The following is a 144,179-nucleotide window of genomic DNA, read 5'->3' as shown; positions in this document are numbered from 1 at the left end:
AAATGAAATACCAGTCCCAGAATCTACTCCTGTCTCTCCTTCCTAGCAGTTACCTGGAAAATATACTCTCCTTTACCTGTTTCTCTAATGCTGCAGAGATTGTTTTGGGGCTTTTCATATCACTCTGAAAAGAACCTCCTGACCTGTATATTGAAGCACATATTTTGAACTGTTTTTGTGTTTAGGGATTTGTTTATTGTTAAGGTTCAAAGCAGCAAAGAGTTCTGTGGTTCAAATCCAGTGTGGGGTGGGGTGGGAGAGAAGAATAGGCAGAGGTGGAGGAGGAAGGAAAGGCAACATTTCCTGTAAACCTCTAACAATATCTTATCTAACCCTGACTTTTAAACCTGCACATACTGCAGATATCTTGCCAACACTGTGTTGTGAGATGCATGAAACTATACTGGCAAGGCTTAACTGAAATATGAGGAGGAATTGCCACTATGAACTATATGACTAAATTCAAGACATGTCTTACCATTATACAGAAAGAGGTGTCTGATGCTAGGAAAGTGTTGGGCAGTGGTGATGTGATGTGCTATGTGACCTGTTCATATAGCCAGGGCTCACAGGGATGCAGGGACAGCCACTTTTTGATTAGTAGGACTCTCATATCCTCTGCCACCCTCCCTATAATCCTTCCCTTATCCCTCTGAGCTTAGCTTCAATCCACCCAGGAGCTGGGGACAATAGATTTTCCCAGCAACAATATACTATTTCATGCAAATTATTTTGGTTTCTCTTGGCCTTAACTGGTTAATCATCCTTTGCCCCAGGAAGGAAAATCTCTTTGACCAGCTGTGGGTAGGTTTTTGCAATATTTCAAGACTGCTCTTTACCATTGGTCTGGTTCACTATACTAGTTCCTAAGTACACAGTACACTTCACAGAACACTTCACTTAACTGGGTAATCATCCTTCCAGGGACATTTTTCACTGATCAAAAGGCCACCTCATATTGCCATATGTTCAGTCGGAAGATGGCTCAAGGAATAGGGATTCAGCATGTGCTGGACAGGGTCACATACTCCCTGAAGGCACAAGCATGCACTTGGCTATACTTCTGGATTCAGCCCTAAGCCTGGATGCCCAGGCTTCAACAGTGGCCAGAGCTGCATTTGGACAGTCAAAACTGGTGCACTAGCTGCACCCACTCCTGGAGCGTCTCTGAATTGACCACAGTGACACATGGCTTAGTTACATCCTGTCTGGATTCTTGTAATACAGTCTGTGTGGGGATCCTTCTTAAGAGTGTTTGGAAACTCAACCCGATTCAGAGAGCTGTTGCCAAACAGTTAAATGAGGCTGGCTATAGGGAGCATGCAATTCCTTTGTGGAAACAGTTTAATTGTCTCCTAGTACATCTCTGGGCATTCTTTGAAGAGCTGGTTATGACCTACAAAGCAATAAACAATTCAAATCCAGACCAATTGAAAGAACATATTCTTCCTTTGAATCTGTCTGTACCCTAACATTTTCTGGGAAGATCCTTCTCTGGGCCCCACCTCCTTCCCAGCCATACTTGGTAAGAACATAGAAAAGGGCCTTCTGGCTGACTGCCCCATGATCCTCTAACTCCTTTCCCAGGGAGGATATATTGCTTTCCTCCATGTATGTTTTCAAAGGCAGACAAAAGCTTATCTGTTCTGGCAAGACTTTGGAAATAGTCTAGACTTTTGAGACTTCATTGTTTTTATTGCTTTTTAAATTTTGGCACATATACAATTTTAATATTATGGTTGACTCAATATTGTGGTTGACTCAGTTATTTTTTAATTGTTGCATATTTCTATTAATGTTTTAATTTCAGTGTAAGCTTCTTTGAGTCTCAGTATTGAGAATATGTATAATAATACCATGGTTAAGCCCAGACTTATCCAGATACTTAATATGTTTATTTTTGTTTGCAACTGATAGCACTCCTTTTTAAATATATCCAAAGTGTTTTACAATAGGTTCTATTTTTTAAAAGGGGGGAGGAACAGTTTAGAACAGCAGAACCAGGATAGCAAGTAAACTAAAATTAAAATTAAAAAACAGCAGTCACCAATCATCCATACAAAGACTTATGCAATTAAAAGTTAAGTATGAATGATAAAAGTAAAGAGGATATTCCACAAATTAAGAATTCCCTGAAAAATGTCCTTTTCCAGTTGCCACCCACTTAATTTTTAAATACATGGAAATAATTATCATGGCTAATTATTGGCATGTGTCTAGCAAGACTCACATTTGACTTTGAAAACAGCAAGCTACATCAAAGAAGACCACATCTGTTACCAGACAGTGCAACTACCCTATTATTTTTTTTAAAGAATTCTTCATACACACCTTAATTCTATAATCTTCATTTTATCCTGGAACTCTGGTTACTTAGGGCAAGATAGCTGTCATTTATTCTTGCTAGTCTCTGACTTAACTACATTGCTAGGATCAATACTTCTTGATATACAGAACATAGGAACAATGAAACTTAATGAATGTTTCTCCTATTGCTGAGCCATTCAAAGTAAATCCAGAGCATTGGCCATGGGAAGGGCAGGAGGTCTATTCATGAAGTGCCACTTCTACCAATAACCATATTAGCAGTTACATCCATGGAGGATAGAAACATTTATTTAATATTTATCACTTATTATAACTTAGCATCCTGCAAGTGTTGGGAACCTATTAAGATGGTCTGATCCTCAAAGCTAATAAATCTGAATAGTTTCCAGAGGTTTTTGGGGGGATTTTCTGGCTAACATGGCTGGCATTCCTGTTGAAGTTCTGGTTGCACTGTGGAATGCAGAAATGACCTGGACAGTTGCCATGATTGCTCCTCTCTGTGTTGTACACCTCATTTAACTCTGTGGTACATCCCAGAACGGAAAATGATGAACCAACTTGGGGATTGGCTTGAGTGCAAATGGAGGAAAACTCCCAGTGAATGCAACAGAAACCTGGTACTGTATTTCCCTACAATGAGGTATATTTTTAAACAGTGAAGGCGGCAAAGAGACAATGTCTCATTGCCTCAATTCAATTTTCCCTCTGCCTCTCAGCAACACTTTTCAAGGTTGTTTGGGACTTCTTAGATTCTTGTCCCAGGAAAAGTCTGTCTAGTTGATTGGGCAACCACATGTCCATTGGAAACTCACAGCAGGATACAAGTACAACAGCATCCTCCCATTCATAATCTGAGAGGCATACCAAAACTGGAGGTAATATATAGTGATATATACCCTTCTGTTTTAAAGTTGTCCAACTTAACTGTCTGTTTGATATAATGGCAACATCCAGTCACAATTTATGGGTTAATTAGTTCATGGATTAAACAACACACATTCGCTCATGGTTTGTTCTTGGGGTTGTTTAACATACAAACACCTCCAAGCACTCCTGTTCAGATATCATGCAAACAGCCTTTGACTGGTGCAATTGTGTGTTGTTCCGGGAAACTGGAACCCAGTCATGCACTACATGCATTCCCACAATGAACACTCGTAGCTTAACTGCACCATGCTTTCGCATGCAGTGTTCACCTTTATGCAGTCTATCTTTTCCCATACAATTATCTTTTTCTTATGCTGAAAACTACAAATAGTGTAACCTTTCATTATGGAGGGGTTATTCCATCTACTGGATCATTTTGGTTGGCCTTATCTGTACCTTTTCCAGCTCTTCAATATCCTTTTTAAGGTGCAATGACCAGAACTGAACACAGTATCTCAAGGAAAGTTGTACAATAGAATTCTATACAGGCTGTATGATATTGGCAGTTTTATTTTCACACCACAGATGCCTCTGGGAAATCTGCAAGCAGTGCATGAAGGCTATAGCTTCTCCTCTTACTGTTCCTCAGCAACTTGAAAACAATAGTATCCAGCCCACAAACACAACATTTATTATCTAAGTCAGTGACTGATAGTCACTGGAAGACCCAAGCAGAATAGAAAAGCGTTACTCTAAATTTCCAGTGTTCAAATACTGCATCTTGATATCTCTAATGATCTATTAATTTGATTGTAGAAAGCTGCTGTTGAAGCCAACATATACCTGAATTACAGGTTTCTTTAGAGGAATTATCTTACTATTTGCTACATGTTTAGCAAGTAGCAGAGTCAGCATAAAGAGGAAACATGAACCTTTAAAACAAGACAATCTAGTCTTGCAACGTGGCTTTCACCACACTTAATGGCCATATATTGCTATACCACAGGAAGTTATGCAGTAGCTTTTAACAGGGTGGGGAGGGTGTCCCATAGTACACTGCAGAGAGAAAGTAATTTTAGATGCGTTATCTCCATACGCCCACACATGACAAGAGAGTTCTATTTCTGTTAATTGCCCTTCATCACCTTAAATAAGGTGCCTAACCAGCGGGCCAGAAGTGGAAAATGAATGCTTTAATAGCCATTTTCAAAGCAGAGATCACCTTATGAAACATTAGAATGTACTAGCAAACAATGTCAATTTTCCTGAAATTAAATACACCTGTCAGGCATTTTCTTTTTGGCTGTGAATTAAGCAATGTCCAAGAGCTACAAAATGATTAAGCTGAATGTAAACTAATGTTGACATTTTATATAAGTAAGAGTACAAATAGATAGAAAATGAATACGAACCATATTACAGGGAAGAACAATAGCTTAGTGGTAGGGAACATGTTTTATGTACAGAAGGCCCTAGGCTGAATCGATAATATGTTTAGTTAAGAGGCAACTAATAGGTGTTAGGAAAAGCATCTCCCTGTGACTTTGCAGAGCTTTTATCTGCCAGAGTAAACTATATCTGGATAAATGAACAAAAACTCCGGCCGGGTATAAGGCAGCTGTCTGTGTTCTTGAAAGAAATTGTGGGAGATAATTGTGGCATTGGCCAAAGTTGATTTAAGTGAAATACTCAATGCAAGATGTTGATCCACATGGTTGACCACATTCATGCCTTCAAAACAAATCTTAAATGTGACAGAACTGTCCATCAAGGCAAGACCCAAAAATTTAGTGTCCCTTTCCCTTCAGACAGATTTATCATGATATTTAGTAGCATCACTGGATATATCATAACAGTTACGTATTTTATGATAAAAGTGTCAAATCTGGCACAAAGGAAGATGAGTACATGTTATGAGCAAATTCAAATATTGGGCCATCACAGATTTTCCTCCCAATAGCCACGGTAGCCAACTTACAAAACAGTTGGCAGTGGATACTATTTTTCCAACAAATGTTCAACTTCAGTAGACTCAATGATACCGACTTGGTTTGCACATAATGACAACCTAGCATATCAGCTGGCATTGGATCATGGACTGTCATTAACATGTGAACATGCAGTAACATGCACTATGGTATAACAATGAATTGCTAGCCATGAACAACTCAGGAAAAGAACCAATGGTTTGTTGTTGGGCTGCAAACTCTCAGTTAACAACCCATAGTTAAATCATAGTGCAGTGTTCACACAACAACAACTGACAGTTCAATGAGAATGCATACTCAGCTCATATTCTGAGTTGTCATTAAATGTGGACCAGGCCACTGAGGATAATTAAATGGGAAAAACAGCTTTCCATGGAATCATAAGAGCTTAACTTGTCAGCTGACAAGAGAATTGTCAAGTGGGATAGGTCTTGGCATAAAATCACAGCACATAAAGATGGCCCCAGCTGCCAGCCAGAGAAGAAAGAGCTTACAGGAAACTAGGTTTCTTGATCCCTGCCATCCTCTGTTCCCACTGCTGCTAGCCAAGTAATGCTAACTCAAACATATATTTTAATTGTTTGCTCTCTCTCATTTAATGTGTTTGGTCTCTCTCATCTATATTTTTAATTAGATGCGAGAGAGCAAACACATTGGATGAGGAAGAGTAATCTAGATAATACATAGGCATTACTGGTCAGTAGAATGTCATTCTAGGGACTGAGATTCAACCAGTTCTGGATGGATTCACACTACCTGTGACAGACCAGGTTCATAATTTGAGAGTGTTCCTAGATCCTATGCTGTTCTTCAATGTTTAGTTGGTGGTGGTAAAGAGTGCATTTGCACAACTACATTTAGTGCACCAGGTGTAACCATACCTTAGTGAGTCTGATTTGGCAACAGTTATCCATGTTTGGTTACATCCCTAGAAGCTATCCTAGTGGTTCAAAGTGTGGTAGCAGAGCAGAGCTGCTAATTGGAGCAAGGTATAGTGAACATAGCACCACAATACTGAAAGATTTGCACTGGTTGCCAATTGTTTTCTGGGTTTAATTCAAAGTGTTGACATTCATCTGAGTAGCTGAGATACCATCAATCTTGGCATGAACCTACTTGGTTATTATCAATAGGACATCCCCTTTTAAAAAACACCTTTACCTGCAGATGCTGATTTGTGAGGCATGCATGGAGGGTTTGCTCCCAAATTCTGAAACACATTTCCTAGGGAATTGCAACTGGTTCTCACTTTTTCTGCAGGAAGAGGATCACAAAGACACATCTTTTTATATTATTGCTATTATACTGATTTTATAAGCAAGTGAAGATTATTTAATACCATTGCTGTACCAACTGCCACCTATGCCAGTGAGACCTGGAAGTTTACAACAGAAATTATCCAGAAAATCAATGTCTTTCAGCAACATTGCCTTAGAAAGATATTACATATTACATTTGGGACTATATTACAAATGAGGAAATATTACAAAGATGTGGTACCCAAAGACTTTCTGAGTTGATAACAGAAAGAAGAAAGTATTTTGGTGGACATGTGCACTGCATAAATAAGCATCGCCTTGATGAGACTGAAATTAACTGGAGGTGGTCAGAGGAGGAGAGGAAGACCAAAAAAGACCTGGTGTCAAACATTCCAGTATGACCTAAGAAGTATCAACCTTGAATGGAAGGATAAAGAAACCATTGCTGTGGATCAAACACAGTGGAAGACACTTGTAGTCCAATGTACCCCACACAGGACATAAATAAATTATTATTTTTAATAATTGCTTTTCAATGTTTTACTATGAGGGGATTATATTTTGAATCTTTTGTAAATCAGCTTGGTGGAACCGCCAAAGTCACTATAGAAATAACAACATATAAATAGGGTTTTAAAAAATAGTTTAGGCACAAGTTGCAGCAAATATTCACTTCTTAAGCTGATGTCATTTGTGGTTTTTCTAAGTAGTTGGATTATTTTTAATTAAATCTGCTGGATTTAAATCTGGATTTAATTTAATTAAATCCAATTGCCAGCACTAAGTGTTTTTATTCAATCAAATATTTTCAGTCAATTAATCTGCTGATTTTTCAGTGGAATAGTGAATAGCACTTACAGCTGAAGTGGACCACCCATCTTGAGAAAAAATATTATTTTTGAAACATTTTTAACATCTTTTATAGTCATATTTGGCAACTGAGTAAACAATTAATTATAGGGCTCAAATATATTTATGTTAATTTGCACAGCAGAAACACAGAATTCAGGCATGTGTATTTATCATCTGTTCAAGAAGTGAAAAACAGGAACTATAAATACCATTATATAAAACTTCAGGTACAGCCACATTTAGAATAGAATATCATACCCAGTTTTTCCCCCATGTCAGTAAGAACACATTAAATCACAGAAAAACTAATTCTATTAATTTGGATCTGAATAGTAAGAATGATTTCCTATTCCTCTACTACTTCCTATTACTTTATTCAGCAATGTTAAGATTATTGTCCTATCACCAATCATTGTTATAGTGAAGGGTCACTTGTACTTATTTTGCATAAATTCAACTGCTAACTGAATTGTGCCAGACTATAGTTTTGGCATTTTACTGTTATTTAACTGCACCTCCCCACCCCCCAGCACCCATGTGAAATACCTATTAAGGATGGATCACCATTCATGCATCTAATGGAATGAACTCTAGCTCATGAATGCTGATACCATTATAAATTTAGTATTCCATGTGCCAAAAGACTCTGCTCCTTTTGCCTCAATTTGGGGTGATCCCATTCCCACTGATAGCTCTCTATTGCACAATAGCAGTACCAGAGAAAATTATTAGGTACAGCTATTCTACCGGTTTACTGGTTGTAAAGTTAATAATCTGTGTTTATTACCACAATGATGCTGCCAAATCCTGGATATAAGAGTCTCATGGCATGTCTTTTCACATCCCTGGTATCTCTTAAGTATGGAATACACACAAGTAGCTTCAATTGTGAGATTACATATTTAGATCATTGAGCAGTGTCCAAACTGCTCCACACACAAGCAAGACACACCACCAGTCCAACAAGAAATTAATGCTTCCTAAAGCAATCAGAAATTAGGTAAGCATCTCTTTTCCATAATGCAATGGGGCAGCAGTTAATTCTGGATTATTTCTGAGATTGTTCTAGGAAGCAATAGTTTCTTGCTGATGCCACGTAGTCCATGGATTTATTGCTACTATCACTTACCTGATAGAAAGCCTGTGAGCAACTAGGCAGGGCCATCTCCTGTGTTCCCATCCTTGTCTGGACCAAAGAGGAATGCATGTGAAGAAGCAGGTTGCAATGGTGTAGAGGAAGGGCAAGTCACTTGGGCTGTCAACAGGGGTCCAGCTATGCCTGCCCTCGAAGCCAGCCTTGTAAATAGCAGCTACAGGCAACATCTGCTTTCTGTTAGACAAAGAAAGATGGATAGAAAGAGCTTTTTCCTGCCATGCTTCCAATAAAAATCAGTTCTACAAAGCTGATATTTGCATAGGGAGAACACCAGTGATTGACACCATAGCCCTATCTGATGCACATGTACATTTTATTTTATATTGTTATTTTTTGTATTTTAACTTTATGTTGTGAGCCGCCCCGAGGCTTCGGCGAATGGGGCGGCATAGAAATGTTTTAATAAATAATAAATTAAATAAATGTATGAGACCTTGTTGCTAAAATGATCAAAGAATTATTGCAGGAGCCATGCCTCTTTTTTAATGCTTTCAATATAGCAAAAAGATAGATGGAGGGATACACGCACGGACAGATGGATGGACAGGGTACTGTAAAATTGTTGTTTCATGTGCACAGTCGAAGCACTGAAACTAGAAAACTCCTTTGTTTGAGTGACAAATTATACCTTCTTTTCATTCATACAATGAATTGTAAATGTACCCCACAAATGTGAGCCAGATTTTTTTTCTTCAGGGAAAACTAAGACACATTGAATTTAATTGACTTGCCCAAAATCAAACAACAAATCAGTCAAAGACCAAGGCATAGAAGCAGACTTTCTGTTTTGTTTTGTTTTTTGTTTTGCCTTATGCTTTATTGTCTGAATGACATTATATACAAACCTTTTCTAACTCCTTGCTATCTGTGGGTTGAATACCATATGAAAAATAAAGAAGTCACCAACTTCTTTCTACTTACACTTCAGATTCATACTGGAAAGGTAAATATTTGGGACAAATTTTTCAAGTTATGAAGCTTATTATGTTTTAAAGCAGTTTCTGTGGGTTTGTTTGAGAGTGCATGAGGAGAAAAGAGTAAAAGTTCAACGCTGGTCTTTATTTCTTATAGGTTTGTTGGCTTCCTGTTAATTTGAAGCCTCAAGTATCAGGAACATTCAAACTTTTAAAATGCAGTGAATGGGTTGCTCTGCCCTGGTAACCACAGCAACCGGCTGAGAAACCTCACTGCTGTTATCTGTGGACAAACCAGGCAGAGGAATATTTACATTTTAAACTATTCTACCAATATCTCTGACAGGAAATACAATTAAGTTTCATATGAAAGATCACTGAATACAGATTATTTTCCTCTTCACACATTTCAACTATCTTATTATTTGTGCAATGATAGTGGTGAAAGAGAAAGGGGGCTAGATTCCCCCCTCCCATTATACATTTAAGAGTGAAAAAGTTATAAACAAACATACGATTCTTCTGTTATAGTGCAACTAATTAGACAACTTTGGATAGCTATTCTGTCTTTGGTGTCTTAAAGGATTTGGTGATGGTGGTGGTGGCTTGTAGCTGAAAAAAGACAGAAGAATCAGTGTGAAAGCACATGAAGGCTACAAGTTGAAGACAGTTGAGGCAACACTATAACCCACACCCAAGAGGGTTGAGTGTGAGACAATTGCCATTGAACCATGAGTTATTCTGTGTTTTTTCTGATGTCTGAATCCAGTTGAGGTTACAAGCCATGACTTGTTGAAGACAAACAAATCACAAAGAGAACCCATGAGGTATTGTTGAATTATTGCTTATGGATTGTTCATCATGATTTCTTATCTTGGGCTCAGCAGTTGGGGGCTCCTGTTCCTTTTTGTGAGGCTGCAGGTCTCATTACAATTTTTTCTATCACTCCTATGAGAAGCACAGGCAATTTGTAAAGGGAGTGGTGTGGGGGAGGTTGAGCAAGTAGGGGTTCTCAGAATGGGCATAAACCTAAGTAGTTTTTCTTCCACAGCTTCCCTACCACACTTGAAACTGTTGTTATTATATCACAGTGTTGAGTTGCTCTCATGTTTTTCATTTACTGCTATACTGGGGGCTATAAGTAGTGTTGCCTAAAACTATTTTGTGAGTAGGCATTTTGATCTGGTGTAAGTATGTTTGAAAAATAAAGGTGCATCTTTTGGGTATTTAGATTTGAAGATGTTCCCTCACGTCTTCCTATGAATGACAGGATGCATTTCCATGGCCTTTTGGTGTCATTTTAGCATATCTCCTGCCAAGTATGTAAACTATTTCAGACCCAAACATTTCAACACCAGCTTTCCCACTTTTGATTAAAAAATATGTATTTCTCAAAATGTACAATGATATAAACACCAAAGGTAAACCCAACTAAATTAATATAAGCAGCATGTATTTTATAAACTTTTCACTCTAGACCATCCCTCTTCCCCCACAAAAAGCAGTGTGACTGCATGCATCACTGAAGAGTTACTTTAAAAGGTGGGTTTCTACCCACAAATGAGGCTGCATGAATGATTCACTTCTTAGCTGAGTATTAGGGCTATTCTTCCCAAATTCTTCCTTAGACTTAGGAATTACATTTCAGCTCACTCTGAGAGCCAGTTTGGCATTTTCACTATTAACGCAAGTGAACCCTATCAGTGTGCTAGCCTTAGGCAAGCATTTCTGCTGTTTTAAACTTTTCTTGCAATCCACTGTTGTCTATTCACCCCCTTTTCCTGCTGTGTTGTGTGGCACATTCTTCCTTCAATGTTTACAGCATCACATTTCCCTGAATCTTCTCCTCCACTACCCACCCTTCTTCTTCTATCTCTGCACCACAAGCAGCGTTATTCTCATTCCTCTGTAATCTACTAAGTACATGCTCTCTTCCATCATTTTCTGTACCACCACATGTCTACATCCCCATCTCTCCACCCCTTTTCTGTTTCCCCAGATGGAGGCCTTTCCATAGGCCCAGATCTATTACTGTTAGCTCTTCTGAGGCAGCAAAAGCATACTATGCCTTCACTCTCCTGCCAATTAAAACAACATGGGGATCTCAAACAAGGGTGGGCCATGCAGCATGGAAAATTGGTCCCAGTTCCTTAACATGTGTCTAAATGTAGGCACAGCAGTGTATAAACTTAGTGAACAAGCATTCTTCCACCTCTGCTGTTGATTAATTTTATGTATGGGAGCTACTTGCACTTCCTGTACTACTGAGATAATGTAAAAAGTCCAGCACACTCTAGAAGGAGCCCACTGAGGAGCTACCCTAACCACACCAGGGCCACCCTTCCTGGCAAATGGAAAACTGGGGTTTCTCATGTTACTATGTTAATGTAGGAAGATGCTGTGCTGCAGCAAGGCACCAAATGTTGATTGTACATTTGAAAACTTTGGTCTGTACAGCCATTAAAAAATCCATACAGAAGGCAATAGAAGTTGTTAAAAAGCTAGATTTTGATTATATGTCTACTTTCCTTTGCCAAGTAAAGGAAGACATTTTAATGGACCATTGAAATGCTATATTTACCAGCTGAGAATCTATTGTATTCCAAAATGTAGTTAATAAATCATTTGTATGTCGACTCTTTCTGGGCACAAGCTAGTATGACTTGTTTATATGTCTCCTCACAATAACTTTTCTTTCAGTCAGCTATTTAAAGAAATAATGTTTAGAATCTAGAGTGACTATGAGTACATGAACCTCCTTTATTGTCTACCAACAGAATTTGGCAAAGATTGTATTTTCTGGAAGGATGATGACTGGAGAATGTATTGTGTCATATCATCAGTCGTGCCATGCCATGCCGTGCCACTGGTCTGGCTACACCTTCCTGATGGCTTTTTAGCAGTTAAGGTAATATATGAATTTTAATAATAAATAAAGTCACCTTTTCTTTTTTAATAGTTTTAAGCCCGTTCTTAAAAGCAGACCACCCTAACTTGATACCCTCCAACTGTGCTGGACCACAGCTCCCATCCTCGCTAGCCAGCTACCCTTGCTGCAATTGTTACTAATATGATGTGCTTTATCTATAATTAGCTCCATTTTTAATTTATGGTAACCACAGGTATCATTAGGACAGTTCTTTGCTGAAAATGTAAAAGCTGGAATGTGTCCTTTTTAACGGGAGCACTTTTTCATTCCTTCTGAAGTAGAACGACCATAAACGGCAGTTACAGACTACAAAGCAACTGTTGTACATTTCCAGTTGCCTGATTATCAAGCATGAACTTGGTTTCACGGAAATCAGTGAAGTTTGCATACTTACTCCAACATCAGTATCTATATGCAGTTAATACAAGGGCAATATCCAGGGGAAGTAGCTAGATGTTTTGCCCTCCTTTTTAAAGTTCATGTTAAGTTCATTTCTGGAACATTTTTGTGTTTTTGAGCAGAAATATAAGATCAGTAAATCTGCCTAGATCACCAGTTATATATGACTTAGTAATATGTCCAGTCTAAGAATCTTCCAACGCTACTCAACATGTTTGTTCAAATTACTATTTCCGTGCAATGATTATTCAAGCAGAGAACTTAGAGAAAAAGGTATAAAATAAGCACATTTTAAAATTATATGTGATTACTGCATTTGTTTGTAAATACTTGGATTGTGGGGACATTTATGAGTTCTAAAAGGGCAATCTAATGTTTGTAAGCTTTGCCAAACAGTTCCTGTTCTTGTTTGCCAGATTCTTTTTCTAGAACCACATAGAAAACAAATTCTGCTCTTATTTACAAGCCAATTCCAATTAGTGTGATTTCCATGGGGAAACTATACAATACCTGCGAGTATTTAAAGCTCCATTTTGTTTTTATAACACACTGGTATATTAGATATTTTATAATAATCACAGCCTAATGTATTATTACCATGTAACTTAATATTGTTACATCACTGCATGTTTATTGTCTGATCTTAGTGCAGCTGGGATAGTGCTACTGAAATGATTTTCTTACAACCCCATTTTCCATAATGGTAAGGTCATGTGAACAACAAAGTAAGTTGTCATGAAAAGTAAAAATAACACATTGTCTGGGACACAGAATCCAGAACACTCATCCATACAGTTCCATGTTTACAACTGCCCTTAGTGGTCCCTGCCTAAAAGGTTCTAATTTCTCCTTGCCTGTGTCAAAAGTGTCTCATCCACTTACCTCGTTCCACTGGGTGCAACTTGCAACCTTTGGCACCTCCCATTTGTTGCTGTTCTACATTTCTGGAGGAGAGGCGACTGGGCAAAGGTGGCAAGTAGCAGCAGGAAGAGGTCTGCAAGGGCTGACCGTGGACTCACTGAGCACCTTTGCTGGTGCTCAGCAGTGCCAGTCTCTGATGCTGGCTCAGTACTGATGCTTGAACATTTAAACTGGAAGGTCCATCGATGTTTGAAAGTGAAAATGCAGGTAAATTTCTGAGGTCAAACTGCTTCCTATCCATAGGTATCATGTGCTAGAGGACTGGAACAATTAGTGTCTCCAAATAATTGCTTTATGCATATAGCTCATCTTGGCCCTAAAACCCACAAGTGGTGGGTCTCACAGATTCAATTGCACAACTGGGATTCAGTACTTAGGCAACAGAGATTTAGTACTTCTTAGAGAAAGCCCTGAAATGAGCATAAACTCATATCTGGAAGGAGGAAGACTGGCAAAGTTCCTTTTTATGAGTTCCGCAGACCTGTCTCCTTTCCAAAGTGCAATTCTCTGCTTATTTTGGGTTGTCCCAAATGTTCTAACTCAGTGTTGCAAAAGCAGAGGAGAGGTGCCTATGCACAGAACTGATAGAAGTCCAATAGAGGTATACATGCTCCATTCTCCTTGACTTGTACCTTCTGGACAGGAATAGTATTCCTCCTACACCTCTTCCCTGACAGTGAAGCATAGTGGCATACCAGAAGAAAAATACATTTGAGCATAACTATGCCTTGGTACACCACTCCTGACTTAATGCTGTGCAAGTGCACTTTTAGTGCAAGGGATGAAAAGAACAAATAGAAAGACTCCTAACTCTATGTGGCGCCCCTGTAGTGGTGTAACAACAAGCCTCCAAATACTTGGACAACATGCCACCTGTCTCTGCTACCTCAGAAGATGACACCATCTCCTAGAAGATGCTTTAACAATGAACACACCAGTGGCTTGCACCGTACTTTGGTCCTTTGACTCTTCCCTAGCCTGCTAAGAAATACACATTGCTGCTGGTTTCAGAACCTCTTGTGGCAGTCTAATCTCTTTTGTTATAAAATTCTCTTCATATTAAGATACTTATCATGCTGTTGTTTATAATGAACCTGAGTGTAATTCTGCAAACGGATCTCTGTTTTTAAATGATGCTTGTAATAAAATAACAAAAGATAATTTCAGAACCATATTTTGCAATTGTGAAATAATGCAGTGATGCTCCTGGGAATCCATTTAGAAATCCAAATGGCTTAAATCATTTTGAAAGACAGGGATAACATAGCAGATGACATAATATGTGTAAGAGGCAAACTCTTCTTCTCTAGAAGGGAAAAGGAATGGGGGAGAGATAGGCTTGTGAGAGAGGCAGCAGTTGCAGGCTTGGGGGTATCAGAGGGAGTGGTGACGGCGACCCACTGACAGCACTTCACCAAGGGCCTACTTGAGTCATGCCCAGTCCTGAATAGCTTCTGCCATTCACTGAACAGGTGATCCACCAGGGCTTCAGGCTACCAGAGACAGGCAAAGCTGCAGTTTAAGTCTTGGAGACTGGTGTCTATAAATGAGCCATGGGTTTCTGACCTACTCAGGATATTCCAGGCCCCCTTCTGTTATATGTGTGTGTGTGTGTGGTCCCTACTCTTATGAAGCTGAAAAGAAACACATGCGGGTGGCATATTATCTCACTGCTTAGTAAAGAGTAACCATGCTCTTGCTTTTCTGTGTTACAGATGATTTTTTTAATGGGATCCCCATTTAACTCCATAGCCCATAATGATCTGCAACCATTTTACATGCAACCTTTTACACTAATGCAGAAAACTGTAAAAGTGACAAGCTGTTTTTCATAGAAGAAATGCATCTGTGTCTGATGTCACTGGGAGACAGAAATGCTCCCTGACATCTGAGATAGGAGCCTTTCACTCAAAAACAGTTGCAATTTAAGCTCTTTTGTATCAGCAAGCAACAAATATAATTGATGCCAACCATTTGATCAATATAATCTCTGAATGTGGGGTTCTTCTTACAAATCATTTTTATACAATATATTCATATTTTGTTACTTGTTTATAGCAGACTATTATAGCAGGCTATTTCAGATGTATCCACTTTCTATTGCAATAATACAAGCATGCAACATTTTGTAGCTACAGGGAAATTCAATACTCCTGCACTCTCACAAGTGGAGCACCCAGTATTGTAGAGCATGGGTCTTGCAGCATTTGGACATGAGCATCAAATTATTTACTCCATAAGACAGTCTTCCCCAAAATGGTAACTTCTTATTTTGCCCTCCCAGCATTCCTAATCACTGACCATGCTGGCTGGGATGATAGAAACTGCAGTCCAAAACATCTGAAGGGCAGCATCAGGTGGGAGAGGTTACACTGGGGCAGTGAGCCCACACTTTGATCATGTTGTGGGAAACAGCAGGAGATTTGGTTGATCTACGAGCAACTGAACTAACATCTCCAAACACTTGCAAGCTGTTTCTGGCCACTAGGCGGATCTAGTTAGAGCATCCTAGGTGGATCTTTCTCTTTATTTACATTTCACTCCAGGTCTTCTAGAAGGTAGCCATGATTTCAGTGATTCACCTTATCTTTTTCCAAAACAAAATTCCAAGGTGGCCCTGCACCATAAACTGCTTACCCATCACTGGCAGAAAGCAGAGAAGCTGCATATATTTTACAACTCTCTGATTGTAAATAATTTATTTACTGTTATGCACAATGAATTCAAGAACTTGCATGAAGCCTGATGTTTTACATTGGCCAAGTATGGTAAAATGGTGCCACTTTCTTCTTCCTTACTCCTAATTCTTTCCCAAACAGATTTCAGTTTAATGGAGGCAATATCAGCACATTTACTAAGCAGTCAAGAGGAGCAGGTGGATAATAGCAAAGCCCTCCTACTGTTTTAGTTAGGTGTTAAATTCAGCCCCAAGTGTAGCTTTTGTTTTGTTTTTCTTCTTCCATCCCATGGCTTGAATGTCTATAATTAACTTCTCAGATGGGAGACATAGCCAACATGGCATAAATAATGGCAGGTGCTTGCAGCCACTTTGAATATTAAAACTACAGTAGTCAGTCACCATGGCTTATCATGTTTTCCAAACCCAACAATGGTAGGATGTTACTATGCTTAACAAACCATCCACACTCCACAGGCTGTTTTAAGGTTGATAATCCTGTCAGCAACCCAGCCTGGTTGTTGCCAGGTTCAAATGACAACATGAACCATGGTGACCACCGATCATGGCTTGAATATTCAACCTGTCCACCAGCAGTCACCATTTTTTAATCCTTGGTGCACTGTGGCAATCTAGGGAAGTCACATAAACCAAGCAGCACAGTTTCAATTTTCAAAAGTGTTATTGACAAATACTGCAACCCACCATGGTTTAAATAACCTACATTAAGCTGTAGCATTTATGTGCAGTGGGTCATAGGAAATAGGATAGGCTACTCATTCCTGGCTGACACATTAGAATACTAATGATCTAGATCTGGCAAAGGGAAATTACTGCTCTGATCAAATCATTTTGTCAGGTTGTGCCTAGACAATCAGAACTCTAGGCCTTGGGAGTGGGGGATTATCCTGAATGTCTAAAACATAAATGATACATTTATTCTCTTTCTCTCACCACTGCTGCCCAAATGCCTTTCCCACCACTCCTAAACTTGAGTATACTAGAGTTAAGTCACTAGAAGCAAGGGCACACATTTCTGGAGGTGAAAAGTATCCTTTCAACCCTGAGCTCCCCCACTCTTACCGTTAGCTGTCAGAGAGTTGAGCAGGTCAGTTGGACTTCTTCTGCCATCCATTTCTTTCTTTTCTCTTTAGAATGTGTATTTAGCTAACACACAACTTGTTCACTAGACCTATACACTTTGCCCCCTGACAGAGATTGGTGAGGAGGCTATGGAAGTGTTGGGGAAGCAGACTGCTTGCCACCTTAACCCAAGGAGTTCTTGATCCTTCTTTGTCAATTGAGATTCAGGTGGCTTCAGTGGTATGGAGTGAATATGCCCTTATCTGGGCAGGAATAACTTGGTTTCAGTAATTTGGGCTCTGGTGATCTCTAAAGGAGATTACTGCAATGCACTCAACATGCAGCTGCCTTTGAAGACTGTTCAGAAACTGCTGTTCATGCAGAACATAAGCAGCCACAATAGTAACTGGAACCCACAGAAATGAGCATAAAAGAGAACTTCTGGTCCACTTGCACTGGCTTCCTGTATGCTTCTGAGACCAATCCGTACTGAGGGCTTTAACCTATAAAGCATTACATGGCTTGAGATGACAATATTTGATGGAGTGCCTCTCCTAACAGCAATCTTCCCAAACACCACGTTAAACATACAGGACCTTCCTCTAAGAGTCAATGGCAACAAGAAGGAGAGTTTCCTCTGTGTTGCTCCCCCCCTCATCTGGAATGACCTCTCAGCTTAGGCCCATCTGGCATCAACCTTTTCATCTTTTGAGTGCTAGATTAAGACAGTCCTTTATGCCAACCCTGAAAAAAATATACCTGATTAAGATGAAGACTGTCTTCTAGATTAAGACTGTCTTCTATCAATATGAAAATTATTTGTCCCATTCTATCTCTATTAAAATACTAGTTCAAATTAGTTTGATAAGAAGAGGCATTGTTCCAACTTTCATTGCAAGGGGCCTTGACTTCCGATCTTCTCCAGGTCCAATAGACAGAGCTATTGGTCTTCTTATAGTATGTCATGTTTCTTCTTTGTTCTTTAGGATTATTATTTTTTTATTTTTAAGGCAGGAAGGACCAACAAAAAATCCTAAAGTCCCATCAGGGAGATATAATTGTTCCTTAGAACAAATCATGTATAGTTTAGATCAAAAACAACAAAAAATTGCCCAGCCCAAACAACCAGTAACTCCCTTAAAAATGGCGAAGGAGGAGAGAACTATCTCTTCTGCTGCAGTGAGCTTCAGCCAAGGTCAATTATAATGCCCAGGATTCTTGAATAAAAAATATCAGACAATTTACAGCTGCAACATTAAGTAGAAGAGTACCCTTTTCAAAGTCCTTTCCAAGCGAAGAAACAGAAATGCCTTAAAATCTGGATCACAACCAGAATCATAAATTCAAGTCTCAGCTGTCCGAAAAGCACCTTTGTCCTCATCCTCAATTCAAAAAGCACAATTAAGCACCAAAATTCACCCAGCTAGTATTTTCCTACCAAGGTCAGTTTATAGTATTTGTAATGCTTAGTTCTGGAGTAGAGATGTTAAACTGCTTTGCAAATAAGGCACCGTCTTTCAGCAAAAGATTATTGTTCAGTGTCCCTTCAAAATATGCAAACAAAAATGCCTTAAGAGTTCAAGCTGCATCAAATTGATGTGCTATTCCCTTGGCAAAGAAAATGGCGTAATATAAAAAATAATAAAAACTAAAAGATAAAATAAGAAAGGAGTAACTATGTGTGTGTGTGAGGGTGGGGGAGTTTGTTTACTGTTTCCAGTTTTACCTTATCAGGCTATCTCGATGAAATCAGAGCTGCAGACCAAGAGGCTGTCATTTAGAGAGGTAAACACCCCTCAGGACGATTTACGATCACCCAAACATGATAAGGCACAAAGCAACAACATGCACTGCTGCTTCAAGTTGCCATTTCCCTGGAAGCCTCAACAAAGGACTTTTCTAGCATACAGCTGATCAAGCATGTCCCTTTAGCAATGGCTTTATTTTTACCTGGAAATTTTGTGGCCAAGTTCCTGCCCTCTGCATGTACCTGCCAAAGGCACTTCCTTGTCCCTTCAGTAACCAAGGTCTGAGGTGGGAGAGATGGAGATGCTTTGTGCACCAAGTAGGAGGTCTGATTGATGCAGAAGGTAGATAACTCACAGCATCCCCAGCAACTAGTGCAGCTGAGTGTATCCCCTTTGGCTGGAATCCTCACTGCATGGTGTCCTGGCATCCTTCCTATGCCCCTTCCTTATCCCAGAGCCACACAAAAAACAGACATCTCCCTAGAAAACATCTGTTTTGGGGTCATGACGAGGCCTCTTCTTGCAACAAAAAGCAGCATAACAATTCAGGCTTTTAAAGTGAGTATATGTTGAAACTATGACCTCACCTGGCAGAAGCAGAGGACTGGAAAGGTTAGGGTTAGGCAGTACAGGAGCACTGGTAGGCAGATGTTTCAGTGTCCCAGGAACTCTGTTCTCTGACCTCAGAGTCACTATACCTATGGAAACAGAGTGCTGTACTGAAGTTAATTCACACTGTCAACCCTTCCTGGGTTTGAATAAACATTAAGTATGATTGATTTGTTACAAACACTTATTATCCCACATTATTGTTATATTTATATTTCATATTGCAATGTGAGCCCCAGTCTATAAGTCAGCTACTATAGATGCCTACTATATCAGTGGGTTTATTTATTTCAAGTGACTGAACCATGAATACTGGGCCTCTGCTATCAGAATATGAATGTTTACCATTAAGCTTACTTTATAAAATATATTCAGGATCCATGTAGAAACTAATTAAATAAATAAATAAATAATCGGGATCCATGTATGCCTCTTCAGAGTCAAAACACTGTCTGTTTTATGCATCTGCTGAACAAACTTCTTGTTTTCTAAATACTTAACATAGCAATAAATTACTTTATATTTAGGTGGCACAGGAAGCCTTGCCTTTATTGACACCAGATGGCGCTGTACAGTAGCTTTCCTTTGGATTCGCATGCCTTTTGTAACTCATCCAAAATGGCTCTATTTACCTCTGGTTAAAAAGAAAAAAAACTCCCCCTCCCCAACCCCAACTGCTCCAATTTAATAGTATCGCTTAAGGTAACCACAACATGATACTAACTGCTGCTGCTATGAGGGATTCTTTGAACTGACATTGAAATGACACTCTAGGGCTGCACACACAGAGATTCTGCTGCCAGTGAAAGAGCAGCCAAGTCTTTCTTTAACTGCAGTGGGACTACTAGGCATATTACAGCTCATCTTATGTCAGCAATCTGTCTACATCATAGCCTCTATGTGAATTGGTGTACAGCACCATTGAAGCCTCTTTTTAATAAAGAAACAGATTCTATGGAAATTCTGAAGAAGATAACAGTATTCATTAAAGGTTTCTGTAGTACCTGGATAAATAGGTCATAATGCACTTTACATCAATAATGCAGTGATAAGGATTACAGTTTGACAACTTTTAAACCTGCATGGCAGATTACTGGACGATTTCTTTATTCTTTATTGTCATTATCATCATCAATGTCTATTCTTCCTGAAGACAGAAAAACTGTTTATCTAATAAATAATCTATCATCCTTTTCCCCCAGGAAATGTTATAAACTTTCAGGCATGGACATGTATGCAGTGACAGTACAATCCTATACAGCTTTACCCAGAAGTAAGACCTACTGGGGGCTACCTAGTCTCCAATAAGTTTGTATACTATTGCCCCTAAATCTGTTTTGTTTACTTCATAATTGTTTCTGTCTATCTGTGCTTCTAGTAATTAAACTGAAAGGCAGATGGATCAGATTTTTAAAAACCACAACTGAATTAATTCATGCTGCCAATTGTTTGATGTTGATTATAAATTAAGTATATGGGCACAAAGGCTTTCCTTCGAATAACTTCCTGGCTCATTGCCAACTTAAAAAGTCCAAGAAAGTCACACTTAACATAAACCAAAATTACTTGTATTGCACATAGATGGAGATGCAGTAGTGTTCTTCCTACAGTATTTGGAACAGAGGGGAGTGAAATGTAGCAGTATCTATGTATATTCATATTTTCATATAACAAAAGATGCAAATATTTGAATTAAATCAGTTTACAGTTGTATTACTGAATATATGTGAAAACATTTGAAAGCCAGTACAGTCAATCCTTTGCATATTTACTAATATCCACTAGTCTTTCTAATAGATCAACACATGTTTTTAGAGCAACAAATTTAGCCATTCGGGGTGGAACCTTAAAATCGGAGGAAGCTGAACTTCTACCACCTGATGGGACTTAACCTTTGCTGGTTGTAGTAATGGGTGACACTGGTTACTATCACATAGACTGAATAAATGGTAGTTAACATTTCTAGATACTCTAAATGACTGTGCCCTGGGATATTTGATCAGGGAACTGACCAGAGGAGATACAACCATGGACATAATCCAAAGTGGCTTCCAGGATTATGTGGCTTAGTGTGAGATATAAGTGGTGTTGAATAGATTAGAAAGAGTGACCAACATGATCAGATTTATTAACTGATATGCAAGTGGAACATTGACAAAGAAGTCCAACAGGGTCACATAGGAAAACTTCAGAAAAATGACAGCAGTCCTACACATCACAGCAAGTTAATGACCAGGCATAGCATAACCATGAATTCAACTTCTCTCTTAGCATAAAAGTACTGGCACTTCAAATATATGCCTTTATACCATCCTAGTGAGAATGATAAATCCAGAATCTTCAAAGACTAAACATTGGTTCACCGCTGAAGTCAATGAGATGTTACAGTTGCAATTTTCACAAAGCTATATATGCTGTAATACTGCTTTTGTGGCAGTGGCTGTATAAATATTTATGCTAGCATTTGTTCAGTGTCTAGATCTGAATGATGTCTTATGATTTGTACGGGAAGATTTTAATAAGCTAGTTAGAAATTCCCTGAGTTTCCATTACGTAAGTGACATTTCATTTTATTTTGCTGCTTAACAATATTACCTATAAAAAGATTGTAAATATGATGAAGGATTGACAGAATTGCATGTTTTGAAGAAGATATATTTTAATGACTATTAAATATTAGCCTTAGTCATTTACATATTGGTTTGAAATATGTAAATATTAGCTAGATTTTTTTTACTGGGAGGTCTGTGGTATATTGAGTCAGAGCAATGCAGTTTAGTACCTAGAACAAGTGAACATTTCAGTGTTTTGAGCATCTTAGAAAAGTCTCTTGACTTTATACCAGTTTTTGTTACATATGTTATTTTCTAACCCCCTCCCTTAAAAGCGTATAGGTTCAATACAGATGGAGGTACAGCATTAAACACTTCTACAGACCCCCAAACTCTAATGCTCCTACATCAGGTCTTCTACGAAAAAAGCCAACCATCCTTCTAAGATGCTTCAGGACAACCCAAAACTTTATTCTGTTCTTTCTCAGTCTCTTTCACAACTTTTGGCTATCCTTTCACATGGACATTTAGTTTTTCATGGGAATAACGGGAGGCATCTCATTCAGATATTTGCTGGCCATTGATAAAGCCAGCTGTTAAGAGCCTACCATACTGCAGTTATCCAATTTCCTGTGGAATGGATGTGCCAGGGCCAGGCCTATCTTTAGCTTTGTATCAAGACCTACTGACTTGGATGACATTTAGTCCAGCTCCAATCCATAGCAGTATTCTGTCTTTTGAAGAGGTCTGCCCCTCCCCAGAAGCTACCTAAAAGCAGAGTAACAAGCTTTTCTGTATTATTCAAGATAGGAGAAACCGGAGTGATTCAAAGCACATTGCCACAGCACAAAGTTACATTTCCTCTCCATCAGCACACATTTCTCCAAGTCAATGATCCACCTTAGTGGTTTCTATTCAAGCAGATCAAAACTGAAGTATCAGGATTTCTTCAGAATACCATCCTCCTCCTTGTTACTCACCGACGCTAAAATGGCTCAATATAAAGAGCATGGCTGGTCTCCACAATTGGAAAAATATCTAAAGTTATTTGTTTCACAGTCATACATAACCAAAAGATAGGCGTTCTACTTAATAACATCAGAGCTGCATTAAACAAAGAGTTTTTCACCTAAGACATTGTAGGTTTTGCTTTCTGTAAATTTCTTGCACCATGGCAACACAAATAAACATTTTTCCTTGCAAAGTCACAATTTTATTGAATATTTACATATTTTTCTACTGAGTGTTTATATACCCTTTGTAATACTTTAGACCAGGGGTCTCAAACTCGCGGCCTGTGGGCCAATTGCCGGGACGGGCGGGGCACGGGGGAGGGGCCCTGCGGCCTTGAAAGCACCGGCGGCACCCGGTCCAGCCGCTGAATGAACGGCCCACCACCACTGCGGTGGTGGAATACTTGATGCGGCCCAGCCTCACCCAGACTCTACTTCCAGCGGCCCCCAGGTAAATTGAGTTTGAGACCGCTGCTTTAGACAGAATGATCCAAAGAATGTTAACAGGGCATTTTAGCAGGAAGAAGTCAGGTAGTGGGGGACAAAGATAGACAAAGAATAGAGTTCCTTGATTGTCTGGTCACTCTAAGGGGATTCATCAATCAATTCTTGGACCAGAAAACCATTTGTGGATTTGCTAGACTCTACTGCACAAAAAGTGGCTACAACCTCTGTACATTGCTGACCAGGTCTGCATAGCAACTGCTGACTTGCAGCCAGGTACATTCTGACTGGCCACTCTGTGCTCCCCCCCACCCTTTTTCCTCACCTTGCCTTTGGATTTCCACTTACAGCATCATGCCACACTGCCTCTAGCAGCAGTGATCATGGGGATGGCCGTGCCTGGTACTCCTGTCTGGTTGCTGCCAGTTGCATGGGTGGCACCTGGAAACTGTATTTTATTAATTGCAGCCAGAGTGGGTCGTCAATTTGTTTATGCTGTTAGCCATCCAGGGACGTTAGTAATTGGATGGCATACAAATTTTATAAATAAATAAATAAACTACCTAGCACGTGGTTTACTCATGGAGCCAGTGCTCTTATCTTGCAAAATCTGCCTACACAGCTGTGCATAACATGGTTTAGCATTGTCTGTGAACACAGCTTTGTCTCTGTCACATGGTAGACACTGGTTACATGTTTCCATCCTTCCCCCCCCCCCCTTCTGCACTGCTCATATGTTAGCTGCATTCACACATACCAGTAAACCATGCTGTGTGGTTACCATGCAATGTAGTTTCTTACTTTGGGTCATGGTTTCCACACTTCTTCATCTTTGCTCCTATAACAGCAGCTGGCATCCCATCAGCCCTTGTAGCTGAAAAACCAGGCCCAGGGTGCACTACTCTTCCCTGCATCACCTGCCTCTCCCTCAGTGGCCACACACTCCTCTGGACATGGCCTCACCAGCTGTCCCTGGGTCTTCTCTTGCTGCTCAGAAGAAGTAACCACCTCCTCACTAGAGTTGCACTATTGCTCTAGAGTAGCACTAGCATAGCACTCCCCTGAGCTCTGTCAACATGAAAGCATACCCCTCTACACCTCCTCCCTGCTCCTTCCTTGCTGCACATGAATCCACTCCCCCGTGCATGAAATTCACACACGTTTGAAAGGGCCACCTTCCCCTTGCAGCCAGGCACATGGAGGTTATCACTGCAGGCACTTGTTCCAGGGCTGGAGGTGGCACAGTTCTGCAGCAAGACTGGTTGCAGCTACAGCAGATTCTCCAGCCTGCATTCTCTACTATCCCAAGAAGAAATGCATTGGACACATTATCAGATTACCAAAGAAGCTGCTGCTTGTTAAACCACGTCCCTGGAAGGATGCCCTGAGAGGAAGGAAGATGACAGGACACAAAAATCACATGGAGATAATATCAAATCATGCAATTAAATATTTGCATACTTTGGCATATTTTTTCCTCTGAAAAGAGCAACATCTAATTAAATTTATTTCTAAACATTCTTAAAAATATATTGCATTAAAAAGACAATGTACACACTCAAATAAATTTCAATGCATAGTAATTTACTCAACATTTCATCTCAAACTTTTTTCCCTGGAAGAGCAGCCCATGCTCTTGCCCAAGGTCAGTTCTTAGACCTGAGATAATTTCAAGGCAAATTACAAACCGCTGAGTCATGAGTGTGAACTAAAATATCCCATTCCCAAGACATTGATTTGAAATATTCCCTCTATTCCTTCACTGAAATGCTTTAGTCCCAGTCCTCTACTTAATTATACCATTTGAATGCATGCCTTTCATAAATCATAAATTGAGAGCAAGGCTGGGTTCACACATAACACTAAGCCACCATGGTATGGTTTGTCGTGTTGTATGAACACAGCCAACATAGTAAGGTTGGTCTCCATGAAACCATGGAGAAACAATGGTCTGTTCCATTGTTTCCATGCTCCACCCTGGGTTTTTTTAATTGTGTGAACTCAAAAATGATGTTTTAGCATGATTTCTATGCTGCTGCCATAGAATCTTGCCAAAAAAGTGACTGCTGCTAGAAGAGACACTCCTGCCTGCCTTCTCTGTTATTCATATCTGCCCAGCAATAGTAATGTCAGCTCCATACACCAAATGGCCACTTCATGCTCCTTGTCATCTCCATTTTATTTATATTCCACATTTTCTTATGAATTCAAAGCGGTTTACATCATTCTCCTCCTGCTGGTCTCAATCTGATCTCCACAGCAATGACTCTGTGAAGTAGGCTGGACTAAGAACTTGTGATGGGCTCAAAGTCACCCAGTTGGCTCCACAGCTGAGTGGGGACTAGAACCCAGATCGCCTGAGTCCCAGTCCTGCACTCTTAACCACTACACTTCACTTGCTCTTTCTGCCTTTGTACTCCCTTCCAAATTCCCACCTGCAGCTTTGGAATGTTGCTGGCAGTGGAAAAGCATGCCACACCACCTCCACCAGCAACAGCCTTGGAGGCAGCTACGTCTGTGCTCCTGTTTGGATAGTGCAGTTTATAGCCTGAGTGTGGTGTAGCTGTTAGAGTATCATACTAGGACTGGAATAATACAGGTCCAAATCTAGACAGAACGATGAACCTCCTTGAATAGCCTTCAGCCTAGAATAACCCGGATTGGGGCTGCGCTGGATTGGGGGTGGGGAGCGGGGACGGACGCCGGCATTACTCACCAGACGTGGCTGGGCTGGAACCGGGACTGCCCCCCCCCCCGCACCGACAACCATCTGCCGCTGCCACCGCCGACCACCAAGGCTGGCCTGTGCTCCGGGGACTGCTGACGCTGTGCTGAGCGGCCATCGCAGGACCCGGGGACCAAGGATGCCGTGGCTGGACTGGTCGGTGGGCCTGACATCGCCCACCGGCGTCATCTTCTCCAGCGAGCGCTGTGCGGCCACCCTGGCTCCCCTCCCCTGCTGGCATGGGTGAGAGCTGCGCTGGATTGGGGGTGGGGCGTGGGGGCAGGTGCCAGCATAACTCACCGGATGCAGCCGGGGCCAGCAGCCGAAGGGCAACAGCCAAAGGGTGCTCGCTGCCATTTGAGGCCGTTCGGGGCAGTGCGGGGGCTGGTCTGGCCAGGAATTCTGCTGGCTGGTGGGTCATTATTATTATTATGAAATTGTAATCTTGTGAATTGTTGGTTGATTGGTGGGGAGTTTTTAGAGTTTTAAAGGTTTTAATTTGTTTTTAACTTATTTTAATGGATTCATCCTTGGCTACGATGATGAGGTTGCCTGGGGAGCGCGTGGGCGCCGCCATTGGTGTGATTATGGACAAGGGACGTTATGGCGATGGGGGTTTAACGTGTCTGCGTAGAAGAAGGAGGGACAGATGGTTGACACCTGTTCCCCCTTCTGGTTATTCCCCCAGCCGGAGAGTTCCAAGTAGTCTTATCAACCGCCCCCCGAACAGTCGGTGCTGTTGCTTAATGCCAGGTCGGTCCATAATAAACCATCCCTCATCCACGATCTGATTGTGGATGAGGAGGCCGACCTGGCTTGCATCACAGAGACCTGGGTGGGTGAGGGGGGATGTTTCCCTCTTTCAACTGTGCCCACCTGGGTATCTGGTCCAGCACCAACCACGCCTGGAGGGGAGGGGGAGGGGAAGGGGAGTCGCTTCCATCTCCCTCACGGGGCTTCCTGTTCTCTCAAGGCCGGGTCAAGAGTGCCTCTACTTGGTGCTGGGCGACCGAGACAGATTGGGGATTCTGTTGGTGTACAGTGCACCCTTCTGCCCAACAGACTTCCTGCCTGAGCTGACAGAGATCGTCTTGGACATGGTGCTGAAGACCCCCAGGATGTTGGTCCTGGGGGACTTCAATCTCCATGCCGGGACTGTTCTGACAAGGGCAGCTTAGGACTTCATGGTCTCCATGATGGCCATGGGGCTGTCTCAACATGTTATTGGCCCGACCCATGAACGTGGACACATTCTGGACCTGGTTTTCTCGACGGGGCAGGAAGAGGGTGATCTGAGGGTATGGAATTTATGTCTGACTCCCCTGTCATGGTCAGATCACTTCCTCGTGAGGTTTTAGCTCGAGAGGGGCCTTTCCCTCTGCAAGGGAGCGGACCCTATTGTGTTGGTCTGCCCCCGAAGTCGGATGGATCTGGATGGATTCCTGAAGGCTCTGGGGGAATTTCTGGTTGATAAGGCTGGTGCTCCTGTCGAGGCTCTGGTCAAACTGTGGAATGGAGAAATGACCAGGGCTATTGACACGATTGCTCCTAAGCATCCTCTCCCGCCTGGCAGAGCCCGTTCATCCCCTTGGTATACACCTGAATTACAGGCGATGAAGTGGGTTGGGAGACGTCTAGAGCATAGGTGGAGGAAATCACGGGATGAATCTGACTGAACACACTTAAGAGCTCATTATCGAGCCTATGCTGTGGCGGTGAGGACGGCAAAAAAGAAATTCTTCTCCGCTTCCATTGCCTCCTCACAATGCTGTCCGGCGGAGCTTTTTCGGGTTGTACATGGGCTGGTTCATCCAGGCCCTAAGAAAGATCCTGTACCACCCTTGACGGCCCGCTGTGACGACTTTGCCCAGCATTTTAAGGAGAAAATCACTTAGATTCGTCATAATCTGGACTCCACTAGTAACTCAGAGCCTTCAGGAAAGGAACCAATGTTGCCGTCTGGTCCTAAACTGTTGGATGAGTTTCAGTTATTGTGGCCTGATGATGTGGACAAGGTGTTTGGACAAGTATGTCCCACCACCTGCTTATTGGACCCTTGCCCATCTTGGCTACTTAACAAAGCCAAGCACGGGATAAGGACCTGGATCCTGGAGGTTGTCAACGCCTCTCTGAGGGATGGCCAGGTACCTGACCCTTTAAAGGAGGCGGTAGTCTGGCCAGTCCTGAAGAAGGCATCCCTGGATCCAGAGATGGCCACCAATTATAGACCGGTGGCCAATATCCTGTTCCTGGGCAAGGTGTTAGAGTGGGTGGTGGTGGGACAACTCCAAGCACTCTTGGATGAAACTGATTATCTGGACCCATTTCAGTCCGGCTTCAGACCCGGGTATGGTACTGAATCTTCCTTGGTCGCCCTGTACGATGACCTGTGCAGGGAGAGAGACAGGGAGAGTGCGTCCCTGTTGGTTCTCCTGGACCTCTCAGCGGCTTTCGATACCATCGACCATGGTATCCTTCTGGATAGGCTAGTGGGATTGGGAGTAGGGGGCACTGCTTTGCAGTGGTTCTGCTCCTATCTCAATGGCCGATTCCAGAAGGTGGTGCTGGGGGACTATGGCTCTGCGCCATGGCAGTTATGCCATGGAGTTCCACAGAGGTCCATTTTGTCCTCCTTGCTATTTAACATCTAGATGAAACCGCTGGGAGAGGTCATTAGGAGGTGTGGGCTACGGAATCATCAGTATGCTGATGATACCCAGCTCTACCTCTCTTTCTCAACCAATCCAGGTGAGGCAGTGGCTGTACTGAATCAATGCCTGGCTGAGGTAACGGGCTGGATGAGGGCAATAAACTGAAGCTCAATCCAGACAAGATGGAGGTCCTGTTGGTGCGTGGTTTGGGCTCTGAGGTGGGGGACCTGGACCTTGTCCTGAATGGGGTAGCACTCCCTCTAAAGGACAGGGTCCGCAGCTTGGGAGTGCTCCTCGACCCGGAGCTGACTTTGGGAGCCCAAGTGTCGGCGGTGGCGAGGAACGCTTTCCATCAGCTTCAGCTAATCCATCAGCTGCGTCCCTACCTGGAGGACGACTGCTTGGCAACAGTGATACATGCATTGGTTACTTCCCGATTAGACTTCTGTAATGCGCTCTACGTGGGGCTGCCCCTGAAGACAGTCCGGATACTTCAGATGGTGCAAAACAGAGCTGCCAGTTTGCTGATGGGGACTGGGCGTTGTTCTCATATAACCCCAGTCCTCTGTCAGCTTCACTGGCTCCCCATTGAAGTCTGGGTCCAATTCAAGGTGCTGGTGATTACCTATAAAGCCCTAAACGGCTTGGGACCTGGGTATCTGAACGAGCGCCTGCGTCCATACTTGCCATCCCCCTCTCTAAGATCGGCAGCAGAGGCCCTTCTCCGGGAACCCTCCGTGAGTATCCGGAGGAGAGCCTTCTCTGCGGTGGCGCCCCACTTATGGAATGCGTTCCCCAGAGAGGTCCGCCTGGTGCTGTCGTTATTTGTTTTTCGGCGCCAGGCCAAGACCTTTTTATTTAAACGTTATTGTAATTAATTGTTAAATTATTTATTGGTCTTATTTATTGCCTGGATGTGTCCAATTTTTATATTTTTGTATTGTTATTTGTTTGCTGGAAGCCGCCCTGAGGCTTATGCGAATGGGGCGGAATACAAGTATCCCAAATAAATAAATAAAATAACCCGCCTTACAAAGTCACTATGATGATGGCAAGTGTCTGTGTGGGATGGGGAGAAGAACACCATGTACACTCTTTTGAGCTCCTTGGACAAAAGTTAGAAAATACATTTCATGCATAAGTCTTATTCTTGCTATCAGGTCTCTTCTATAAGAATAAAATACTGTTTTCTGAAGCTATGGAAAGAGTTTCTTCAGGAGGAAGAAAACAAACAAAAGTACTACGTCTCTTCTGGAGTTTTAAGAAATTTAAGAGCGGGGCTTTGTGCCTTTTTCACACAGTACTTTGTGTTTGTCTCAGAATGAAAAATAGGAATGGAACATGCTTGTTTATTCAAATATACTTTGCTATAACTCCTGTTTGTGGCTACAAGAATCCCGCCCACATACACATTCTCAAGATTACATCAGAATGCTCTGGCAGGAACTCTAAATTCCTGGTGGATGTCAATTATACTTCAGGAAGCCAAGAAAATAGGAAGCTACTCACATGATAAGATCATGCTGATCACAAACGGGATTATCACATAAGAGCATTCCTATTTTTATCATCAGTATAAATATACAGAGAAATCATCATATACTGTACTTACAGTACAAAATATCATGAAAAGTATGCTCCAAAGATTTTATCCTCTTACAAGTCTTGCCTCCACCATAAATTCCTCAAACTAGCATATTTGCTCTTTACAAAGCTTGGTCACTTTGAATTATTGAAATAAAACCACTGTAAGTGTAGATGTAATGTGTCTTTACTGATTTACTGACTGCAGTTTTTGCAGTTTAATGATTGTCCTTATTTACTTGTAAGTAAATGTTGATTTCAGCAAAGCTTAGTTTCTGATATGGAAGAGAACCTAGTCATAAATCTACATAATACACACATCAGAACCAATATGGTTCCATGTTTCAAGGCCAAGATACCTATGTGGCCATGGCCATTCTTAGTGTCCCTCCACATATTTTCTTATATGTCATTAACAGGGCAATCCTATGCATGTTTAGACTGGAAAAAGTATCTGCTGGCTAGAAAGTGCTAGGAGCTTTTTATCTGAACATGCATAGGATTGCACTTTTAAAAAAATAACAGGAGCTTCCCCCTTTAAAAAATCAAGGAATAAAACATCTATCTTTTCTGGATAGTTTCTAGGTCAGTGATGGTGAAACTTTTAGAGACCGAGTGCCCAAACAGCACCCCAAAACCCACTTATTTATCGCAAAGTGCCAACACTGCAATAAAACCTGAAAACTGAGGTTTTAGTTTAGAAAAAACAACTCACAGCCAGTCCGAGCAAATATATATATATCCTTGGCAGCGCACTGACTGGCCATGCGAAAGCTTGGATGAGCCGTGGCTAATGAGTCGTGACTCGTGACGTCATCGCCTGGCGCCGCTGCTCCTTTCCCAGCATGCACGTGGCCCCTATATGCACTGTTATCCAATGCTCAGCAGCTGGGGTGACTTGGCTCACATGCTGACAGAGAGGGCTGTGCATGCCCGCTGTGGCACACGTGCCATAGGTTCACCACCACTGGCCTAGATGTTCATTTTCAGCTATGCAACTGTGTCAGGATGTGGGTACTTCCACACAGAGTGCTCCTAGTGCTAGAAAGCAAACAGCATTCAGCTATAAATCAATAAATACATAAAAGCTTTGAGGAAAACACAGGTAGGAGATGGGTTTAGCTCCCCACTCCTATCCATGCTGAACTTTAAACCTAACCCCAACCTTTCTCTACTTTCACTTAATAGGGATTCAGCACTGCCTGGGTTGGATTATGTGCTTTACAGTGCAAAATAAGCAAAACAGACTGGTCCGTGCCACAAGGAAGTTTACGATATCCATTTGGTTAGTAGGATAAACCACAGAAAAGGGACTCGAAAGGAAGAGTTAAGAGTACCAGGGCATGATGAATATGTATAATAAATATTGTTACATACTTGGGATTCCTTTGGCTACCTCCTTAACTACGCTACCGCTCTAGCGTACATTTAGCTTTGCAAAGGGAAAGGAATGTCTCCTAGCAATGTTTAGATCTGACCGATTAACAGGTTTTTAAAAAAAACTTGCTTTATTATTTCTAAGCACACGCAAGCAGCGTAGGACTGAGCCCGTCCCGAACAACAAATTGCTTCCTGCAGATTATCTCAATGATTCTCAGCCACGTCGCTGTCGTCACAATAACTATAAAGAGGATGGCAATTATGCCAGATCAGTTCATCTGGGGGAGGCGCGGGCAGGGAGAACACCCGTGTGTATGCCACTTTACGCATACGCTTAAAAAAAGTGTGTGAAGGGTAAAACATGACGCGGGAATTTTAACACAGAAAGGACGTCCACGCCTTCAAAGCATAGTCATGGTTCCTGCCGCACCTCTCTCAGGAGGCTGTGGCGGAAAGCGTACGAAAAGACTCAGCCTAGCTGCTTTCCCCCTTTTCTCCCCGACGCCTGTCGCAGCCGGATTAAAACAACTATCATTTCCATCAGCCTCTACCCCCCCCCCCCCGCGTCCCTTTACTACCTGAGGTTGCCCCTGATTGGCTGAGTCAGCGCCGCCTTCGGGAATGACGCAATCAGCCTCAGCTTGACAGGCAGGTACGGCTCGGGCGCCGCCATGTTGAGAGCGGAAGCGGAGTGAGTGGTAGTAGCCCAGCCGCAGAACGAGTTCGGCGCTGAGATCGGGGGCGCGCGCGCGCGCTTCCGCGCGTGTGTCTGTCTGTCTGTGGGTCGTTTGTTTTGTTTTATTCGTTTTGACTGAGCGGCCTGTTGTTTGAATGCCTCCGCCGGCCGCGTGAGCGGCACCGTTGCTTCGTCCGGTGGGGTGGGGGGAGCGTCCCGGCAGTCTCCTCCCCTCGTCGGGGAGGAGGAAGGATCCCGACCCTGAGCCTTACTGGTACTCTGAGGAGGAGGAGGAGGAGACGGCGGCGGCGGCGGAGGAGGAAAGGGGCTCGAAGTTAAAGAGGGAAGATGCCGTTGGCGCAGCTGGCGGACCCCTGGCAGAAAATGGCTGTGGAGAGCGCGGCGGAGAGCACGAACAGCGCCGAGGTAGGCAGGCACCCGGGGCGCTCGCGTGTGAGCGGGCGAGGGCGGCTGTGCCTCGGCGGGGGAAGCCGCCTGGAGGAGCGGCTGTAGCACCCCCTACCGCCTGCCACGGCGAAGCCCGGGGGAGGAAGAGGGGACGACACCGAATTTAAATTCGGCTTCCCCGAACTGTTGCCCTCCACATGAGGGGGACTGCAGCTGCCATCATCCCCGGCGTTGCCCCCAGGATGGAAGTTGTCAGACATATTTGGCGGGCTCAGGGCTGTAAGTCTTGCTTCTTGCTTTGCCCTTGAAAAGGGGAACATCACTACTGTTTTCACTTCATTCTCACCACAACATGGAGAGCACCTGGGACAAGAGTTCCTCTTTCTCTGCTTTCTCTCTTTTCATTGCTCGAAGAGACCTTCTCTTTGAGAAGAGCAAACTTTGAAAGGTAGCCTCTTACCTTGCCTTTTAAGGTGACTATCTTTATGGCCCATTTTTTAACTAGGTCTTCCACTAGTTCCATGGCTCTCCACTCTTCTGTCAGCTCTCCAAGTTTAGTTAAGCTGGGCTAGTTGTTATCCCTCTGACCCCACTGTTTACTTATGTACTTTTCTCACCAACATTTCTGTATATACACCTGACAACACTTGAAGTGAGTTACATGTTTTTCTGCTGCATGAAATGTATTTTTCATTTAAAGTGCTGACAAAGTCATCTTTGATTTTGCTGCAGCAGAGCAACATAGCTACCCTGTTGGAAACTGTTCTCCTATGCACACTTCTACTTTAATCCTCTTTGCTTTTACTCACAGCTGTAAATCAGTATACAATTACTGACTTTGTCAGTATACAAACATAATATTCTTATTTATGTTAGTCATTGGATGCAGGCAGAAAAAGGCAAGTGTTCTGGCTTAATTTATTCAGAGTACACGTCTTGATCATCACTGTATGGCCTTCATGTCTGCCACCAACCCACCCTAAGGATCATCTCATTATCTGAGAACCTGTTTCTATTGGCAGGACATTCCTCTGTTTCCAGTGGCAGTGAGATTGAAAGGAATTGGCACAATCCTTAAACTTTTGCTAACCTTCCAGGGAGCCTTGGCTACTTGGTGGTATAAAAATGAAATAAATCTCAAATTTCCTTGAGATGGATATTCAGGTCTTCCAAATCTGGCTAGATGGTATGGATGCATCTCTTCCATTTCTACCCATGCCTTTTATGAGGCAGTTGCATTTTTAAGGAGGATAGTCCCAACCTTTAATGCCAGTCCCAACCTTTAATGCCACTGATATTTTCCAAGCTTATTTCACACAGTGGCCTTCTTGTATGTGTGTGCTAGTGACAGTGGTCAAGAGGAATGGAAAGGGAAGAACCTTGGGTTTGCAGGGTGGCTCCCTGTTATGTAAAGGCCAGTTAATGAAGAAAATCAAAGCGGAAGGGAGCAAAGGGCTTTCCGATATACATCTGCTAGTGGATGATATCTGACCCTCTGATCTGAATTTTATTGCAAGAGTTCTCAATGTAAATCTCTGGAATCTTTCGCTAAACATTCCCATCACCCCCTCATTTCCCAGAATGGACCAAACGCAGTATGTTCCTGGTGCTAAGAGTGTGAGTGTGCAAGGGGTCACTGTCAGACAATTAGCAGGGACTGTGATTTTGAATTACTGTTGTTTTTGTTCTCTTTGCTACTTTCTGGTTACTTTCACATGTATTTTTCCTCCCTCTGTTCCCTCTTGTTTTGTCCGGATGCTTAACTTCCTCTACACAGAGGTCCTAAGCAGGGAGGAGGAAGTTTGCACATGTGAGCCAGTTTTTTTCTTCTTTTTTTTAAAGGGAAGTCCTTGCATCCTGCTTCAGCTGTAAGGAAGGCATCAGTGTTGGAACTGGTGGTCATTTTCCTCCACACTTTTCCTCTCAGTTCTCATGCTCTAAGAAGCAGTTTGCTCTTTATCTACTCAAGCAATGTTATTCTAGTTTGATTAGGTTTACATAGTCTGTTTTGTTAGATTACTTTTATGATGTACCCCAGATAAGACCTGATAGATCAAATGGTTCATAAATAGGGTTACTTTTCCTGGTATTGTGAATTTACTTATACTGACCCAGTTGCTAGACTTACTTGAATCACTTAAATCAGAATGGTTAAATTCCATTCAATTTCTCATTCATAACATAACATAAAATTTGTTCCTAACTTTTCAGTTTTAAGTCAGAGTTACAATAGTGAGAGACATGTTAATCTCTTGCCTACAAATCTGTACGCAATGTGAGTTACTTCAGGTAAAATTGCTACCCAAAATGAGTTCTTCATTATTTTTTTTCAAGGTTGAGCGTAGTGTTTTAAAAGGGTAAGATGGTGCATGTTGATTTAATAGGGGCTTTAGTAGATCCTTAAATGAAGCATGAATCAGCAGTGTGATATGACAGCTAGAAATGCCAATGTAATTCTAGGTTGTAACAACACAGGTGCAGTATCCAAATCATCTGCTGCCATTAAAGGATGATAAAGATGATGAAGACCTTTGGAATAATGTTTTTGGGGAAAAAATCCTCATCACAAATATATCTGCCATTGTCAAATTCTAATTTATATATTCATTTGTCTATAAGAAGAGCTGTCATCCTCATCCTTCTAACTACTAGCATTTTAAATAAATTGTAGGCAAGTAGGACTGAAGAGGTTTCTCCTTGTTTTCTTTCCAGGAGGTTGTGTGTTTTTTCCTGTAAACACCATGCAAGGTAGTAGTTATAGTTACCTTTTATATTCATTGTTTCAGACAAACATGTTTAAACTTGGTAGACAAAAGATTGAGACAAATGTATCTACTTCAGTTGCCATATTAACTTCCTTTTTTAAACAAAACGTGTTTTTTTGCAGAATGGCCAACAAATTATGGATGAACCTATGGGAGAAGAAGAAATAAATCTTCAAACAGTAAGTAAAACATGAGTGTTCATACATTGTTTCAACAATTTCAGGGCAGGAGATTGGCAAACTGATAGCACCTCGTGTAGTTTTGAAAGTAAAGTTTTTCGTTGTTTCTGTAAAGGTTTCCATACAGACTGTCAAGGTGACTAATAATAATTGCACAGAATTCTAGTAAAATTAGCTTTGTAATAATCTTAGCAGTGAGTTTTTATATGATCTATTAAAAGTATCCTCTAGGGAAATGCTAGATAGCATTGTTCCACAGGGTGGATTTTATTTAAATCACTATTCAATAATGATTTAAATAAAATAGATTTAAATAATAAATAGATTTAAATAATGATTTTATACATAATGTGCACACTTGCCTGCCTTACCTGTAGGTAGAGGAAATTAATTAAAATATTTCCACACAGGATCTCTTTTATAGCCTGCTGCCATTATAGGTTTTCTTCTCCAGGAATAATATGATAAACATCAGGCTGTACAAAAAAGATCCAAAGACTTGTGCTTCCTCACATTTGGCTTTCTGTGAAGATTTATTCCACTCCCAGCAATTTTCATCTATTCATTGAATTTTTTGAAACTTAGCACTTAGGAGGTAAGGGGTTGATTCTGTGTACATAGATTTGTGAAGGTACAGTGGAATTAAGGGATTTTTCTCAACTCTGTATGTTTATTTTAGAACATTTTTGCTGTGAAGAAAAGGCATGCGACCTCTGCAGACACAAAATCACAGTTTAAAGAATCTGTGATTATATCTTCTAGACAGAAAAATTGCCCAATAAACTTATAGAAACCTTTGGAAGAGCATGATATTGTGAATGGATTAATGGAATTATTTACCAAAAAATTTAAACATTGCATGAATATACAGCCTCATGCTACATAATTAAAAACTAATATTCATGATGAATAACCTTTGGACTATAATGTGTCTTAAATAGGAAAGTATCTTTAAATAGATTTTTCCCAGAACAGCATTTTATTTACAAAAATCCAATTTAAAATCTGATTTAATTTTTAAAAATCTGTGTTTTTTATTTTTTTTTTATTTTTTTAAGATCATTGATTTTTTTCAACCCTGGTTGTGAGCATAGGACATTGGCATAGGTGCCACCAGCTTACCATTTTGCAAAAGGAGTTTTATGCACCAAATGTTCTGAGGATGGAAAAATGTGGTTGAAGCACATAAGTGTCTTAGGCTGTGACCCTATCCATGCTTACTTGAGAATAATTCTTATTAAATCCAGAGGCACTTTCTTCTGAATAGACATGTACAATTAGATTTAGATACAATTAGATCTATTAGATTTAGAATACATGGATTGAAATAAGTTCTAATTACATAGCCATGACCATGTCCTATTGATGTCAGTGGATCTACTGAAGTATGACTAAACATGGATCCAGCTTACTAAGTAGGAGTGAATTCTGATTGGACTCAGTTGAAATTACTTTTTGATTGAAATTCAGTTGAATTGAAATTGAGAGCCAATGTGGTGTAGTGGCAGAGAGTGAGGGACTGGGGATCTGAATCTCTAACTTCTAGTCCTACTCAATCGTGCAGCTAATTTGGTTACTTTGGGCCTGTCACGGACTCTCAACCCAACCTTTCTCACAAGGTGGTTGTTGTGAGGATAAGATTGAAAGGAAGAAGAGAATTATGTAAGCAACTTTGAGTTCTTTGAAAGGAAAAAGGTGGGATATAAATATAATAATACTTTTAACTCAGTATATTCAACATTGCACTGATTATCTTGTTTTGGATACTGATTGAAGACTGGGTTCAGCCTAACTAAATATTAAATTCTTTAAGTCCCTTGAAGAATGTTCTCATTTTCCAGTTTTTTTTAACTTCAGAGTGCTTAATTCTGGACTATGCTTACTATGGCTGAGATGCTTCCTTTCTTTATCAGTTTTGTATTGGCAATGCTGAAGAAGAGTAAATTATGTATTTAGACATATTTTGCTGTAGTATTTTAAATTTAGGCCATTATCTCCGATAGTTCTCATGAAGTGCTTTCAGATGAAGTGCTTTATCAGCAAAAGCATAAAATTGAGTATTCATGCATAAAGACAGTGCCTAGAAATGGTGCAGCAAGGCATCTAAATACAGTACCATGTGTCCTACCTACAATTCAAACTGCTTTTTAGGAAAACCTGTCAGTCTTTGCATTCTACTTTTGTAATAATGGATCATAAAATATTGAATTTAATAATTCCCACACTGTAAAGTCCATAAAGATATTTCATGCTCAATTTGTTGAGACTGGTATTTCTAATCATCTCAGCTTGCACCACTAAAGACCACTGCAATGACTGGTGCCTGGTGCGTCAACATAAAAATATAGAAGAAATAAAAGAACCCTGCTGGATCAGACCAAATGATCATCCAATCCAGCATTCTGTTTCTTACAATAGTCTACTAGAAGCAAGCTCAGTGGTGCACAAAGGCAGTATGCCATTTAGTTGACATAGCTGGCAGTCTTTTACAGGTCTAAAAAGAGCCATTACTACTTTTCTAAGCTAGTAACCATCACCACAGCCTAAAGGTGTACCTTCTTTTATCTTCCATGAATGTGCTGTTCTGGTAATTGAATTAGGAGCTCCTGCACTTAAAGTCTGAATCATGTCCCCAGGTCTTCCTTCCTGACCCAAACTAATGGTTGCATGTTCTTTTGCCTCAGTACCTCATCTCTGACACAAGCCACCAATCTTAAGTCAGCAAAGGAAATTTATGTCATTAGGAGAGATGCAATCTCACAACTTGGTTCATTATGGTTAATACACTGGGATCGTTGCACATGTTTTATACATTCATTCTCAATTCAATGAAGTTTTGTAGTTAATTTTAGTCTACTAGGCACTCTATCTTGAGGAAATATATTGTATACACTATTTGGGCTGGCTCGATAAAGTTGGCAGTTCTCTGTATTTGATGGATGTAAAGAAATGCCTATATTATGAACATTTGCTAGTTTAATTTCATGCCCAGATTTTCATCCGAAATGTCTATTTTCCTTGTGATTATTAGTAATACTTCTACAATACTTCTACAATACTTCTACAATACAATAGATACTATTGAGCTGGTATTGCATAGTAGCTAAGGAATGAGCTACAAATTAAGAAAATCTCTTTTGAAGTCTGCCATTAGTTCTGTGGCGGCTTTAAGCAAATTGTGTCTCAATTTCATCCCCATCTGCAATATGGGGAAATAATATGAACCTGTCTTCCAGAATTCAATAACAGTGGTGGTGATGTATAGGACAACATCAATGGGTACAGATTGGATAATCCTGCCTTCTAGTATTGAGGTGATAATAGGTTTTAGAAAAACCATTTAATGATAAACTATAACTTTAAATACTAAGCCTTCTAACAGGAAATTTTCTAAGTGCTAGAACATCTGGTAGCAACAAGAGCTTTAGGGCTTGGTCTTTCCTGATTGCTTAGAACTGTATAAAAGTTTAAAGATTGTAGTTCCTTATCCATGTTTAAACTTCTGATTCTGCTTATGTGCCATCTTTTAAACAAGGTCTTTCAAAGGAGCTTAAAATGCATAATACATTTTTTCTTTGCACCTTTTCATTACTTCCTATGTGTGAAAGAATCGTAAGTTTTGACTATTTTGAGAGTTATAATGAAGTCATGCACACTTAATTTGGATCTAATTTGGAAATGTTTTTTGTGGTCCATGGACCTTATTAAGACTGCAGATATTCCCCATCTGGTTCAATAGCTTTTTCTCTGATCCTGCTCTCTCTACCACAGAAATGATTGAAGACTGGTACTTTCTCCTAGTTTAAATAGAAATAAAAATGCTATTTGAAAGCTTTGAGTGATTCAGTCGTCATTCTCAGGCTTTCCATGCTTAATTCTAGGTAGGCAAGCAGAAGCTTTGTGTTTGAAGTCCTATTTGAAAGTGATATGTAGAGGCTTGTCTTGCTTGTTTGTTCATAGATATCTTTCCCATGTTTCTGACTATAAATTGGTATCCATGGGAGAGGGTTGGACTTTTCAGCTCCAATTACTTTTGCCTATGGTCTGCTCCCTTTTGCTAAGTTTCATTGCTTAGAGATTACATGTTTTTATCACTGAAAGAGAAATATTAATTTTCAAAGCAAACCATTTCTGTCTCCAAAATAGCATAATAGGACTAGGTGGTCTTAATTAAAGCAACATGAGGTACCCTAAACTGATGCTCTAATCTTTCACAGTAGAGCAGAGTAAGCTGGTGGTTTCAGTCAGCAGATCCTGGCTCTGGGAAGCAGTAATGAAGTGTAGAATACAGTGCTGTGGGTGCCACATGGCCTGCCCTACGCCCCCAATTCCAGGTTGCTTTGCCTAGGTATATCTGTGTACTTGTCCTCAGGAAGTGGTACATTTGAACCTACCTTCTTCTGTAGCCTCCATATCCACAAAACTCTCAAGGTAAACTCAAGCAGCCTATATTTGTAAATCTTTGCTTCTAGTTACTACACTGAGGACAGCCAGTCTGTAGGTTCTTGTTCAGGGTAAAGACGTATGCCTCCCAGCCTCTCTTCCGAGCTTTGCATCACTTGGTTTGAAGTACTTGTCCTTCTGGTGGCATGCCTCCTTGGAGCAAGGTTTGTTTGTTCCAGTGGAAGAGGCTTCCTCAGTCTCTCTATGCTTGAGGCTTCTTCTCTGCTTCCATGCCAGATATTAGGTCCAGGTTTGAATATGCTATCAGTTCTTTCATCTCTCCTTTCTGGGTCCTTCCAGACTCCTTGCCAAAGGAAGCCAGGGCAGGGAACTGCAGAAGGGATCCTCTACCTTCTTCTGGTGAGGCATGCAGCCATTCCTCCTTCCAACCTTGTTCTGCTACCTCCCACAACTTAATAGTCTGCTCTGAATGAACCCCAGTTGTTGATGCAATTCCATTCTCCCCCAGCTGTGTTAGCTGAAGCTCACCTGAAGAACCTCTCAGGCAGCCTTCTATTTCACCTTTATTCTCATGCCTGGGTGCTTGGGAATCTACAGACAGAGCATGAAGATGACATGACGCAGTGAATCCTGGCAATCTCTTACAATAGCCCATGTGTATTCTAAGATACTGATGGATCGCTTACACCTTTTAAAAACAGGAAACTTGTTTTAAAATTATACTATTTCACTGAAATGGGTAGGTGTTTGGTTGTTGCCAAAATTACAACAAAACTCTGCTTTGAGTATACCAGTATTTGGCAAAAGTTTTTGATTTTACATTTTATCTGTTCATTAATTGGATAATATTACTCTGATAATCTTTCTTTTATTGTTTAGGTTTTTTCATAGTTATAGCACAGTCATATAGCAATGGATGTGAAGCCCAAAATACAGAGGCTTATGGTTATTCAGTGTAGAGTGAGAGGAGTGGTGTATGTGTTGTGAGCCATCCCAAGGTGCCGAGGCATGTGGTGACGGCATATAAAAGTTTCAAATAATAAATAAATAAGTGATTCCTTTCACCTCCCATCATTCTACTAGACTAGCTTTTTTGCTGGTGTAGCTGCAGTGTTTCAGAGAGGGAAAGAAAGTCTGAATAGGTATCAGGACAGCCCATATCCTGCCCAGTGCTGTCTCTTCTACACATCCCCCAAAATATGATCCCTTTGACGTTCCAACTCTCAGCTCCCAACCTGAATTTGGGAATCTGAAATATCTTACAGGTCCTCAGATGCTGTCTAGGGACCATGGGATTGCTTTTTTCATTTTTAACAAAAACTTGCCATTTCAGAATACCTAATTCAATGGGATAGTGTGGGCAGTTTTATGAAATACATCCCATAAGATTAACTGAATGTGATGCAGCACATCATAACTGTTTTTTGCTTAGTGCTTTGCTTCAGCTTCCAAAGCACTTGACTGGTATATTTAAGTACAGTTTTTCTTAAAAGACAATTTTGCTCTGTGGAAAAAAATCTTTTAGATCATCTTCTGAGTTAAGGGAGTAGAGGAAAAGGAAATTCTGTGTAAGAGGGATTTAAGCCAGAACAGAGTTATCTTTTTTTATTGCTGTATCATCCAGTAACTATCTTAATGTGGCCCAACAGACAATTTATATAAATTAATTTCTGACAACATGCTTTCAATTAAGTTTGGGTATTCTTCTAAACATAGAAATTAGGAATACAGATCCTGATTTTTAAAATAATTATAATTATCAGTATTTTCTGGAGGGTTGATACTAGAAGATGGTGATGAGAAGCTGCTATTCTGCCCTATAGTTGTACTGCAAAGTACCTCAAGGTCCTTATTTTGTTTCCTGTGCTCTACATAAAAACACTGTGGGAGGCCAAATAGGGGTTTGAAGTGTCATCAATATTCCTATGTCATGATAATGTGTAGTTCCTTGTATCCATTTCACCATCAGATCCCAGGAAAACAGTAGAAGTGAGTAAACTGAAATTTACTCAAGATTGATGTACTGTTGGTTAGTTACTCTGGCTATCTGGGCAAGAATATGTGGCCTTTTAACTAGGCAAGAAAGAGAGCAGCATAACAGCATCCCATAACAGCAAGGGTAAAGTTGAGCTGTGCTGCATAAGCCCATGGGTTATGTGCTGGGAGTGGGTGCAAGGGTGAGTGGATGCAAGGATGAAGGGGGTAATAACTCATGGCAAGCTAGCAAGCAGCTGAAGAAGAAGCACTGACTATGCTGCCCACCATGGCATGTTTTGAGTGTTGCTTATCATGTGTGAAGAAGCCCAGTGTTTTCATTGAGCTATGATGACTCACAAGCATATTTGTACATCATGCTCATGCATCCTGGCAGTAGGCCATGGTCAATTGGTTGTTGTCCAGACAACTGACATCTTGCCTGACAGACAATCAGGCTCCTCATGACTTGTCCTACACTTCCTCCTTGGCCTTCTCATGGGTATCCACAGCAGGCCTGACATGTCTTCTCTCCCCTTGCTGAATCACAAATTCTTTTTCACTACTTGAGGCTTCCCCCTATTTAACCTTTTAATTTTGAAGATTCTAATCTCCAGTCTGACAGTCAGTTTTCATAATCTCCATTTTGACAGCCAAAAATGAGGATGGGGAGTTGGTCAGGACATACACAGTTTTCATAAATATTCCTGCCAAAGGCAACATTTTTTCAGCTTTGTCCAAAATTATGTTTTAAAAGAAACATTTGAAAGTAACTGTTCCTGTAAATGGCATGGGCTATACTGTTCCATTTTCCTGAGCACTTAAATGCTTGGGAAAAAGTAAGAGATGTTGAGAACTGACAACTCCATATATAAAACCAAGAGGATCTCACTGACCCATTCATCAGCCCCTATAAGACCTTCAACTATTAAACAGTGAACTGTCAAATGAAAGCATAGAAAATTCTCTGAGGCCTTGATTTATCAATGATCTTGCACATTGCCTGCTTTAAATACTAGTCACTTATCAGGATATTGAGCAGGCAAGGCTTCAGATTTTGGTTGGAGTTGTACCTTTGCACAACAATTTGGTTAAAGTTGTATATTTAAACTACCAAACAAAAGTAATTATCAAAAGTTTGAGCACACATTTCTGTAAAACATTAAAAACTAGATGATGAACTTGTGACAGTTCCTCCAATATGACACTAGAGCACTTGGAATGGTTGACACTGGCTTTCACTTTGGAGATTACAAAAACAGATCCCTGAAAAATGGAGAAAAGGGTTTTGGCAGCAGTAAAAGAGGTCACAATCACTGTGGGGAGAAGAAACAAGATTGGTTCTGTTATGTGGGTCCCTGGGATGTTTGAAGGAGGACTGCTGTTTATAATAATTTCTTACCTGTGAAATTATACATTTTATTTCCCTTCTATCACCATATAAACTCATGTTGTCAAGGGCTTTAAAACCAGTTGCTTGACAGGACAGCAATTTTTCAGTTTCATTTTCGTGAAAGAAAGAAATGGCAATGATGTTTCTTTTCCACATACATAGCTGCCTGGTTTTCTTCTGCTTTATTTCAATTCCCTTGTTTTAGTTCCTTTCCTGCATTTTTCCAGGTGTTGTTCCATATATCATTTTCTATCATTGCTGAGTTGGAAGCCAAAAAAAAGGGGGGTAGCAGGGGGGACAACAATAGCCATTACTAAGATCATCATAATACCATTTGGAAACTCTAGGACCTTTTATATTTGTAAAAGCTTACATATTTTACACCAAGAAACTGAGTAGTAATTGGAGTTCGCAGGCACTCAAGTTCAATTATTTACTCTGCTAGGAAGCTTAATAGATGACTTTAACAAGTAACAGTGGCTCAACCTAACTTGCTTCACAGAGAGATTATGAGGCTAAAATAACTGCTTATGTCAGCCTTTGCCATCCTAGTGCCCTCCAGATGTGTTGGACTGCAACTCCTGAACAGCATTACCTTTGCTCACCTTGGGGAAGGCTGATATTTTTTGTCCAGTGAACTCCTTGGATACAAGTGTGGCAATTACTGAGAAATACTATTTGTATACAGTGGTACCTTGGCACATGAACTTAATCCATTCCATTACTTTGGTCTCAACCCAAATTGGTCGTGAGCCAAGTCATATTTCCCCATAAGGTTCAATGTAAATAAGGTTAATCCATTCTGTAACTATTTTTTTAATCACAAAAATTTGAAGCAAAGTGACAAAAGAACAACAAAGATCATGGCCATCTCCCCTTCTCCCAGCATGACCGTGATCATGCCTGTGTTCCCTGCACGAGTGCGACCGTGACTGGGGCCATAGACAGATGTGATCGTGGCTGCGCTCGGGCAGGGAACACGGACACAATCTCGGCCATCTTCCCCCCAGCGCGACTGCGATTGTGCCTGTGTTCCCTGCACGAGCATGACCGCGACCATAGATGGTCACACTCGGGCAGGGAACACAGGCACGAGCATGGCCATTTCCCCCCCCCCCCCATGCAATCACAGTCACGCTCATGCAGGGAAGACGGGCGTGATCGCAATCGTCACCCAATGTGGAGTTTGCGATCTGAGTCAAACATTTTCTGAAATTTCTGTTTGTGACCCAATTTGGTTGTGAACTGAGGCATTCGTGAGCCAAGGTACCACTGTGTAAGGAAATATGAATGCATTCATTTACCTAGTATATTTGTATTAATTAAATATTTTGTATTCTTGTAAATTTAGCATTGATTTGGGAAGCTAAGAGTGATGCTGTGAGTAGTGAGCAGAGTTAGAAAAGCTCTTATTCATTCCAGAAACTCCAGTCAGTTTATGCATAGCACTGAAACATGAAAGGAACACATCCAGGAGACATATACTTCTGCTTTTCCTGTCATATTCTTAGTAGGACTTGCAGATATTTCCAACACCCACAAATCCCCCTTCATATACAATGCAGAGTAGAAGTGAGTCACTTGTGCTTCTGCTTTCCCCACTTCTCTGTAAAAGTGTAAACGAACACTTAGACACAGTCGCCAAGGCAGCTGGTTTGAAGAGTCATTTGTGCTGATAGTAAGCAATTACTTATTTAGAAAAACATTATTAAAGAACATCTAAATATATTGCAGTAATGATTCAGGCAAAATCCATTTAACTTTCTCTGCTGACAGAATTGTTTCTGTCAGTGGTACCAAGAAGGGTGATTCCCCCTTTTCCCTGCACACCTTCAGAATCTGCTGTGGAGCTTTGTGAGACCATCTGGTGCAGATTTTCAGGGGATGCAGAAGGAAGAGAGGGAGAGGGAGAGCCATTGCACAACTGGATTTCCGCTCATGTGACATTTGCTTCCATCCTTAATCTTCTGCTATGTGGCTAAAAATATCAGGTAGCTTTCCCCACATTTTAACTATTCTAATTTGGGGAAAACAGTGATCATCAGTGACTCTTGCCTTCATTTTTGTATTTTTACTTTGTAAATATCTGGCAATACAATATAAATGACTGGGTTTCTGAAATCGCACTTTTAATGGAATCTTTACATTCTTGTTTTCCTAATTGAAATAACATTTTGTTTAAACAGAAACTTCCTTGCATGGCCAAAAGTGCTGGTTTGGATCAGATTTGCTTCACCTGGCCATTCATTTATTATCAAACAACTCACAGAAACAAGAATAAATGGTGGGGAGGTACCTGCTACATGATTCTATGCAATCCTTTGTCTATATTTAATCTATAAAGAATATACCCAAAAAAGGATAAAAGGAATAGAAATGGACTGCATGAATCAAGATTTTGGTTGGTTCTATTTTCACTGTAAAAACATACATTTCCTAGATGCTTAATATGCCTTTATATAATTTAGTTGTGTTCTATAATTAATCCCCAGCTAGCCATTCAGTGTTTTACTTAGAACAGACTGCAATTACTGAGTTGTCTGGTTGACAACACTTCTTAGAAATAAAGTTGGTTACAGATAGATTCTCACTATCATAAAGGTGAAATATATGGATACTCCCAGATAGCATGATCCATATATTAATTTTGGATAATTAAGATGTGTCAAACTGTTTGTTTCAGAAAACGGAACACAGGTGCATCAAAGTGAAACTTAGAGGTGAACAACATGTATGCCACCATTTTTATAGAAGGTAATATATACATTACACAGTACCTACTGAAGGATTAAATATTCTGAGGTGGCCTTAAGCATACTGATTGTAGAAGGCATCAAGATGCATCATTCAGATCACAGTCCTGACTATAAAATACATTTATGTACCAATAGCTCTGCCTTTTATATTTCTTCTGTTGGACTTTACCATTTTAATGGCCTACATCAATGAATGTGATTCATTCATTCACAGTTGTTAACTGTCCATTAAAATAATCCTTGCCAAGTATTGAATTTTTTATTTTGCAGGATGAAGGCAATATTAAAGAGATTGCAATAACATATCATGTCAAGGAAGGACATGAAAAAGCAGATCCTTCACAATTTGAACTCTTGAAAGTACTAGGACAAGGATCTTTTGGAAAGGTGAGAAAGGAGCTTTTGGATTTGCACAAGCTATCACAGTGCTCAAATGGGCTTGCCTATATTGGTAGTGACCAGAATTCTCAAAATAGATGCACTGGTTTTATAATACCACCTCCTGAATCTTTTGTTCTAATCTACTTAATGGTTGTTTAGTTTGCTGCCTTAGCTCAGATTCAATATTCAGGAATAACTATTCTTAAATGTTTTGCAATGAATGGTACAAATTAAATATATTTCTTGAAAATTCAATAAAATTTTCAAACATGTCTTTATTGTTTCAAGGCTCAGTTAACATAACACTCTTAATAACGGGTAGTCAATATGCCCAGTAACCTAGGTGTGACAGCTAAAACATTTGGAGGATCAGGTATTTGAATAATATTGTTTCGGATTATGTTGCAGGTTCAACTGTGTTTGTATCGATGGGATTTGAGTCCTGTCAACTTGCACCTTTAATTTGTCAAACAGTGTAACTTCAGACTGAATCTTTCCAGCGTCTACAATAAATCAGCATAACAGTGTTTTCCCTTATTACTTTATAATCAGAATAACAATGCATTGCCCTGGCAGTTTATAATAACAACGCTTTCCTCCTCAGTAAATTTCAGTTTTGGTTGAAGGAGGAGTTTATATTTCTATTTGGCATAAAAAACAAATTAAGTTGCCCTGCAGATAATTACATTTTTGGGATCCAGTAGGTTTACATAATGTGGGTTAACATATTTTCCCCAATGGCCTGATGTTATGCAGATTTTAGTGATATTTCATGCCCCAAGCATATTTTATAGAAAAAAAATTGTGGCTGAAATTTGGGACAGTGTTTACTTCTATGCATTTGACAAGGAGTAGCTTGTATGTATACTTACCTATGAATAAATAAAATGTGACCTGGGGTATGAAAGTCACCTCAGGATGCTGGATAAAAGTAGGGTCTACATTAGAAGTGAGATAGTGCCTGTCTCATCCTTGGGTGTATATTAAATACATGGCTCAAAAGGTATCCTTTAACTGAAGTCTATCCATGTGGTGTCCATGCACCTAAAATCTTGGATAAAGATCATAAAGATACATGTGCATTTTACATGACCCATGTAAACCTCAGTTAAATTTTATAGGTATGGTGGGTCTGTGATGGCGAGTATCCATTGGGGTAGAATATGAATGCAAACATAAGTCTACTTCTCCATTGTGCACAGTTGAAATGAATGTGATTTGTATGTTAGTGAAGATACCGCCTTACTCTTGTAAAGTTATGATATTACTCTATTTATCTTACATATTCCAACTTGATTATTTGAATCAGTGTAATAAAACAGTTGCATGTACTCAATACAGGTATTCCTTGTCAAAAAAATCTCAGGATCGGATGCCAGGCAACTATATGCAATGAAAGTGCTAAAAAAAGCAACACTGAAAGGTAAATTATAGAATCTGTCATGAAATGGTATCTGTATAGAAACAGCTTTGCTACAAGTGCTCATAATCTGCACTCACAGCATTGTTTTGCTTGAAAAGCATGAGTTTCACAGCTGAGCTAGAAGTTTGATGGAGAACCTGATAATGAAAGTACAGTGGGAAGATAACTCAAAAGGGAAAGACAGGATGTTAAAATATGAGCAACCATTGCTCTGGGTCAGTGATGACAGCCACACGGAGAAAGAGCAGCAACCTGTTTTTCCTCCTCCAGCTTCTCTTTGGGTTTTCTCATTTCAGTCTGGTAGGGTCATGATAGAATCTTCTTGGCTCTTAGGAGGCCCTGCATGTTTTCTGCTCTGTTCTCAGAATCTTTGATAATATGACTCTGTCACCATGGTGGCTAGATGACCACTTCCTCTCTCATCAGTGCTTCTGTCAGCTTAAAAAGCATATCTAGGCAATAATTCATTGGCATTGCTTTTCCACCCTCACTTTCTGTTTGCTGGTCAGGCAAACTCAACTACCATGTGTCCCTGCACCATCAAAATAGCTGATAGTACCCTCAAGCAGTACAAAGACAATACTAATGGCTCACACCTTCTAATCCATCTCCCATGTGAAGTTTTAGTCAAAAAAAAAGTTCTTCCAAGTAAAGCAGCTTAAACCATGCAAGCAGATTTCTAAAGGTATCGAGTCACTTTCTGAATGAATATTTAATGAGCTACTCGATAATTGGCTACAACTTGAAGCTCATTATAAAGTTATAATTTAGCCTTAAGTCATTAATTCAAATTATTCTTGCTTGCAAATCTCTTGGATACTTTGCATATCATTTTTTTTAACTTGGTGAGCTTAGATTTGAAATGTGGGAAGTTTTACAGGAAAATAAGCTAGAAAACTGTCTCATCATATAGGAGTAATCTGTAATGATTACATTTTGAGGTAAATATTTCTGTAAACTTGGGTTCTTTGCATTGTATATTTATTTGTTTTATTTGTACCCTGCCTTTCTACCAAAATTGCAGCCAAATATAGCAATTAGAGAAAAAACAGAAACCCCAAAGTGCAAATGCACAGCTAACAATATTAATTTGAACTAAATGTTAATCAACATCTTTTATAGTTCGTGATCGTGTTCGGACAAAAATGGAGCGTGACATCTTAGTAGAAGTTAATCATCCATTTATTGTCAAGTTACATTATGGTAAGCTCAGTATACTTCCAATATTATAAAAGTAAATGTTGCAAAGGTAAACCATGTTGGTTATTTATATGTATGTACCATCTATGTATAAAATCATGATACTGCCAAACAAACAGCAAGTTCTCTTAAGGAATAATCTACTATCTTGTACTTGCATACAATTGCATTTGCACAGCTGCCATTTGTTGAAGTAGCAATTGCGTAGGAGAGAGTTATGACTTCACCCATCTTTCTCAAAAATGACTGAATTTGAAGCTTCCTGGATAGGCAATAAACCTCCATTTCCGAACAATATTTTCAGGTGCCAGTTTTTATATTTGGTTGTTCTTTTAATAATAATCTTCTATAGTTGCTGTGTGACTTGGTCACCCACAAAGATTGTGTGTTCAACTTTTGTGGAATTCCTGTTGACTTCTGTACTGTTTTAGCCATTTTCTAACTGTGAAGCTATTTAGACTTTTTAGACTATGTATATAGTTTGTTCCAGAGTTTTTCGATTCACAGAAGGGAATGACATCCAGCAGAGGCTCCTACTGGAGGAAATCAAGAAGCAGTCTTCCTTGTATAGTACCAAGCACTACTTCCTATGTTTTTCTGGAAGATCTTCTAATCCTGGAGCAGCTATAGTCACTTAAGTGACTATAGATAGAATTGGCAAAGATTGCTTCCCCTTTCCTCCATAACTTTACCAACTGGTAATCTGGATCCCAGCCACAGACCTTTACTTTAAAAGGGGGAAAAATAAAGCATCAAGTATGGCATGTTTTAGTTATAGTTCTTTGAATAATAACCCAAAACTGTTCCATACTGTAGAGAGAATTATTCTGTCCTCCTTTAAACAGGCTTGCATTTTACACAACTCTTTTTCTGAGACAGATAGAATTATTTTCCCTACTCCCACCCTTAGACATTCTATTTCTTTTTTCCCTTTTCCCCCTCTAAGACTTTAGTATACTTTACTATTGGTTTTGGGAGGTGGCTGGACTAAGATGCTGTCATGCTTCTCTACAGACAGTGAAGTATAAATGTTTTGTTGACCAGCCCAGATCTTTGTAAGTAGTCAGATGTACAGTACACTTGGCACCATCTAGAATAAGGACTTAAGCATTCTGACAAATATGTTCTTGGGCAGTGTGAGGTCATTAATTAGGGTGGAGTGCACAGAAGAAATAGTTTCTAAAAAAATGCCTTAAAAGTAACTTGGCAGTGGTCCTTTCACTTCCCAAATGAATATGACATGGCAATACTTCACACATTTACACAGAGTTTCACTTCTTCAAATACTGGTCACTTGAAACACTGAATAGAATACCCAAACAGAGGTGTCACATTAAAACATGGGACATCTTTAGAAAATCTAAAAATGATTTTCTGTGATTGCATAAAATATCTGCAAAACAGTTTGGAATCCGGGTTTGGATATAACAGTACTCCCCCTGCATCTGCCAGTGAGTTCCTGCTCACCACGGGCAGCATGCAAATGTTCTTTAGGATTCTGGCTGAATGTTTTGTCAGAGTGCAGTAAAAAAAGTTGAAAATCATAGCACATTATAAATGTTAGGGCATTGCAATTACTTGTTAATACTTTAGGATGAATTTTTAATCTAGTATGGCAAAATAGTATTTATAATAATGGTAACAGTTACATATGAATGAATAACAGTATCTTATGCTTACTGATATATGTTCATTGTTTTATTCCCACCAGCTTTTCAAACAGAAGGGAAGCTATATCTCATTTTAGACTTTCTCAGGGGAGGAGATTTGTTTACACGCTTATCCAAAGAGGTATGCATTGTTTACATTATAATTATGGCTGGAAACTGCCCTGGCAGAGAATGCCCTCAAATATTCTAAAGGATGCACTCAAATATTTAGCAAAGTATTAAACTGGATTTCTTCGCATGCAACGAGGGGTAACCATGAATCAATGCTTTTATATGTCTGTTCTGTTGTGCCTTCACATCCCCGGATCATTATTAATCTGAAGTGCAGATTTCTTACATTCATAAACACTGACTGGGCAACATCAGTGCCTTTAAAATTTATTTAAATAATTATAAACACATGCAACTTTTGCATTTTATATTAGGTTTTTAGCTAGATAAGGTTTTAATTAAGAACACTTTTATTCATTCTAATGGTTAGGAAAAATGCTGTATTTTCCTTTTTAGGTGATGTTCACAGAAGAGGATGTCAAATTCTACTTGGCAGAATTAGCACTTGCTTTAGATCATCTGCATAGTCTTGGAATAATATACAGAGACCTAAAACCAGAAAAGTAAGAGTGCATGATTTTGAACCTTACCATGTTGTTATCATTCTCAAAATATAAAGATCCATAGTATTAAACTGTTAAGGACTATTCACAGATAGTATGCAGTGGTGGCTAGTTCTAGTTCTAATGACACTGCTCGAATGCAAACTAGTGTTGGTGCAAGGTCATTAGTACTTGCCAATGCAAAAGGCAAAAGTGGCAATTCACCAGCACTACAACCTCTGCAGAGAAAACAAGCATTTATAGTTACAGCCCTGGTTTAGTGTACTAGGTAAAAGAGAAGAGTCCAGAGAATCCAAGACATCTTCTTGCCTCACATGAAGAACAAGATGTTGTTCTCTATCTACCTTCTGTCATTCCATGAACTGAAGCTAACAGAATTGAAACTAGTTGTGTGGCAGCAAGGTAGCTTAAGAAACACAGGACGCAGCTTTCTTCTCCAGTATTTGATCACTGCTTGTTATCTATTGTGCTGGGTACCTACTCACTGCCCAAGATATGTTGCATGAACAGAATAATAGATGTACATGCACAATGCCTGCTTGAGTGTATGGCCAATATTGGGTGCCTTTGATCTTTGGTCATGGGCCTTTCGCATTGGTGTCTCTGTGGTGATTTGAAGGTGAGTATAAGAGCCACCTGATGCCAGCAACAAACTGTTGCCTGAGCACTGTTTCAGGAGGATGGGGCTGGCAGGGAGCTCATGGGTAAGGATAGGAAGCTTTTACTGAACCAATATGGTGTAGTGGTTAAGAGCGTGGGACTGAAATACAGGCCAACTGGTTTCTAGGCCATGTTCAGCCATGGAGCCAACCGGGTAACTCTGGGCCAGTCACAGATCCTCAGTTCAACCTACCTCATAGGGCTATTGCTATGGCAATAAGATTGAAGGAATTCAGGAAGAGGAGAATGATATAAGCTGCCTTGTAAGAAAAAAGGCAGGATATAAATCCAATAAATAAACAAATACCTCTCTTCAACAAATGCTATCTGATTTGACCACTTCACTCTGCCTCTCTGGCTCTGAGAGCTATCGTTAATTTCTTGTTGTGTAGATTGTGTTAAAGGGTTCTTTTTTATACGAAATAGTCTTTCTGGCTACATTATCTTCTCATCATTACATATAATGCTCTATCATTAAGTTTTGTGAAGACAATTTATATACCCAAGTTTCAGACAATATTTCTCTTATAGCATACTACTTGATGAAGAAGGACATATTAAATTAACAGGTATGTAAAAGCAAACTTGCTCTCCGTAAATAATTTTTAGATACTTTGCTTTGTCTGATAAAAAGAATTAGAAAGGGAGAGGGATATTGTGGTGGCGGAATATATACTAAGTACCAGTAATCTATTTTCAAAACTATGAATCTGGTGCTAAGAGGTTTTGGTAATGTTAATGCTTTCTTTTCTTCCAGATTTTGGCTTAAGCAAAGAGTCTATTGATCACGAAAAAAAAGCATACTCTTTCTGTGGAACAGTTGAATATATGGCCCCAGAAGTAGTTAATCGACGAGGTCATACACAGAGTGCAGACTGGTGGTCATTTGGTGTCTTGATGGTATGTTTCTTTTGAACTGAAAGTGATGCTAGTATATCTGGATCCCTGATCCTCAGCACAATTCTTGGAAAGAAATTCCATTTATTTTTGTGAAATCTAATTGGAAGTGTCCTCAGTACAAAAAAAAAGTTAGGAAAGTGAAGAAGCTTCATGTTTCAGTGTGATGCATGAAGTCATGCAAATTTCAGGTCAACATGGAGCTCATGTACCTCTCCCTGAAGGAGATGCATGCTCTCTTCCCCCAGCCCCTTCTCATACTAAGAATACATAGCAAGCATAAATCATGGCAGGAAGAACAACTCAAGCTGTTACATTTCTTTTTAATTTATAGGCAATTTACAACAGTAATTTCTGCAATATTGCAATTATTTCATGAGTTTAAAAAACTGTCGAAGATTATGATAAGCTCAATTCTGTCCATATGTGTAGTTAGATATTGAAGGGATATGATCCCTAAAAACTGATACATGATATAAAATGAGAAACAATACATTACAGAGCAATGTATTTTTGCTATTATATATGCATTATAAAATATTTATGAACAAATATGAGATGTTTAAAATATAGTTTGGCAACCTAAAACTAGTAGTTAAAACAATAGGCTCTGATGTTAAGCACATACTTTTTTTTGCAGACATGTATAGGTTGCATGGAATAGAATCCAAATGTACACTAACCTAGTTCACATGTCAAAGAGGCAAATTATGGTTTAATTAACTCACAATTACAGGGACACATGGGCAGTCCAGTTTGCATCAACAACCTGTGAATACCCAACTGAGGTTATTAATATGATATCTGAACCCAGACGCTCTGGCCCACTTAGCATGAAACAAGAATCTACCATGGAAAGATTTCCCTATGGGGCTTTTATTTGTGATAGTACTTTTATTTTGAATATCCAAGCCTAGGGTCGGGGGATGAAGGTTTTTCTTACATATGAATCCAGCTAGAATGGGTAGTTGTGGTGGTTGACAAGCCACCTGTAAACCTAAAAAAACCAGTATGTTCTGGGTAGCCTGTCAACCACTTCAACTTTCTAGACTCACCAGGTTTCCATATAGTGAGAACCTACAGTGCCCCAGATATTCAAAATGGACTTCATGTGAATGTCACAAGAGGGTGACACTTGGAAAAGGGCCTCTGAAGCTCACTGTAAGGCATTAGTAGGTATGTATGGGGAAAGGCATTGGTTGAAGTAAGATTCATCCTTTTTTTGTGCAGTACAATCTGATGCAGTATGATCTCTCATGATTCCTATTTCTGCTTCTCCCCACATAATGATCAAAGTTGTCTTCTTCCATGTAAACCTTTTAGGAATTGTAAAGAAAATGTATTACTTTAATGTTGAGTCTCAGATGAGTGTCTTCTATGATTTTCCAAATTAATACTTTTATAGTGCTTATAATTTAAAAATGATTAGGTGAAATGCCTCACTCAGTTTTATAAACATTATTCTTATAAAGAATGCAATTAATAAATGTTTTAGGAAATTGAGTAGAAATGTCTTGAATCTCATAACATGAGCGAATGATGCATACACCTAGAATTCTAAGTAAATTTATAGTGCTTTAGAAATTAGGTTTTATCTCATTGTATGTCAATATCATTTAACATAAATATGAATGTTTTCTGAATTCTAAAACTTAGTGATTGTTTACATATTCAAAATTGTTTTTCTATGATTGGATTATAGATGTGTTGAGTATTGCAAGAAAGAGAATTATATAGTCTTATTTGGAAGATAATACATTCCAACATGGTGTGTTTTAGATCTGACTGGAACTTGGTACAAGGAGGCACTTCTCTCATAAGAAGGCTAAAAAAAGCCCCTTTTGATATGATTTTGCCTATGAAGCAAATGGGAAATATTAATAACCTTTACCAAATTCTCCGCTGATGGAAAATGCACTTTTATTTAGAATATAGCAGATCTTAGTTTTTTTCAGTGTACAAAAAAGTTTCAAATCCAGCCACCTTGCATTTTAGTCTATATTTGCTAATTTTATTTCTAATTCCATCTTGATTTTTAAAGTAAGTTGAGATACCCCAATATGGTCAGGAGAAATATAGTTATAAATAAGTATTTCAGAGAAACTTCCTTGTATAAAAGAAGAACAACTCAGACTAATGTACAGTAAACGTGTGTAGGTGTTTGCATGCCTGCTGTATTGGTTAAGAAATTACAATCATTTTAACTTTCCTTTTAATTTTAATACTGCTAGGTTCTTCATAAACTATCACATAACAACTTTGCTTCTGCTTAGATGTAAGAAAAAATCACTATCTTAATTAAAATTAGCAACATTTAATGTTTGCCTTATTAAAAGCATCTTTTTCTTTTTTCTTTTGGAGCTTCAATAGCACAATAGAATTAGAAATTTGCAACCAAAAGTAATCTTTCCCCAAATTTTAAATTGGAAGAATATTAATACATTGGCTGTATTAAATATAGATGTGTTAAACCTATGAATTTAAAAGCTGTACTTCAGAACATTGCTATGCAGAGCTCCTGGTTGACGTGTGCAAATTGTTTTTTTAAGAATTCTGCTAAGTAGTTATGTCAAAAATAGGTTTTGTCCAGGTCCTTTAATATAATTGATGAAAGTTTTACTCTATACAGTTTGAAATGCTCACTGGTACTCTACCTTTCCAAGGGAAAGACAGAAAAGAAACCATGACTATGATTCTCAAGTGAGTACACTCTTATTTATAATATATCTCATCAGATATTCTACTGGGGATGCTCCCCGGGCTACAGTATCTAATTACTCTTCCCTCATTTTTTCAAGGTTCTGATACTTCCTGACTCCTTAAACTATATTACTAATATCCTTTTCCCCACTCTATTATCTTCCATTCAGAAGTTGGAAGGACATTTAGTCCAGTACTACTTCAATTTGTAATAATGTCTTATCAGTCCCATTATCTCCCCATGACTAGCATATAGTCTCCTTTCTCTTTTAGTCTTTTTGATATCTTGAATATAACAAGTGGTATAATCCAACCTTGGAAAACTTTCTTATCTCTCTTCATTACTACTGCTGTAAATAACTGCTCCTTCTAGTGCTTGTCCAGTTTCTGCAACCTCCTCTACAAACTGATTTAATTTTAATATTCATGTCAAGTTGCTTGCAGATGTTTTCACTGTAGTTCATGATCCAATTATAGCATGAAATAAACTTGCCTTCTGTGTTGGCAATCACTTTTGCATTCATGTTAGGGTTTTCTTTGGTTGTTTGTTGTTCAATTGCTTTTAGATCAATACAACATTTGATACTATGGAATATCACTATATCTTAGACTATTGGTTATCATACCAAGATATACTTGCCCTGTTAGTTTGATCTGTACCTGAGTGCCGTTTCTTTGCTTGACTCACATGTTTCTTGGTCTTTCTTTGTGGGGTTCTTCACACTTTTCTTGTAGGCACAGTTAAGCATGCTGGTTGGGTTTTCTCAGTGATCTTCTCTAATGATCTTGACTTGTCATCCAAACCCAGGTGGCATGGTGGGTGGTTTAAGGTAGGGAAGCAGCCCTCAAATAGCTCAGCAATAGCCCATGAGTTCTTTGACAATTGCTGCCACTTCATACAAGCCATTTCACTGGGTTAGGAGGACCGCTGTGGCAGTAATTAGGGCAGGGGGAGGAGGCAGGGGGAGTTCATAACTCACCATGGCTTGTTAACCATGCCAGGGTAATGCAAACCATGCCACAGTACATATCAGGAGTAAGCAAAAAATTGGTGTCTGTGGGCACTTTTTACATGTCAAAACGTGTGTGTGGGTACTACCAAAACTTGCTGTCAGGGTGGGCTGGCATACTCTTCTTCCTTATTTTTCCCCCTTGCTGTTTCTTTCTTTTCCCTTCCCCCACCCCCTGCACCCCATGAACTAATTCTACTTCATCCCAACTGTTACTGCACTTTATCTTCAAATATTTGGGAGCGGAGGGGAGGCAGCAACACAGTGGAAGGAGAAAGGATTAATGGAGAAGTCTTGGTGAAGTGCTCACAGTGGCTGGGAAAGAAAAGACTGGTGGCAGGGAGAAGGTTGCAACAACGGTGGGACAGGAAAAGGTGTGAGAGGAAGGAACGTTCTGGAGTGGTATTAGGAGGAAGGGAAGCCATGGTAGCAGCTGCAGTGAGGCGTGACAGTGGGGAGAAGGCAAGATGGAAAGGCTACAGAGGTAGGTACAATGGTGGGATAAGAAAAAACAGGTGAAATTTGTAGGGAAGGAAGATACGGAGCAGCTGGAGACTGGGAGAGGAAGGTCAACCGGGGAGGAAGGGTTTAGCAGGTGCACATGGTGCTTTTGGAAGGGAGTAGTGTACCCATGGACACTAAGTTATTGTCCTTGCATCACTGACAGTCACATGCATTCTTTATTAAGGTAACATCTTAGCTACCACTTGTTGTCAAGATGGGACTTCTAAACTGAATTTTAAAATACACATTTCTTTATTGGCTGTCTATTTGTAACTTATAAACTTGTGTTTTTTCATGCTTTACAACATTTAGCCTGTCATTTAAGAGATTCTTTATCAAGATTTTCAGTTTTGCCAGTTTGCAACTTTCTGCTCCTTAGCACTCAGCTTATCACTCCGCGTGCAAGTATGCACACACAACTTATACCTGCATCTTTGATTACTTTCCCAACTTCGTCTAAAATTTTCACTTGGCAAAGACAGTCAGAGGCTTCCCTCACTCCATATTGCCCTGCCAGCTGTTTCAGGCCAGTGGTGATGTGGGTGAGTTACTGTCAGCTAGTTGAATACAGACAGCAAGCAAGTGCCCAAGTGCAGCTTTCCATGCTGGTCATCATTGTGGTGATTGCAACTGCTGACAAACAAGTCAGTGGTGATGAGCCTGGGTCTACTGCCATGTGCCAGCTCCACAAGCCAAAAGGGCTCTTGTTGGCAGTGTGGGGTAGACATTGCTGTAGCTGGCTTGACAGCCAGTTGAAAAAATGCCTGCTCCCGTTATGCCCCATTGTGCTTCATGGAGTGAGCTCTTTTTGTACAACAGGGATTAATAAGATCTTTTTAAAAATCTTATCTGTCTCTGTCACAAGGAGGGCTTCACTGAAGTTTAACTGAGTCAACTTCCATCCTCAGTTGGGGCAGCATGCAAGGGGGCTGGCCACTTCATAAGCTAGGTTGCCTCACACTGTTGCAGCCAAGACTGGAAGTTGACCCCGTTGTATTCCAGAGAATGAGCCATATTTTGCCCAGGAACAAATAAGAATAGAAAAAAAAACATTTGCAAAGAAAAAATAATAAAACTATCCACTGGACACCTTACAAGGTAACTTGTGACTGCCTCACAAGTGATCCAAAAGGCAGTTCTCTGGTTAGTTTTCACAACCACAGGAGACTTGGTGAGCCAAAACTGGCTGCTAATCATTGCTGTCAAGGAGAGGCAACTCATTGTTCCCATGGTGTTTCATGGGATATCACTGGGAAAAACAAGGGAGAAGTGGGAGAGGGAGCAAAGTAACCATGATAGACCCAGTTGTCTTTTGGGCTCATTGTGAATGTTTCATGGGTTCAGTCAATTCATTATGGTAAATCACTGCATGAGTTTTATATGAACACAACTAGTATCTACATTGTGACTAGAACTGTGGATACACACAAGATTCTTTATTAATCTGGCATTCAGTATATAGGAAAGTCCAGTCCTTAGTTTCACCAAAATACTAGCTCTGCATTTCCACAAAATTATCACAGTTACTTGTGATAATAACAAGCAGAGTAAAAATCATTTGGAGGTTGTTTTATTTTTTGAAGATGTTGAACACCCGACATTGTAAGATTTTATGAGATATATATAGAACTCTATGAGAGAAAAGACTCTGAGAAAGTTGTTTCTTCCCCTTCCTTCAACGGGAATGTCACTTGAGTGGAGTTCTACTCATGCAAAACTCTGGATCAATATTTTCACACAATTTGATGTGTAAGACTTTCTGCCATGGATGTAAAGTCATCATGTAATATACTGCATGAAAAACAATTAGAGGTAGGAATGCTGGCAATTAATTGAAAAGACATGGTGTGTTATTCTGTTATTTCTTAAGCCTTTAAAATTCTAAAATAAATAGAAGCTGCAGTTGAACAATACAGAATAGACATTTCTTTATCACCATTCATTTGTATACTAGTTTGTGAAAGCTGGCTAGTATCCAGTCTGTGAACTATTCTAAAATGATAAAACACTGCCCTCCCTAGCTGCTTACTTGATAAAGCTTATTGTATTTTCCTGATTAGGAGACTACATTTTTGGACATATTACTTCTACAAGTTTAGTGTCATCATTAGAAGGGGGGAAAAGTTGGCAGCAATAAAGAACGGAAATGCAGAAATGATTGAATAGTTCCAAAACTATCCGAGTTACACTTTATAGCAAATTGATATACTTTATTATATGGCGATATGACATTTTAAAATCACACAAGTGTGTTTATATTTAATGTAATTCATAAAAAGTGTGTGGTGCTAATGTTAAACATTTGTCAACCTACCATACAAATTTGTTCATTCCACTGTTTACTAAAAAAAATGCAATAGCTTTTATAGGCTATTTTTTAGGCTGCTTACTTTTTTTGAACTACTGGAAAATGAGAAGGGGCTTTAAAACTGAGAAGCTTTAATTAATCAGCCTGAAGTAATAATTAATTTCTGGGCATATCTTGTCCTAGCTAACATATCAAAGCATCTTTTCATATGTATCTGTCAGAAGCAAGGAACAAAATAGGTTTAATTCTTGTTGTGTAACCTGTAACGTAGACAGCTTTCTGTTGGAGCATAGATGCATGCCTTGCATGACAGTGATCCATTGTGGGTAATTAGTCATGGAGGGTTGCTATGTTTTGCAAACCCAGACTGTTTTTTGCAAGTTGACTTCTTTTGGGGCAATAAGCCATCCTGACAACCCATGGCTGCTTCTTGCATTTGTTCAACCCCTACAGTGTTGTCTTGTCTGAACCTAGGAGACTGATCCCATCATATGTATAGAAAGCAATGAGTGAACTTCTCAGTTGGAGCAACAAAAACCTTGATGAGGTTGCCCATGCTACCACTAATGAAAGCTGCTTCACTGATGCTCAAGTTGCACTTTGGAGTGATTATCACTGGCTCACTCCCCACTGCTCTAATCACAATCCACTTTTAGTTGCTGTCACCACTTTTTACCTTGTTTTTCTTTTTGTAATGTCTTCTAGTGACAGCCCTTCCAAAAGTCTCAACAGCATATTGAAGTGGCTGTCACTGGTTTGCCACATTTTCCAAATTATTGTTGGGCACCAGAAATTTGCATCAATAATATCATTTGTAATATTTATTTATTATTCTCAGTAGTTTGGACATGTGCATATGTGGCAGTGAAATCTGATAGCAACCCTATCTAGCCCTGCTTAAACAAAACCCCTTCTTTTGACAAGGAAAAAATGTGTATGTGTAGATTTTATATTTTCAGAATACCTAGAGGCATGGGTAAGTGTAGAAAAGATGGAGGGTACTGAGGATTGTCAAGCAGTACTTGAAAACTAAAGGATCACAATGCTAAGGATGAGATGTCATTACTCCCCACTTTAGTGAGCAAAGATTCCCTGGCAGTTTTGCTTCTTTCCTGAAAGCTTGCTGTGACACCATATTAACTGGTTGGCAGCCTTGCTTTATGAATGTGGATGGATGTTGCCTCTGCACTTCAACAGAAGACACTTACTAGGACATTGACAAGACAAAAAGACTTTGTATTTTGGTTAACTAGAGGTATGCACTTACACACATCCAAACTACCAGCTGAAAAAAATCCCAAATTATAAAAGTATGTGTGCACATTCCTGTTGCCAAAAAATGATTATTAAAGTGATAAAACTGTGATAGCCAATGTGCTGCTTTGGCACTTTGAAGGAATTGTCAGTAGAAGAAACCATGAAAAAGGGGCAAAAGGCTAAGAAGCAGCAGCATCCAGAAAGCAGTCATGTTTGAAATGGGAATATGAAACAAGACAGGTTCAGCCACCAAGTTCCCTGGATTATTACTGAGAGGACTGAAGGGGAAGTAGAGGGGGCAACCCAGTGTGAGCCTGATAGTCTGCTGGGTGCACTGTGGGTTGTTCATGAAAAACGCTTGCTGCGTCACTTATTTGCAGGGTGGGTTGCCATGCTGTGGAAACTTGGCTTTTGCTTTGTTCCACAGTGACAAATCAAGCATTTTCAAGAAAACTGCTGCTGCAATGCATTTCAGTTAATCATAGTGTTTGAAGGACATTGTTTCAAAGCAGTTCATGGAGTCAGACATTATGAGTTCTTTCCTTGAAGCAAAACAGTGGAATGCCTACAATAGCATTCCCATGATGATTTTGATACAGATTCCATGTCTCAGAATATCCAGCCTTGGCAGTTGTTCAAGGGATTAAACATGAATATTTTTCATCATGCTATCAGAACATCTGGTGTGGCTTGGAAAAGCACTGGTCTGGCTTGTTTAGATTTATGACCTTTCTGTATACTATGTATTCTGATTATGAAAGTTATCCTTTGTTATTAAGCTTGGAAATAGCATGTTAGAAGCTTGATTTGACTTCTGGGGTCAAAGCATGGCCCTTGTCGCTGATCCGTTCAAGAGGTACTCAGAAAATTCTTTAGCTTTTAAGGCTTTACCAGGCCTTACTGTCAGGACTTTCTGAAAACTGAGATTCTTAGGATGCTGGATATACACAGGCCAAGCTAATACAGTCCTATGTAAACAGCATGGAAAGGAAGGAGTCAGTGGCAGCCAGTATGGTAGTCTAGCATAGTGGTTAGAGGTCTAGTTCAGTGTTAGGAAGACATGGGTTGAGTCTCCATTTGGCTTCATTTGATCCATTTGATCTATCTGATTAAGTTACTGGAGAACATGGGTGGAAAGATACCCTCATATCCTGCATGTGGGTTTCCTGTGGGCACCTGCTTATGTGAACAGAATGTTGGACTGACTCAGCATCGCTCTTATGTTCTATTTGTACATGTGAAAACAGAATTGAGACAGATCATAGATTTTAATAAAGTACAGCAGGACCCACATATTCACTGTCTCAGTTACTGCAGTATCATCCAAGATTGACTTTTGGCCCTCCACATTCACAGGAGCTAGGGGCACAGGACCCAACAAAAGTGGAAAAACCACAAATATCTCTAGAGGGCTACATACTCTGTTTGAGGACATAATGCTCTTTGTCCCAGTACTATCTATCTGTCTATTTATTTAAAATATTTATATGCTGTCCTATTCGCAAAAAAGCCTCAGGATGGCTTACAATGTCAAATATAACATGAATGACATAAATAACATAACATTCCCGACCCACACTGGCTGCAATTAAACATAAAAAGACAATATTAAAACTTATTAAAATACTACTGGAATAAAAAGGTCTTAACCTGGTGCTGAAAAACAAATGACGGCGCCAGGCGGACCTCTCTGGGGAGCGCAGTCCATAGATGGGGCGCCACCGCAGAAAAAGCCCTCATCTGGGTACTAGCCATCCTCACTCATGTTTTGTCTCTCAGTGGGAACGAAGGCTCTACAGATTTTGTGTTTTTCCACTTTGTGGGGCTCCTGTGCCCCTAACCCCTGTGAATATAGTGTTCACCACTATCTGCAGTTTCAGGCATTCTCTGGGGGGCAGGAGCTTGGAACGTATCCTTGTGGATATAGGGGTTCTGCTGCATGAGTTTCCTTCTCTAGTTTTCCATTATGCTAAACTTCCATAGTCCAACATGACATGGCTGAAATAGGAAAGTTTGTTTAGCTGTACAATGCAACCAATATTTCTGCCTTTTTGTATTGTATAAATGAGTTTTCAACTATTTCATTTCCAAAGATATGTATGTTAAAACCTACTATAAATGTTTGTATGCTATTGATATGCTTTATTATATAGAGCCAAACTTGGAATGCCCCAGTTTTTAAGCCCAGAAGCTCAAAGTCTTCTCCGCATGCTTTTCAAGAGAAACCCTGCAAACAGATTAGGTAAAATATAGTATTCATTAAATTTATCTACATTATTTCTCAGCATTAAGCTAGTTATGCTAGCTAATTTGTTATTATGTTCATTATAGGAGCAGGTCCTGATGGAGTTGAGGAAATTAAGAGGCATCAATTTTTCTCCACAATAGATTGGAATGTAAGTACATAATACAGTGAAGGCAGTCTTATAACAGACATAAAACAGTGAAAGTATTTCTAATGTGTTGAAAATGTTCATTTTAGAAATTGTACAGAAGAGAAATTAATCCACCCTTTAAACCTGCAACTGGGAGACCTGAAGACACATTTTATTTTGACCCTGAATTTACAGCAAAAACTCCAAAAGGTAAATATATTTACTGGTTGCATGTTTTTGTTTTTCTCTAAAGCATATACATTATTTTTATCATAAGCATGATTTTAATATTTCAAGTGTTTGCAAAACAGAGCAATTTTTGCACTGTGTTCATGCAGTGTACACCATTCTTACAAATTAGAAAGAAATAACTTTGGCTTTATGTTATTCCCATGATAATTAGAATATGCAGTACATCTGATGAGTAATGGAATATGCAGTAAATTAGATATATTGTAGGTCTTTGCTAAAATCCTCTGAATAGGCACTGCCCTGCTACTTGAATTTGATTGGGAAACATGGGTGATGGCCTTCTCATTTACTTTTGAACTAGCTGTAGTGATTCCATCAGGCATTTGACCTATCTAAATAGAAATTTAAATTTAATTTAACGAAATTTTAATCTCCAGGCATTTACTTGATCTTTGTTATATTGTGATGGCAAGTTGAGTTTCATTGTGTGAACTGTTTTGATTATTTTTACAGAATATTGCTAAATGGAATTTTAAATAATTGCCCTTTCTCTTTTCTCTTTCTAGATTCACCTGGTATTCCACCTAGCGCTAATGCTCACCAACTTTTTCGGGGCTTCAGTTTTGTAGCTATTGCATCAGATGATGAAAGCCAAGCTATGCAGACTTCTAGTGGGCACCCAATTGTTCAGGTGAATGTTCTTAATAAAGAACTGTTTATGTTGGCTGGATGCAAACAACTGGAAGCAGATCCAACATTACACAAGTGGCCTTCCACTTATATAATTACTACTACTATCTGTAGCCTGAGCGTGTCCCCAGAATCTGCTCCGGAGAGTTCCCCAACTCTTTGGAGTAGATTTGGGAGGTGTATGAGGGGATGCAGAACGTAAGGGAAAATTTACTGGCACTGTCTACTTAGCTGGCAAAAGGACACCACTGAATACAAGCCATTGCATGTAGTTTTGCATATTGATGTAGAAGCTGTACCCAAGAATAGGTAACTAACTGCAGCATACACCGTGTGCAAGAATGTCCAGCCTGGAAAAACAATATAAATTAGACTGGGGAATCTGTTTCTTTTTTAAGTTCAGTATTAAGTTGTGGAGATCACCTGTTTTACTGGTAAAGATTTGCTGTTAAATAGGATTATCTAAAAGAATTCATTAATTGATCATGTTATTTTGGTAGCAGTTGCACAGGAACAGTATTCAGTTTACTGATGGATATGAAGTCAAACAAGACATAGGAGTTGGTTCCTATTCGGTTTGCAAGAGATGTATACATAAAGCAACAAATATGGAATATGCAGTAAAGGTAATCGCTTTTTTCTGTCATTGGAGATATAGTTCTGTCAAGTTATTGGGATAGTGTTTATGGATTAAATTGGTTTAAGAAGGTTGAAGACTATATTGGGAGCCATGAATTCAGGTGAGGAAGACTGTTACAAGTTTGGAATGGGAGGAGACATAGGTATCTGAAAGAGAGGGCATAGAAGCAGGAAGCCACAAGTAGCTTAATGAAGGAAAGAGCCATGTGCTTAAAATAGAAAGTTGCTTTTGAAGCTGGCTCTCAACCAAAATGCTGTTTAATCTCACCTCTGAGAGATTTACAATAGTTGTAGGTACAGAACCACCATGACATATGGAAACATAAATTATTTAATATGGCTAGAAACTCATATATCTTTGTTTGCTTAGATTATAGACAAGAGTAAAAGAGACCCCACAGAGGAAATAGAAATCTTGCTACGATATGGACAACATCCAAATATTATTACCCTCAAAGATGTGAGTAGATTCTATAAACATCTTTATTATAATTTATCCTTATGTGTCACATATTGCACCCAGTCTTTCTGGAGAAATGCTGGTTATTGTGCGAAGGGAAAAACAACTGTTACTTATTTTCAGAATGGCTTGGTGTAAGTAAAGTACTATTCGTAAGTTCTGTTAGATATTACTTACTAGTTTGAAATTCTACTCATTGGAATATTTTATGTGTTCTTCAGGTGCTGTACACCTTATCTAGGTAATGATGAGCAGTTTTTTAATTGCATATTTTGAGGAAGCAAATACTGTGGCTTCTGTATTCAGTTGTACTCATTTTGAACATCACTGTCTGCATTATGACATGAGTGACTGTTTAAATGATACATTATTTTCCAGGTATATGATGATGGGAAATACGTGTATCTGGTAACTGAACTTATGAAAGGTGGAGAACTGTTGGACAAAATCCTTAGACAAAAATTTTTTTCAGAAAGAGAAGCCAGTGCTGTCCTACTGACAATAACTAAAACAGTTGAATATCTTCATGCACAAGGAGTAAGTCTGCTTTCATCTTGTTTTAACTTCTCTCAAATCTGTGTAGAAGAATAAAGAGCTAATTAATACATTTTCAGTGGTGATGCAGTAGCCATAAAAAACTATTTTTCCATAGCATTTTCTCTACCTTGCTGCCTTTAAGGCATACATTATGGGCATACATGTATTAGAGAGATTTCACAGAATATTTCAGGCTAACATTCTCAAGATCAGGGTATTATAAATGTCCACAGAACAGTTCTAGTCCCATAAGATATCAACATTAGTTATATCATTAAATGGAGATCTTGCCATGGGAAAACCATTTTCCGTCTCAATTTTTCTGCCACTGGATGAAAAAACATGAGACTAAGAACTTTCAGTTGAAAGAGCAAGGCAAGTTGAAAAGTAGAAAGTAGAGGCTAGACTGACTATGCGATCACATGGAAACCACAAGTACATTATGAAACACTAATTGTAAAAATGAATGCTTGTATTTACCCCATGCAGAAATTAGGAACACGACCCTTGGCTATTGTTGTAAAATTATTTCATTGGAGATACCCAAAGTGAAGCTTGTATTGGAAATATTCAATATAGGCTTTATTTATTTTTAATCAATGGTGGGGGGCAATATTCTATGCTTTAAATATGAACTACACTCCTGTTTGTTTTTGGCTTAGGTTGTACACAGAGACTTGAAACCTAGCAATATCCTTTATGTTGATGAATCAGGCAATCCAGAATCAATCCGAATCTGTGATTTTGGATTTGCAAAGCAGCTGAGAGCAGAAAACGGCCTTCTAATGACGCCATGTTACACAGCAAATTTTGTTGCCCCTGAGGTAAATATCAAGTTCCTATTTGGTGTAGAAGAAAGACAGTGTAATCCTGTGGTTACTGAAACCCAGAAGCAGCACTTTTTGTATCAAACCTCAGATGTGATTAATGGTTCAGACTTACATGTAGGACTGTGTATGCATTGGCTAACCAGAGAAATTTCTGAGTTCTAGACAGAACAGAACATGATGTATTCTTGCTTCTTCTTTAAAGAACTGTGAAAATGTTAATGAACACCAAGCAAAGACAATTGACTTTTTTTGCTGTGTCCTCCTTTAATGCCTGAGCGCAAATAAAGAAACTCTCTAGTGAATGTTGAATTTATTTAAACTAATTTTCCTCATAATCCCTTTTTGTGTTATTCTATACTGATGCTGTCTTCCAGGCATTCCCCCGTATTTATTTGAATTATATTTTCTGTTTTTTTTTCTTTCTTTCTGTGTTCCTACGATGGCTATGCAGTGCCTTTTAAACATATATAAGCCGTAAGTCCTTACCTTAAGGCACCCATTTTGGTGAAGTAACTTATTTATTCCCACATTTCTTCTTAAATACATAAGGCGAAAGTCCCACTCTTCAATGAGTGTATGGTAAGATTCACAAGCAAAGAAATGGACCTTTTCTATACAAACTAACAGACCATTTCCTTTCTATAGGTTTTAAAAAGACAAGGCTATGATGCTGCATGTGACATATGGAGTCTTGGTGTTCTTCTTTATACAATGCTGACCGGGTAGGTTTTTATTTATTTATTTATTTATTTTTCGATTTATATCCTGCCTTTTTCCTGCAAAGGGCTCAAGGCAGCTTACATCATTCTCCTCCTCCTCCATCTTATCCCCACAACAACAACCCTGTGAGGTAGGTTGGACTGAGAGTCTGTGACTGGCCCAAAGTCACCCAGTGGGCTCCATGGCTGAGCGGAGACTTTACCAAGGTGGAAATTCTTCATTTGTAAAAGTGACTTAAAGGTTCTTTGATCTTCCTCATAGCATTTGAGGTCCCACTTTTCTTGGCACAAAGAAAAGATCTTACTTTGCTAAGATCTTCTGTTAAGATATTCTTGTGTACTCTTGCTTTTTGTCACACTATTCTGCAGTGCTTCCCTGTTCAATCCTTTCACAGCTGTCAGTCCTTGCACCTTTCACATCCTAATCATTAATACAGTCTCCTCATCATCATCACATGTACCTGAGAAATAAATACTCTCATGATTTCAGTTCAGTGGTTGGTCTCCCTAATATTGCTTTCAAGTGCTGTCAGCTTGGGAAATGACCTCTTTTAGGATTTATTAAAAAAAAAAGTCAAGGATTAGCTGTTGTTGATTTTTCTTTCCTTATTTGGATAAAGGTTGGACAAGCATAAAATGAACCAAGCACAACACATAATACATTCTCATTCAAAACATCCAGTTAGAAATGCATCCTTCATAGGTTGTTGTGGCAGCTTGTGAGCTGCTTCTCTGGTGGCTTCCCATGCTGCTAAAGTAATATTGGAAGCCCCAGAGACACATGGGAAAAAAGAATCACAGTGATCAATGTTAAGAGTTTATATACGTCTCAGATTCATCCCAGCTGCAATTCCACTGATAACCTTGCTGGCAAGTTGTAGTTTGGTAGGCTTTTTATGACTGAGTCATAAACGTGTCACAATTAACAGCTTCTGTGGAGTGGATGAATGATCTCAATTTATCTTTCCAGTGGGTTTTTAAAAGAATTATTTTGAGAAGGAAAACAAAGATAGTATGAATGGGTCCTGCTCTGATTAGCTCTAAAGCCGTGCATAAGCAACCACTAAAAATCTTGAATGGCATCACAGACAATATATACCTACTATTAATCACCTTCAGATATACCTGTGTGGTGGTAAAATTGTTAAATTGTTTTAACTGTTGTATTTTGTATATTTTAATTAAGTTTGTAAACTTTTTGAGAGCTTTTATGCTATAGAAATGCTTAAAATAAATAATAAAGAAATAAAATAGAACATGCAGAATGGCAACTTTTGTTTCTGAAACTACTTCTGCTGATTTCAGTAACATAGCAAGAAACTACTTTGGAACATACATGTTCCCATGTAATCTGTTTTCTGCAGTTGATGATTCATAGTTTTTGTGTTAATTACTGTTTTGGGGTCATTGTCTCTTGTGGAAGTTGAAACTCTGCAAGGAATTTCAAATAATACTTTAAAATATTTGTAATTAATTAGCTATACTCCCTTTGCAAACGGTCCTGATGATACTCCAGAAGAAATTTTGGCAAGAATAGGAAGTGGGAAGTTTTCTCTCAGTGGTGGATACTGGAATTCTGTTTCAGATACAGCAAAGGTAAATATATATAGTTCACCATTAAATGTTAAATGTTTTTAAATAATGTATCATAGCACCATGAGGAATGCTTAAGGATTCATTGTTCAGCCAGTTTGATTATTGTAAAACTTTTTCATCACTACAGATAAATGCTGAATATTAGACTGCATCCATATATTTGATAGCACATCTTAGTACATCTATTTTCTTACATATTTTATTTTACTTTTTCCCTTTATTACTATATTGTGTAGGTTTTGTTTTGTAAATCACAATAACAATATTTTATATCTTAGTATGTATGTTGTTAAATTGCTCAAATTGGCCAATATATGCATTATGGAGTATGGTGAGGAATGTTCTCAGCCACCTGAACTGCTGCTCTGAAGTATCTTCTGATATTTTCCCTTAAAATACTGAGAAGGCATGGTTTCATATTTCAGGATCAATACCTTACCTCCAGCTTAATAAAAGAAACTGTCAAGTAGTCTTTCTGTTAGAAATTTAGGTATTCATTTTGTAGACTTTCCACTTAGTTTAGCTCTGTGGATTTCTCTCTATGACAACTAGGAAAGCTTGCATACTGCAGAAGTACTTTGAGAAAAACTTTATGATCTAGTCTGCACATAATGGGCAAGCATGGGTTAATTAACTGACAGGATTGCTAGTATCTAGCCAAGCTATGCAAGTATGTTGCCTCTGTCAAGCCTTCACTTCTGCTGCCCCTTAACAACCAAAGATCACCACATTCATTGATTATTCATCTAGTATCTGAACCTAAATATTAGGCTGCTTGAGTTAACACATTACTTCTTGGGTTTACTCTGGATTGTGTCAGCCAACCTATGTAACTCAAAGTGTCCACATTTAGGTTTCCCATTAAAAGATTGGGACAATTTCAGGTTGTTATTTAAAAGTAGAAGGAAGGAGTTTCACTCCTACTTTATATTGTCAATTTGTGGGTTAATTTAACTCATGACTGTTCATTCAGTTTAAGGTTTAATGCAAGGTTTTTACTTCACACTTCAGAAAAAGTTGGTATTTGGTCCTAACCAATGCCTTGTAATGGTGATTCATGCTACAGCTTGATATAAAATTATTTCCTTAGAAGTCTAGAATGTTGTTGAACTGGTTTTGCTTAAATTAATATGACCAATTATTTTCATCCTTTAAAAACAATCATCCTCTGAAAATTCTTGCTCTAATTTCTTGACAGCTGACTATAGTCCTAGGGAGCTGGTTTGCACGACTCTTATGCCATGGTGGCCTCTTTACTCCCTACTGTGTGCTGGCCTCCATTTCTCAAATTATCTGCTTGGGCATGGCTTGTCACATCAACTGAGCCCAGGCACCATCTGAGCTGCCATTCCCACCAAAGCCCTCCATCTCTTGTGGGTGCCTGGGAATCTCATCCGAGCGCACGCACACAACACTGGTTTGGATAACACAGAAAGCGACAGTGGGGCTGGGTTATGCAAACTGCATCCAGCCATATTGTCCCTTCTTTCAGCAGTGACAATCATCTGAAGGAGGTCAGATTGTGTTTGTCCAATTTAATTTTCTTTTACTATTCATAGGATTTGGTTTCAAAAATGCTTCATGTTGACCCTCATCAAAGGCTGACTGCTGCCCAGGTCCTAAGACATCCCTGGATTGTTCACTGTGACCAACTGCCTCAGTACCAACTAAACAGGCAGGATGCTCCACATCTTGTAAAGGTAATGAAATGTTTGGATAACTATTCTTGAAACTCAATTAAGCAAACTTACAGATTTCCTTACGTGTTGAAAATTAGCCATGCCCAGACTCCTAATCCTTCTTACAGTTATGTGAAAGATGTAGACTTTTGTTGCATAGTTGCATCACTGGGGTTTTTTTCCCCAATTATGCTGTAGTCTGCCTTTATTTTTCCCAATTTGTATCTTCTAGATTTGCTTAAGCTAACTGCTCCTTACACCACAGTTTTTCATATGTTGTAAGCCGCCCCGAGGCTTCGGCGAATGGGGCGGCATAAAAATGTTTTAATAAATAAATAAATAAATATGCCACAATAATATTTAGCAGTTACCAGCATTCTGTTTTTGTGCCACTGATACAGGCATTTCTCTCTTTTCCAATTAACAGCTATTCTTAGCATTATGTCTGTACTTAAGTTAATGTTAACCATAGTAAGCCCAAGTCACAATTTTCATATTTCTTTTTTTTAATCAAATTTCATTATTTTCTACAATTTTCATATTTCTAAGGCTGGAGGAAAAGCATGGTGATTGCTAATATCAGTGGATATATACTTCCTATCAAAGTTGTTTCTGAAATGGAAAGGGAAATTCCCATGCAAGAAGGAAAGAGAATGATGCAAGCCTGTGGGGCACCATTGTTAGGGGACTAGAGAGAGCTATGTGTATATTGGGCTACTATGGGAAAAGTGAACCCAATGTAGGCATGTAATTATTGCCAATTACTTTTAGACTCTTTTTCTTTTTAGGGCGCCATGGCTGCTACATACTCAGCATTAAATCGCAATCAGTCACCAGTCTTAGAGCCAGTGGGTCGTTCTACTCTTGCTCAACGAAGAGGTGTCAAAAAAATTACCTCAACTGCTCTGTGAAGTGACCTCAGCTGAAAAATTTGGTACCATAGTAAGATGATAGCACAAATCATGGCAACAGGTAGCACATATCCAAGATACTTGTAAGCACACTGTTCCAGCTGGTACCTACTATGCTGCTGTTCCTGCTTTCGTCTTTTCTTCCTTTAAACTTATTGAAGGGCAAAACATTGCCCTTCTGATGGCATATAAAGTGGATTCAGTAGAAATGAACTATTCATGGAGATAATGTAGAATTATGAACACCTGTTCTGTTACATTAAATACACTGAATAAAGCACTCTGCACCATATAGCATTATTTTTATAGGGAATGTTTCCTCTCCCTTTAAAACATTATTCATTACATGTATGGATGGACAGTTTATGTTAAGCACTTAGCTTAAACAATGTTTATATTAGCACTGTATAATTTGTGCCATCCAGCATTTTATATGTTTTTCTAATTTTTCATAACAGTACATTTTTGTACTGTTTCCTTTTACATGCCTTCTATTTAGACTAATTGACAATTAAATCTGATTAAAATGGTTAATCAGTGTAGTTGGACATCTCTAAAACAGCTTGACTGTTAAACAGCTATTGAATGTAATTCTGTGAATGTGTTTTTCCTTGCCTCTGCCTCACCACAGATACATCGGGGCTGTTCACAAGACAGCCCACTCTGTTTTACTTAATCCATAGTGAGGCTTCATTGCATATAGGGTGCATGTGGTTGCTATTTCGAATATGGTGGTGCAAACACAGCAAGTGTGGGTCATGTGAGAATTAAACAACCCTCACATAACCCATGCTTGCTGAGTTTACACAGCATGACAATTCCTGACCACGGGTTCAGTATGCAACTTGGTGTCCTCAGGTGCCGTGGTTCATGCAGACCAGGCTGTTGTTAGATGTAATGGGAAGCTAGAGCTATTATAGCATTTAATGGTGTAATAGGTTCTCACCATCACACATGTGCAGCTAGGACCCTGAGGGTATGGAATGGGCTTTCATGGGGTGGCTGAGGCCCCATCGGTGAGGGTATTCAAGGATATGCGAGACATGCACATGGCAGGCATGTTGTGAGCGGAGCCGGCTAGAGCCGGGAGTCAGACTCGATGGCCTGGGAGGCCCCTTCTGACTTGTTCTGTTTCTATGTCTCTAATTCCTGAAATATCTCCAGTGCAGTGCAAGAGCCATATTTGAAATCCTTGGCAAAATAGTTTAAATTTAGTTCACTTATTTACAACAGGTCATCCTTTACTGATTAAAGAATGAGTCGTTCTTGCACAGTGCTGAACCAGTGATAGGATGGGGAAATGGAATGTTTTAAAGCTAATGCAGTGCATTGACTGGTAATACGCATGCTAGCAAAATTTCTTGGGGTCAGGAAATCACTAAGAGCCTGTCACATTTGGACTATTTTCAAGCTGCCACAAGAAACAGAATGAATATGCCTAATGTCTGCAACCTATTCCTCTTGGTTCTGCTGTAAGGTTTGGGCTTTTCAATTGGTATTGCTGGCCTATAAACTGGCACCCTTGTTCATAGTGTATAGTAAGGGCCTGCAGTCCTAAAGACTGCATAGTAAAGAGTAAGGGTCATTTAACACAGTGCAACCTACTTTGGAGCTTTGTTTTTACCATTTTCTTGGGAAAGAGTGAAAAGTTTTGTGTGCCACAAATATTGACCAGTTTGAATAGTTTTGGGATTCTTCTTTTCTGGGAAAAATTGAAATTGTATTTACTGAAAAGTACAATGTACTAAAGAACAATATAATTTTGATGGATAATCCCAGAGTTCTGCCAAAGAAATTATTCTGTCATTGTAATAATATTTTCCATTGTCTTTCATTTTTCAAAAAAAACTCAATTCAATATGTTAGACAGTTGAAGCAAAATAAGCAACTTGTTGTAGCTTTTTGCTTTTATCAAATGCTCACTTTTCCTTTGATCACTCACTGCCCAGATATAGTCTTCATCTTACTTAAGATGCATTTGTAGTGCCATCCACTGCATCCCCTCATGCTTTTAAAATCCTTTTTCAAGTTATTATACTTTTTATTTATAACTGACAATTTAAAATAAACATTGTCATCCGCCACTTTGCTGCAGAATGGTTTGCAATTATGTCTTTGCTTAGATTTCTCTTCAAAACACCTATTAGCCACCAAGGGCCTTTGATTTACTATTGTCTTCTGCTGGTTGAATGTTGGTGTTCTAAAATTCAGTTCTCTTTTATCATGGTTGAAAATCTTTTCAAATATGTTTTCCACAGTTAGCTGCAATTTTCATTGCAGTGGCAAATTCAGCATTGCTAATCTCCTAACTTCAACTTAAAAGGACAGCTGTGACTTCATAGTGGTGATTTCACCGGCCACTTCATATTGATGTGGCAATATTTTAATATTTGCCCAGTAAACATCTGTTATTCCTTAATATGATTTGGAGACGTGATCTGTGCAGACAATGAACCATCTACATTTTCTTGGTTTGGTTTTTGGATTCGGTCTGTATTTTCTCCCTCAATATCTAATCAGATTTTTTCAGTAGATTACAGCTTTAACTCTGTGATCATTCAGTTTAATGCTTACCTTAATATTTATCAACTATTAGTTTATTAGCAGAAATGGCTCTGCAGCATTTATGATGCAGTTCACAGCCACATAAACAGACAAGAGGCAGGCCAAAAATGGAAAATTTTGTTTGTTTTAGATGGAGGTCTTATTTTGTGTTCTACAAACACAAACCATAAAATTAACCTAAAGGAAATAGTGTCACTTCTTCTAAGGTCAGCTTTTTTTTGTATTGTCATAGATGGATTATTTATATTTGGAACATGGCTTTAATGTCTTAAATTTAGGAGGAATCCTGAAATGCTTGCAGCTGTTGACCTAATATTCAGACATTTTTGTAAATACTTTAAAATTCACATTCTGCCAGAAGGTGTCCTGTTAATAAAGAGCAAGCAAATACTAGACTGTAGTGAGTGACAGTGGGCAAATGAACTGGTTTCTTGCAATAAGCTCCTGTTTCAGTTTTCTGTGATTAGTAACACATTTCATAAAATAGAAAGTTATTATATTCTAAAGTGTGAAGGAAGATCTTCATTGAAGGATTTTATTAGATGTTTGAAAGGACTAGTCTTTTTGCACTTGTACTATTAGGTCTATAAATGTAATATCACTTCTGTAGATAGAAAATTCATCTTTTGCGTTAGACTGTTCTTAAAGCAGTCTGCTCTCAAGTGATTTCATTTTCATTGTTCCCTTAAGGATGTTATGTTTACAAAGGAACTTTGCACAGGTGGATTCAAACATATCCAGACATATGTTAGTCTGTGGCCTTGTGACAGCCAGTTCCTAGAGCAAAAGCATTCGGATTACAATCCTTAACATGTTTATTAAGAAGTAAACTCAGATTAACACAGTGGGACTTAACCTCTGACTAAACATGCAGCAGGATTGCACTGTAATTCTTAGAACTTGCATCTGACCCTAGCAAAATACTGTGAATTCTTACAGTCTAGTGTTCCATATTGTTTCCCGAATTACTTATGTTCTTTTCCCATACACCAGTGTGAGCATTCCTTCCTCTACCTAAACTCTCTGCTTTATAATATCCTTTAGCTTCTTGGTCAACATTCTGTAGCGATAATTTTGACTTGTTTAGAACAAGACATAGCCATACTTCAGAACTTAAAACCATTGGTGTGCAGTCTTTTCTTTGCTGTGCGGTCATTTATTAATATGGAATGGAATTTTCAGTGCTTCATTGGACAAGTTGAGATGGGGCATGGTGAGTTATTTAACCCAGAATGGTGCATGGGGTTCAAATGAGATGGTGCAACTCCCAAACCCTCTGAATCAATCACATTCAAATCAGTAGCTACACATGTACATGGCTCACACTGTGGCTCATCATGGGTTATTAAGCTCATCACAACCAATTTTGTTGCTGAACTGAGTCACTGTGTATCAAAGAGTAACAGGTAGTGATCAGGCAGCTTTGTTTTCCATAGAACAAACCTATAACTAACCAAAACATTAAATGTACCACTTGGGAGTCTTAATACATTAAGAACAGTATATAAATGTAGTAAATAAAAACATTAAAATTACAGTTCAGTTAGCCTCATTTTATACACAGATATGCTCTAGATAACCAGGTACATTGCAAGTAGATACTTAAGTATGACACCAGGGAAAATTAAACCTCTTCTTTTCTCCCCACCACCATGCCCTGGTGGGATGGGTACTGCTTCATTAAACATGTAAACCAAGGTACTGTATCAGAAAGTACTACAAAATAAAGTTGAGTAAAAACAATGTCGGAAAGGAACAACCAACTACACTGCTTTGCTATTTCTATTCTTCTGTGGTCTTAAATAGTATAAATACTATATATCACAGAAAAAAAAATTGCAAATAATGTTTACAATCAAAATTGATTTTAAAACATTAACTTCAAAATAGACAATAGTAGAAATTGTTAAAAAATAACTTGAGAATGTTTCATACTGCTGGTTTATTCATAAAGAAAAAAACTAGGAAAATATCCAAACTCTTTTATTTAACCCTTTCATTGTTCTTGTCTTGTTCTTGGACATCCAGTTCATGTTTCCTTCATATTCTTTACTGTGCCTAGTTTGTCTTGGCTTCTTTAAATCTGAAAATGTATTATCTATTTTTGGGACCCTGGGACATTCCTATATAAAACTTTGCTTTCTTGTTCTCCACTGTAAACAAAATATTCAGAATTTGATAGCTTCTGATAGCTATGCAGCAAGAATTTTAGCAATCTAGCTTATTTCTTGTAATACGAAACAAATGTCCAGAGCCAAATAAGCATCCTATGCCAGTATGTCAGGAAGCGTGATGCTTTTCATATGAACACTGTACTAACTGACATGGGATGCTACAACTGGTTTTTAACATCCTAAAATGCTATTTCTCTGCTTTTCCTTCTATTAAACACGTAATGTGAGATAAACTGGAAAGTTTTGAGAACTGGAGTTAAATGGCTAGCAAAACTAAATACACATCTTCAACATGTGAGCAGAGGAAAACTGAAATTTGCTACAGTGGCCCTTGCGATCTAGTAAAGAATAAATGAGTGACATATTTAAAATCGATAGAATAGGGAATAAGGAAACAAATGTATTTAGGGTTTTGTATTGTAAATGTTTATCAACTAAAGCACTGCTTTTCTGATAATGCAAAGGAAGGCTTTAAGGCATGTAAATCCTTGGTAATCAGTAAGGAATGGCTTTTAGCTCATGGAAGTGATGTAAATGATTAGCTTTATCTTGATACTTCTGACCTAATCAAAGGGAAAGTGCACTCATGAGGGATGTAATTATTTTACTGTGTTAGTGAAGGTTGAGGGGGTCTACTTAAGAGATTTTTTAAAAATATCAGAAAATATTTTTCTACAATTCTGTACAATCAGTCTTTATATTGACTTCCTCAGCATGGCATGCGAATCTAGGGTACAGTAATAGGACTTCATACTGTACCTTTAGAGTAGAAAATTAAAATAGCATCTATCAGATGCTTTTATTAGCATAATGGAACTGTAATGCTGGTAAAAAGGCTAAAAGAACTGAATACTTTTGTTCTATTGAGATCCATGTATGTTTTTAAAAATACTGTATACGTGTAATCAGAATTGTTCCAGACATAACCACAGATGAGCCTGGAAAGATACTATTGCTTGTATCCTTGTCAAAAGGCAGGTTTTGTAGTCTTCAAAAGAAATTGAATTTATACTGCAAATAAACTTTGAAAGATATTAATGTGTGTTTATCAAGTAATCACTCATTTCTCCTTAGTTTGTATTGTTCCTAGACCATTACAATTTTGTATCCTAAAAATCTGCCTGTGTCATGGGCATATTAATTGACATGCAACAGATCACAGAACCATGAATATATTATGCTGCAACTTCTCAAATACTGTACTGCTGAAAAAATGATAGACTGGTGCCACTATCTCTCATAGTCATGGGGAAAACAAAATAAAAACATAATGGCAGTGTTTCAGTACTTTTGTTCTACTCCAACTGAGATCTCAAACAGACAATTTTAAAAATTTCAATCAGAAAACATGTCATACATGTTTTGGTGTCGGGGCTAGCACCAGATTTGTTGGGAGAGGCTGTACCCAGTCCTCTTGCTAAGCATCGCCCTCACAGTAAGTTACCAAGAGGCAGAGGGGTAGGCAACAGCATGGACAACCAATGACTTAACAATAGCTAACATCACTCAAACCAACTCCAAGAGACCCCAAGTAGGACAGCTGCAATAGCAACCATGCAAACTTCTCCAGTTTGTCTCTGGATCTCAACACACTGTATCTAGTGGCTGCAGTCACTTTGCTTTGTGCTTGTTTCCTGAAATATAGAGATACCCCATCTGGGCATTTACCTGATCACAATGCTGATGCCAGCATGACTTTTTCTAAGTTTCTCTTCAGACTTCAAAATCAACAAAACAGTTCTTTAAATGTGTTTCATTTTTTAGAAGTTAATATCTGACCTGTTTTTCTTGTTTTTAGAGCAAACTCTTACACAGAATACAAATACCAATGAAAGCAGATTTCGATTCACCAGCTCTTGCATTGGTTCTTCAAGTACTTCAACATATTTTCACTTAAGTCATGAAGTTCAGTTGGGCTTAATAAAACAACATGACAGACACACAGAATCCTGATTTTGCAGGTACATATTTCTCATCACGTCAACCAAAATGCCTGGTTTTTCCATAGTATCTCCCCACCCATGAAGTGTTGTACATTCTGGCATGAGGAGATAACATGCTATAGTACTTGTATTTATAGCTGACAGATAGAACGATAGCTACATGGAACCTCATTGACATGGACTCTTTTGATACATAGCTAAATATTGCTAACCTCTAAATTCAATCTACATATTAGACGTCTGCATGGTCTCTGAGATTTCTTTTTGTTGCAAAAGAATAAAGGGAAAAACATGTCTTATTCAACAATAGTGAATAGTTTGAGCAATGCATAGAATGATCCTTTTTTCCCTGTTCACTACTTGTTTGATTTATATCAAGACAGATTTTTTAAAAATCAAGGCAGCTTACATCATCATCTTTGTTCTGCTTTCAGTCTTCACAGGAACTACCTTGTGGGGTAGGGTAAGCTGAGACTCTGGCCCAAAATAACCCAGTTGGCTGGATGGCTGAGCAGGGACTAGAATCTAGATTGCCTGAGTCCCACTCCCATGCTCTTAACCAGTACATTACTGGCTCTCGCACCACAATAGTGATTGACAAGGCTGTTCATTATCTAGAACAATGTGTTTAAAATAGTGATGTGGAACAGTATCCAAAGCCATGAATTTGCAAATGTAAATAGTATTAGCAGAGCTCAAACAAATCTTTCTGTTACACACATGCCTGCAGACATAACTTAGCTTGGATTCTACTCTTGGGCATAATTTGGAACCTGGGTTCCATTAGTGCAATGTCATTTGTGCCAGTAGAATGATGTAGGTGGATACTGCCCAAGAGTTCATCAGTAAGATTAATGGAAAAGTATTGCCAATCTCACTCTTTAATCTGCAGTCACAAAAGGAAGCATGAGTTTGCCCAAAGGGGATGCAAACAGAAAATAAGGTGCAAAAAAGTATTTTGGGGAGTGTGTTGCTAACAACCTCAGAGTTAGCAATATATACAACTGATACATATGTATACATATATCAGAAGCAGGAAACTAGCTAGGTTGACAGCTGTGCTATTGAATGCATGTGGAATTAGAGGAGTACTAAAAGAGAATGAGGAAACAGCAAAAGAGCTGAGTGAATTCTTACACCTGTCTTAACTGAAAAAGATATCGGAAAGATACAGATGTTCTTAGAAAGGGAGACTGAGGAACTGAGGCAAATAATTGTGACCAAGGATTCTCAACTTTAAATCACCAGGCCCAAATAATAGCCAGTCTAGAGTTCTTAAGTAAGAAATTGCTAATCATCTAACAAAAATATGTGTCCCTAAGATCTGTACCAGCAGACTGGAAATCCATTGATGAAACACCATTAAAAAAAATAGGGCCCAAGGGAATCTGAAAAAAAATAAAAAGCTTTACATCTGTTCCAGGTGAATTAGGTTGGAAGCAATTTTAAGGATAAAATCGGTACGTACACAGAACAAGCTCTGCTGAGAAAGAGTCTGAGTTCTTTAAAAGTCTAGGTAACATGTGGACAGGAGTGATCTGGTAAACACTGCTTACTTGGGCTTCCAAAAGGCTTTGCACAAACTCCCTCATAGACATTCCTGAGCTAAGACAGTATTCATGGAATAAAAAAAAGTCCTTTTAGGCTCAGTAACTGATTAAAGAACAGAAAGCAGCAAGCAGGAATAGCTAATGTCGTCATTTGCTAAAGTTAGCACACTATCTCTCCACCTTCACACGCAGAAAGCATTTCAAAGTCCAGGGCTGGAAATTGAGAATCAATGACAATGCCACAAAACTGAGCAAACCTTCTCAAAAATTCTTCATTAGGCTTGACAGTTCATTAGGCAAAGCAGGCTAAAAAAAGAGAAAAATCTGTCCTAATCTGCCTTTAAAATACTCCCATACAAGGGTTTTATTGTACAATTGCTCTATCTCAAAACTGGAAGTTTCAAATTTTCTCCAGACAGTATCATACATTTGTAACCCACCATTTCTTCTATCTTTACTCCCTACCTCCCCAAATGCTATTCAGAAGGAAAGATGGAATAGGTACAGAATGCTGTTTGGTGGTAGTCCTAGCAGACCTTTTAGAGGCATTCCTGATCACAGTCTTAAAACAAGAGCACAAGAAAATGATACTTAACTGGATTAAGCTCATTAGGTACTTACTTCTTCAGTAGATATAGTTAGAATTTTTGGGATAAAGAAATGCACATGGTTAATCCCATATTTTCACTATAAAACACAGCCTATCTGGACCAATCTCTAGCCTTGAAATAAACAAGTTCCTTGTTAAGTAAAATGCAGAAGCAGAAATAAACAGCAGTTTTTATATTGTGGAAGGTTCTTTAAATTGAACGATGATTTTCTACCACACAAGGATGGAACTTTTACTTTGCAGAATTGTATTCTTTCCACTCACTAGATTCTACTTCCCAATTTGGCTTCTGTTGGTTTTTTTTTAACCTCACTACAGTATCTAAAAATAATTTCTGGTTTCACTAATTCTCTTACATTCTTCTGAGTTCTCCCTCTGAATACAGAGCCAGAAAAAGTGGACCAGCTATTGTGTTTACTTGTTGCTGCAGCAAACGCGGTTTAAGCTCCTTTGAGACAAAGGAGATACGTACAGTAAATCTCATTTTTGTAAGCAATACAATAGTATCTAATTATGCTGTAATCCTATGCACACTTAGATAAAAGCAAGCTCCTCTGAGTCCAGTGGGAGCTCTTTTTGAGGAACACAGGACAGACACTAATTTTAGGGAGCGATCCTATGCACGTTGAGAACGAAGTCTTACAACTCCCCAGCCTTTCTTGGAATTCCAGGCCATTTTTCTCTCTCTGAATATGCATAGGATCGCGCCCTAAGTTAGTGAAACGGCCTGAAGCCGCATGCTTGTTTCACCCAGGAGGACGCTTGACTGAATTCAGTGTGACTAAAGCCACGCAAAGGCCACACGTGGCCCATGAGAGAGCATCACGCGCCCTCACCCGCACTACAGCACGCAGCGTCCATTCATAACGCGCGCAACCCGTTATCCATTCGTGCACTCGCGCAGAGAGAACCGTCCCCGCCGCCAAGAAAGCGGCTCCTCCCGCCAGAAGAGGGCGCTCACTGGAAAGGCGGCCTCGTGGAACTTGTGCGGCCGAAGTGCACTCTGGGAGAGACAAGGTTTCCTTCCGGTTTGCTCCCGCCTGGCTGCGCTCTTATTGCACGACCCTGTTGTCGCGAGAAACGCGTCAGTGTGTCCCGTTCTTTCCTCTTCTGCGCACCTCGGCCGGGAGCGTGAGAGGGATCCTTTTCTCTCCCTTCGCCTTTGCCGCCGCCATGCCGAAGAATAAAGGTGAGGCTCGCCGCACTCCCGCCTCGCTCCCAGCTTGGTCTTCACGCCGCCCGGTCTGGCTCTGCCCTGCTCTCCCTTCCCCCTTTCTTCTCCGCTGCTGTCTCCCGGTGCGTGGCGCTGGCTCCCACCCTGGGATTAGGCGCCACCGCCGCCTCCTCTTGGGCCAACCGGAGGTTGGCTTTAAGTTCGCTGGCTTCCGTTTTCTTTGCTCGTTCCAGCGGAGGGAGGCACCCTTGTGAGGAGCCGCAGGTGCCCTGTCCCGACTCAGAAAGGGCCGTAGAGAAGCACAGTGAGGGCGCAATGCTTTGCACATTTTGTCAGAACCAGCCGCTCTACGGCTGCTGATTGAGCACGCTGGGAGTCGTAGATCTTTCTGTATGCATCAGATCGCCCCTGTGCTATATGAAATTTGGAGTAGTTAATGGTTGAGTGGCTATGAGTTTTGGCTATTAGCTGGCCCGGCCCGTGCGACTGGATTGTGTTAATCAGCTGATTAAAGAACTTCACGATGTTAGCGTTCTATCCTGAATTTCAAAGAATATGTTTTTCCTACTGTGTAGAATAAAGTATGGGCACGAATGTTTTCCAAGATGGCATGCAAGTAAAGTATGAATGTTTTACTTTGAAGTGTAATAGCCAGTGTGGTGTAAGGGTAAGAGTGCAGGACTGGGGATATCTGGGTTCTAGTCCCTATTCAGGTATGGAGGTCCCAGGTCACAGACTTTCAGCCCAACCTACCTAACAAAGTTGTTGCTGTGAGGATAAGATAAGGGCAGGGAGGAGAATATGTAAGCCACCTTGATTCTTTGAAAGGAAAAATATGAGATATAAATATAATTACAACAAAAATAGTATTAATGTTTTCCTTTGTATCATACAAATCATCTTGGTACTGTTCTTAAATACCACATATGTGCACATATACATGCACAATGTTAATCCATTGGTGGGGAGGGCATAATTTGTATCATAAATTCTATTGTATTACAAGTCTGAGATAACATCAATAATTACTGCAGGTGCTTAAAACATGGAATGTATGTGATTGGTATTCTGACTGCATAATTTAAGGATACATTTATATATGCAATTATTTATGGTGTTTGCAGGTGTTTCATAAGAAGTGTAAGTTGTAGTTGATTAGCTTGTTTTTGAGTTCTGTATTTGGCCAGATCAGTTGGTCATATTTGTGCTAGCAAAATGATTAATTCATAAATCACATTTCAGCATAAACTTTTGCATAAGATTATACTAAATTTGGATTAAATGTGTTGCTTTAATTCCTATTTAAGTGTAAAGCTAGAAAATAAGATAGCTTACCTGTTACATTAAGCATAATTTTGTGGCAAAAACTCTTATCAAAACAAAATTAGCATAGCCATCAAGACTATGACAACTGAAGTGACCAAGATAACCTGAAATTACCTGAAATGGGTAGGATTTCATATGGGATGAGGACATGGGAGTATGTGAACCTGAGATGATTTAAGCTCTTTTTCATGTAGCACTAAACTAGAATTTAAAGATTGTGTGGATCATTATGTTTGCATGTAATAGCAGATTTAGTGTAAAGCCACAGTTTCCCAGTGTGAAAACAGATATTTTGGCTTATTTAGAGACTAAAAGCACAGAGACTAAGATTTTGTGCTGGAAGTTGTTAGTAAATTTCATATTAACTGCTACCTTTAATGGCAACATTTGAAGCATCTTTGGAATTCTATTTTTCATTTTTTAAAATTTTCAATCTAAAATATAGCAAAAATAACACTACTCATTAGTTTACAAAACTAATGATTCTTTTGACAGCTTGAATCCTTTTTTAAAAAACATACTCAATAAATACTTCCCAAATATCATTAAACTTACTTTCTTTTATATTCCCTTTTCTCACTTTAATATCACTTGTTAATTTGATGTTAATAGCTATATTCCAAACTTCTCTGTACCACATGTCGTAATATTTTTGCTTTCCAATTCTTAGCTACAATCAATCTTTCTGCAGTTATTAAATTTGTTATTAACTCTATTGTTCCAGTTCCATTGCTTCTATCAAACATTGAAAGTAATGTAATCTCAGGGCATACATGTGTATTTGGACTTAATATTTTACTACACACTTTAAAATGTCTTTCCAAAATTTCATTATATATTCACATTCCCAGCACATATGGAATATGTACCCACTTCATGACCTTATCTCCAACATAAATTGCAGTATTAACTATACAGTGTAACTTCACCTGAGTTACACTGTATAGATACAGAAATTCCAAACAATTTTATAAAAAATTTCCTTTATTCTTTCTTACATTCTTAATATCCCCTCTGTCCAAATATTTTCCCAATCTTCATTAATGATGTTCTTTCTCAAATCTGTTTCCTATGCTGCTTTAAGTGAATCAAATTGATCCTGTTCTTTTAATAATATCTTTATAATCTTTACTTACTTTCCCTTTCATCTGTATAGTCTCTTGTTTTTCCTTTTCTATCTTTAGAATTCTAAATGGCTTCGATGTGCATGTTTTTTTCTTACTGTTAATGTAGTATACTTCCATATTTTGAAACTGTATGGGAAAAACACAAACTTTTTCTTGTTTTGGGTTTCTATTTTTTCTTTTTTCTTTTTTTTCCCCCCTGAGTTTTCAGGATTTTGAAGTTTGGTTAAATCATTTTTCTTGCAATTTAGGTAAGGGAGGTAAAAACAGAAGACGAGGTAAGAATGAAAATGAATCAGAAAAAAGAGAACTAGTGTTCAAAGAAGATGGACAAGGTACGATATATCATTTTCATCTTTTTCCATTATATGCATAAACTAACACTGCACAGTTACTAGTAATAGTTACTATTATTTTGAGTATTTAAAACTTTTGAAAGGGCACAGGACCAGGCTTTAGGATTATTCAGAGCCACAGTTGCATGGCCCTGCAGCCTTGGAGGTGAGATTCCAAAGACTGGGTCCCCATCCCATGGAGCTCACAGCCTACATAAACAGAACCATGCCAGGCGCTTCCTTGAGGTCACAGCTGATCCTCAGAGAGGACAGAAAGGGGCATGTGGAGAGGGGAGGTGCCAAGTCCTATTGGTGACCCTCCCTTACACTTCATTTAGATGTCCAAAAACATCTGATGAGCTGAAATACATGGTGTCAGATTGCTGTATGAATTGGATGGAGAATTAGTCCTATGTATGCTTGTGTGCTGCCCCCTTAGCCATAATGCTCTCTGGGAAGCTCACAATATATTATGCAACTAATCCAAAGCATAATAAGTGGCACATGATAAAATATAAAGATGAACAATAAATGATAAGATCAGTAAATAAAATAGGACAAATAATGAAAAAAATAAGATAGGATAAGAAGGGGGACTCAATATATTAAACCATTGAAAACCACCTAAAATAAAATGGAATAAAATTATACATAAATAAGATAAATTTGCCTGGTGCTAAAATCATAATGTGGCAGCATAAGAATACACAGAAACCCTTAAAACCAATTGACCTATTCACCAAAATGGTTGTAAAGGAGGAACATTTTTAATTGGTATCTAAAAGAATACAGGGATCACTCCAACCAGATCTCAGATGGAAGTGAGTTCCACAGTTGGGGCGGTATTACAGAAAAGGCTCTTCTCCTTGCCATCTCCTGACTTACTTTGTTAGGGGGTGGGATATGGAGAGGGGCCTTGGATGATGACCGGGTTGGTTCTTAGGGAGATAGGTGTTTCCTCTGATATCTTGGCCCCAAGCTGTTTAGGGTTTTATATGTTAATATAAGCACCTTGAATTGGGCCCTGATGGCAACCAGCAGCCCATGTAGCCAGCGCAGGGCTGGCATGATATGTTCACAAGCACCTGTCCTTGTCATCAGGCAAGCTCGCCGATTTTGAACAAGTTGCAGTGTCCATACCGTTTCAAAGGCAGCCCCACATAGAACACATTACAGTAACCCAAGTATGAGGCTACTTGTGTGAGGATAACCATAGCAAGGCTCTGCTTATTGAAGCAGGAACACAGCTGATAGAAAGCACTCCTGGCCACTGAGTCCCCATGAGCAACAGGTGTCAATTGTTGTCAATGTATGTTCTTCTATGATACTAACCCATAGCAGCTCATAAATCGTATCCCAAAATAATAGAACTACTTTTGCAAAGACATTGAGTGGAGCCAGGGGTCTGACTAGATGGCCTGGAAGGCCCCTTCAGACACACTCTGTTTCTACGTTTCTAATACTCGGGGCCTTATAGAAAATCAGAAAATGACACTGTGGTAAGGAAATAGTAATCACCAGGGTGTAGCCAAAAACAATTGAACAGTAATCACGGAGGCTGAAGCATTTTACCAAACAGATTTTGCTTGCAGTGTACAGTCAAGTAGTATCTGGGGTTCCCTGAGGAGGACTTTACCTAAAAGAGGTGCTCCTAATAGACATTTATCTTTTATCATTTGGTAAAGATACGTGGAGCAAGGTTTCTGAACCCATTGACTGGCAGAGCTAAAAGAACGTCACCTCTAAGGTGCTCAAGTCCCAAGCAGACTCAGATGGGTATGATGTAAAATCTTAAGATTGAAGTAATATGTTCTGATCACCTGAGATTGGCTACTATTCTGACTGCAGAACTCTCTGTATCACCTGAAATTTATGAATGCTTTTTAGGGGAGGCCTCATGTAGAATAACCTGCTTTACACATAATCACAGCCCAGAGTACAGGTTGTCATTATGCGCAAGTCCTGTACTATAATTTAACTATAGATTGTTAACTGTGAATATAGTTCACAACCCAACAGCAAACCATGGGTTCTTCCTGGGTTTGCCATGTTTAACAGCCCATAGTTAAAACATAAAGCTGGGTTCACACACAGCAACCCACAATTCAAGACAACCCATACTCTGGGTAGTGGTCATGTGCTAAGCAGGCCAATGTCCTAGAGTGATCATGCTTCTTGATAACTAAGTGTAAAAGACTCTGGTGAGGTTTAACTCATCCTTCAAGGCCCAAGCTGGCAGATGGCACTGTTTGTCACCATTGCATCCTGAGATTCTAAAAGATTTCAGAATCAAGGCATAACTGATTCTTTAGGGAGTATGATTTTTCCCAAGAACTGGCTGCATCTCTAGTCCTGAACCAGAAAGTTTAAGACACTTTAAATTTAACAAACATCTGTAAAAAAAACCTTGAAAATCTGCTTCTGGTTGAACTTGTAGCTTAAAATGTCTTTACCAAAATATAAGGTGTAGTTATGAAAATAGATTTTGGTTCTTCTGTACAACTGTTACACCTTAGCTGCTATACCATTTCTTCCAGAGTATGCCCAGGTTATCAAGATGTTGGGGAATGGCAGGCTGGAGGCATTATGTTTTGATGGTGTAAAGAGGTTATGTCATATCAGAGGAAAGTTGAGAAAAAAGGTATGTTAAAGTCATTTAGGTGTATAAGGTAACCCATGATATGTGGTTGTATGAACTCTAAAATCCAAAAGCCACCAGGTGAGTTGGTAAGCAACCTGAAAAACAAACAGTGGTGGCTTGTTTAATCCATTGCTAACTCTCACTACCTTTGTCAGACAATCAGTTGCTCTTCAGTTTGCCATGGTTTATTTTTCCCATGGTTCTCCTGCCTATGCCGAGTGTGTACGAGTAACACTTTGCTCATTCTGCTGCATTTGTTTTGTCGATTGTCAGTTACTTAATATTTGAATATGTTAAGTTTTTTAAAAGCACCTCCTTGACTCAGAGAATCAGATATACGTGTTAATCTTCAACCATTTTCAATAGCAAGTGGGAATAATAATGAAAATCCCTTTCAAAATCCATTATTATTTGGGACTCCTCAGATAACTGAAGTTGTGCAGTAGTAAGAGATACTAGATTCCCTAACATCATGAACCTATATGAAATTAATCACTAATGTTTGTGGTGGCTGACAAGGTTTGGAAATAAATAGTGTACTGTTTTGAAGTTTGGAAAATCTTAATATTTGTCTTAATGAGGAAGATGCTCATACTTTGAGAATTTTAAAAAAATTGTTTGAATTTTAGGTTTGGATAAATACATCAGATATCATATTGGTGGGTTTAAGAGACTACCAGGTAACTATTTTCTGTTTGGATTTTTTGTAACAAAATATTTGCCAGTTGTATCAGTGTTTTAATAAAATATTTCCTTTTTGGGGGATGTGGGAGTTTGACAAGGAGAAACCAAAATATCTTTGCTCATTCTTTTGACTCTGTTTTATAAATCAATCTATCTCAAATAGCATCTTATAGAAAATGCAAATGAATAGCTAACCTATGAGCATATGTGCTTAAACATGTTTTGTTTCATACTCAAGTTACTGAACTTTCATAACTTTACATTTCAAAACAAGTTCATCATGTCAGATCAGACAGTAAAGGCTGAAAAATAGGAGGATGGCTTCCCTCTACCCTAATGCAACTCTTCTCCCTGCAGTTATCCAGGCAGCTTCTGCTTTGGCAAGATATGTGTAGTGCTTGGCAAGGATGAGCTCAATGGTTCCTAACCTCACTGACCACATACTAGAAAAACGGTGGCAGTAGCTTTGGTGAAGATTTCTCAGGCAGTGAAAGGTGGGGTTGTAGTGAAAGACTATATGAAGTGTTACTTTGCATTAGTGAACCAAGTGCCACTTTTTTTTCCCCTTTTACCTTGTTTTTGCTTTGGTTTAGCTTCAAGGCACACACCAATAGGTGTGTGTTATATGCTGAGCTAGTATTATATTGCTAGTAAGACTGCTGAGTTATGCAGTAAATACAGCTGCCAGTGTGCCATAACTTCAGTATACTTTCTTGAGCAATGTAGAGGGCCGAGGTGAAGAGATGCTTGTTGTACCGCTAGGAAGGTAGGAATGATAATGCAGGCTTCCCCATTGGCCATTCTAGTCACTTCCTAAAAGTTGAAAGTAAATGGGAAAAGGATAAAGGAGCGGGAAAATCAAACTTTGCCCAAATTGTTACATTACCAATTTTTGATACAAATAGGCCGATAAATACTTGCATTATTTACGACTTTTAGAGAGTCAAAAGTGGTTTATAGTCTTAGTATTTTTCCCAGATAATAAACCTGAGAAAGTGTGGGTTTGCCTTTCATTACTTAATAATGGTCAAACTTCTTGATACATAGCTCAGCCTCTTATCCTCTACACTAAACTAGCTTTTTAGTAATATTATTATCATTACATATTGAAAAGTGCACGTCTCGAATCAAGAAGAACCTTGCAGGCAAACACATGTCAGGATAATGATTGCCATTTTAAGTACAGTGGTACCTCGGCTCACAAACGCCTTGGGGTGACGAACAAAAATTTCTGAAAAATTTGACTTGGGTCGTGAACACTGCTTTGTGTGGCGACCAAGATCGCAGCCATCTCCCCCACCCCACCGAGTGGGGAGATGGCCACGATCCCAGTTGCTTTCGTGTGGGGAAGGCATGCCTGATCAGAGATGTGCTGTTGCAGGAAAGACAGGAGCCAGCAAAGCAGAGCCGCTGGGGAGATGGCCGAGATTCTGCCTGTCTTTCCTGCAGGAGCGCGCCTCTGATCAGGCACGCCTTCCCTACACGAATGCAACTGCGATTGCGGCCATCTCCCCACCCCCAGCGCACCGTTTGCACCCATCTCTCCCTCCCCAGTGCGCCCGCGATCACACCCGTCTCTCCCCCCTGCCGCGCCCCAGTGTGCCGGGATGACAGGCGCGATCTCGGTCATGCTGCGGGGGGGGGGGGAGATGGCCACGCTTGTGTTTGGAGTGGGGGGGTGGAGATGGCAGCGGTCTTTGTTGTCACTTTGCTTCACATTTTTCTGATTTAAAAAATGGTTACAGAACGGATTAACCTTATTTACATTGAACCTTATGGGGAATTTAACTTGGCTCATGACCAATTTGGGTCATGACCAGAGTTCTGGAATGGATTAAGTTCGTGAGTCAAGGTACCACTGTATATATGATTTGATAAATTAAAGAACATTAAATACCCAGACAAAATAAGTTTAACAAGCTTCTGAAGTTTAACAATTCTTCTGAAATAATATCTCTAATAATATGATTTAGGATAACAAGGCTGATGTCATTCTAAAGTATAATGCAGATGAAGCCAGAAGTCTGAAGGCATATGGAGAACTTCCAGAGCATGGTAAGAACTTCTCAAATGGAATCATGTTGCTGTGATGAAGGGGAGCAAAATGTTGTAAAACATCAGCTGAAATATATTCCTTTTTGTTTAAAACTTTTATCTAGCCAAAATTAATGAAACTGATACATTTGGGCCTGGTGATGATGATGAAATCCAGTTTGATGATATTGGAGATGATGATGAAGACATTGATGATGTAAGTATCTAGGAAAAATATGCTAAAGTTGGCAGCTCCTATTGCAAAAGCTGGGTAAGTTGCCTTGGAGGTCACGACAGCCCCTGAGCAGGGCTGCCAAGGACAGGACTTTTTCCAGGCCATTCATTTAAAGGTGACCATAAGTCAAGAATGACTTGACAACCTGTTGACAACAAACTGTTTGTACCATAATCCTCTCCAGTTTTTTTTTTCTTTTCAGCAGCTCATTTGGAATCAGTCCTTTGTTCTACATGGAATAAAACGCTGACAAATAATTTGGTGACCATGAAACTAATGAAAACTTGGTAGCTGCCTGGACATGCCATTGTCCCAAGGGACAATCTGTTCCATGACCTTGTGTTACATCTCTGAGTTGCAGCACCTGGTCAGGGACATGCAGACGTGCCTTTACCATCCCTCTCCAGCAAACAATGAAGGAAGCCTACCAATATCCACAAGGCACAGACACAATTTAATGTTCCTCTACATTTGCAGCTGAGAGGGGCAACAGACATTGGTTTTGTCAGTCTGTGCTTGCATCTCCCAATTTCAGAGCCTAAATGAATCACTGCTTCCACCTGTCTTTGGGGCCGAGTAGGAGTCATGCTTATTGCTCCCCCCTGCAGTTTCAGTGATGCTGCCTGCTTGCCCTCTTTCTGGGCATTCTTAACATTTGGATTAAAAAAAGAGCATCCTGTCCTAGGCATATTAATAAGTGCTTTTGTGAAGGACTGAGCTTGTCATTTGTTCAGTGTCATCTTGGGAACTTTCCAAGTGCCTGAACAATTGATAAGAAAGCCATATCCTTCAGGTTGTAGGAGTCTGGATTTAAGTACCTGAAAATTAATTTTATTCAATGCGCCAACCATGTGGGGGGAGAGACTGTTTTTTCCAGCATAAAAATTGAAACTTGTCAAAAGGTCTTAGGCTGCAGCCAGGGCAAAGATAAGCACTTAAAGGCCATAGATAGCAGCAAGACAGAAGAATGCACATCATACAACGACAGCCTCTGTGAAACTAAGAAGCATGGTTCAGGGAAACAAGAGACCAAGATAGGAGTAGATTATATTTTACATATCATTGATTAACTGAACTAGTATAATTGTAACTATGCTATAGTTATTCCATAACTTTTTCATATATCTTTTCTATCACCTACAGATCTAAATGGAACTGCGAAGTATACATTCCAACTTCCCACCTCAAGAATTTTGCTTTAAAGTCCCTATCTTTAAGAAGACTGAAACTGCAGAGCATTTGTAGTTACATGAAACCCAATGTTTAAGTATTTATATTTCTTTAAAAACAGATAATATTGAACTTGCAAAGTTAAATGTAATATTACAACTATTTTTTCGCTTTACCATAAACTTTTACATCTGTGTAAATACACCTGCTATAAATTTCCATGTTTGCTCCATCTGTTTTCACCACTAAACTTCACTAAACCTGTTTCTCAAAATAAAAAAAAAATCTTGCCCTATATTTATCATGGATTTTGATTAAATACATATGCAGGTTAGTGTCCAAATATGCCAGTGCAGTACTTTTTCCTTATACCCTTTGAAATCAGTTTGTAAGATTTTAACAGACAGGCAGAAGTCTCCATTAAAATTAATGCCTGACTCTGCTTTTCTAAGCTTTAGTTGCATGTTATTTTTATACTGGTTTGATATTAAATTTCTTCTCTTTTACAGATAGATTTTCCATAAGTGGTGAGAAAATAAATTTTAAAAGGTTATATACATTTGAACTGCTATTCTGTATTTGGTAATGGTAAAACTCAAAACTATAGATGGCACTAAATTTAAGTTATTCATTAATTTGAAAGATGTGCGTTGTTCTCCTGTAATTAAACCTTTCAGAGGGTTCTTTTGCCCTAACAAGAAGGCTTGACCATGGTATGCACAAAATCTGTATAATGACTAGAACCTCTTCTCCAGCTCTCTTCACAGGAGGATGAGAAGGGCTGATTGATCCTCCTTCCCCTGGTGCCTCTTCAGAAGTTGCTTAGGAGGTAGTGCACTGGGCTGCAGGGAGAAAGGAGGAGTCTGCAGTGGATCTCAATTACTTGCATAAACAGAATGGACCCTTCTGTTCATGGAAGGACAAACTTGGATCCAAATCATTTAGAATATTTTTACATCACAAAATTTTATGTTTAAAGAATAAAATTTATTTTATCTTGAATATTATTCAAATGAGGTACACTTCTGTAAAGACTTTTGTACACTCTGAATTGGGGTACAGAAATCACATCTCAAGTTTAGAAAATCTTTAGCAAGTTTTAAAAAAGCATAAAATGAGCATTTCCAGTTTATGGGAACATTGCACCTAAAAAAATCAGTAAAGACTAACATAATCCTATAAATATGTAGTTTCTAGATTGAGTTTGTGTCTCCTTAGTGGTGTATCTTTCATTGTCTACTTAAATGGATGGTTAATTACTGTTGAGTGCAACAGATTCCATATGGAAATTCAGTTATGCATCTATTTTTCTGAGAAAACAGAAACTTCAGAAATGGAAATGAATTCAGCCACAATTCAGGTACTGTGGAGTTAGCATCCATATAGCGAGTTCTGAGGTTAGGGGTTTGCTAACAGGTGTTAAAGTTCTTATGATGCTTGCCTCATGTGTTTTTGATATCAAGCAATGTCAACTGTTTGATGATATGAATTTAATTTGTATTTTTTAATTTACAATGTCTGTTTTCTCAGTTGCACAAAACATAGTGTGAGATAGTCTTACTAATAAACTGATATTGCAGGAGTTTAGGGATAAAACATTGCTTGGAGCTTTTGATTTGTAAAAATGAAACAGGTAGATTTCCTTTAATAAACAAGCACACTCTTGCATACTTTGGTTGTGCATTACAGCACAGATACTTGCTTGTAACATTGTAATAGACATAAGAGAGTTAATACCAGAAGCTCTGCTACTGTAATGTTTATATTAATTCTATAATTAAAGGAATTGTCTCACTTTAATATATATAATACACACGTGCACGCACACACTCATTTTCTGAACAGCAACACACTTTAAAAAGTGTGTATATAGTAGGTCCAGTGATAACGAGTCAAATCATTGGCCCATTTCTGATGGAAGTCTTTTTATTCTGACAATAGATCTTAATACTCGCAATTCTTTTTTTTTAGCTGTGGAGGTATTAGGGATTGAATCTTGAGCCTTCTGCGTGAAAGAAGTGTGCTTTGCTACTGATTTCTTGCTTCTGTCTTAAGCTCTACTTCTACCTATAACTATGATTCAAAAGAGTGACTTGCAGTGTAAGGACAGACCTTTAAAGGCATATTTTTCAAGACTCTTTTCCAAGAATCTTGGTTTAGAAAAGCATGTGAAATATTCCATTTTATCCTCCAGCAACATGAGATCAATGGGTTGGATTGAGAGAATGGGAGTTGCCTGAAGCAATCCACTGAACATGGCTTTTAATCTATGCCTCCTCCTCCCAATCTCAATTTCAACTGTCTTTCAAATTATATTTGTCAGACATGAGTTGTAGAATTCCTGTTAAGTTTGTTAATTTAAAATGCTCACATCACTTCTAGGCTTGCATAGACTGTAAATGGATTTTCCTCCTCATTAACAAGATGTAAAGTTTGTGCATGTATTAACTTCTTACAGTACTTTGATTTTTAAAGACATACATATAAAATATTAAACTGTTTCCTCCTTAAAGGAAAAACTGGTGCCATGTAATGCAATATGCTGGAAATGTATAGTTGCAGACTATGTACCTAAATTCAAGTTGTTTATGGTGGCTTAATTAAAGAGATATGCAATTCAGTTAAAATAGCAGTGTTGTCTGAAATCAGGTAACAACTTCTTAATGTATACTTTTCCTTAGTGTCATCCAGATTGACAGCCAAAAGAAAAATGGTGCTCTTAGCAGTAATATTTTTTCAGATGGAGCTGTTAAAGTGATTCCAATTATTAGCTCTCTTACTAACAACCTAATGACTCATGTTACTGCTATGTGCTGTTTAATACATGGTTAATTATGGTTACACAATAGCAAGGACACATGCTGCTGCTTGCACACACTCTGCTTCTGCTTTCCAAAACAATCCAGAAATGTCCCATCCCTGGGTTATGGTCATGATGTACAAACCTGGTACTGCGTTGTTTATTGTTAAACTCAATGTTTGAACTGAACAACAAACTATGTATTAAAACTCTGGGTTGTTTAGCCCTAAGCCATAATGCCAGCTTTGCACATCACAACAACCCAGGAAGAGTTATCTTGGGTTGTTTCAGAATGAGGAGGGCAAAAACTAGCATGCTTAAACACAAATGTGCAGACATGAAAGAGACCATTTAAAAAAATATTTGATCAGTTGAACTAAGCCATGTGAATCTTTTGTTCATACATCTAGCCCCTGCAATCTCTACTGTTACGAAATATAGTTAGATGACAAGTTGTCACATAGGTTTGAGAACTGTTGGAGTGTGGAGTATATGTTTGTGTAGATGAATGTCTCCAGTGAATGGCAGACCCAATTTAAATTACTAGCTAGCTCTAACTGTACTTACTCTGAAGAAAAAATCAGACATACAGTTTCTTTTAATATGACTACATTTGGCAAGAAGTTAATTTTTTCTTTTGCTTTGCTTCTCCAATCTCCTAACTGCATTTTTTCTGTTTTCAGTTGCTCATGTGCACCTGTATTTTGAACTCTTTAAACACTTAGCATATTTTAGGGAGGCTGGATCAAGATTTGATTTTATCCATCTTTCCTGCAGTTAAGAGACCTGACTTGAATCAGAGAAATTCTAGCAGCCACTTAGCCATTAGACCATATCTGCTTCTAATTGTTGATTCTAGTGACAATGTATGCTGATTATTTACTGATTGATTGAAACGATTAATAGAAAAGATGAATTTATATAGCTGAGAAAAATTGTATGTTTTAGTGTTTGCAGGTAGTTGAGTTTGACTAAGATAGAATCATAGGGTAGGGAGGTCCAAGTAGTTTAATCTTTCTGATTTTTGGAGTGGGGGATATGTTCCCCTCTCTGGTAAGAACTATTTATTGTACTCATCAAGTGATTGTGACAACTCTCCATACAGTGCCAGTAATTCACAACTTGAGCAGCTGTACTCATTGCAGCCAATGTATGGAGAAGTTACTACACAGATGCGGTTTCAAGCAGGCTTCAGTACATCTTAAAATCCTTATCAAACTAATAGAGTAAAATATATACTAATTTACTAACAAGAGCCCAATTGGAATATTGAAATTTCAGATTGGAGTTTCCAGGGGTTTGACACCTGTGCTTCTATTTTAGATTTGGCTTCTTTTATCTTGTTTAACTACTGGAAGATTTAAATATTTTTACTTTAAAAATTAAAGCATCTTAATTCTAGTGGGTTTGCAAAGGTTGGTCATCAGGGGCATGGTTCTGCCATGCTATAGAATGTGGACTTTCTTATATTCTTATGAACAATCTCCATCAGCAAGATCTGTTTTATGAATGGCCATTGTTAATAATGTGATTGTCACTTATTACCTTGTGCATTTCACTTTCCTTTGAGCTCACTGTATAATCTTTAGCTCGTGATAAGAGTTAATTCATTTGAAGTGGAAGTCCATGAAAACTTATGGTATAATAAATTTGCTAAAAGTTTGTTTTTCCTTACATTAATGCATCATAGGATTCAACTGTTATATTGAATGCTTGCAGGGCCAACTTAAAATGCTTACAGGGCCACTAGTCACTATCCAAACTAGGAATGTGTGAGAAATCAATTTTGGGGGTGGGAATCCATCCGATTCAGTAGGCTTGGCTTGCTTTCTCACAGCTGTGAGTTGGACTTCCTGGCAAGTGTGCAGAGTGTTCATGTGGCGATTGCCAGGAATTGAGCCCCATGTGGCTCAAAGCAGTGTCCCTTTTCCACACAGGATTTGCAGCCTTTGTGCTGGATGTGCTGTGGAGAAAGTTACTGGTTGGGCCACTGGGGTTCCACAAGTGTTTGCAGACTTCCTCTCAGCTTGTTTTCTAAGATTGGGCTGAGCACAAGAGGAGGTCTGTGAACTGAAGAGGGACAGATTCCAGTGTTGTCACAATACTAGACACCATAGATGGCTTTGGAATTCTAGCTCTAACCTCAGAAACCTGCTTCAAGATAAGAGCTGAAACTCTAAGTTTTGCAGCTGTCGTTCACAGAATCATCCAGTAGCAGAGTTGGAAGGGGCCTGACCCTTCAAGCCCATCCCCTTCCTTAATCCAGGACTCCAGGTTAAAGCATGCCTGGGCATGGCTGTCAAACTATCTCTTGAATGCTTCCAGTGTGGGAGAGCCCACAACTTCACTAGGTAAGTGGCTGCAGTGCTGTACCACTCAAACAGGAAGTTTTTTCTGATGTCCAGCTGGAATTTGGCTTCCTTTAGCTTCTGCATCCTGTACTCTGCCATGATAGAGAAGAGATCCTGTTCTCTTCTGGGTGACAGCCTTTCAGATATTTGAAGTATCTTTCATTCTCTCCACCTCCAATCTTCTCCAGGCTCCACATGCTCAGTTCTTCCAATTTCTCTTCATAGGGCTTTGTTTCCATATCCCTGATCATCCTCACCGCTCTCATCTGAATCCCCTGTAGATGTCTACATCTTTCTTAAAAGGTGGTGCCCATAAATGGATACAATACTAAAAATGGGACCTAACTAGTGCTGAATAGAGGGTGAACCAGTACTTCAGTTGATTTAGAAGCTATACTTCTATTATTGCAGTCTAAAATAACATTTACAAGAACTGTGATGCCTTTGATTTTGAGGATAGGCTCTATCTGCATATATAATCCAGCAAAAACTTACCCTCCTCTTCCTGTACTCAAGACAAAAGACTTGTATGGTCAAAATCATTTTCTGCCCCCAGAATGCACATTTCCACCATGCCACCAGAGAAACTCCAGTAATAGCAGCACCAAAGCCTTACAGTGGCCTGCTAGGGGCTCCTCCAGTGGTGTGGCTCCCCAGGCTGCCACTGGGAGAGCCCCTACACTGACTTCTGATGGGCTGGAGAAGCATGGAAACAACCTTCATCTGTGTGCTCCTTCAGCTCTCCACAATATGCAGGCAGTCCTCAAGAATACAGAGGATTGTGCTTTTAAAGTATTTAAATAAAGATTAGTTCTGAATGCAAAATCTACAATCCATATAAAATGGTTTACCTATAGCCAATACTATACATGTTTACTGAAATATAAGCCAATAGGTATATAAGTATTGTATATAGTTGTATACAAGTATTATATGTAGATCTTTTTTCAAAATTGCTAAGTTGATTTCATGTAATGCTAGCACTTTATTGCAAAACATATAATTAGAATAATGAATTACATAAATCTTAGGTATTGAGCAAGCAAATGCATTAGTGGAAGCACAATCCTTGGAAGAATGCATGGTAGCTGAACCACTACTTCCTAAATCTGACTGGCAAGGAATATCACAACTTGTTCATTGTAGCCACTGACTTATGATACAGGTTGTAATGCAGAAATCATGTTCCACTGTATCACTACTGTGGTTCTCTGGGGGTACAGGAGAAAGGAGCATTTTGGGGCCAGTATCCCTTCACAGACACATTACAAGCTGGCAAAATGATGCCTGTAATCAAAGAAAACAACTTTTTAATTTGTACAACACTTTATTGCAAAGTTATTCAATTACAAGGAAAGAAATTTGATACATTTGAAGATTTGAACCATCAAATGAATAGTGATCCTGTCATAATTGACTCATAATTAAAAATACATTTATAAACAACAGGATGTGTATGGTTAAAAAACCAAATACCCTATTGTATATTTAAATTGTCTTTTGGAAGCTGAATGATTGGCATAAGTAGGGTAAATGCTGAATGTTAGAAGTGACATTTTTGTAGTTAAATATTTCCAATTCTTATGCAATTTTCTCTATTGACATTTGTGAATACTGTTAGATTGAAGTTATTGGCTTCAAAATGTAATCTTTTACTGTGGAAAAATGTACCCACACTTTGCACTCAGCAATGAGATAATATGGGTCCTCAAATCACTTGAGGGGACACAGGGAACCTTCAGGGCAGTCCTTACAGGACTTAAGAGCAGGTGGCTAAGCAACTGCTTCATCGCACCCTATACCAAATATCTCCCTCACAAACTCACTGATCAACAGACTGTTTTCTGAGATTCTGTTTTTTAAATGGCACATCAGAGTGAACTTAAGTGCTGTCCTCTGTGTAAACTGTACTCTTCTCAGCTTACTGAACATCTATTTAATAGCCTGGAATGCGTATATTTGTGCATGGGGGAAAAGACGGGGGGGGGAGGTTAGCTGTATGAGTCAAATGAGATCTTATATTCAAGATGCAAAATAATAGTGCATTCTTTTTGCTAATTTGTTTTTATTCTATTTTGCTTAAGTTTACAGAACAGCTCTGCAAACTTAATAGATGCTACAAATGTTTTAATTTAAACATGTTTTACTATACCTGCCAAGACTACAGATGTGAATTTATAGAGAGATCAAGTTTCTCTATCCTCAATGCACACAGAATATTTTTTGTGGTTAATTCCAGAACCTAAAGCAATCATCTGCCTCAGCTAGGTGTAAGAACCTGTGAAAAAATATTGCTCATGTAAAGCAATTAACACAAGTTCATAGTTGCATACTATCTAAGAGCCTAAAGGCTGACAAATGAATAGAAAACTTGATTATAGTGCTTTCACCTCTTGGGGCTCACTTCTGAAACTCAGAAACGAATTGCAAGATTTCAAATCTTGACAATTGCACAAAGCATACTGGAACCTATACTACAGTCTGGTTAGGATTTAAAGATACTACACAATAGAAATCAATTCCACTTATGAAGATTTCCAGCTGTGGACCTTTGTGCTGTATGAAACCCTATTCCAAATGAATGTTCCTAGTTTCTTATTCAGTATAAATGCATAAGCAACTTGAAGGAGTTTAAAGTTTTCACTGCATCTCAAAAAGGAGCAATTGCAAGTCCCATGGCCCTTCACCAGAGTGACTGTCTCATTCAAGATACCCCAGGACTGTCATGTCCCAAAGTTAATACTCTTGTGGTCAGTGCAGGTAGTGGGGAGGACAGATCTTTAATACTTTGTCTCCCATTGATGCCAATGAGAAAATTACTAAACCAGCCGCAGGACTGCTGCAGCTTTGGCCTCTTTAGAGAGGCTTATTGAGAAAGGAAGGGTTCCAAGATCTTGCAGAGCCTCACCTATCCGGAAACTCTCTGCTTTTCTGTCTGTGCCCTGCAATGTTCATTGAATTTTCTATGTATATACCAGTAGTCACTGTCAACTTGTTACTCCCCATTAGGCCTCACTTTTCTGCTGGCACAGTGGCTTCTTGCAGAATCCATAGGCTGCTTAATGGCCTTGAAAACCTTAGGAAAAATAGGAAAACAAGGGAATGGATGTGGTGAAAAGACAGAACAGGATGAGGATCAGCAACACTTAAGTTGTGATACACATTGAAGCAGGGAGGATGGAAAGACTGACATGGAACCACATGGAGGGTGGTGGACTGTAAAGATACATAGCCCTCCACTTGGAACTCTAGAACCTCTTCACTTGAGGATACTGATCCCTGATATAAAGCTGAAAACAGAGCTTGTTACTACACAGTCCTATGTATGGTTAGACCCCAAAAAAGTGCTACTACTCCACTAATCCTCAGCCAGCATGGCTGGCAGGTAGTTGTAAGATTTCCTTAGGCTTAAACCCTTAGTTGTACACTTGATAGGCAAATATGCCCTAGTCATAAACCTCAAGGCTCAGAGGCATTCATGATGGATGACCACTGTGTAAACTAAGGAAGAGACCCCTCCCAAATACTAAGGGAGGCAAGGATGGGACAGCTGAAACTATTTGGGGCTAGACTAGATTGGAGCAAGAACATGCGCTAGAACAATGGAAGGAACAGAGGGAGGGGGAATACAATGTTTAATCAGAGGTATAAAAGTTAGAAACCGGCGCTGTTTGGGTGGGCGCTGCACATAACCTTGCTTTGCTCGTGCATATGCGGAATAAAACGGTCTCCCGAAGAGTTAACTTGCTTGTTAGGCACACCAGCCAAACTCACCGCCTTAGGAAGCTTCCCAGGTTTGCGTTAACAGTCAAAACTAATTCTCACCTCCGGTTGAAAGTAGAGCTCTCTTCTCAGTGTTACTTCCTATTTAATGTAATAACCTTGATATTCGCCTTTCCCAGTTTGGCATTAGGAGTTAACACAATAAACCCATGCTGACATCAAATGACACAGAAACAACGAAGGACTAGTTTGGGATACCTACCATAAGGACAAAGCGCAATTCTTGAACCGACGGAAAGTCTTCAAAGAAAATGTTCCCCGAAAAAGCGGGGAGTAAAAACCAAAACAAGACACACCTCCCGTTCCAAGACAAAGCGCCTCTACTCCCAGTATGAGGCTATTGCACAGAGCATATGACGCATTTGCCCCTCGTTTTTGGATGCGGGAAGCGCGTCTCTGCCAACATGTCCTTTCTCCTTACGAGGGCGCGCCGCTTTTCATCTCCCCTCCACTGCCTGATTTGTTTTAAACCGCCTGTTAAGTGAAAATAGACAAATATCTCAAGAGAAGTCTGTGGGATGACGACTTGTAGAAGCTCGGCCAACAAGCCTGTGGGAGAAGTTCTGACTCGCTGTCTCCCTGGGCGTTAAAGCGTTAGCCTCCCTTATTCTAGGCATTCCTTTCCCAAGCTGGAGGGGTTTTTGGAACCGGCGCGGCTCCTTTTTTGGCGCGCACTCCAAAGCAGCTTGTGGAACAGGCGCTGCTGCCCGCCTGGGGCAAGAGGAGGGAAAAGCAAGCACGAGCAGGTTGTCGCACGTTAGCAAAAGTGCAGCAAGGATTGCTGAAATGTGGAATGAAGAACTGGGAAGCGTTTAGAAGCTGCCTGTTCGCCCCCCACCATAGCAGCCACCCCGAGCCTCCACTCTGCCTCCTTAACCTCGACTTTTTATTACCCTTACCCCCGTTTTTTGCAACCATAGCAGCCACCCCAAGCCTGCTTTCTGCCCCCCTTTACCTCGAGCGTTTATTGCTCATTTCCCGCCTTCCCGATCTCCACAACGCAGCGTCAGGTGTCGTGCCAGAACAGGCAGTGCGCCTGTGCGACAGCAGCGTTATTAGCATCTACGGTGCTTAAGCGCGGCGCCAGGCGCCCAAAGAAAAAAGTAACCCTCATCTAGCGCGCTGGAGGAGTAGGAAGATGGCGGAGCCGGGGCCAACGCGGACCTCTCCCTTGTACCCGCGGGTGTCAGGTAAGGGTGAAGGGCAGAACGGCGTGAATCCTGGAGGGTGTGGTTTCTGGGAAGGCTTGTACTTCGCAGGAAAGCTCCTTGCCTGTTACCACCGCCCCCTCCCCCGTTGCCAGCATTGCCTTGAGTGGGGCACGAGGTGAAGGGCTACGATACCGGGGTGAAGGGAACGGGGTTTCTCTTGCAGAAGGTGCCCTTCCCTGCTGTTAGCCCTGAATGCTTTAACGTACGATTGCAGTTTCATGTCAGATAGTCTCCGCGTATGGTGTTGTGATTTATGTGCCAGGGTGGGTGTGTGCCGTAGCATTTGGCAGGCGGGTTCTTTGGTAATGGCAAGCTAACAAAAGCTGAGAAGGCGCCTGGACAGGCCTTCGGTGGATGGGGAATCATCGCGGGCAGGGAGATACTACGTTGTGAGGATGATGTTGAGGCCTCACTTTAACAGGGCGGTTTGGAGCCAAAGAAGATGCAGGCATATGCTGAAGGAGAGCTTTGTTCCTAGTACTGGGAGAAGGTCAAGGAAAGCTCACAAACCTAGGGAAGAGGGGGCGGGGAGAATAGATGAAGAATCAGTATTGGGCGGTGGGCTTTCCTCATCCAGACGTCAATAAGCTCCTCTGGTGACTTGTTCTGTTAGAAAAGCACAAGGCAGACAGTGCTGCAAGGAATTTTGTATCCATTTCACCAGATGAGGAAAGCTTTTAATTGTTTAATGCTTTGCTGTTCCCAGTGGTGCTAAACTAAGGTTTTCTTTCATGTTTACTGGAAGGGGCGTATGGAACTGTAATGTTTTCTGCTAGACTAAAATATGTACTTAAATATGCTTATTTAGGATGAATATATGCATATAGTTGGTAGTGTCTTTAACTTGTCTGTTTCTGTCTTTAAACCTGTTGGATTGGTGTTGCATGGTAGATGCACGTTCAGTAACAATTACTCAGTTTTGGACTATGTTGCCAGACACTTGAAGCTGTTAACTAAGGTGGGGACTTGGTGCACACCTTGGTTACTTTCTAGCAACACTTGGGCTTGTCTTAAGAACTTATGAGGACAAAAAAATTAGAACCACTTCTAAGGTTCAGCATGCTTTTAGTCTAGCTGTTCTGTAAATGCTAGCAATACAAGTCTTCTGATCATTTCTATAATCAGTAAATCAGAAAAGCTGAAAAATAATGTCTCACTTTGGTTTCTCAAATTCTTTCTTGACACAGCTAGATTATGATTGACTTAATGCAAATCTCTAGAAAATAGTTTGATTGTACTTTGTTTGCTATGACGCATTTGTGGTAGCCTACCTTGATTCATTCCAGATACCTAATACAAATTGTAGAACAGTAGTGTGCAAAAGATTTTACTTTCAGATCATTTCATGCAGCTAATTAAACCAACACTCAGTCTACCTGATTCATGGTTTGTTATATGCAAACCAGGAATTGTAGCTTAAACTAGTATTCTAAACATGCAAGCTAAAAAGTGCAGGTGTTGTACATATCTTAACTCATAATGCTTGGTTTGAAGGTAATGACAAGCTAGAAATTGGGCAAAGCTGTACTAAATGATGGTATACTCAGTCTCTTGGTTCTGGACTTACTACTGGATTACATGCATAATATTAGTGGCTCACTATAGTATTAATGCCTCAAAATTATGTACTTTACAGTGAGCAAGAATTTTTGTATGAGTTGGCATCTCCTTAAAATGAAGTGATGGAGATCCAAATTTTTCCTGTTTCCTGGCAACTAGTGATGCAGAGACATGTTTTCTTGACTCTGGACTATCAGCTGTTGACAACCTGATTCTCCAAGAATTTGTCTGTAATTTCCATTATGCTCTTTACCATGATGTCCGTATATAACATTCACAGTGTAATCCTAAGCACATTTATAAAAAAGACATAAGACTTTTTTGTTCAGTGGGGCTTATTCCCAACTAACTGCATAGGATTTTGCAATCTTAGGGTATACAAATCTATTACATTAGTGGGATTTACAGATTAAGGGTTGGAATCCTGCAGTGTCTGTCTGTAATGCAGGACTAACACATTTGAAAGATGTACAGGAATGTTGCAGAGACCTTGTGCTCAGTTATATTTCAATAGGCTGTTAGTACTTAAATGTTTTTATATTAACAGGAAAACTACAATTTATTAACAGCTAGTTATATTTCATTTCTAAAACGTAGATATGACAGTCTTTCCTTACAAGTTGTTTCAAATTGTGACACAACACTTTTTTTCCTTTTTTTATTTTTATTGTTAAATTCAAGACCAAAAACAAAACTCAAACAAAAGAAGGGAGCAGAATTAAAATAAAATGTAATTTTCTGACTTTTTCTGATTCTTGAGATTTAAGTACATCTATGGCAATGAATACATATAAAATATATAGGTGTACGTAATATACATGTTGGGAGATATACTACTTTTATTGAAGATAGTTATTCACAAAAGCTTCAACAAAGGCTGCCCATATCTATATGTCTATTCATAAATTACACCTAAAAACCACCTGTTCAAAAAATGAAAGTTTCATCAAGCTCACCAGCCATTGTGTTATTACAGGTGGCCGTTTATCCTTGCAGTGCTGATGAGGGCTTTGGGGGTGTAAAAGTACCAGGGCTGAACCTAGATTTTAACAGATGTTTAATTGCGCATATTACTATTCAGCTGTAGCTGGGAATCAGATTTAGCACGTAGATGGAGAATGGCAACAAGTTGCCATTAAGACTTAACAAATTCATCCAAAATGAATTTCAACCTGTCTGCCCAAGTCAGCCAGATAAATGTTTTCTTGACAATCTTTAATAGTCTGGATTTCCTCACAGAGTTAATTCTGTATGTGCAAATAGATAAAAATGCAATTGACATGAAATTATCCATTGCACTTCTCTTACTGCTGTAACTGTAGGAGGCACAGTAAACTGAGAACCCAATGCAATGCATGAAGATTCAAAAACTGGCTGGGGGAAAGTATAAATTTAGTAAAAAGCAACAAATTGGTCTGTTGAGATGAAGAGAGATCAGAGAAGCCAAGCACACTTTCTTTTAACTAAAAGTTGCATCCTTTTCAAGCATATTCATGGTGGAATGATGTCCCATAGGAATGTATAAAGCAAAGCATTACATTCTGAAAATCCTAAATAGAGGAGTACCAGGTATAACAGACTGTTCAAGGTATTACTTTCATTTTAAGTATGTTTAAACTGCACCATATACATAACTTCAAAGATTCCATTAATCAGTTGGCTTAATCTTTTGAACTACAGCTATAGGGACAAGTATTCCAAAGTAAGTAATAAACTCTGGGCATGGCCTAAGTTGCAAGTTAGTCAGCACAGTGTGGGCACAGTATCTTGAATCAGCACCAGTTCAGACTTTGACCGGGTAATAGAATTGCCAGAAAAATAGCTGAAATTATTAATAGTCTGCTTCAAAACTGGAACAGATGGCTGGAGTTGTGAGACCTGAAGTTTGTCACATTATCCTAAACTTAAGACTTATATGAAGAATCCATTTCCATCATGGGTTTGTCAGGCTCCTTCCTGCAGGTCTTCTTGAGGGCTCTGAAGACAAATTTATTTTTCCTGGTCTTTCCATATATGTGGACAGCTGTTATTTATTTGGTGTTGTCTATTTTATAGCTGTTCACTGCATATTCATAGCAACCTGTAAAATGCATTCTAGAGATGCATTGAGAAATATAAAGGCAAGTGGCTGAATATACCAGTAGTAGACCTAATATTGCATATTATTGCATACTAAAGCACAGGTATAAAGAACAATGTGGTAGCCCAGTAGCATCTTGTGCAAATGAAATGCTAATTCTGAACCTGATTTTTAAAGTGTTAATAAAAGCATGCCTACATAGATACATAGCAGAGCAAGTTTCTGTCCTATACGTGCACTCACTTGGCATTAGGTTGCATTCAAATCATGGTGATTTTCCCCCCCTGGAGTAAACGTGATTTATTATAAATAAGTTTCTGTGTACTGCTAACTCTTCTACCTTCTCCCCTACCTTGTATTATTTATTCCCTTATAAGGATCACATTGCCATCTGCATTAACTTTCCCCAACCTGGTACCTTCCATATTTTTGGTCTGTATTTTCTGCAGCCTGACTATTGGCCATCTGGAGCACACCAGGCTGGGAAAGGCTAAATTTGGTTTCAAGAAAAGAGGTTAAATTATGTGGACCTTTTGAACAACTTTGTCAAGAACTTGTAGCTATATATATATATATATATATATTTGTATTTCAAAATACCTGTTTAGCAGACATTCTCTTCAGAGCTTTCCCAGGCTGTTTGAAAGCTGAGCTATATTTTTTCTTGTGTATGGTAGACAAAGAGGTCACAAAGATCACTCACATACAGTTCCAGGTTTCTTTGTGTTGGAGTTGACCAAATTGCTTTCAGTGGGCCCACCATCTCCTTGCCCCTGTCTCAGTTGTTGTATTTACTTATTGCACCCCCAACCATTTGCACTACTACCCAGAGGGAGAGCGGTGGACAAGTTGAAGATGTTGCTTCTCCTCCTCCACTTTTTTGATGCTCCTACAGTCATTGAAGACAATTGAACAGAGAGTGACAACAAACAAGAGCAGGACCAGGGACAGGGCTCCAGATGGTGGCAATGAGCCTTCTGCTGTGGAGTGGCCATAGCACATGCTGAGTGAGGCCAGTCCACATGCAGTGGTGAGATAAACCCATTCTGTTCTTATTAAGGCTGAAAGGTTTGCTTTGAGGAACTGTTCTGCTGCTAAAAGTTGAGCATTTTAGGGGAAAAGGTGCAGAGTGAACATGGTAAGATAGCTGTAACAATTCTGATCTAGATTGGAGCCAGCTCATCTTATTGTAGCTATGCTTTCTCCAACATGTCTATTCTTGCCTGAGTATGGACATGACAGCAGCAGATCTATATCTTAGAATACTGATACCATTACCAAACAGGTAGAGCAGAGAGATGAAGTCCGCCTACATCCTACTCTCCCCAAACTGCTTTCATCTTAGTCAGGATTCAAGTCCAAAGTAAATGCAAGAAAAAGGAACGATTCAGAAGTAGGATGGTTCCAGGAAGGAAAGGTAAGAACATAGTTCCTGCTTTGCCCAATCCCTATATGGAATAGTTAAAAGGTGAAGACTTCAGAGTTTTTACATAAGATGCTTACTTTTATAATTTTATTCCTGTTGGTAAAGTATGCTGTGAAAGTCCTGCACATGAGCTGCACATCATGGTTTAGAGACAACGTGGTTTATCACTTCTTCATGAAGAAGATCTTGCCTTTCAGTTCACTTCAGACACGATGTCCTTAAGAAATTAATATTTTAAGAATTCATGAGTTTTTATGGAGTATATTATGTTCTTAGCAAAGAATGGGGTATTTCTGCCAAACCAAACTTCTACCAAACTGTACCTTGTCTCCTACAGTGTACTTGAAAGTTAATATTTCACTATTTTAATCTCACTAAATATCTTCTGTGTTGTTTCTGTGTATTACCATTTTAGAAACTCTTTCATCTTAGAAGCATGATGGTTTAAATTCAGTAACGGGGGATTGTCCCGTTTATGGAGGAAACTAAATCTAAGATGTCTGTTTGTCATCTATAAGATTTTCTATCTTCATAGGAGAAGGATGTGTTGCATTTAATTGAAAATGGTGTGAAACTTGGCCTAAATGTGATGCAATTTTGCAAAGTTCAGTGGCCTGTTGCAGCTACAAGTGGTTGCCAGGCTTTTCCCTAGGGTAAGAAATGTTTACCTTTCACTTTTGTCTGACAGGGATGAGAAATTTGTCAGTCTGTGAGACAGTAATTTAAATTATCATGAACTGGAATCTGCAGCTACCATACTTGTGTATGCCCATACACAATACAACTTGTATATATTTTTCAGCCAATAACTGATTGCTGTGCTTTACAGTACAGTGAAAGAATTCCCTTCAGACATGGACAAGTCTATCCTTAAAAAAGAGCTATTGGGATTATGGGGTGAGGGGGAGCTTCTAGTTTAGCATTGCCTCTAAAACGGCAGTGTTTATATTATCTTTGAAGGAAACATGTGCTGTTTGCATACTAATGTTTATATGACTCCCATATTGTCTATGCCATACTGGAATGAGAAACTTTCAAGATCATATAGATGCACTTGCAAGGCCTGACTGACTTTATATGTATTGTACAGATTTCACATGTAAACAGTTCTGCAAAAGAGCATGATAGTTCTTGATAAGTAATAATTAGCTTGAGCCAGACAACTCCCATTCTCTGCTCCTCATAATGAAATCATTGCCCAATTTTTACTCTGGCTGAAATGTCCCTGACTGCTTCCAATCCACCAGCTTTACAAAATGTTTGTGAAACAGCGCTCTTCCTTAAAAAGGAAGCATTTCTGTTCTGGTGAGGAAAAACTTAAGGAATACCTTATAGAGCTAGCTTGTCATATTGTATAATAAAAATTTGTTTTTCTTATTGACTTGGAAGTGTTTTCAGTAACTTTAATTCTTACCTTTTACAGGTTTTTAATTGACTATCCCCCCTCCCCCATAGGATCACTGCTGTAACTCCGTTCTACATGCTGTGCTTCTGCATTGTGGACATCAGCCTTCTCCCACCTTGTACTCTCCAGGTGTTTTGACTTCAGCTCGCATTAGCTGAAACCAGCATGATTAGGAATTAATCATTAGGAATTCTTGGAGTTGCATTACCAGCGGATGGAAAGACAGTCATGGGGCATTTCAAATGGTGTCCAGGACAAGTGATGCTGGTAATACACAGTTCTGCCACGTATCAGAACACTAGTTAAGTTAGCATTCTTTTTATGATTGTTTCATGGAATTCTTTTCAAGATAAAAATGTTTCTGTACTGAAAGGAGTGGAAAGTATGGAGTTGAACAAAATATTCTTTAAATTCCTTCATTGCTTTTTTACTCTGTTCAGAATAGTTCATTCTAGCCTATTCCTGCACAAGATAAAGAGGGCTGGGGGTCAGGAGAGAGAAGGAAAGGGAGAGGTTCAAGGAAACCCTTCCCCCAAACTACTTTCCTGTTTAGTCTAGATATTAATATTAATTTACAGAGTACTGTGAAACAATGTTGAACAGCTCACTGGGCTAAAAGCAGTCAAAGGTATTGGTGGAGAGATAGTGTAAGATGTTTCCATTGTGTCTCTTTCATGGCTGTTTATCTCAAACAAGGTCAGCTTTGTAGAAACAAAAGTTTGATTGAGTTGCTTATATGGACACCTCTAACTGGTGAAAGATAGTGGATGATGCAGACCAGTTTTTATTTCATACATTCTTGCCTTCAAATGCTGCAGGTACAGTCCCCTCAGAACCAATTGTGCTTTAGTACAGCTGTCAGATAAACTCACTGGAGCCTGGAGGAGTTTGGTTGCAATGCTAATCTCCAGACTTTTATTTTAAAAGCTTGTTAGGTTTTTCTAAACTCTCTGTAATCAGTATATTTAAATAACTTGATGCCTTTTTCTGTAAGCAAATATCTACTCGTTCTCTGTAGAAAGATAGATTTATGTTGTATTCAGGAAAAATTGTTCTCAATCTCAATTAGCTTTGCTTTTTCTTGGTGAGAGGTTATGCAGCCAGATCCTGCCTATCTGATGACGTTGCTATTTCAGTGTAGGAAGAAGGTTGATCAGAAGGGGGAAAGATGGTACAGAAGTTGCTCTACATAGTATATGAAGAGGTTGAGAATAGTGGTACAGCCACCATCACCTGAATGTTGCGCTAGGAAGTCACAGGTTATCTGAATGCTTCTCTAGGCTTTCTTTTTTGTACTGAAGAAAAACTCCTCAAATCTCAGAATATAGGACTTCTTTTCAAGGGGTTACAAGAGCCTCTTTGTCAGCACAGTTTCAAAAGTAGTGGTCCATGCTGAGGGCATAGTCTGAGGAAAAATACCTTATGTCCTGCATGGTTTTGAACCACATAAGAATGTAGAATGGAATGCTCCTGAAATCAACATTGGCTGCACTTTCAGCTGTACTCCTTTCAGTTCGTTACCTGACATGCTACCTTTCAATCAGTATCTCCAGTCTGTATTCTGAAGTATCACGTGCTACTTCTGATTGTGTAGATTGGCTCCCGCCTTCCTTTCTCCTGAAGAGCTACGTTGAGAGATAAAGGGTTAGGGTACAATCTTATACATGCTTAACAGAGAAAAGGCCTACAATTTCCAGCATGCCCCAGTAGAGCTAGGTTGGGCATGGTGGGAATTGTAAGCCTTTTTTCTGTGTTAATGTACATAGAGTTGTGCATTTCCCTTATGCTACCTGCCCTACTTGCATGGCTAGGCTTTATATTTATTTATTATTTATTTAATTGATTTATATGCTGCTACAGTAGCCCATCTCTGGGCTCTCTGCACTGCTCACAATTCACTGAAGACTTTTTTCACAAGCTGACCTAGATACAATATTGAGTAATGTGTCGTGCTTGACTTTGTTCTTGCTATCTCTGTGTTCTTGGGAAGAAGGGTCAGACTCATCCTCTGAATATTTTTGTTTTAGAGAAAAACTGTTGTCACTCAGGTCAGTTTATTTGCTTTATCTGGTGGTTTCTCTCCATTCCTGCCCTGCTCCAAACATACCACAATAAGCATATATAGTATGTGGCAATCAGTCTATACATATAACACCTGCATCTTATCTCTGCTTTGCTTGAAATTTGGATCTGTCTTTCTTTCTGTGGAGGGTGGTACCTACCACTTAGCTGATCACAATTTTCAGCTGATTAAGGTGCTAAAGGCTCACAAATACTTGTACAACAATACATATATTAGACTTTTTAAAGTTGTCACAAGGGTCTGTTTTTACATTTGATAGTCAGTCTGTATAATGTGTGATGGCCAAACCTATTGCTTATACCATCTCCTTTCTTTTTCCACAGGACAAAATGTGTCCAAATAGAAAAAGAACATTATTCTGGTGTTGAATTAGCATTTTTGATGCTGCAAATGGCAGGAGAACTGGATTATAAAAGCTAGTGTGTGAGACTGCCAGAAATTTAACCAACAAACTCTGAAGGAAAGTTCAAGCTTGTGTAGCCATTCTGCCACAAGGCCTCTCTTCAAAGGGAAAGTAGAGAGTTACATGAGGTGAAACCAGTGTTATTAATGAAGGCATAATTGTAGCTTGATGTGGAAGGAATGCCTGTAGCCAAGTACCTACTATGCCTACATTGAATTTGAATTACTCTGATAGAAGCTGAACATTTGGACAGAAATAGCCATGGGTAGTTTGCCTCTGGTAGAGGCAAGCATTCGTTTTAAAAGTGCTTCAAGTGTTTTCAGGAGGGCAAAATTGCTTATCTTGATACAGTAGCTACCATACATCTACATGTGAGGTTAACAAGACATTAATTGTTTGGCTTGGAATACAAGATTTTTCTTTTACAAATTGCCCAGTCATGACCCTAGCAACCAGAGCATCTTTAATCCTCTGCCACTTCTGCTATCTAGATTGTCCCCCACTCCCATCTCTCCTATTTGTATGGAGGAAAAATTACCGTTGGGCTAAATGGGAGGATCCCTCTCCCTTTCTGCAGATACGTATAGGGCCTCCTATTGGAACCACACTGGGAACAAAGGATTATAAAAACAAAAGAAAACCATACAACCTGGTGGTAGGGTCCCAGTCCTCATATGCCCCTACTCCCCATGGCAGCAAAATGTAAAAGAAATTCTTGTACTGAAGAACAAACTACCTGATTTAACATCACATCTTAAAAGGGATATTCATGCATTCACTCTAATAAATGGGACAACAGGGTGGGGAAGGCTAGTCTAGGCATTCTGACAGAGAAGGACATTTGCACACAGCAGATTGAAGTACAGTGGTACCTCGGCTCACAAATGCCTCAGTTCACATCCAAGTGGGGTCACGAACAAAAATTTCATTAAAATTTTGACTCAGGTTGTGAACTCCGCATTGGGTGGCGGCTGCATTTGCGGCCATCTCCCCCTCCCGAGTGTGGAGATGGCTGCAATCGTGCTGGGGGTGGGGGGAGATGGCGGAGATCGCACCCATCTTTCCTGCACAAGCGCACCCATGATTGTGCCCATCTTTCCTACATGATCTCGGCCATCTCCCTCCTCCCCGAGTGCCTGCATTCGCGCCTGTCTTTCCCCCTCAGCGCGCCGGGATGACAGGCGCGTGCAGGGATGATGGGTGCAATCATGGTAGTGCTGGGGGTGGGTGGGGAGATGGCTGCACTTGTGCTCAGGGTGAGGGGGGAAATGGCCACGATCTTTGTTCTTTGTCACTTTGCTTCACATTTTTCTGATTAAAAAATTAGTTACAGAATGGATTGACCTTATTTGCATTGAACCTTATGGGAAAATTTAACTTGGATCACGACCAATTTGGACCAGAGCCCTGGAATGGATTAAGTTCATGAGCCAAGGTACCACTCTATACCACGCTGTATTTCATATTGAAACCTGATAATTTGAAGGTTGCCTAAGGATCCTTACCTTGCCACTGGAAATTTTAAATAACTATCTCCAGTATTATTGTTAAACTGGCATGGACTGTTTCAAAGATAGACCTTTCAAGACTGCAGTTCTTACCTATAGTAAGCACCCACACAGGTACACAGATCCTTCTCCTATGAAGACTGAAAACCATGTATCTGGGTTTTGCTGGGAAAATCTGTTATTAAAATCCAGTTGCACTGATACAGAATTTGTGGGTAACTGTGAATCTGGAAGTCACACATTTTATGTAGCTCTGTAATGAAGGCTTTTACAGTAATGTGAAATTCCAAACTAGTAAAAGCTCAAATGTCAATTTAAATGGCTTGGCTTGTTTTGTCTTGCTTCTTATGAACCAGTTTCTCAAACTAATTGTAGAATATGCATGGGGTTTCCCTCTCCTCCCCACATAGACGTATATGTTTCTGCATGCAATCTTTAAAGATAGCAATACTATACAGACAAATCTTGGGGAAGAAAGGAACTTCTATTGATTTCATGAAGCAAGTTGTGCCCATCTTATAGGATGAGATGGCATTGTCCTGGCTTCATGCAGTCTCTTTCCCTATGCTGAGAGAGAATGGAGCAAATTGCCACACCCACTAATATCATTTGGCTTAACCATCTGAAACAAGTTCCCCACGCCTGTTCTAAAGACTCAGGTTTGAGGATACCTACCAAATCTAAGCAAGGCTTACAATGTTATACAAAAAAGAAAGAAGTTTTTTTGAGAATAAGAAAGGGAGAAGATGTTATGGTCCTGGTATGTATTTCTTGGATACTTGCCTTTCTAGGCTACTAAAAAAAACTTAGGAGTATGTGTGTATTGCATATTCAATTCAAAAAAGTTATAATAGAATCAAAGATAATAACGAAAACAAAAAGGAGAGCTATAAAAAGGTTGCATTGCATAAAAGATGGCATGCATCAGTTGTAATGACTACGTAAGGAATTTATAGGTCTATTAATTTTTACTGGAGACCAAGGTCAATCTTATCCAAGCTATTATATACCCAGTCACAATCTATGGGTATGAAAGCTGGACAGTAAAGCAGGTTGACAGGAAGAAAATTGCTGTGTTCAAAACAGATGCTGGAGGAGAGCCTTTGAATACCCTGGACTGACAATAAAACAAGTGGGTCCTAGATCAAATCAAGCCAGAAGAAAAAATGCAAAACTGAGGCTGTCCTACTTCACACACGTGAGAAATCAAGACTTCACTGGAGAAGACAATAATGTTAGAAAATGTTGAACACAGAAGTCAAAAGAGAAGACCACATATGAGATAGTGGAAGCCATAGTCCTGAACTTGAAAGAGCTGAATGGAGCTGTCATGGGCAGGACATTATGGAGGGCCTTCATTCTTAGTGCCTCCAAAAGTCAGAGGTGACTTGCTGGCACATAAAAACATTTTATATGTGTATAAGGAAATATGCTACTATCAATAGAAGAGGTTTTGCATAAGTTTCAACAAAGGCAAGCTAAATAACTTTATTTTTACCCATGAGTAGGTGGCATCTAAATATTACCTGTTCAAAGGTGGAAAGAGTCAATGCATCTTCAGTCATTGCTTTGTTGGAGGTGGCCTTTTATCCTGTCGCTGTATTATTTATTTATTTAGAGGACTTCTATGCCGCCCCATTCACCGAAGCCTCGGAGTGGCTCACAATCATAAATATCTGTCATAAAGTTGTCAAGGGTGTAGAAAATCCATTTACGTTGCCCTTGTGTTAGATTCCAAGAAGGCAGCCGATAACTAGAACATGTAAAGTGATTTCCAGTACAGCATTTGTCTTTGTTACAACCTCTTTCCAAAGGAAGACAGCTGTTGAGCATTGTCAAAACATATAAGTGAAGGAAGCATTGCCTGCATTGTACCTCCAAGAGTTAAGCAACTCAGTAAAGCCATTTTGTGCTTTTATGTGCTGTAAGAAGTATGAAGTCTGTGCCCCTCTCAGAACAGAGAAAGGACTCAACTGACCATATCCCCATTTTTACATGCTGCTTGTTAACCCCTTGGGATAACAAGTAGCACACAGACTTGGCTGGAACTGGAAGGAGGAACAGCTCCTGTCACTGGCTACTGTCACACAACTTTCATCCTTTGTGCACTCCTTCCCAGCAACAAACAGCATACCAATAGACTTGCCTGCTCCAGTGCCTAGAGGAGCAGGCAACTCTAAGTGCTGGTAGACATATGCCCTCATCATTCCCTTTTCTGGTGGACTGGACAAAAGCAAGATGGAGAGGGAGAATTTTACTCCCTCCCTCATTATCCTAGAATCTGGAGTCATCCAATTAGAACTTTTATTTAATTGAACTGAATGGTGGGGGATTCAGGACAGGCCAAAGGAAGTATTCTCACAGTGTGAGAATGCAATGATGACTGCCAAAAAGGATAGTTTTAAAAGGAAATTATGCAACTGGAGGGAAAAACTGTTATGAGCCATGAATCAAGATGACTGTTAGTTCTGGTATACATCTCACTGTTAGTTACAGGAGAATAGAAGTAGGAAGGTCCTATTGAATGAGGGCCCTGTGTGTGAGCTTCCTTTAGATAGCTAGTTGGCAGGCGTGTTAACAGAATGCTGGACTAGAAACATCAGACATTGTCAAGTATAACCCAATATTGGCCTAGGTATTTCAGGCATTTATAGCAAATGAAAGGCCTCCAACTCTTAGCGTGCCCCCAGGCGTTCCTCTGTCTAAACATGTGTATGATTACACCACTATTTGATGATGATGATGATGATGATGATGATAAAAAGGCATATAAAACAATTGTTCAGTGTGGTCTTGAAAACAAGGGTCAGCATATGAAACTGCTTTGTTGACACATTGTATGTGAGTCATCAATGGTTTCTTAAATTTCCAAAGAGGGTGATTTGAACAAGAATGTAATTTCTTAGGGATATTTTCAAGGATGTTGAAATGAATGCCTTAAATTTTGGGAACTAAATTGTAAAGCACATTGATCATATTATAGTGATTTATTTTTAAGAACATCTGTTACATATTTTTAACCTTCCATTAGTCTCTGAAGTCTTTTCAAGGTTAGTCCTTACCTTATCATGCTTACAACAAAGTAAGAGATGGCAGTTCAGCATTTCTGGGCAAATGCTGTGACAGCAGGTTCTCAAAAATTTCATTTTAAGAGTAATATGGTTGTACGTTGAATCGCACAATATTGTTCTGTGTTGTTCAACAGTAACAATTAAAATATTTTTAATTAGGGCTTTGTTTGTCTTTTTAAAGAAAAATACCACCAAAGTGTTTACACTAGCTTAAATCTTAAGCTGTCTTTGTTATAAGGTGCATCTAGTTTTCCCATATCGGAAATACGGTTTCACTAGTCAAGTATTTTACTGGGTGAGGTTTATTAATCATTTGCATTCAAGATAGTACATTATTTTGGATGTAATAGATAGTACAAATAATCTTAGTGCCCCTACTTTTGATCACTAATGATTGGAATAACTCATTCTGCATTTCCTCCAAATGTGGTATTTTCTGCTGTTTTTTCCTGACATTCTCTGATATGAACATTAATCTCAGTGATGGGGAGCGTGTGTAATGTAGTTCAGACTATTCCAGAATAAAGGAAAAATAATTTGTCTACCTGAACAATATTTTTTTAAAAAGGGGACTGGGGGTTAATCCCACAACTGCAGCTTTCGTTGTATTCTAGTTTTAATTAAATGATAGCAAGTGATTTCAGATTTTTCTAAGGAAAAATCTGGATTTTACTGTACAGACAACTTGCCAGCAGTAAACTAGGAGTAAATCACAGTTCTTGGATCTTAAGTGGAAAATAGATATTTAAAGTCTTCTGTCTCAGGAAGAGAACAACATACAGTGTAGGCTACAGCAGACAAGCCTACCTGTTGCTCCTTTTGTTTTGTTTGTTAGTTGTACCTGGCTCAGGTGTCACTTTTATCGCTCCATCCATATTTGCATATTTTTCAACTGGACAAGGAAAAATGTTGTCTTTTCGTATTTCATAGTAAGTGTGAATTGGCTTTCTAGTTAATCCAGTGTTCATATCTTTGTACAGTAACGCAGCCAGTGAAGATTTTGTAGAGTTGAGGGGAAAGCAGAAAAGCAAAAATGCTGCCAGGCAGGCCACCTTGCTTCTGTGGGCCTCAATGGAGCATTGCTATTCTTTTGCAATTTGGATTCACTCCTAAAATTTCTGAGAACATGAGTGAGACAGATTATGTGTGTAGAAGGTAATTTAGATGAACAAGTTTACATATCATTTTGTTGATGGGAGTGAGAGAGGAGGAGATTCTCATTCCAACTTTATCATCAACAAACAGTGGCATACAAAGGACAGCTGAAGTACCAACTGTGGTGTGAAAAGTAACTGTGCTGCAAAATAGAAATAATTATGAATTTTGTCTTCTATTTCTAGAATAAAATCTGGCTTAGTTTTCATCCTATATTGGCTTTGCTTAGCTCTGGTAGATTTATTCTGTAATGCATCACAAATTGCTTTTGCAACTTATCTCTATTTCAGTATATGCAAGCTGCTTTGTAAGGCTCTTTGAATTCAGGCCTTGGACTAGTAAATAGTTTGCAGTCTTTCTGGAACACTTCTTTTAACACTTAATGCCTATTGAGTTCAATAGGCTTTACTTCTGAGTAGATACACATATAGGATGACTTTATAAGTATTAAAAAATGTTCCATTATGTGTCAAACAATCACAGAGGGGAGGTTATAGTTTGGTCAAGGGTGTATATTTGGTGTTTTTATTCTTTAGTTTCTTATTTTCTTATGTTATGAAATGATTGTACTAGGTTTATTGTTTGTGCTTTACATAAAGTATGAGCTAAAAATCAGTTAACTTTGAAGGTGTTCAGTATACTTAAATAATAAAGAAAATGGAACTGTTTAAAGAAAAAAATGTAACTAAATGACTCACTCAGTACTGCACAAATTGCTAAGTCAGTTTTATACTTAAACTTCCTTCCATGATACAAGATTTGCTATGTTGTAATTTAATAATTCCAAATTAGTAACATGGCTTCTGTTCAAAAGTATCTGAATAGATTCCAATTTGTCTTCTGCTATATCCTCCATTTCCAGTGAATGAGGTAGAATATTTAGCATTAATAACAATGTGGCTTAGATGTTTGAGAAGTTTATGTAATGAAGAACAAAACCTGCTTCACATTTGTGGAACATTTTTTAACTTTAAAAAGCTACATGTTTGATAACATAAAATTGTATGGACTTGCTGTTAAAGTGGAAGAAAAATGTAGAAGGTCATGAAATACTTGGTTGTGTGTTTTCGCTCTATGGGCTCCTCTGTGTTTTTTTTCCTTCCTGAGTGGCAACTGTTTGCTCCAGGTGAAGTAACTTTGCATCAGGAAATTGGTATGGACAGAGAGAATCAGATCTCACCCCCCTCCTGAGCTGTAGTCCTTATCCAAATTACCTTTCTCATTTACCCTGGGGGATGTATTCCTAGTATATTTTGGTTGCTGGGTACCAAGGGCTCTGAATATGTAATCACATATTTTATAAAAGAATGAATGAAATAGAACATAACAGTATAGTCACTGGTTTAGTGATGACCACCAAAAAATTTGTTGTGCCTTTGGTTCACTTTATTGGTATAATAAAATTTATCCCCCCCCCCGCCCGCTTTCAGCCTTTGTCGTATTTTATGTGCCTTGTTCTTATTACTATCCAAGTTCTATTTAAGAATTTTATAATTCTTAAAAGTAAGTGTGGCTTAGTAAGTGTGGCTTATTCAGTCTCTTTGAAAGATGAACCTAAGAAAACAGTCTTCAGTTTATTCATTTTATTCTGACCTCATCTTCTATATATGCTATAGGAAATGTTCAGTAATGTAGCTTTTGTGTGTTTAGGAAGTCTCAAAAAGAATATTGACATCTGTGTTCGGGAGTGTTTGTCTGGAATTAATGGGAACTGTACCCCAATACTTCTGAATGACACCAGGTTATAGAAGGCCACTTCAGGGTCTCCTTAGTCTGGATGCATTTCAGTCTTTACCACTAGCTCTGTAAAATGAAGACATTTGCTTGCATTAATGTAGCTTATGTTTATGCATGAGACAGGTAAAGCTAGTTATGATCTTACCCTGTCCCTGCTTCACTATTATATAAAGGCCTATGAAATGAGACATCCTCACCTGTTATATCAGTCTAGTTCCACAAATAATGTGATGCCAATATGTTTGCTAATAACATGAAATTATGGAACAGTAGTGAAAAGAGAAAGAATGACAGAAATCAAAATAAGTCACACATACAAATTAGCAGCACAAACTATATACAAAGACCACCATTGCATTAATATAATGCAATTTTATATAAATATTTATATAAATATTGTATATTTTAAATATGTTTTAGAATAAGTGTTGAGAGTTTGTCTCTTTCCATATGTATAAAGGCAATCTGTATCAAAAGATTGCCTTTCTCTGGATGCCCCTACCTTTTTACTGAGCTGTTCTTTGTTGTTTTAATTGTTTTAAACTTTTTGAGGTTTCTTTTTTATGATATTTTAATTGTATTTTATTGCCTTGTTTTATGGATTATTGTAAACCTTATTTGGCAGTGGGGAAGTATGGAATAAGAATAACAATAGAGAAGTACAGTATGTCTCAGCAGCTTCCTTATAGATAACTCCAGTGCATATCCCTGTGTGGACATTATCTCTACGTACTACATTGCTTTGAGTGGAATATGTGTTTAATAACACATTCTGATCCATTGCTGAATGTGGATGGGGGAATATACATCCTATTAAAAGGAACACAGTGTGGCTAATCCTCATCTGCATATGTGTTTGCAGTGTTTATGTCAATAGATCTCAGACTTGAAACATATGATTTGGAAGGTGTGGGTTAATATCCCACCTCAGCAAGCTATTTGCTACATGGAGTTTATCAATTCCTGGTTATGAAATGAAAAGCTTTCCTTGCAAAGGATGTTCTGATGATTGGTGAAGAATGTATGGATCCTGTGTGTTGAAAAAATGCTATGTATAACCAGCTATTATTCCCTTTAAGGGTCCTGTGTCTATTATTTTGGAAATGATAAGGCTTCATCTCAAAATAAGGTAGGGGTTTTTATATATGTAATATGATGGGAACCTAGATAGGGAGATACATTTTAGTTGTTAATTAAAGAGAGAGAAATACTAAACCCACAAAAACAGTCTGACCTGATAACTGGGAACTATGGAAAGTTGATGGTGTCAGCATTGAGGTGAGTAGCAGAAGGGTAGGAATTGGAAGGAAGTCAACTGGCTTGATTGTCTAACATTGTAATGTTATTCTGCAAGAGTTAGGGTCAGAGGAGTGTGTACCATGAGGCTGAAAGAGAAAAGTGTTCTTCCTCTTCCTACAGTGAGTATCCAGGAGGGTGGTGTGACATAATTATAAGAAAATAATTACCTCATTTTTATTGCATTTTCTGATATCCTATCTTTGCAAGATAGATGGATCTTTTGCAAAATTGTATTAGCTAGGCTGCAATTTAATGCACAGTAAAGTAGGAGTAAATTTTATTGGACTCAGTAGGACTGACATCAGTGTCAACATGTGTAAGATTGCATTGTTATAGTAAATCTCTTTTTATACCTATCTGTTGCTTCAGCCACCATGCTGCTGGCACCTCACACTGCAAGTCTTACACAAAAGACTTTGAGGTATTTATATTCGTTTGCCATTTTTGGTGGGTGTAGATTGAAAGTTGATTAAACATAGGGACATTCCGAGATGAAGGAGACAATGGAAGCACTTTGTGTCTTAAAAAGAAAAGTATGGATCTATGCTGGTGCTTGTACAACCTCAGAGAACAATTAAAATATAAGACACATGCACCGCATTAGGACATTCAATCATCTTTCATAATACTGTCTATTATGACAGGTCAGCAGTTACTCAAGACTTCCAGGCAAACGTTTTGTGGTCTTAAGGCTTGTTGAGGCATTCTAGTCTGCTTTTAAGCCACTGGGAATAGCACTTACCTATTTTATTTCCTGCATTATTCATTGCTCACATTGCACACACAGAGAGACAGTTGTGTTGAGAGCTTTGTGTGCTGAATGTGCAGGATACAAATTGAATCATGTTAATTTTCTCAATCCTACTACATGGTAATTTGTAGCCATGAAAAGAAGAAACACTATATGAGGGCAAAATCAGCAGTGAGCTGGGCAGTTGTGACCTCTTCATCATCAAATCTCTTTGCCAGTTCATGCCATTCCTACCAGCAGCTCAATTCCTCCTGTCTCTGTGCCTTTTGCAAAGCTGTGTTCCCACTCCATCTCATTTCCTGTCTTTCCATCTTGTGTATCCATTGACCACTGCTTCCAGTCTCTTCAGCTGTCTTTTAACCCATTGACTATTCTGTCCTGCTTGCTTCAGCCACTTTGCCTGCTTAGCATCTTCTTGCTAACAGTACACAAGTTGCTTGACAACTTTTCCCATATAGATAGCCTGTACAGCACAGTAAGGGGAGTGATTGTAGCTTAGTGGTAGAGTACCTGCTTCACATGCAGAAAGTCCCTGATTCAATTCCCAACATCTCTACGTAAGACTAGAAAAAAATCTGCCAGGAACCCCGAAGAATTCAGTGTCTGCTAGGTGGAACAGAGGCTTAATTCAGTTCACTATATTTCCACTATTCCATTCTGTACCTAGAGTTGATGAGATTTTTTAACCTCAGCCAAACTGGCAACTTTTGCTTCCATCATTCAGCAGGAAGAGTATGACTTCTCAGTTGATGACCATTTTTCATGTAGAACACAGAATTCCTGGGACCACCCATTCTGATTTATCTCACCTTTTTCCAAAGTACTAAGCTCAGCTGGTCAAGGAAGTGGAGGTAATGTTCTTTTACTGCCACCACATTAAGCAGAGGCACAATGGCACAATGCTAATAACTTTCCAGCTGTGTTCATGCCTGCTGGGCTAGCACGGATTAAGCTTGCACAGAAAGTAAGGGGCAGTCTTCAAGTGTGTGGTTGCTAAGCAACTCTGCATATATTTCCTGTTACATGCTGTTAATACAGAAATTTAGGTCATGCATTGGAACAGAAGTGTTACTCTCAGCTTCTTCACCCTCAGTCTTGCCCTGTTGGCCAGCTAACTGTATTTTCTTCAGGCAATCCCTATATCTTGGGTCCACTATGTCGCTTTTATGACTTTTCCTATCATTAGAACCACTATGATGTAAAACAACACACCTGGAGAAAACCTGTCCTTTGTGTACCTCTTAAAAGTAGAAAAGACTTCATTATAGTCTGCATCTGGAAACCCAATGAGTCAGAAAAGCCTGAAAGATGGTAGCATGGGTTGAGCTGCACAAACTATCCACATGCAATATGCAGTGAATGAGATATGATAAATCCTGGACTGGGCTATTCCAGGAAAGTAGGTGAAGAAATCAGCTTAAATTGGCTTGTGAGTGGCACTAATAGGTTTCTTTATCTTGCTTTGTGGTGCCAGAAGTTCTGCTTCCTAAGATGCATTGCTGCTTTTGCCCACCCTGAGGAGTTCTTGGCCTAGCCAAAGTTTTGCCGTCAGCCCTTCCAGTGTCATACATAGATGAGCTATCATTGTAACCTTTGTGGACTTTTGCTTGATATGCTGGTGCTGGGAAGGAATTGTACATTTTAGATTCACTTCTGTTGGATGCCTCTAGTACAATCTTAATGCTTTTCTTCCATTAATTGGTCCATAGGAACTAAATTATCACTGGATTGTATTATGCTATCCTGCAGTTCCCTAATTAGTTCTACTTTGTAAACCTTTCCTATGAATAGAATTGCATTGCCTTTCCCAAGGCTCTGCTTTAAGTCCTTGGCTTCCTCTTCTGGCTTTTCCCGCTTCAACCAAGAGTACTTTCAACTAAGTTTCTAAACCTTTAATATGCTTTTCGCCCTCGAGGCATAGTTCCAGTAAGGTTGTGAGTATACTGGCAGGAGAAAATGCCATTTTCTCTTTCAAATACTAGCTTACTGACATTAGTTTTAACCCCTTACTCCCATAGACACACTCTTTTAGTACTGACATTGAGTGTAAATGCAGCCTCTGGGCAAAGGAGAATCTGTGTAGGATTTTAGATTTGAACTGGGCATTCAGAGATAACTGAGCCAAGTGCTGTAGACACATAACCAAGGTATGGCCATCATGTCCTTATCACTTATATTAACATCTTTATATTAAACCATTTTAACATCTTTGTATTAAATCTACAACACTGGGCAATAATAAATTTAATCAACTTGTTCACAATTGAACAGTGTTATGCAGGTACAACTTGCCTCTGGTTTTGCATGCTTTTATTTGTTTTTTTTTTCCTTAAACTTTTATTTTTTATGAGACATGTTCTGTCACTCAGGCTGTTCTTTTAGTAATGTAACCTTTGTCCCTTGCATCTAAGTGAACTGTGGCTGCGGTTACACTGGTGGAGGCAGCCTACAATTCTGGCTTTATATGTAGTACTGACTGCAACCAGCCTTAAACTATTACTAATGTGTGCCCCACACCTTGGGATGGAATATCAGTATGTTTTACTTGAGCAACACCTTCACCTCAGTTTCATTTTTCCCTCTTTCCCTTTTACATTTTTTGTCCCTAGCATGCAAGAAATTTCTCAAGTTGAGAAATTGAGGAAGTTTTGAACTGGCATTTTCTGAAATCTCTTAGGTATAAGATGCCGCCTATCAAGGCCAGACCAGCCTTATTGGAATGAACTGCACTGGGACTGAAAAAGAAACAAAGTACAGCAATTTTTTATGTAATTAGCCCTTTCTTAGTTGTATGTGTGATCACAGAGGCAGCCACCCACACTTCATAATGAGCATATTAAGCATTTTTATGTAAGTGTCATCCATTATAAAACATCCCTCTAAATATGGGCTTCAGTCTTTTGTACAAATAGACAAATCGGTTAAAATAATGGCTAAATATAACCTACTAGTAGAAAAGTATTTCTTATTTCAAAATGTTCAAGATGAATTCAGTCATATATCACAACTCATGCAAATTCCAGCTTTGTATTTCTTTTTCCTGCCTTCTTTATGTTGACTATTTCTTAAAATGCACAAGATTATAGAATTCATTCAAAATTATAAAAAGAGCAGAAGTTTAAACTTGGTATGTAATTCTTGTGACTTATGTGTAATTTAAGATGACAGTAGCCAAAGGGGCTTTGTGAGGCAATTAAAAGGAAATAAGTTAAATTAACTTTAAGCACTACAATCATTTTAGCAGAGTGATTTTCTAGTTGTGTTAACACATTAAGTTTGACCCTTTTATGAATAGATTGGGGTATAAGCAATAATCCTAGTTATAATTTTCTTCGAGCTAAATCAAGGGGATTTGTAAGCGACCATTGCATTGCTTGAATTTCTGGTCCAGCTCCAAACCAAATGATCAGTTGCAAGTTTCTGTGGTGTCCACATGGAGTCACTATGACACTACTGATTGTAAGAACTCTAGAGCTTCTACAGGTGTAATGAAAAATTAGTTTCCATTTCTTCTTAATCAGTATTTTTGATCAGTTCTCATTTTCTAGACTGAATAGAGACTTGAATGCAATCTGTGGTTGAAGTCTGTATATTTCTGCACTTCCAGTGTAATTTGCAGACCAAAACAATCACTGCATTGGCTAGTTTGTGCACAGTTACAAAATACATGCTTTTGAAAAATGCACAGAAACCATCTTCAATGGTGGAAGAATGTTAGCATTTCAAATATGTGCATAACTGATGTATACATTTTGAAAAAATGCATGATAATACACACAAAACAAATAGACCCAAGACTCATACTCTGATGTTGAGACAAGATAAAATAAGCTTCAAGGTACAGTCTGGAGAACTTTGATGAGCTTGAGTTTTGCTGATTTGCGTGCAACACTGCTAACAAGACTGTTAACTTTTCTGTGGTTCAGCTAACCAAGGATTAAGTTTCAGCAATTAGCAGTCAAATCTGAATTTATTTGACTGATACTATAAGTATGTTTTCCGGTTTGATTTGACAGTGAACTGCCAAAATGGTTATAGCAAATAAAAGGTTGGCTGGCTGAAAGAGAATGGGAATAAAAAGAAAAATAATTTTCAGTATTACATTATAAATCAGTTCCTTTTTCAATGAATATCTGTGTTATCCATTCATGCTATTATTGCTTATCTCCCATCATTCAAAAGTAAGGTATCAGCAGGAAAGTAGTAGTCATGTTGACCTACTCGTAAAATTGATTTCTATTTTGATTTCTGAGAGATGTTGAATCGAGGTTATTCTCACTTGTTCAATTCTGTGAGAGAGATGTGCCACTAGAGAGACAGTGGGATAACAGGGATAAATACCAAACAAGAAATTTCAAAACAACATATTGAAAAGCACTCCTTAAAATTCCCTTGTTTTAAAATGTGCGCTACAACAACTTTACAGGCAGAAATTACAAAAGAAATTAAAAGATAAATTTTACATCCATGATGCATTCCGTCTTATCAATTGTTGTTATGTTCCATCAAGTCATTTCTGATGTATGAATGAAAGCCCTCCAAAACGCACTATCCATGACATTCCTGCTTCAAGGCTGTAGCTTCCTTTATGGAGTCACTCCATCTCTTATTCGCTCTCCCAACATTCTCTACCATCCAATGAAATAGTACTCCTTTATTTCCCTTGTCTATACACTGAGGTGCTCTTCAGATACAGACCTACAAGACGGGCTTATAAGAGCACACCACCCTCAGTAAAATCTCATTAAATGGCAGAGGTGTGGCCATTAAAAAATCCCACTATCCATGTTGCCCATTATTTGGCCAAGTGAATGACCATACCCCACTCCACCCAAAATGTGCAAACTTTCAAGATCCTCAACTTCTTTACAAGAGATGTTATACAAAGCAGTGGGGAAGGGGATAGGAAAAAGGTGACTAGATGCTAAAGCCATTTTTACTGCAAGTCTGGACTAGTTAGACTCAGGTGAAGTGTGCAAGTAGAAGGCAGCAGGTCATATGATGGTTGAAGTAGGACTCTACTGCCCCTGCTGAGTAGAAGGTTGGAGGGCACATTTGTATCTTCTGTTGCAGGAATATAAAGTCAAAGGCTTTTCTATCCTGGCCGAAGCACGCAGTCTCCTTTTGCTTTTTGCTCACAGTAAAGTGACTCCCATGTGGCTGGGGTTACATCTAAAGGACAGTTCAATTTACTAATATTCCATCCTCTTCAGACTCCTCCCAGATGAACTGTTTCTTGTGAAGCAAAGGCATCAAGAAAGTAGCCAATCTGAGCAATGGAACTGTGTTCCATCCTTGTGGCGTTCTGGTTAGCTAACCTATCCTGTGCTGCTTTTTGCATTGGTAGGACATTAAGCATGTTTGTTTGTCCAATATGTCACTCACTTCACAATTCTGGCAGAGCAGAGATTTTGGAGAGGAAGTTTCATGAAAAACAGCTCCTTCAGCAATGTCCATCTACAATGTAGATGAAATCTCAAACAGTATCTCTTACCATAGTATGCAATAGCAGAAATAGCAAACCATTTCCTTCTATATGATTTGCCAATTACAACAAACCATGTTTTGCTCATGGCATATAACTATGGCTTGTGATGGAGAGACAAGTCTGTGTTATAATGACTGAGCTTTATTCATGATAAGCCTTAGTACCAGCAGGCATCATGTTGCATAACCAACCCCCATTTGAAGGTTGTCATGTGCTGTGAAACTTGCAAATATAGTAGCCTTCAGATAATCCTAAACAGACCTATAGCAATACTTTGAATTCCTTAAAACCTTGTTTTGATATTTGGATTGTGGTAGGGTTTACATTTTCAAGCTTGATAGTTTTCCATGTATTTAATTTCTGGTGAACTTTTAAAATTATGGGTCATGGGAATTGACTTACATATTTAACTTACAAGTTAAAGGTTTTCCTGACTTGAATTTCTTTTAGCTGTGTGTAATTTTGTAGTGATCTCCAGGATGAGGGCACCTTGGTTTCAAAGATGTAAACACTTCTCAGTTAGACCATGTGTTACTATAATGCAACACAAATAAATATTATTGCATTCATGGTTTACTGTCTGTGAGGTAGCACACTGGCCTTCAGCAGGTAAATTGGGAACCACTGCCGGATCTGACCTAAGGTGCTTCATAATGACAGAACAACAGAAATAGAAATACAAAATTTAAAAAAATTCAGTGGTTCCCTAATGTAAGTTTGGACTAAAGTTTCCTGGGGTCTGAAAGTTAACCGCTATATAACTTCAACATAGATGTCATGTAAGTGCACAAACTGCCAAACTTATCTGCCAGTCAAGTAACATGTATTGCCATGAATACCTTTTCCAATGTGGATTGGCTAGCCAGCTGTAATCTTTGCAATGATGACCTGTCTACAGTACTAGTAGTTTCTATGTTCTGTTACTCTAATATGCTTTATAGGATGTGGCAAATCTTAAAACAATAAGTGAAATTAGCCAAAACATATACCAGGTATTTGTGATTTGAAGAAGGTCTTTGGGATTTGCATTTGGAACGTTGTGTTTATTGTTTTCTGTAAATATTGATTTAAAAACCCATGCATTGTGAGAATTCACAATATAGTTATGTGTGTTGGAAGCCCTGTCAAAGCAAAAGAATAAAAAATGAACCATAAAACTAGTTTTAGGCATTTTATAGTTTTGCTACAGTTCATCCCTCCCTTCTTTGGTATTAGCTGTGGATGGATTCTTGAAAACTGATGAAAGGCAAAGGCTGGCTAGAGAAAGAAGAGAAGAAAGAGAAAAATATCTTGGTAAGTTGACTTTCTCTACTTGTAATAGCCCACCCTTGAGAAGAGGCACACTTGGGAATCCAACTTGGGAGTCCAGCCTGATTTTATAGAGAAGGGGCCACTAGCAGAGCTTTGGCACTTGGGCCAAAGATGGTCATCCCACCTTGCCTTGGTCCCAACCCATTTTACTTAACCTCCAGTGATTTGATGGTTTCCCAGCTTTTGCATGCCCCCCTCCCCCATTCTAAAAAAATAAATTGCTCTCCCAAAGCTTAGTTACAGACTGTAGAGCTTTAAGCTGCAATATGCTGGCAGCTAGTATTTTGACCCAACCTCTTTTGCCTTTGAGCCCATCTACTACTGGAATCTACTCCCAAAACTGAAATCAAATTAGGCCCTTGGAATGAAAGAGATTTTATATCCTTGTTCAAAAAGCCAGAGGCTTTTATTATGGGGAAAAATAAAAGTTTCTACTCCCCTTCATGAATAAAGGCTTCACCTTCTGTTGTGCTAGACTAGGCCACTTAATTGTGACAGACCAGGTTGGATTGGGAAGGTTCTTTGCAGGACCATATGTCTTATAGGCACTCTTCCAGCTGTGTTGTATTTTGACCTTCCAGCCAGGTTTGGTTGGTGATAGCAGCTCTAATATTTCTGTTGCAAAAGAACTTCCTCCAATTACTGCAGGAGTAGTTGGATCACCATGACAGAAGGAAGCAAACAATAGGTGTTCAAATAAATAGAAAGGAATTTGGATCTGGTTCTATATTCTGCTAGTTTGGGCTCAATGCTTCATGTTGGATGGGTGTCTCCACTTACATTTCTGAAAGAGAGGCTTATTCACACACTGATGTTTTATCCAGTGTTCTCAGTTTTTATTGAACTTTTCAGTTAAATTAGAAAGGCTTAATCATCTGATCACTTAAATAGTAAATCATCAATGGGGGGGGGGTATCTGTACTTGAATACAAATACTAATAGCCCAAGACCCCCTTTGGCATGTTTAGTCAATCTCTTTTGCTATAATTTATGACAGTTGTTATATTTAACAGACAAATAAAGATAGTTTTGTGTAAGCAGGTTCTGCAACAAAACGTCACAGTGTGGAACAGCCCTGGTCAGGACACTCAACTCCATTCACTCTCAGCCTTGTTTTCTGCCACTCCTCTGCAAACAGACACTCAGCTGTTCATGGCTGCTGAGCACACCCAATTTCATTAGGCTGTTCTCATGGTTTCTTCTTCCAACCATCCTAGCTCATCATGTAATTAAAACTCTTGTTAGAGTCTTTTTTCTATTTCGGTGTGGGGGTTAGTTTGCAATTCATGGGATTTCCCCAGTTCTTCCAATACCTCTTCTTGTTTGTGGATGGTGCCATATTGGCTACATAACCTGTAGTCAAGATGATTGAGATTATTATCTCTAAGATAACAAAATAACATTGTTATTTTAAAATTTAAGCTGCCAGAGAGCAGCAAATTTTGGAAAAAGAAAGGAGAGCAAAACTTCAGTATGAAAAGCAAATAGAAGAACGATGGAGGAAGCTGGAGGAGCAAAGACAGAGGGAGGAGCAAAAGAGAGCAGCTGTTGAAGAAAAGAGAAGACAGAAACTCCGAGAAGAAGAGGTAGGCAGCACATTTATTAGCAACTTGTTGTATGATAACTAAAGGGGCTGGTGTGGGTTGGGAAACACCTGTGTGCTACATATTTTCATTAAATATATTTTGTACATTCCCCATATGTCTCAGTGGTATTCTAGGGTCAGAATTACCAACATTTTGATTTCCTTTTAAGAAGTGATAGTGGGAGGAAGCACATGAAGATTGGGTATTCTTGTAATATTGTATTTATGTTTGCGTGAGTGTATGTGTGTATGAGTGTAACATTAGCCAGGCAAGAAGCATCTACTCCTACTAAATAGCAGTTCTATTGTTCCACATCAGATCTCAGAAAGGGCACCTAACCCATGTCATGTAACATTGCTTTCATGTAACAAAAGCCTATCTCTGACCTTGGTCTCATGTAACAACTGTCCATCATTTTATAAATTAATTGGTTGTCATGATGTGAGAATATCTCCTCTGTTTGCTAGATTCTCCAGGCCTCTGTTATTGCTACAAGGAGGGTCAGGGAAGAGAACTTGGAATAACATGGCAAACTTAAACAATGCCTCTTTATTTTGATCTTAACTAGAGGACCACCTCCTCCAGGTCCTGTTCTGTCACAGTACTCCAGGAATAAACACAAGGAAGTTGCCAGTACACTGAACAAAAGCTACTTTGCTCACAAAGTCTGGAAAGGGCAGTCTCAATTTGCCTTCCCTAAATCACTCCTTGACTTTCCTGTGTGTTCTGTTGGTTCACAATGGACTCAGGCTGCTCAGGGCCACCATTGCCTAAATGGGAGCCAGACTAGTTTCTGGGGATTGTCCTCTCTAAAGAGGCTTCTCAGTCTATATTGGACCATCTCGTTGTATTGCCCTCTCCCACCTGTTCAAAAGCAGGGAGGAAACTTGTGGGGAGCATTTCAAATCTGCACATTCTTGAAAGACCTTAAGATGACCTTAAGATTCCTTTATAAAGGAATTCCATATAAAGGTAACAGTATGAAATCGCTGCAGTTCAACCTCTTCATTCAGGAGTCACTTCTTCTGGGTGACTCATTGCCCCACTTCTGCTTACTTTTCCAGCTGCAGTTCAGAAAGTAGGTATGGGCTTCCTGAGATCACAGTGTGGACCACCAGCAGCCCCAATATAGCATCAAATCTGTTTTCATTTTTTAGTTTATTTGCCCTCTACTTCTGTTTCAAACACCTTCTTTTTGTTCATTTTTGCTCTTGCATCTTGCTGGTGAAGATGTCAGTTGTCCAACTGCAGTAGCTCTCTCATTCAAAACCTCTGAGACAGCTCCTGCTATTGCCTAGCCATTTGCTTTCATAGTATGGACCAATCTTTACCAGTGTCTAGGTACAAACTTCATGCTAAGAACCAGTGAATGGGACCATTATAGGTTCTTCATACCAGGATGGAGCCTCTCTTCAGGACATTTCTATACCTGAGAATGTTTGGGCAGGAATTTTTCCTCCATTGCAATTGCTGGTATTGTCTAGATGGTTCCTGCCCATTTTCCTCAGTTCTTCAACCACCATTGTGATAAGCCTGGGAAAATTTGTTTGTTAATGGGTTCTTTAACTGAGCTAAGCTTGTTTGCATTCTGTTCTATTTAACTTCTTCTACTTTTATGTTTTATTATTTTATTTCATTATTGTTCCTTTTTTGCCTCTGTTGTGAGATTGTTGGTTTCTCTTAGGCTGTATGGCCATTTTGAAATTGTGTGCAGTGTGAGAGTAAGCTTGCACCTACCGATGGATGTTTTCATTGCCTTTTCTGCTTTGGTGAAGGCCACAGGGTTAATTGTTCTTTGCACTGCTAGGCTTTTATGAAGCAGGCCTGGAGGAACACACCATTTATGAGTGGACCTCTGGAACAAACTCCAAGAGCAATGGCAAAAGAGCATCCTTCTCCTTCAGACCCACCAGCCTCTTCAGTTGTCAGAGCACTAACCACAGGCCAGACTGACCCTCCTACCCTTGGACATTCTCTTGCATTTTCTGTAGCTAAAAGGCTAAGAAAGACATCCAAGGCTCTAAAATCTTCCGATGCCTCAAAATTGAAGAGCCGTAAGATGCAGTCTAAAAGCCGATCCTTGATGACTGCTTGCTCAGCCCCATTTGCAATGAGTAAACAAATGATCAGTTCCTTTTTACTAAGACCAGAGTTGATCAATATCCATTTCTGAGGAGAAGATTTGGAATGCATCCTCTCCTCTGTTGCTAGTTCTGTATCTTCATATGATTGCTTCAGTACTGACCTGCTGGGATACCATTTGGTACTCAAATGGTACCAATGCAACTGGCCTATATTGATATTGAGCATAAAAATCAGTGGAAAGAATGTTACAAATTCCTAGTTCTGGACTGGGACAAATACTCTGAGTGGTCCTTCCTACCTCCCACAACTAGGTCCTCAGGAACAGTAACACAGCTATCTACTGCCACACTCCAGGGACATCCAGCTGACTGGTCATCAGATACCATGACTGATAGTATTTACTGACTCACCATCCTTCCTCGCCAAGCCCCTTCCTACAGTTCTGGGGGTGACCAGTTTGCCCCTCTCTGGAGCTGAAGATTTACCTGTCAGACTTGGCCACCTGTTCATCCACTGCTCCATCTTTGTCCTCTTCAGAAGCAACTGTGGGAAAATAAGATCCTTCCTTGCCATTTGAGGACCTAGGCCAAATACTGTGCATGATACTGTGCAATCATGAAAGTCTCCCTCTTCTGTAATATCAACATTGAAGCTTTTGGAAAATATGTACAAGGCCCAGGAGAAAGATGTCAATTTTCTTCTTCAGCACTCCTGACCAAATTCCATCATGATTGAATCTACACAGGGAAGATATCGTGTTCCTACTCCACTCCAATTGACAGGGAAGGACCATCACCCAGATTCAATGACACAGTGTATTTTTTCCTCTGTTTCCTTGGTCTGCCCATTACTAATTATGGAGCAGCAATGGCTTGTTACCAGCTTTTTCTGTTGAGGAATATATATTCCCTTTGCAATTACTTACCAAAGGGAACTAGCCAGTTTCTACTAAATAGAAGTCTCTCACTTTTTCCACCAGCAAATTAACACTGAATGGCACCAGGCTGATCATGGTGCCAAAACAATGATTGGCGCAGTGGTAATATGAAGGCATCCATGGCTGGAGTCAGTTGGATTTTCCCAAGAGGCTCATTCTTGGATAGAAGACTTGCCATTTGATAGTGAGACTTCAACCAAAAGGCCAGAACAATGGCCAGACAGATGGGTCTAAAGCAGGGGTCTCAAACTCACGGCCCGCAGGCCAATTGCAGGGATGGGCAGGGCATGGGGGAGGGGCCCTGCGGCCTTCAAAGCACCAGCAGTGCCTGGGCCGGCCTGCAGGAGCAATGCGGGATGAGCGACCCACCACCACCGCAGTGGTGGAATACTTGATGCGGCCCAGCCTCACCCAGACTGCCCCCACGTAAGTTGAGTTTGAGACCCCTGGTCTAAAGCAACAGCAACCTTTCAACAAGCCAAGTAAATGGTTTTGTTCTGACACATCTGCTTTTCTACTTGTATGCAGATAAACTGTTCTTCTCACCAACCAGGCTCCATTCCAGCTGAAACAGCAATACAAAGCTCCTAGATACTGTTCAGGGAGCAAAAGAACCGACAAGTTTGGAGAGTTTGTTCTTTCTCCTGTCCTATCTTCGTCTCTTGCCATCCTCTTCACCACCTGTTTGGACATCAATAACATCAGATTCCTGGATTCATGTGATTGTCAGCCAGGGCTGCAGAACTGAATTCAATGCTTTTCCTCAATTGTGTATCATTAGGAGTACCAACCATATCTAGCCTTAAATTTAGAAGTTAACTCACTGCTTAGGAAGAGTGCTATAGAACCTGTCTATTCTTCTCAGCTGCAGGATAGATTCTATTCAAGGGACTTCATGGTAATGAAATGAGATGAAAGGCTTGACTGAACCTGGATTTCCAAGACATTGTTTCAACACTCCTAAGAAATTTTGTATGATTCCATTGTCATCTTTTCTGCCCTTACTACACAAAGGAGACTTTGAGGAAACATATTTTCATATCTCAAGGGCAATTTTCTGTCCTGGTTGCTTGTTGTCTCTTCCAAGTAGGTCTTGCTGTGCTCCATTTTGATTACCTGCTCTTTACTGGTTTCTTTGCCATTCTTCCCAGACTGTTGTATAGCACAGCTACAACTGCTCGTCAGACTATGGTGAACATACAGCAGATCCTTCATCATCCAAGATAAATGGAGCCATTTCAAGTCCAAGAGGCACAGAAACTACCTTGAAATTCTTGCAGTACAGAAAGAACTACAGGTTTTCAGGCCATTCTCTTTCACCACCACATGCAAATAGACACAGACAATACCATGGTGATATTTTATCTAAACAAACAAAGGGGCACATAGTCTGTGCCACTGGCCCAATTAATGACACAGCTGTGGATGTGGTGTGTCACCAGGGGGATGTCCTTCACAGTGATTCATACTTTTCAGACAACAACCTTGCAATATGCGCTAGTGCAACAGGCACTCCTCTCACTAATGGCTCCTACATACCACCATCCTGGACAAGATCATCTCAGTGTGTGTTGGGGGGGGGGGGCAGTTCCATCAGTTGATCTTACTGCCTCACAGGAAAATGTTGTTTGCTTTTGGATGGGAGCCAACCAAAATTGTTGGGAGATTAATTCTTCCTGAAGTGGTCAGGGATGCTTCTTTACCTTTTACCCCCCTTTCCCATCAAGTATGAGGCTTCTAGCAAAAAATTAACTCAACCATACCAATGGTATCCTTATCACTCCATGGTGACCCAGTCAGTCATGGTTACCCCAGTTGCATTTCCAAACAGACCTTCCTACAGCTTCTGTTGAAGCAGGACATCATATCTTGGGGTCAGTGTACAGACTCTCCACCTGACAGCCTGGAAGATTCTTCCCTAACATTTTCCACTACACTCCCTGAGGTCCTTCACACTATGGTTGGTTTGAGGGTGAGCGTCATCTTCGCTCTCTCGACCCCAGCCTGCTTTCTCTCTGCCCCAAGTCCACCTCAAGTTGAGTGTTTGTGTGGGCATCCGGCAAGAAATGATTCCAAGTGTGCCCACTGTGCAAATGGAGTGCCACTTTAGCACACATGATATGTAAGCTTTGTGTACTTTGCACATAGAAGCTGCTAGAGTTCCTGAGTGTTTGCATACTTGATCTCAGCCAGCTCAGTTCCTGGCCAGAGAAGCATGGCAAAGAAGGCAAGTGCAAGAGAGCTAGATTTTGGGCTGATCTTCACATCCATATTTCTTACTGCATTTGGTGCAACTTGGAAGTCTTCTCCTACATAATCCTATGAGTTGAAATGGAAATCCTTTTCCTGGTTTGCATCTTGGATGGGATTCTATACTGCTGCCCAATGGAGCAGATACTTCTTTTCCTTTATTCAGTCTTTAAGCAAAAGCTAAAGGCCTCTTCTACCCATGTATATCTGGCCATCATATCAACATTTCACACTCCAGTATAAGGTTCCTTGTTTTCCTTCCTATTCTTTGTTTCACTAGTTCATCCAGCAGCTTTCAGACATTGCTCCCTCAGTTCGCTCTCTGGAACCTGACCAGAGCTTGTTGTTTGTTGTGCGTGCTCTGATGAATAAACCATTGAACCTATGGCAACAATCAGCCTCCAACTATTATCTTGGACATTGTCTTTCTCATGGCATATCTCTACTTGTTAAATAGCCCACACATTGTCATTATGTATGCACCAAGCCAGCAAGCTTCATAAGTGAACCAGAATTTGAATCCAGGCTTTCCTGTTCCAAATATTAATTGCAAGCTGAACAGGGATGCACAAACTCCAAAAGAGAATTAGTATACATGATATATAAAAGCCAGTTGTAAGAATTCTGCATCACACCTCACAGTTGTCTTCTGGTATATCACCAAGAAATATTACTTGGGAAACAGGCTTGAGGAAAAGAGGGAGAGAGACTCAGCATTCGGCTAAAGATTTAGGAGGAGATGATAGGGGAGGCAGCAGGACAGAATGATGAGTGAAAAAAGGTGGAGCTTGCTATCTCCCATCCATCAAGTTTGGTAGCGTTTTAGCTATGTAGTGAAGATAGTCATCAACAGTAAAACATTTTTTTCAGTCGCTTAGCAGGATTTGTTTTTTGCTTCATGGAGATCACATATATACATTTCTGTGCAGTTAGAAGGATTCATTGTATCCACTGAGCTTCACCACTAAAGAGAAAAGGTGGTTCTGCTGAGATGACAGAGTTAATGCTTCTCATGCATTATTCCTAAACAAATTAAGCCCAGACAGAGCCACAGCAGCAGTCTTGCCAGCAGGAGCAGATGCTCGGAGGTGATGTAAACTTGTGTTGCTAACTTCAGCCTCTGTAGTGACCTCAGTAGTGACTGCAGACAAAGGATACGTATATTCAGAGGTGAGTGGATGTGGTAATGCCTCCTTCGTTCATTCCTTTTAACGACGACAGTGATGAGAACGTCTTGATCACTGCGTGAATATACCGTCAGAATATAAACCTCTTTCTTTATCTGTAAGAGGGGCTCTTTGAGGAAGTCAGACCTGTTTTTATCTTTCTTTTGTTCTTTCTTTTTACAATAATCACTTAGGAACGATTAGAGGCTATGATGCGGAGGTCCATGGAGCGAAGTCAGCAGCTAGAACAGAAACAGAAGAGATGGTCATGGGGAGGAGCACTGGCTGCAGGCTCAGGAGAGAGAGATGGTGAGTGAAACAGGCTGGCTGCATTGCAGGTTCAAAATTGGAAATGTTTGAGATGAAAAAGAAAGCTGTAAAATGTTTTGATAGTAGGCTGTGATGTGAGACAGAGGATCTAGACTTGAGATGCATTATCAAAAAGGATTTTGCTATCACCTGCTAAATTTCACATTTTGATACTTGGAAGTGGGCCAACACCAAAGTTGGTCTATGCAGATAATACAGCAGAAAGCAGGAAAGAAAACACCACTGAAAAAAACCACTGCACTATCAGTGGCTATTAGGTCTACATGACTTCGCAGCAGATAATCTATTTTTATCTCAGGTACTCCTAAAGGGCTTAGGGGACTTCTCAATGATTGTGCAGAATTTATAGATGAAAATGAATTTTATGGTTTGCTCCAGCTGCTGTCTCTTTGGTTTCAAAACAAGTTGTTTTACCACCAACCATGTATTAGCTTTTATGATTTTCAGAAACCATTTAGATTTGTTTAAATTCACCAGCTTTTTCCAATAGGTTTTGTTTAGGTCTTCCTCTTCCTCTTTATTTTTTTGGTGATAAAACAGTAGTGCCTTGCAGTTTTACTATCCCTGTTAAAGCTATAGTTTTTGGTATGATTTTTTTTTTCAGAGTGAGACAGAAATATTCATATACATCATGAGAAGGACAATCTCTTAACATTTCCAGAAATGCAATAATTTAAATTCCCTTTGTATTGTTTGGGATTTTAATGCTCTTGATGTAATCTGTCACTTTTTTTTTGCTCTGATTTTTTTGTTGTTGTGTAGGTGAATCAGAAAATACCCCACCCCCTCTAGGTTTAGCTGCCAACACCCTTCTTCCAGACCCTGTGGCCTCAACTGCTGCTGTTGATCCCTCCAATGGTATTTGAGAGACTCACAGTGCCATAGTGTTGTTTATCACATTAACACATCCACTGATTTTGATCTTCCCCTAACTGCTGTGTTCTGTTGTTTCAGTTCAATCCTTGACAGCATTCTTATGGGAAATTAAGGGCCCAATTCCCCTAGGCACTGCCACTGCTCTTAGGGTTTGTGTGACAAATCCTGTTGAAATGAAATGTGTGGCAGGAGGGCTTGGTGAATTGCACCCCTGTATTTTACTGTATCTATCTTTTAGTTTTAGTTTTGTCATAATAAAGCTATGCATGCTTGACATTCCTGCCTCATAGTGATGTTTCAAGTAGCTTTTCCACTAGTTGTTGTCAAGTTCATCTCTTTTTGCCCAAGTATGGAACATGTGTCATGTGTTATATGTACTGTGTGTCTTTTGACTAGCAGCTGCAGGTGAAAATAGGTAGACAGTTTATTCTGTGACTTGGTAGAGTAATGTTATAGCTGAAGAACATATTACCCATCTGCATGCGTCATCATATTGAAAAAGGCCTCTGTAGCAGTCAACATCTATCTGCCAGCTCCTAAGACTCCCATTTTCTTTCCTTACCCCTGTTATACATTGAAAGGGGAAGGTGGAGCTACCCCCAATACTTGGCATCTGCCGTAGCCCTGCTCTTCCTCAATTATCCACATTCAGTGTAGGGGGTACTGACATGTGCAGACCTCTATGGGAGAAGGAACCCCAGTTGTAGAATTCCAGTACCCAAGGAAACCTCTATACCTAGACTTCCCATGTTTGGACCATTTGGCTGCCAAAGGCCAGAGCATCTGAGTGATATATGGGGTAGGCCAGTGGCATGGCCCCTCTGCCCCATTCCATGTATAGAATCACATGAAGGGACATACTCTTCCCATCATATAGTCATACTCCTACATAACTAAGAAATATGATCATGAGTAGAGCTGTGTGCAAGTAGGAGCTGTTTAGTTCGGTGGCTCCCACTAAGTTATGGAGATTTTTCCAAGAAGGCTGCCTTTTGTTCTAAGGGTGTGGAGAGGCCCTGTTTTTAGCTATAGAAAAGATGCTGCATTGGCACCTGCAAACCAGACCTGTCATTCAGTGACTTGCTTATAGGAAAACATTTGAATCAGATCTTGCCATGTACCCAACAGAATTTTCTTGTTGCCTAATTTTATCAGTGTCTTCAAGCAATATTTGTATAAAATAAATATGGGGGCAGCATAGAAATGTTTTAAATAAAATAAATAAATAAAAATAGCTGAAACCAAAATAAATTAGGCTAATCCATTGTACCTATTGTATCCAAAACCAATTTTGAAATAACCCTTCCTTCTCCAAACAAATAAGCAGATTGCTACATTATCATTGACGGGTGATTCTGATGAGCACTATTTATTGCTAAGCATTGAATATAAAAAATTGCCAACATTTTGGCAAACCTTAGCACCCAAATGAATTTATCATCTGAACCGATACTGGTCCATAAGAGATGAAATCTTATCTAGCATCATGTACAGTTTTTGAGAGTCTCGTAATCTTTCTGTAGTCGAGTGTAAGACCAGGATGAGTCCCTTCAAGTTTGAAACTTGAGCGGAGGCAGAGCACATCTACTGCTCTGTGTCATTATGAACTTGGGAGGTGCTCAGTATGTGCAAAGCACAATTTAGCAACACGTGCAGCTTCCAAGCATGAATTGCAATTAATTAATTAATCTTTTTAACTATCACTTAGTACTTCTTTCCCAGGTGTGCTGTAAAATAATTTTCTACCATATAATAAAATAGAATTGTCAGGCTCGCAAACAAAAATCCTGTTCCTTGAAGTATAGCTTAGAGAATGGGCAGGTCCAGCCTTTGGATTTATCGGATGTGCTTTATACTTTGCCCTCATCCACTCACAAGGTCTGTGGTTACAAAATTAAAGGTTAGCTCTGAGAGTATTCAGCACTGTGGAATGAATATAAATGTGTTCGATGCGTCTCTCTGCAGCATGTGACAAACTTTCAGCTTCTACAATGAACCTGCCAAAGCAAATGGAGTCGCCTATCAATAAGCGCCTCTCCTCCTCCACAGCAACAATAACATATTCCCCTGACAGAGGCAAGTGAATGTGCTGCTCATTGTCACAACAGAAATAACCCCTCCTTTTGTGTGTTAAAATGCATTTTTCTTCTCTTTGTCTCTCTCTTCTCCCTGCCTTCCCCACTGCTTTCTCTTTCTTTTCTTAGTAATTCCTCCTGTGGCAAAAGCCATGGCAAATATCCTGTGTAATTTAACTACAGATTTTAGTGCAGGCTTCTCTCAGAAAATTAAGATCGTTCAGTATCATTAGTAACTCAGACAATTTAAAACAGGCCTCATATCAATGTAATCATAAAACTGGCTCATTCCAGTGCTGTTAAATGACACATTTCAGCAGAACTCAGGGATTAAAGGTGTTAAGCAGAGCAGTCAGAAGTTCTGAGGGTCTGAGGAGAATCAGAGTGCCAGACTCACTGTCTTATTGCAAACCCTACTTCTTTTGCCCTGTTTTTTGCCCTGGTCAGCTTAAGCATCTTATTTGTTGTCACTCCAGCTCCAGTCTGGCATAGTTGATGGGTGTAGATTGGGCCCATCCTGGAGTAGCAAAGGGGCTTTAGATCCAGAAGATACAAAGCTCCCTTCTGTCTTCCTCCTCCATGCAAATGGAACACATTTTGGAGCTTTCCACAAGCTCCCACTGTAAGGAGGACTGGCTGTGGCAGCTCACTGCCAGCCTGGGCACAGCAGATGGTTTCCATAGCAGTGATTCTCTCCATCAATGGAGTGGCGGGAATACATCATGCTAACCCCTGAGAGCCATCAACAGCAGGTGAGAGTAGGAGTGTGTTCTAAGTGCCATTATAGTTTAAAAAAAACTTTTAGAAAATGCTAATCTCCACATCTCGCTTCATAGCTTGCCTGAGATACTGGAAGTATGCAATCTAGATCTTGGAAGATCTAAGATGCATGACTGTGTTCTTCCAATAATCCATTTGATCTGAGATTAGCATTGTGCAGAATGGGTACTTGATTGAATTTTGGGTAGAGTTTAGTAGCTAAAAGACTTCACTGCAAACTAGAAAGGTGCTTAATTCCAATAACATGGCCTCATATAAATGAGTGGCTTTAAGTTTAGACTTCCTAAGGACAACAAGATACTGGCCTACCATAAATGCTGTAAGATAGCCTCAAGCATGCAAAGTGGTTTGAACATTCTGTGGTGCTATATAATTATTTCAGACTGCTTTGAGATACAGTTGCTCAGTTGCTCACTATTTTCTAAATAGTGACAACTCTTGGCTTGCTTAGCATTTTACAACAGTAGGGTACATAGTAGAAGGGCACAGATCCAGGGACTGATACCTTCAGAGGTAGGTGTCTTTCTATCAGCCAAGATACGGTTGAGCTGAATGAACTTGAGTAATCCATTCCAGATTTGTGGTAGTGAGTGGTATATACCGAGGTGATTCTAGCATTCAGGGTTGGTCCATGTAGCACTAAAACATATGCATATGATGCTATACAAAGATCATTGCATGTTCGTTGTGCTGGCAGAACATATTTGAAGGGAAGCCCAAGTTTTCAAATGTTTGAGAGATGCTATTTTAGACAGAAGGGAGCAAAGAGAGCAAGAAACCAAATGTCTGACATGAACCTGTCTTGCACATGTTCTGTATATAAGTTTTGGGCTCATAATTCTCAGGTGTGAGAGTAGATTTATTGGATTTGGATATACATGCTATGACAGTAGCTGTTGATTTAATTATGGCAAGTGTGCAGACGTTCAGGCTTGTTGGTGAAATCCAGTCCATTTGGGATGCCAGTATAGCCACCTGGAGTTCCCCAGATGGCCCTGCCCCCTATCCCTATCCCTTTTTTCTTGACCACTGATTGTTTGGTGGCTTTCTGGTTTGGGGATTTTTCTTTTACTTTTCTGAAAGGATGTCATGCCTCTCCTAAGGGTTAGTTACTGGTGATAAGAGCTTTAAATATGCTAGTCTTGGCCCTGGACTGTTTTGCCCTTGGTCCTGCCTACCAGTGGAATGTAGCCCTTAGAAGCTTCTCTGGCACTGTGGTTCAGCATCCCTGAATGACTTCTGAATGGTTCTGAATTTACTTATTGCTATTGACAGTTCTTTTCATTTTTTAAAAAATGGTCAACTTAATTTGGGTCTGGTGTTGTGGGAGAGTTTGCCCATCATAATAAGTCACCCTACTCCTGATGCACTTGACAGATAATTGGGCACCTTGGGTGTAGGGTGACTTTTCCTACCCCTTTGGTTCTTCTTTGGTGCAGGGCTGCAGGGAGCAGCCATGAGCTGTTCATGAGCAGGCTGAAGTGATGTCTGGCACTATGCCCAGCCACAAGGGTTGAAATGGCAGGCAGGGTTGTAGCCATTCTCTGCTGCGACTGGCAGCAGCACTAGGTGTGAAGAAGGACAAGCTGCATCCTGCTTGATCTCATCTAGAGCAGTCCAGAGCGTGGCCTGCCACTCCCACCAGTCCTGGATGGGGGAGCTGAGCCATGCTCTGATTGGATTACTTGCCAGTAAGTTGAGCCATGCGCTGCTCATCTTGTGTTGCTGCAGCCTCCAGCCCTGTCAGAGAGTGCAGACTGGGGAGACTGTCATCTGCATTTATCCAGGGTGGCTTATAAATCCTACAGCAAGTCATGGTTTCGGGAGCTTAGCGTGCCATGTGAATCCAGTCACTGCTTCAGTGTACAGATATATTCCACGTATTTATCGAAGGAAATGTTAGATCACTCCCTACTGTTTGGTGTTTGTTTTCCCTAAAGCGGCACAAATGTTAACTTTGTGATACTGAAATTGCAGTCCAATATTCTGCCTGTCATTGCAGAGCTTGTGATTCCTGGCCTGTTTGTCAGGAGCTCATCACAAGCAGGCCTTTGTTATTGCTGACCATAGGCAATGAATGCTTGGCCTGGCCTGCATAGCTCTTGTGGTCTAGAAGCTTATCGGTTGTCTAGTAAAAAGGCTGAAAGTACTCCATGGCTGAAAGATTGGTTTAACTAATGTTGTAGCATGTGGAAGGACCAACTTTCAGTACAATAGTATGTCTGATGGCTCCCATACTGGTGATAGGGCTTAGAACAGTAGGGCGCTTGAACCCTTGAGCCTGCTGCCTCAGAGCCTGCTTATGAGCTGGGCCATTCATTGTTTTAGCATTATCTAATATATCTACTTAAAGGGTAACAATTCATGTTTAAACCTAAATATGAGTATATGTATCAGAGTGATGGAGGATGTAATAGTTAATATCACTGCTTTTGCATATGGGACTTTCATATGGGCACAAAGCAAAATTCTTGCAAGTTTGGTAAGGTCAGCTTATGAAATAAAAACTATACCAGCTTTTCCCAACCTGGTGTCTTTTGGAAGTTTTAGACTGTAGCATGCCTGACCATTGACCATGTCAGCTGGGGTGCTGAAGTCTAAAACATCTGGAGGTCACCATGTTGTGGAAGATTGTCAGTCCAATATGTCCCTTATGGTTACAGGAAAGTAAGTTTCTATTTTCTGACTAACTAGAAGGAAGCTAATTCTTCAACATTTAGATTCCTTATTAGACTGACTAAGATGTAGACTAGTTTAGAACAGTGGAAATGGAAACCTCCTTAGTAGAATTAAATCTAGATATTTGTATTTTATAAATATTTCTGGTTATTTGGTTTTTGTTTGTTTTGTTTGTCCATGCTTTATCTTTGTTTGCAAGTTTAAGTGGCTTTTTTCTTAATGTTTTTTATTTGCTTCCATCCTTCAGCTCATCGCATGCACCTTAGTCCAATGGAAAACTTTATTATTTCTCGACTATTGACTCCCACACAAGCTTCTTTAGCCAGAAGCAGAAGTACATTAATGCTTTCTGAGCAATACAATGATTCAGGTAAACGTCATGTCTTAAGAAATGTGTTAGGCACACTGAAAAAAATTGATTAGATACTTAAATTTTAGGAGGTATAAATTTGATTCCAAATGAAAATTGATTATGAAAATCCTCAAATGTAGGAAAAGGTGTAGTGTTCTATGCAGGATTTTTCATCTTGAAATAACCCAATTCTCTTAGTATGTGTGTTGAATAATATAGCATTCCAGAAAAATAAAAACTAAAGCAAACAACATTCAATATTAGTAACTCACAGTGAAGTTTTTAAGTATTTTCAAGGAGTCTCAGAAGATATTCAGAAAACCTGTTAGATGTTAAAAAGCAGTTTTATTAACACTATATATAACATTGAAGAACTAAATAAGTTAAATGATATTTACTTAGCCAGTGTATGACTGCAATTTAAGATTATTTACAAAACCAATAATACTGCTACCATACATCAGTTTTAGAAATGATTTTTCTGGTCACTTTTTAGGATACAACCTTAGGCATGTTTTTAAATTTATTATTCCAAAACATTAGTATTTCTCAGAACATTAATTTTTAATCTATTAAGACTGATTTTCAAACTTTCCAAAACAAAGTTCTTACAAGTTTAATAAATATTCTTTGACAAGTATTTGGTGGTTGCAGAAAGACAGAAAATACAGTTTCTTAATTCACTTGAGCAGTTTGTTAGGTTATTTCTAATGAAACTGTGCTGTTTTCCTCTCTTTTCCTACTTCTTTTGTCTGTGTTCCCTGTTGCTCTTGCTATTGTACTATAACTCTTTAGTATTCCATATCTGTCCTCGTGTAGCACCAGCTAGTCCTCTTAAATCTCCATACAAGCCTTCTCCCACTCGGACTGTGGAGAAAAAGAAGGCAGCTGCTGCTTCTGCATCAGATTCAATGAAGGGAGCAACTGCAGCTGAAATCTCACAGGTAGGTTTGAAACTTGGCTGGACCAAGAAAAAGCTCTGTTCTGTTTTTATATTTATATGGTTTTGTATTTTGTTCGCCAGGATAAAGATAACAATTTTCTCTTCATCTTCTGTTTACCCCACCTTCACTGCCTGTTGCTTCCTTTATTAGTTTGAAAGACTTAATATTTAGGGAATCTGTATTTCTGACATGATATTGTGTCTAAATGTGTGAATACTTCTAAAACTGGGAATACTTACCATTAGAACAGATATCTGTGTTGCCTAAGAATATTCTCATTGCTGTAAATGCATTGTAATCTAAAGTTTCTTGGAGGAACTTCAGTGAAAGGTAAACAGCTAAAATAGCTTACTTTGTAAGAGATAAATACCACATATGAAATTTTATTTCTTAAGTTTAGTTCTTAGGATCTTATGTACTTGGAGAAAATGTGAGGGACATAGGTTTTTAAAAGCTAGCTGGGCTAGCTAACATTTAAGTTAGCTAGCATTTAAGGCATCGTGCCTTTGCTACTTGGGAGTTTATTTTGTGCTTTGTAGCTGTACATGAAGCAAGAAGGAAAATTGTCATTTCTTGCATTAGATCATGTATTTACAGAGGTCACTGTTAGTGTGCTGTCTGCTCAGGCTCAGCAAATGTGAAAAAGAAAATAATGCAATAATATTTTTCTTCGTTACACACATTTGTGCTTCTGGATGAATAAAGTTAGAGGACAGAGATAGGATTTAACACCAGATACAGTTAAATGCTCTGTGGCACCATATAGCCCCCATTTATCAGGCTGTGCTGTCCCATATTCTACAGTAGTTATAACTACTGAAAATGAGTGCTATGTAGTTTGGCTGATTTTTTTATCAGCAGCTGTGAATAATGTAGTGATATAATGCCATGTTTTAACTATTGGCTGTGTATACAAGGCCTGAATAATTGAAATTTAAGTTGTTTTATAAACTAAAGTCAGCTTGAAAATTTCATCTGGAAAGGCAGGATATAAACTTTCCTAGAATCACTAAGGGCTTTCTTTGACCAATTTGCTTTACCTTCTTTGGATAAAATATTCACATCCATGCCTACTGTCAGAAAAAAATGAGCAAAATCTTTGCCATAATATGGCTGTTAAAAGCCTGACACTGTAAGAAAAAATGGGAAATTAAAAGACTTAAGATGAGATTCCTAAATTGATCAGGAATTCATGTACACCCTAGAGATGCTAATGCCTGCCTGTCCTTTGGAGGTACAAAATATG

The 144,179-nt window shown here is 39.3% G+C and overlaps 3 protein-coding genes across 5 annotated transcripts in view; all 3 read left to right on the top strand.

Moving 5' to 3' along the window:
• Window positions 1-32,832: 32,832 nt before the first annotated feature.
• RPS6KA3 (ribosomal protein S6 kinase A3) lies at window positions 32,833-77,663 on the top strand. Of its 3 annotated transcripts, XM_044442756.1 has the most exons (23): window positions 33,167-33,181; window positions 36,051-36,107; window positions 46,562-46,632; window positions 46,905-47,021; window positions 48,357-48,438; window positions 49,561-49,641; window positions 51,350-51,429; window positions 51,816-51,922; window positions 53,114-53,151; window positions 53,340-53,482; window positions 56,109-56,179; window positions 63,412-63,500; window positions 63,590-63,654; window positions 63,741-63,843; window positions 64,392-64,516; window positions 65,016-65,141; window positions 65,525-65,614; window positions 65,993-66,151; window positions 66,814-66,975; window positions 67,627-67,703; window positions 69,179-69,296; window positions 70,856-70,996; window positions 71,764-77,663. In XM_044442756.1, the coding sequence occupies exons 5-23, from the start codon at window positions 48,408-48,410 to the stop codon at window positions 71,884-71,886; spliced, it is 1,929 nt and encodes a 642-aa protein (XP_044298691.1). In that variant the 5' UTR covers window positions 33,167-33,181; window positions 36,051-36,107; window positions 46,562-46,632; window positions 46,905-47,021; window positions 48,357-48,407; the 3' UTR covers window positions 71,887-77,663. The 3 variants fall into 3 exon arrangements, with proteins under 3 accessions (XP_044298690.1, XP_044298689.1, XP_044298691.1); XM_044442755.1 differs by lacking the exon at window positions 46,562-46,632 and having other exon boundaries at window positions 32,833-33,181; window positions 65,019-65,141; XM_044442754.1 differs by lacking the exon at window positions 46,562-46,632 and having other exon boundaries at window positions 32,834-33,181.
• A 4,121-nt stretch (window positions 77,664-81,784) lies between these two features.
• EIF1AX (eukaryotic translation initiation factor 1A X-linked) lies at window positions 81,785-95,913 on the top strand. Its single transcript, XM_044442086.1, has 7 exons — window positions 81,785-81,917; window positions 84,604-84,687; window positions 87,225-87,328; window positions 87,958-88,008; window positions 89,986-90,067; window positions 90,172-90,263; window positions 91,425-95,913. The coding sequence occupies exons 1-7, from the start codon at window positions 81,902-81,904 to the stop codon at window positions 91,428-91,430; spliced, it is 435 nt and encodes a 144-aa protein (XP_044298021.1). The 5' UTR covers window positions 81,785-81,901; the 3' UTR covers window positions 91,431-95,913.
• Window positions 95,914-101,511: 5,598 nt separating this feature from the next.
• The window catches only part of MAP7D2 (MAP7 domain containing 2), a 63,479-nt gene continuing 20,811 nt past the window's right edge, over window positions 101,512-144,179 (top strand). Inside the window, exons 1-9 of the mRNA XM_044442644.1 lie at window positions 101,512-101,575; window positions 126,778-126,855; window positions 128,296-128,459; window positions 135,092-135,206; window positions 135,990-136,085; window positions 138,069-138,183; window positions 139,470-139,471; window positions 141,885-142,007; window positions 142,785-142,933. Of these exons, the coding sequence (XP_044298579.1) occupies window positions 101,524-101,575; window positions 126,778-126,855; window positions 128,296-128,459; window positions 135,092-135,206; window positions 135,990-136,085; window positions 138,069-138,183; window positions 139,470-139,471; window positions 141,885-142,007; window positions 142,785-142,933 (894 nt within the window). The 5' untranslated portion in view covers window positions 101,512-101,523. The remainder of the gene's footprint in view (window positions 101,576-126,777; window positions 126,856-128,295; window positions 128,460-135,091; window positions 135,207-135,989; window positions 136,086-138,068; window positions 138,184-139,469; window positions 139,472-141,884; window positions 142,008-142,784; window positions 142,934-144,179) is intronic.

This window comes from Varanus komodoensis, unplaced genomic scaffold, assembly GCF_004798865.1.
Source record: "Varanus komodoensis strain SLA01 unplaced genomic scaffold, ASM479886v1 scaffold4, whole genome shotgun sequence".
NCBI classification, from domain to species: Eukaryota; Metazoa; Chordata; class Lepidosauria; order Squamata; family Varanidae; genus Varanus; species Varanus komodoensis.
This window is presented reverse-complemented; position numbering and strand designations above follow the sequence as displayed.

Excerpts from the sequence above, each read along its gene's own strand:
- RPS6KA3 (XM_044442754.1), top strand. The coding sequence starts at position 33,104 with ATGCCGTTGGCGCAGCTGGCGGACCCCTGGCAGAAAATGGCTGTGGAG. Across the intron at positions 33,182-36,050 it reads AGAGCACGAACAGCGCCGAG|AATGGCCAACAAATTATGGA; the intron begins GTAGGCAGGCAC and ends GTTTTTTTGCAG. Across the intron at positions 64,517-65,015 it reads GTGGGCACCCAATTGTTCAG|CAGTTGCACAGGAACAGTAT; the intron begins GTGAATGTTCTT and ends TTATTTTGGTAG.
- EIF1AX (XM_044442086.1), top strand. Across the intron at positions 87,329-87,957 it reads GAGGAAAGTTGAGAAAAAAG|GTTTGGATAAATACATCAGA; the intron begins GTATGTTAAAGT and ends TTTGAATTTTAG. Across the intron at positions 90,068-90,171 it reads TGGAGAACTTCCAGAGCATG|CCAAAATTAATGAAACTGAT; the intron begins GTAAGAACTTCT and ends ACTTTTATCTAG.